This window comes from Amphiura filiformis, chromosome 5 (assembly GCF_039555335.1).
Source record: "Amphiura filiformis chromosome 5, Afil_fr2py, whole genome shotgun sequence".
NCBI classification, from domain to species: Eukaryota; Metazoa; Echinodermata; class Ophiuroidea; order Amphilepidida; family Amphiuridae; genus Amphiura; species Amphiura filiformis.
Genome location: NC_092632.1, coordinates 55,533,732 through 55,662,408, shown reverse-complemented (window position 1 = coordinate 55,662,408; position 128,677 = coordinate 55,533,732). Strand labels below are relative to the sequence as shown.

The window sequence follows — 128,677 nt, the reverse complement described above, 5'->3', positions numbered from 1 at the left end:
CTTCGCTTTATCGTGAAGATCTCGGGCATGTTCCTCTTGATGTTTCTTGCCATCTCGTATACTTCGCCAAATCCATTCTCTAGACCCGAGCTCCTGTTTAGCGATTCCCGTCACGATGGCTCTGGCTAGACACATGTTGTCGCTCCGGTTGGTGATGGGAATGATACAACGCCAATCTTTCTTCTTCTCCACCCACGTCTTGAGTACTCTTCGGTCCGATTTACCTCCGTCCGGCATCTGCATATGGACGACGTTAATGTCCATGTTACTATCCAGTTTGACGTCCTTTTTAGATTGGAGAACGTGCTCCACTCTAGTCATGAAACGGTCCATGGTAAGGTCGTCCTTCTTGATAAATGGTAGGTTGATGGGTTTGTCCAACCCCGGGGCTTGGAGGACAATCCTCATCATGTCCCTAGGACGAACACCATCGCCGAGTCGTCCCAGAACATCGTCGATGATGGCGGAGAGCGTGGGTAGCCCATCGATGGCGAACGTTTCGTTCACGTTTTTCACTCTTAAGCGATAATCCGTAGCCGTGGCTTTGAATTTCTTGACGTGCTTGCTGTTCATGGATTCAAACTCGTAATACCGAGAAATGTCAGTCGAGGTAGAAGCTTCGTCCGGAACCTGACGTCGATCTTCCTCGTTCTCTCTTTCTTCGTCCACGGCGTCGGCTCTCAATTCATCCACGGATTCGTCGGCCGGTCGTTTTCTTTCTCCAACATAGTTCGTTGCATCTACCGTGACCTATTTACCGATAACAAAATTAAAAAAAATATCGGTTAAGATTTTACGTACGTTCGTGTTTAACAAAATTAAACGTTTTTTAGAAATAGAAATTATCGTTGAAAATAAAGCTTTTACTCACGTTTTCACCCGTCGTGACCGGATTTTCCCCTCCCGTCATGTTGTCGTTGTCGATCGTCTCCATTAAGTCGTCTAACCATGTCCTCCAATCGGTATCCTCCTCGACGGATGCGTTCGAAGTCGGGGTAATCCTCAACAAAGCGTCGAAATCTATATCACCCCCGAGTTCTAAAATTCGTTGAAAAGCTAATCCCGAAATATCGGTCCGCCAGTCATCTTCTTCGATCATCCCGTTTAATCTATCGAGGTCGTCCGTAGTGCTGATTTCGGCGGCGACACTCCAGTTAATCGATGATACGGTGGGGGTTCCTGTATTCGGGGCGGCAACGGTAGACGAGGGGGCGAGTTGATCTTCGTAGATCAGAGTCGGGTCAGTTTCTCCTCTTTATTAGGCACCACCGTCACTTGATGTTCCGCTCTGTAGCGAGTTGAATTATACGTCGCGAAAGCCATGGTCGTGATCTCGGTCCGCCCATTATCTTCATCCATTATCCGTCGCAACTCCTCGAAATCGTCAGAGGTCGTGATTTTTTCAACGAAATTCGGTCTGCTGGAAGACTGAATATAGGGGTCTTTTATCAATTCGAACATCCTGAGCACCGCGAGTTGATATAATTGTCGCCTAAACCTCTTCCTATGAGGGTCTCGAGTTTCTCCAAAGAGCGGCACTCACTAATAAAAACATCCATGTTGCGAGAGTTATCGGAACTTCGTGCATCGATGTAGTCGAATGAGTGTGTTATCTGCACACCTCCGGTTTTATAGTATATGAACTGCGTGACGTCATCCGGAAAATAAAGTTAATAGTTCACCGCTGAACGTTACGGCGAGAATCTACGCTCTCACGTGTTGTGTACACGAGAGCGGTTCAATAATTGCCGCCTTTATCGACCGAGCCAATCAAAAGCGTAGCTTTAGAAATGTTTGACGTCATCGCCGATAATCATAGAAGCGAGTCACGTGGTATGTACACGTGAAGAGGTTTAACTCGTTGTTCTATATCATCCCTCGAAGCGTTTGACGTCATCACTCGACCGTAAGATTTTGAAGAGATAACATCGTTATACCATGTAGTGCTGAATTATTATACTCGATCATATCTTCGTGAATTTTATTACGCGTTCTGTTTTTAACCTAACTTTGGACAATATCGGAAATATATTGATGGAATAATGGACGAAAAGATTATACAACGATTTCGGGATTTTATTGGGCGTTCTATTTTCACCAAACCTACAACGATCTTGGAATTATATTAATGGAATACTGCAGGAATATACCGTTGTTGGATTTATTCTATACTTTATAGGATTTATGATTATATCGTTTAGTCCTCCTTGGTTAGATAAATAAATGTTACAACGAATTTTTGCGGGTAGAGTTGGTACGTGTCGGCAAGTTAATAACTTGAATTAATATTAAATTAATAAAACTATCTTAGCAGCCTAACTCTACGCTGTATTACGAATTTATTTGTGATTTATTTCGGTGATGTATGTACGTCGCTATCTATCGTAGGTGAGACTAAGTGAGACTTCTTTCAAAACGTTTCAGTCTTCTAGACTATCGACGATTGAAACGAGAAGTGCGTTAATACTATTAAACGATCGGCGATTGTTGGTTAAACACAATAAATGGGTGTATTGCATACTAGTACTCTCGATTTGTTGATTGTTTCTTGATTCGTCAAATTAGCCACCGAGTTAGTCTCGATTTGTTCGTTGTTTCCTGACTCACCAAATTATCCGTAAATATCTGTTGAACTTGTTGGTTGTTTATTGACTCGCCAAATTATCCACCGATTAACGATACGTGTTTTTTTAACGCCGTGTTCCTTGACTCCACTGATTAACGATACTTGTTTTTAAAAGGCTTTAAAACCGATGTTAAAAATGTTTAGCGTACTATTCCGAGAGAATCGCCTAAACAACGAGTTCCGATTGATTCGTGCGATGTACGAATAAAACCACGGTGCAGCGCGTTGTCAACGGTTGTAAATATTAGCGTACATTTTAGCGTAATAGTTGTAAATATTAGCGACCACCAGCCGTGGTTACATGACACATCGAATCAACCGCCGATCGCGTTTTTAACGGCCAAAAGCACGGCAAATTTTAGCGGCGTTAAATTGGAGCGAGACTTCGTTGTTAATTTGTTGACTGTTTCTTGACACGCCAAACCAACCACCAATAGTGTTTGTAACGAGCGAAATCACGTTGCAAAGCCTCGTCACACATATTATTGGCGTTGAATTGGAGCGAGACTCGTTTAATTGATACGCCGAATCATCGTGTTTTTAACGCCTAGTTGTTAATTTAATGACTGTTTCTTGACACGTCAAATTTTTTTCACGGTCGTAATGCGCGTTGTTTCTCGAAATCGCCAAATCACCCACCGATGAACGGTTTGCGTTTTTAAATACATTAAAACCGGCTAGTCTCAATTTGTTAGTTGTTTCTTGAGTCGCCAAATTATCCACCGGCTAGCGATACGTGTTTTTAATGGGTTTTTTCTTGACACGCCAAATTATCCATCGATTAACGTTTCGCGTTTTTCAAAGACGTTAAAACAGGTTAGTCTCGATTTGTTGGTTGTTTCCTGATTCGCCAAATTATCCGTAAATATCTATTGAACTTGTTGGTTGTTTCTCTTGTCGCCAAATTATGAAACTGGTGTTTGAAAACATATTTATACACGGCCAATTTGAGCGTCGTTACGATACTATATTAGTTGATTATTTCTTTACTTGCCAAATTAACCACCGATCGTGTTTTTTAACGAGCAAAATCACGGTGCAACGCCTCGTCAACGGTTGTAAATAGTAGCGGCGTTAAATTGGAGCGATACTAGTTGATAATTTGACACGCCAAACCAACCACCGATCGTGTTTTTAACGATCGAAATCACGTTACAACGCCTAGTCACAAATATTAGTGGCGTTAAATTGGAGCGAGACGCGTTATTGAAAAAACATTGTCCACCGATCGTGTTTTGTAACAACGCCACGTCCGCAAATGTTTGTAACGACCGTAATGTGTTGAACATCTCGATTTGTTGGTTGTTTCTTGACTCGCCACAAATTATCCAACGATTAACGAGTCGTGTTTTTTAACGGTTAGTCCCGATTTGTTGGTTGTTTCTTGACTCGTTAAATTATCCACCGCGTGACGTTACAATCGGCGCTTCTTAACGTGTTTTTAACGGCGACACGGCCACAAATCTTTGTTGAATACTCTCGCTTTGTTGGATATTTTTTCTCCGATGAATGAGTCGTATTTTTGAACGACGTTGAAACCGGTGCTTAAAATCGCTTCAACAACAAATTGTCAAGCCTCGTAAACTGTTGCAATATAAACGCCGGTAAATTGGAGCGCGACATCGTTTATTCTTGAGCCGTCAAACGAGCGAAGTTACAACGTTAATTTGGAGCGAGACTTGTTGTACATTTGCTGACTGTTTCTTGACACGCCAAATCAACCACCGATTAACGATACCTGTTTTTAACGGCGTCGGAACATTGGGTTTACCGTACCGCCCTGAGTGACATTGTTTCTATATACTAGTTTTGATTGTTTTGCGCGATGTACGAGAATAATAAACAAGCGAGACTCGTTGTTACAATTCAGTCGTGAGAGTAAACCGTTGCTCCTCTTCCGTTGTCGTATTAACGTTTCCTTATGTCGACATCACCATCGATATAGTCTATTGAAGTGCCTTAACATAACTTGCTCGTATTCGCAACATTTCTCTTTTCTTTACAAACGTTCAAAGTTTATTGACAGTCTCGTGGCGTCATCGTAATCTGAAGTTTTGGGTGCTCGATGAACGTTACAGATCCTTGAATTTTTTCTCTGACGTCGTCTTGATACTGTTTGATTTTACGCTCGATGAGCGTTCCAGATCGATAGACACTATCAGTGTGATCGTGTCGTATTCGTACGTAGCGTCTATAATTATCGAACGTTTACGTGTATTTAAGGAAAACCCGTCATTACTGCGCCGTCATTATTTCTTCCAGTACCCAAATGAAAGTCCGTGACTTTTCGCGATGGCTGCAGAAAACGTCCAACCCCATCATCGAGAACCCTATGAAATTATTTCTATAGACGCGCATCAACTAGCAACGTGGGACATCGAGGGGAATTTTACGATCCTACCAAACCATTATATATACAGATTTTTACTTGCGAAGTTTGCGACGTTGTTCTGCCATACCCTAAAGCGGAACACGATTGCCTCGAAGAAACGGAAACCGATGAAGGTTTCGAAGAGAATGGGGATTATATGGACGAATTTGACGCGTGTGTAGATTTTATGATGGATGATCCGCGTTACATTTTCGTGACACCGTGTTATTGTGGAGATCTACACCTTATGGACGAGAGAAATTGTAACCATAATGAAATTCAAATTATACGCGTGAACCAACAGGAATGAGGATATACGTTATCAATCGATTTTACGGAGGGTACGACGGTATCCGTGGCAAAATGGAAAGATAAAGGGTATCGGAACGGAAGAGACGGGCTTTTACAAATGATGATGTTTCGAAATATCGCTTATTGCTCGGTATCAGATGGGTTCATCTACACGAAAGCGGAGCTGGTCAGTCGGACTTGGGCGAGTGTAGCTGGTCAACAGAGCTAAGGACAACCAGGAAGGTTTGGAGCGAGACGAGCAACCTTTTACGTGTAAAACGATGTACAATGTAACTTTGCGTTTATAGTGTAAAGCGAACGTCCTAGAATCTGAACGACCCGACTATTAATTTCGATAGCATAACGTCCCAAAAAATTACAGTCGGTCGATTCTAGTGAACGATTTTGGAGCTGAACGTATCTAGCGTTTTCAAGCTCTCTTTATTCTTCATCGATACGGTAATGTTCCTCGAAATATGTAATTAATAGTATTATATCTTGATGTTGCTAATAAAGTAAAGGTGAAAGATTACAAAATTATTGTCTCTCTCGTTTGTTTTGCATCGTTTGTGTAACGTCGTTAACAATTCGACTTCTCGATTGAGAATGGCGTTATTTTGATCACGTTTATTCCTTCATTTTCATGAATAATAGTGATAAACCCCGCCCATTCGTGAATATTCAGATACACTAATTAGCCCCGCCTACCTAATTAATATTAATGAGTTCATGAATATTCATAAACGTCCCTACAGACGCGTATACTACTGTCAAAATTTTCAAATAATGGACTGCTTTTCCTCCCAAAGTTCTACATATCGTTAGATTTTTAAAGTTTACAAAATATAAAGAAATATCAATTTTAATAATTTGCCATAAAATTCGTATTTTCAATAAATCAAAATTATTTGATATCCTCCTATGCAGAATGCAATATTGTGTGCCTGTCTGATTTGCTCTCAGATCCCACAGAAAAATATTCGCGAATGTTGCTATCCGATCCCTTAAGTAGAGAAAGTACCGTACATTTTCATGAAAAAATTCCTATTTTGTCTTTAATACACGGTTTTTCGGTTTGTTCGTCTTATTTCTACAGTTGTTATAGGCCCTAATTCCTTGTCAAATAATGTCAACATTTTACTTTTGAGACTGCTACTCACCCCTAGCAAACAATTACATTGCTCTAACCTGTGATTGATGTATTATGCGCATTGTTTCACCTCAAGTAAAAACATTCAAGCCCTGTAGTATTTTATCAATGTGATATTAAATCAGCCTACATGCTATATACATCGCATGGTAATTATAGGCCTAGGCCTACATTGAGATCCTGGGCACATTTTGACCAGGGCCACGGGGCAATCCCCTTTAATAAAATTTCCCCCTTTTTGAACTTTTTGAACACCTTTCACCAAGAAGTGGACCTTTTCATCGAGTCATATTGGAAAATATAGCAAAACGTGGACTGGATTAGGGGAGTGTTCATAAATACTTTGGTGGGGGTAAAAAACTTGAGGGTAAAAGTCATGTGTACGACAAGGCGTGCACATTCCAAATTGTTTTAAGTATTCAGTTGTGTACCTAAATCTTCAAATCAACACAGTATTAGGGGGGATCAACCAAATTAAAGGATATTTTAGACATTATAAACAATGACTAGATAGGCCTACCTGTCATCATGAATACTTTGGAATAAAAGTTCATTTAAATTAGATTTATTTTATAGCGTTTGTTATTTTGTAGATATGGGGGGGGTCAAAAACATTGAAGGGGGAATCAACAAATTTTTAGACCCTGAAAATGGGGAATCAAGAATGTTTTTGTGTCCAAGGCGCCAACTTTTCCAACCCACTCCACCGAGTATTTATGAACATTCCCGTGGGGACGGCTGACGCACTGGCCGGGTGCACTGGCCGTTAATAGACCCCGGACCGGGTCCGTTACGGGTCTAAAGTTGAGAAGTTAGACCTGGTCTAAGGAGTGGTGCAATAATTATGTGTACCCCAGGGTGGTGAATTCTCAAAATGGTCTGCCAAAATCACTTGCCCCCCCTTTGGCGTGCCAAAAAATCTTTGCCCTCCCACCTTACACATGCAAGATTTTGGGGAACCCGAATTTAAAACCTTTAATTGTCTTACCATATAATGTGAGCACAGCGAGCAGAAAATTTTGCATATTTGAACATGTTCCTAACGTTTTCCTACCCCTTTTTAGGGCATAGGCTAGAAACGGTGCCCAAAATATCCTGTGCCAAAAATTGCTTGCCCCTCCCTTTCGACCTGCCAAAAATCGCTTGACTCCCCTTTTGACCTGCCGAAAAATGCTTGCCCCCCCTTTGGCCTGCCAAAAATCTTTGCTCCCCTCCTATAATTCACCACCCCGGGGTACACATAATTATTGCGCCACCCCTTCACTGTTTTGTGCAATAGGGTTTAGCGCCACCTATAACAAAGACAATTAGCTGATGCGCCCAAATTATGAGCATTGCCATTTGGCAACACCCAAACTGGCCCAGTTCCGGCCGCCGTTGACTTTGATGAATGAATGAACTTCAACTGAACTGTTTAATCCCCAGTGAACACTGATTGCCATTTAATCGTTTGACCCCTAAAAATGTCAGAGATATGATATTTTTCTGAGACTCAGCGTGTGAAATAAAATATTCATCCAAAATGAGTTTTTTGGCTAGTAAAAATGAAAAAATTTGCCCTCTTTGGACTCGTAATTTGCCAAAAATTTGAAAAGGTACCGTAAACAAGTTGTTCAGTTTCATAAAACTACCCTTAGTATTCTTGAAAATCAGTGCTTTTTAGACCCTATGCGTCACTCGCGTAGTCTTCTCCGCAGCCAGTTTGGTTACGCTCCCTCTGGCTGTGGAGGAGACTAGCCTGACCCACCAAGAAAATAGTAAGTATGCCTCCGATAGGGCCTTTGTTTATGGGGGCCTACACCTATCTTCTTGTTTACTAGCTAGCAGGGGGGGTAGAATGACCCCCAAACAATGAAAGACAAAATAAGGCAAAGGAAAATAAACGGGGCCAGTGGTGTAGCGACAGGGGGGCAGGTGGTGGCACGTGCCCTGGGCGCCACACTTAGGGGTGCCAAATTGACCAATTTAGCATCGATTCTGCACCCCTCCAAGCGATGAAAGTAAAAATTTGTGTGTGCTTCAGGCGCGTTTCAGCACAGTATCATTTTAAAGATCAATCTAAGACAAATTCATTATAATCAATATGTTGACGGCTGTATGTGGGTTTCTGACCAAATTAACCTTATATCTGGCCACGGTCCCAAAAGAGCTCAAAAGTGCAAATGCTGTGCGCTTCACGCGAATTTATTCCACTTTTGCACATATTTCAACAGTGTAGCTTCAAAATGGCAGTTATAAACTTATTCTGTTGCCAAAAAGTGCTGGAGTCATTATACTTCAAGAAAGTTTCCCAACCCACCCCCAATAAAGAAATCTATGCCACTAACCAAAATTCACCCTGATCATGGGCCGACATAGCCTAAAATACCGAATTTTTGCATTCTCACAATAAAGCCCCCCCCCCAGGGGGAGCACTCCCAATTTGGAGGTGACCTGTATGTAGGGCTGTTTTAATTTGACCGTTTTCAGCGTCGCTGTCACCCAAAAACCCTTTACAAACACATGCCCTGTCACCCCAGGGAGTGCCCCCTGACAAAAAATGAAAGAAAAAAGTGCCCCTTTGACAAAAAATGAAAGAGAAAATCAGGAGGGCAAAGAAAAAGAAAAAGGGCAAGGAGCCCCTTTTGTAGCAAAATTCAGGGCCAAAATAGTGTAAAATACAAAATTTTTCAGGGCTACGCACGCACATTATAACAATATAGCCCTTTTCAGCCGGATAATGGGAAAGAATGTAAAATACCTCCCCCCCCGACCAAGAAAGCTGGCTACACCCCTGCTGGCTACGCTCATCTGTAGGCCTATATGTTATGTAGGCATCTAGCCTATTACTCCGAAACATTATGCCTAAAAAGACCTATCCAGTAATCACAGTGGCGTAGATTTCTTTTTGACATTGGGGTGGGGGGGGGGGGGGGGTTGGAAAAAAACTTCTTATAGGCCTAGTGAATCCAGCACCTTTTGGCGACCAAATATGTTTATGGTACAAATGCGCTCAAGCACGTGAAATTAAAATGATGAAATATGGTGCAAAAGTGGAATATATTCACGCAAAGCGCGAACAAATTGGCACTAAAATGGCCAAGATGGTTGTATGGACCATCCTCCACTGGCAAAATATTGGGGGGATTTACCCCCACCCCGGCTCTACGGCTATGAGTAGGCCTAATCATCTAAAGCCAGGATCATCCGCACTAAACTGAGTCCATCACCGAGTCGCAATTTGACTCTATGCCCGTGTCTGTTAAAACATGGAAATAGGCCTAGTAGATAGTTATCTACTATTTCCAGGCCTGATTTCCATTTCCATGAACAGCGCCCCTTTATACTGAGGCGCCTCTTCGGCGCATTGGGTTGGTTTTCTGGCAACCATCGTCTTGAAATCCACACGAAGTGGAAGTGTCATGAAGTTGAATGTGTTCTTTACTAATGTACCTAAATTATTGTTACTTGTTTAAATTAATTATAGCATGATAATCACTTCAAACTACCTAAATATATTTATTACATCAAAAACTATAATGGAATGCATTTTTGGGGACTAATTTGCTTCAAACAAAGTGTTTAAAAAGTTTGTTTATATTTTAGGGATATTCTAAATTGACCTTCTGACAGTATCTAGAAACTCTTGTCAATTGGATTAGTCAACATCAACAACGAAGGGGAATATTCACATGGAGTCTCTGGAATTTTGCGTGGTTTTCTTCTTCCAACGACCGAATTTTTCAGTGATACCTTCCGATGGGATGTAAAAGGAATATCTCAAGATGCAGGCGAGGAAAAGATACACGCTAGTACTTCTTAGTGGTATTTTACTACTACTATTTTACTATGGAGGCCTTCATATGCTATACAACGAAGACCGTGGGAACATAGGGCACACGTTAGCTAAACTACTACGCCCGTACATAGATACTGTAGATGATTTTGACATACATCATGTATCGTCTCGAACTCGAAGAGAAGATAAAACTAAATTATATAAAGGTCGCAAGTGCCGTATGGAAACATGTTTTGATTTATCTAGATGTAGAACAGGTTTTAAAGTGTATGTTTATCCTGATGAAAGTAATTTAATAAGTCAGGCTTATAAAAAAGTTTTAGGTGCTCTGAGGGACTCGAGATACTTTACAGAGGATCCCAATGAAGCTTGTTTATTTGTACCCTCGATTGACATGCTGGATAGGGATAAACTCAGCTCTGATATGGTGCATGATGCACAAACTAGAATTGAAAATCTACCATACTGGAACAGCGGAAGAAACCATCTAGTGTTCAATTTGTATTCTGGGACTTGGCCAGATTATGCCGAAGATCTTGGATTTGATTTAGGCCAAGCAATTATAGCCAAAGCAAGTTTTACAAAACAGTACTTCAGGCCTGGATTTGATATATCATGGCCATTATTCCCCAAAACCCACGCACAAAGGGGCGGAACAAGAGGGGAATTACAAACGAATAATTTTCCAATTCAACGAAAGTATTTGCTAGTGTTTAAAGGAAAGCGATATTTGTTTGGAATAGGATCTGATACAAGGAACGCTTTATATCATTTACACAATGGTCAGGATATTATTCTGTTGACTACCTGTAAGCATGGGAAGGATTGGCAGAATCACAAAGATGCTAGATGTGACCATGATAATGCAGAATATGACAAGTAAGCTTAAACTTTCTCACTTGTTCCACGCTCATTTTATTACAGGTTTTACAATGAGCGAATGAAAGTTGATGTTATTTAGTTTCCTGTCACCTGCCCACCTGCATTACCATTTTACAGAAATCGTTATTTTGCCAAAATGCCAAATTGTTTTATTGAAAACTTGAAAAGCATATTTCAGTCTTTGATGCATATTCAGCCAATCGGATTAATATATGATTGCGAGATGATTGAATAAGCCAATTAGACTGCTAATTTGCTCTCAAAACGTAAACAAGTGCCATTCTTCTTTGCCAGCATCAGCATTTATACCTCCTGCATAGAGGTCAATTTGGCTAATGTATTATGTAATACATGTACTAATAGTTATCAGTATTACTTTTAAGAAAGTAAGTCGTAGAAATAGTAAATTGACAGGTATTTTCTTGCCTTGATGTTTGCTGGTTTACCATTAGAAAGCCTGATCAATGTGTTAAATTATGAATGTGCAATGAATAATGAAAGAGTACTGGTAGAGAACTTTGCATCATCACTCTGCATCTTTATATAATGTGACAGCAAACCCAAACCCAACTTTCATTCCCCTCATTACAGACTACAGCCAGCTAGTGATGGGGTGGCACTGTCAGTTCTCGATTCACTTCATACATGTACCTGTTGCCATTATTTCAAAGGCTAAAATCAAATTTGCAAATTAAAACGCACTGTTGCCCTTGGCCCAGCAAGCCAAGGATGCCAAAATGAGCAATATTACGTCCTTTCGCTAACCCAAGAAATGCGATATGATGAAGCCAAATTGATTGAAATTAAGACTTGGACAATCCTATCTCATCTGTATTTTTATAGTATGCTGTGCTCATTGTAACTTTATAAACATCCGAGGTTTTCACTGAACAGTTTCATCTGTAGGATTGGTTTGGTTATCAAAGTAAATTTAGGTAGACAAATCCAGTAAAACTACTCACGTCTTTAGCTTTCGCCATCTCGGATGATGGCTTTCTCAAAAGTGACTTGGTGACTTTCTGCGGGAGAAGCAGTGAACCAAGTCACTTTTGAGAAAGCCGTCATCCGAGATGGCGAAAGCTAAAGACGTGAGTAGTTTTACTGGATTTGTCTACCTAAATTTACTTTTGATATCCAAGGTTTTGTTACATATCCCTAACACTCACTGACAAAATGGTGCAGTGTTTACTCTCTCTGGAATTTGAGTGCGCCAAATGAAGCATTTCTCCCCAAAATTTACTCAATTTTGTCTCAGTAATTCCTTAAGGGCGTACTACACCCATATATTGGTTTGATTGGTCTAAAAAAATATTTTTTCATATATAGCTAGGCGATATATGCACGAATCATGTGAAATAAAAAATATGAAAAAACATCGTGAAAGAGTGTCCTTTTTCACCCATTTGTCTTAAAGTTGGCTGGTTGGTAAGGACGCTTATACGATCCACGTAGTCTTCTTCACAACCGGGTTCTGCCGTTTCTAACATTCATCGATATTTACATACAGTACGTATTAGACTCGCTACCGTCCAAAATACGACCTGCCTACTAGGGCTGACACGTCAATTTGTATTACCAATAGGAAATACACAGGTCAGACATTTGAGAATAATTCTTTAAGATTTGGTAAAAAGTTGGTAGCCGCCTCATTATGCTACCTAATCAAAAATTTTGTTGAAATAAAATTAAGGATCGAATGCGCTTTTAGTGTCAAAAAGGCAAAATTACCACAAACTTTAGCGAATTCTGCACCCTTGCGAAGCCCTCGGTGGTGCACATAAATCGGGAATAAAAATATCCGACCTTTGCGATCGAAAACAACAAATTACAACATTGGACCATGTTTGGACATACTGTAGGAAAAAAAACACTATTGCCAAATAATATAGAATAGAACATTTGACATCAACTTGACAAACTAATGAAGAAAATGTGCTCCATAAACATTAAGTAAATGCGCAAAACAATTCCTATTCAAATGCGTGTATAAAACTGAACAGGGCCGGACGGCTACAAGACTACCGCAGAAGTTCAAAGTTCTCGTGTTGCCAGATTCAAACATGAGCATGTATGCCTAGCACCTTCTCTTGGTAAAATCCCTGATCAAATCAAGAAATGTATGTTGTGCCTCTTCCCCCCGTGAAGTGGCGTCATGGGGGGGTCATGGGCGTAGCTAGGAATTTGTAAGGGGGGGGCAAAGGAGTGAAAGGGGAAACCCTCATTCAAGGGGGAATTTGTGACGAAACAAAATAGGCTCAAAAGTACAAAAAGACCCTAATAAAATTCTTCAGGGCGACCGCATCCAAGGGGGGGGGGGCGGACTTCCCACAGGGGGTGGGGGTAGCTTCCCCCCATTGCCCCCTTATGTATGGGCCTACGGCACTGGACGTATGAGAAATTTGCTCAATTCAGCAATTTAAGACATTTTAACAATTCCATAATTTTAGACATTTTAAATGGTAGGCCCTAATAAAGTAAGTAGAGAACGTGAACATATTAAATAATAGTAGACCTATTATACCCGGGTATATTAATACTTGGCTTTTGCAATAATATACTAGCCACGTGCCAAAACTTGCGGCTTGCCCTTCTCGCCTGCTGCCTAAAACTGAATACCGGCTGCCATGTAGGCCTAGGTGTAGGGGGATAATGTTTTGGTATGTCGATAGAGGGGTTGGCATGTCAAAGTGGGGAGGGCAAAGATTTGTTGGCATGGGGAAAGCAATTCACCGCCCCAGATGGCGAGTTGCGATACTAAACTGAATCATCGGTGTAAAGCACGAGTATAGGCCCCGGTATAGGCCTACAATTCCGCAATTTAATAATTAGGCGTACATAACACGGAAAAATAAAAGTTAGCCCGGGGTCATAACACTACTAAAATATTCAATAAGCATGATAAGGGGCTCACTGGGGGATTTCCAAATGGTGTAGGCCTACCAACTGAAATTTCTTACCTCTTGCATTCCCCTTCCCTTCCCCGGCCATAATCGCCTTTGTTGTCCCTGTTTGTTGTTATAGTAGGCCTATTAGTGGTTTATTAGCCAAACACCGAGTACTAAAGACAAAATCTCATCCCGAGAAAAAAAAATCATCAGACATTTTACACGAATCTGATTACTAGCTAAGCCTATGATAGGCCACCTACATCAATTGGCCTACTGCTGATAGGATCCTATGTGCCAAATATTACATTTCAAAATACCAAATGACAATTTAAATGACTTACCGGGGTATCCTTCACTTTTAGACATTATAATTAATTTTAATTTTTCACACTTTGCTGGGATTACTGGATAGGCCTTTAAAATTGTATAGATGGGAATGTCTAAATGCGAAAGCGTAGGGCCTACGAAGGCGTGCGGATAACATGCAGGAAATTTTTCATGATTTTAACTGCGTAATACTGGCATAGGCCTACCCGTGACGTGACTTCCAAAAGTGCGTGTTATTCAAAAATCAGTCGTGTCCCATTTAATGTGCACCAAATATCGCTTTCCCCCTCGATCTGCCCAATTTTCCCAAATTCCTTTCCCCGGCCCGTCAATTTTTTTTTTTTTCATACTCCATGGCTCCGTATTTGGGATTGCCCCATACGCCAGAATAGCTTAAAAATACCTAAATACATACATGCATAAAACACGGCAACTGGTTATAACCAGCCCGGAGACAGCTCGTTATATATAAAAAGTAATTATAACGCATACGGGTGATGTGAAAATTAAGCGTGTCAAAATTCGGATACCGTGGCGGTGCAGAATTCTATGGAATATTTTTGCTTTTTTTTTGCCTTGGATAGCGACAATGATAGGTAAGACACACAAAATCTGAATCCACTTAAAATATTATATCACTGTATCAATTTTGGAGTTCCTAGTTGAAATGGATTAGAAAATAACGACAAAATAGTTACCAAAATTAGCAAATCTAAGCTTACGAGTCTTATTGAATATGGTGGGTATAGGTGACGAGAAATGCAATTTTTTCAACATTGCTGTAGTATGGTTGTGGTAACCTGTTACCTATGGCTTAAGTAAGTTTCAGTGAAATAATGTCGCTAGTTACAAATACAAAATATAGCTCAACATTGAAAATAGAAGCATTTTAACCAGTTCGTTTTTGATAGATGTGGAGCTCTGAAAATCACCAAGTTCATGAAGCCATCAGGAACCACTTATTCCCATTTTACATATCAACATTATTTCTCTAATGCGTTGGCAACACGTATCCAAAATTTTAACGAAAATCCGTTGATAGCAAGCTTTCCAAAATGAAGTGAATTTAAAGCATGAGTGATGTACCTCCTTTTGGCTTCTATCTTCAAAAGCATGTAAGCTACATTCATACCGATGCCACCAATATAACGAGAAGATTTGCCCCTTCATTTTGCATACCACTTTGTCCATTTTTTTTTTCTCATTTCTTCACAAAATGCAAAAAACCGCAAAAAAAATGCAATGGGTGTAGTACCCCCTTAAATTGACTAATTGTAATACAGCATTGCAAATTGTTGTGGGCCAAATATAATTTCCACTGGGCCAAATTTGAGACATACAGCCTCTGAGTAAACACTGGTCATAACTCAGGATGGTCTAATAAAGTTGCTACTGGGAACATTTTTTTGTTTTGAGAAATTTACGCAAGAGTGGATTAAAAGATTTGAATCATATATACTTTATATTGTATTCTGCTATTTCTCGCAGGCTACATACAGTCTCTGAGATAAAGGATTATTAATGTATCAGACTTCTAACTTATGACATGGAAAAGTATGTCATATACAGATCAGATGTACACCTCGTCAGTCCGAAACACCGTCAATCAGAACCCCCGTCAGTCCAAAAATCTAATTGAAAAAGACATCAAACCTAACCCTAACCCTAGCTTCAATTAGATTTTCGGACTGACGGTGGTTCGGATTGACTGTATTTCAGACTGATGGGGAGACCCCTCATGTTCTGATCAAGTACATCCTATCACTGGCTGTACAGAAAAGTCTGTTACAACTTACATTACAATGTATGTATAATGTTATAAAGTTAAATATTATTGTTGATTTTGATATTAAGTTGCTTGTGTTTACATAAATGTATTCACCATCGTAGTGAACATGTCATGCCTTGGTTGTAACATCGGCTCACTCTAGCACACCTACATGAGCAAGTTCAAGTGACTCCCGGTGACTCCTGACCTTACACATTGGATAGCTGGTCGATGGATGTACACATGTTGTAAAATCATTGAAACCAGCTCGCAAGTACATGTAGCTACTGCACTTGTGAATGTGAATGCATCTGTTTATTTATACCTTTGAATGTAGTAATCTCAACAGGATCTCAACTTTACTTGCAAATTTTGTCTGAACAAGCCTACATACATCATGTACCGTAATTTATTAAATACCAGGAAGCTGCAACGCTGGAAATTTATGCATTATATTCAGTGCACCAAAGCATATCATACAAAGTCATACTGATAACACAGTGCATATGAATTTTTGTTCTTTGATTATTTTAACACACAGTATATGCATGTGAATACATCTGTGTGGCTTTGAAGGAATCAATTGGATTTCATACTTTACATGATATACTATCAGGGACCATGTTGTATACAGAGACTGGAAGCGGGCTCTACATGTGCCCCATGTGCAGATGTGATTGACTTAAGATATTCTTGGGGTAGACCACGGTTGACGACAACTCCAGCAACTTTTTGGGGCGTAATTTTTATATGTTTTATTATTATAATGAGCTAATTTCTTCAGTTTGCACTGGTCAGAAATGCGGCGCGAATCCATTCTCGCAAAGATTCTCATCAACCAAATTGCAAGAATCTAATTGTTGGATTCTCGTAAATATTTCAATTTATCATACAAAGTTATATGGCGAGAATCCATGGATTCTTGCAAAATTCCACTGGGAGAATCTAAAAGGATTCTCGCACTTGGTTGCGAATTTCTGACCCTGTTGCATATTTTATTTCAAATTTTTTATTAAAAAATAAAAATTTCAATTTCAATGTTTTTGGTCCAGCATCCCGATTCCCGAAACAACACTGTGTTCCATATTCCCGTTCCCATGCTTGACAAGATCATGCATTCATGCTTTTTGTTTATTTCGCCCTTACAAATATGTATGTATTTCTTTATTTTTGTTTTAAGTGTATATCAATACAGCGCCCTCTATATTTTGATATTCTGTGCGGGTGAATTGGTATTGGGGTGATATGTTTAGAATTCATCCCGATTTCATTACTTGGCTACCCACAATTCTCGGGCGAGACTGGCGTGTGAAATTTTGCTAAAATTGGTAACCACAAATCGACATTTTTTTTCTCAATTTCTTTGGAAATTGGAAACATGGACTTGGAGCGTCAAATTTCAGACTGGTAATTTTAGAAGAATGTGATCTATTATAATATGATACCAAAAACACATCAACAATGAGAAAAGTCGGGGTGGATGAGGCTGTCAATTGAGTTTGACTTTTAATGCGAATGTTTTACATACAACAATGCACGTATACATTATGTACCAATGTTGGGTAATTTTCTGAAAAGGCATCTAGGCCCATGTAGGAAAAAGAAATATATTCAAGCATGAAGACTCACACAGGCATCACTTGCAAAATCATCAAATTTTCATGAACACAAAAAGTCACAAACATTGCATGCTTTGCAGTAGTGTAGGTTTTAAGGGGTGCATCATAAGTTCACAGACTTGGCAAATCCTAAATGATCCCCAAATCATCAGAATTTTCAATTGCTGAAATGAAGCCCAATTGCCAGTTTTCTAAGAACTAGAATTTAAGTAGCCCAGTCCACCAGTAACTACTATATACCAGTATTACAAATTACTAAGGGACGCACCATTAGACTTCAAAGGGGGTAGGAAGTTGGGGTCGGGCATTTTTTTTTCACTGCCTAAAGGCGGCAAGTTTAAAAAAAAAATTTCATGCATTTATATACACTGTGAGTTAGGTGGGGAAAGTTGTTTTTTTTAGTGTTGCCAGTGGGGAAAGTTTTTTTTTGCTCATATAGTGGGTGAAGTTTTTTCTTCCTACCCCCACCCTTGAAGTTTAATGATGGGTCCCTAAAGACTTCAGAAGACAAGTGATTAACCCTGGATTATTAATCTTGTTTGCTAGTATGCATGTTGTGATATATTATTATGATTGCTTTCATGACTCAGTCACTGAAACCTACAGGCCAAATAAAGGATTAGGACACCAACGCGTCGCCTGATGCCACAACCACCCCATCGTCACCTCACCTCACCTCACCTAGGCTGTTTCATCCTCTGTAGTATGAAGCCCTCTTCAAGAATCTTCCATTTCTGTCTGTCTTGCGCATCCCTTACCCATGTGGTGCCTCTATATGCTGTTAAGTCGTCTCGCCATCTTCGTCTTTGCCTTCCTCCTCTACGCTTTCCTGTTCTTGGTTGCCACTCAGTGACTCTTTTTGTCCATCTGTTGTCGTTTTTTCCTGCCACATGTCCTGCCCATCTCCATTTTGCTTCACCGATCCTTTCCATGATGTCTTTGACTCCAGTTTTATTTCTTATGTCACTGTTTCTGATTTTGTCGCAGATAGTTATGTTCAGCATACGTCTTTCCATGGCTCGTTGTGTCGTGGTGAGTTTATGTTCCAGATCTTTAGTTGTCGACCAGGTTTCAGCGCCGTGAGGTCATGGTGGGTAACACACATTGATCGTATGCGCCTCCTCAATGTCATTGGTAGCTTTTTATCACAAAGGATGTCTTTGTACCTGCCAAAACAACACCAGCCAGCCTTGATTCTCAGTAAGACTTCCTCTCCTGTGCTGTCCTCCATTTTGCCTGCCTTGCCCCCATACTTGTAACTATCTACTTTCTCAATCGGTTCATTGTCAATTTCAATGGACTCTGTAGTGTCAAAGTTGGTCATGTATTTCGCTTTCCTTTGTGTATTTTTAATCCAATTTTCCTGCTCTCAGTGTTCAAACTATTTAGCTGTACTTCCAAGTCTTTTACTGATGGTGATGTAAGGGCTACATCATCTGCAAACCTCAGGTCAGTTAACCATTCTCCATCGATGTTGATACCTCTTTCGTCTAAATCTAGTTGTTTGAAAATTTGTTCCATGGCAGCTGTGAATATTTTTGGAGAGATTGTGTCCCCTTGCCGTACTCCCCTCTTTATGTGGATAGGCTTGGAGACATCCTTATCTATGTGGATTGTAGCTGTGGCGTTTGTGTAAATGTCCTCCAGAATCTTAACATACCCTTCGTTGACTCCAATCCTTCGTAAGGCTGCAAATAAGTCACTGTGTTCCACCGAATCAAAAGCTTTCTCGTAATCTATATAGCCAATACAAAGCTTCAGCTGATACTCATTTGCTTTCTCAATCAGTTGGTTCAAAGCATGTAGATGATCAGTTGTTGAAAAGCCCTCTCTGAAGCCTGCCTGCTCTCTAGGTTGATTTTCATCCAAGATTCTCTTGATTCTATTCTGAATGATTCTTGTGAAAATTTTATATGCATGTGATAGCAGACTAATTGGTCGGTAGTTTTTCACAGATGCATCCAAATATTAATTTGATTGTGTATTTGGCTGTTGGCTGTTATTTTCTTGTGCCCAACGTCTTATTATGGTTTGAGGTTGTGAAATTTTGATCAACTAGATAGTAGTGAAGATAAACCACGTAGTATCATGAGTTAAATTGTTTCACCTCAGACTAAGTTCCTAATTAGCAGCCTGTAGGTCAAATTTGACCCTATGACCATGCTATGACCAAGAGTCTTGACTGGGGGTCTTTCAGTAGTCTTGGACCACAGATCCTGGAAAAAATCTGTGGTTGGACTGAGGACTGATTGCGAGCAAGTGCAGTTGGGTCATAAAACAAAAAATTGTGATTTCTAGTTCCAAAACTGAGTCAAAGATTATTGAAGAGTCCAACTTTGTGAATTTTAATCAATTTTTGTCATCATTTTTATTTTACAACATGTAGTTGGATACCGGTAATCGGCAGTATATGGACATATGTTTTTATTTGCCTGATTGCCTCAATAGGAAGTTGCATAACTTGTGCTCTTTCTTGTTGTCAGACATAGTTGTCATGAAAGTTCATGGTACACACGTGTACGTGTATAACCATGTATGTGTATGTACAAGTACCGTACTCATTTATTGCTTATCCTTTAAAATACTTGTTTATATCTCCACTGCAAGGCATACTGTTTTTGCAATATCCGTGTCGAGACTCGAGACTGGATAGGCTGATTGACTTCAAATTTTCATGATAGGTGGATAGGCCATGGTCAGAAACTCTTCTTCTTTTGAACTTCATTCATGTTTTAAAACAGTTTAGAAGTGCAAAGAAAATGTTTAAATATCTTTACCGGATGGCAAAATTTCTGGGAAAAAAACAACAACAAAAAGTTTTCTTTAATTTCCAAAATAAGGGTTGGTATTCTTTTGTACAGTGAAAAACTAAATTCCAGATTTTCAAATTGAGGACAACCAAACAACATTTTTTTAGTGTGCTCGTACACATAGATGTTAGTACAATGTAAGGCTTTTTGTTGTTGGGGAGGCTTATGTTGTGTGTGTGTGGGGGGGGGGCTTTTTTGTTGTGGGGTGCATTCTGTGGATTACGATCTGTGATTGGGGATTTCAAAGGTATGTAACAATGTTTCATTTTGTGAGTTGTCTAATGAGTGCCTTGTACATATCCCTGGATTATATTTGCAGACCTACATTACAGCCAAGTGCTTTAAAAAAGTCATTATTAAAAAAAAAAAAGTTGGAGAAAGTATTGTGAGTAATAAATGTACATGTGTACAGTAAAGTATAAAGCAGATGACCATTGTGACATAATGATGTAACAGGTGCAATGCAACTAATCATGCAAACTTCATGAATATTTATTTATGTGGAGAGCTCTCAAGTACATACATTGTAGGGATGAGTAAAATAAAACAATATGTATAGTGATCAAGCCAGACTTGCAGCTGATTTCAGAAGAATAGGCTACTAGCTAGACATGACATTTTCAGACTTGGTGTCAAGTTGTGCTTTTTCAGCCATCGCTGTTGTCAAGTAGACAAGGATACATTTAAATTCTACATAGCTCTTGTTTAGAGTGACATTAAATAATTAGGAATTGTATAAAACAAAAGTTATTGACAATTTGAGCAATTATTATCATGGATTCAAGATTTCATGTTAGATTTTAAAATTTGTTACACTTTGATGTACCAGGGAAGTGGGACTAGGTCCCACTTCCCTGGTTGTATCATGTAGCCTAGAGTTTTGCTGCCATGTACAATGTAAGCTCCTAAACATGTTTTAAAGATGTGCATCTACTTGTGTTATTGCATCAAACAGTATATGGAAAAACTGACTTTGACTCTGTTAAACAATATTGTTAAACAATATTGTTAAACACTACGCTGAATGAAGACGCCGTGATGGTGTCGCAAGCTACGTCGCTGCTAACCAAGACTCTGAAAAAGGTAACTTTTTAAGCAAATGTCAAGAATGACAGAGTCCAATATCAGTATCCATGCTGCTAATATTGTTTGAAATACACATAGGCCTTTGTATTATACATGTAGGCCTACAATGTACAATGTAGATGAGATGATTAGTTCTAGGGTTGTGTAACCCCCCATGCCCCATACATGTGAAACAAAAACTAGATCTTACAAATTGTGTTAATTGCAAAGGGGGATAAATGTGTCATGTACCTTGCAATTATACATTTAGGCCAAATTTATAAATCATGAAAAAAATGTGGGTCTGTGGGACTACAGGTCTGAATACCCTTGCATGCTTAGAGCATTTTCAAAGGGATATTAACAAAGGGATGGATTTAAGATACGGTATATCTGTTCCTATTAAATTGGACCAGAATACTTTGATTGGACCACCTAGAACAAAAATTCCATTAAGTTAGGATTTCTTTGGGATTTGAGTAAGCTTACCTGTTGAATGCGCTTGGTATTAGGTTTAAACTGTGAGGTCATCCATCCACTGACTACTTTTACTTATCCGATTTTGTTTTGTCGTTCTACTTTCATAGAATATCGTTCTGCCCTCCCAAAAAATATGTGGGTAGTGAACTGCTTGACGATGAGGATTAAAAATGTGAGGAAATAAAAGTGAGGTGCTCAGTATAAATATGTTTTGTAAGTCAATAACACTAGCATTTTGTATTCAAATATTAAAGCAATGGGCTGTAGATAGAAAGAAGAACATACATTAATACCAGTCACAAGGCTACCTTGTAACAAGAAAGAAAGGGGTATAATCAAGCAGCAAGTACACCATAAAATACTTGTATTATCGGGTTTTTTTTTCTATTAAAAAAACTAATTTGTAAAATTTGTGCTGATAGACATAAATGGGTCATTCTGGCAAGAATGACAGCAACATGGTGAAACAAGAGTGATTGGTGAAAGCATGATCTACTACTTCCACAGGAGAGTTTGCTACACCCCCAGATGTAGGTCTACATGTTGTATCAATTCCTGTAGGATTACAACTGTCAAGAAAAGTGATCTGCATGAGGAGAAAAAGCTAAGTTCCTCCATGGCTCTAGGGTCCATGGTTCCTCCAACAATTATTTAACAAATAACCTACATTTTGTATTGTTTGCTTTGAAGATTGTTGCTGATTGCAATTATCAAACATTTTAAAGGTACAATACATACAACAAGGCTTGGATCAAATTAATATTGGTCAACAACTGCATCTTTTATATACGTTTAATGGTACCCCAGGGTGGTAATATTAATAGGCTTCTACATATTACTGATTCTAGAATAAAGCAGGCCCATAGACATGTATTTAAAAAATATTAAATCTTGGAATTAATAAAACAGGATACTTTTTTCCTTATTCCCATAAAATAATTTTGTGTACTGTGTTTTTCTGGAATCTAGAGTGTATGTAGTTATGTGGGGTGTTGGGGGGGGGGAGACTTTGGTTTTTAAAGCATTTCAATGTTTGATCTGCTCATTGTGTTCATTCAGCATGTTGACATTCTTTCAATACAGTATTTCATTGCATCGCTATATACTGTGAGCTCGTTTCTGCATGTTTTAACATTTTAATGTATTGCTACACTGTCAGCTCTTTATTACACGCAGGGGGCCTTATAATCAAAACAAGGACTGTGAGGAGACGTCCTTAAGTTAAACTCAAGCAGGTTACCTTAAAGTACCTTAGAAGCAATAATCAGTTATGTACACTTCCATGATATTTATATGTATGAGTACAAGCAGAGGGTCTGTGGTACAAGGAACTTCCTTAGCTTGAAGCAGTAGAAGATTGCATTCTCCTTAGAAAACCTGTGATTACATTGACCTCATTTACCAAGGGCATAGTGTGAACTCAACTCAAGTCAATGAGTTCAGTCAGGTCATGCAGATTGATTTCACCCAAGTGCAAACAGAAAGCTAAGATGGCAGAAAATCCTTCTGCTTCCATGAAAGTTCTCAATACCACCATCTTGAATTTGCTTATTTGCTATTTTTAAAGCTCATTTTTTAACATTCCAATAATGGAATTAAGTTTCATTTGGGACTTTGGTGTGAACTGGATTGATATTTTGGAACCACTGTGTTTTGGAATAGCTCAGATTCTGAGCCTTGGTTATGACAGGTCCTCAATAAAGTTGTCATGTTAAAAAAAATGTAACAACCATGACCTGCCTTCTCTGAGCTGTTCTAGATGTCGCAGTCTATGGGCCTCACAGACTTAGCGAGCGCGAGGAACCGAGCGCGGCGTTCAATCGAGCGTGTCTCATCATGAGGGCTACAGTTCGAGGCTCATTGTCGCCGATAACGCAACCTCTCTGGATAGTATACTATTTAGTAACAGAGCCCGAAAGTAGTGCTAGATGTGCCTGTGAACCTTGGCTCAGGCAGCGGTCACTAAATATTTTGTGATCGTAGGGAAGGGGCATGCAGTCACAGAATCTGTGGTGATCAGAGATTTTGTGCATGGTGGGTAAATCACTAATTAGGCCTTTTGGAACTGAGAATTTTAAATTGTCAAGTACAATTGGATTCATTCGCAATGTTTATTGCTACTGCAGACTGACCAGTGACCACACTGGTCAACCAGTTTATGCAGAACTAAAATGCACTATCTTGCATTGGGCTTTAGCCTGTCAGACGAAAATTTGATGTTTCTTATTCTATGCAAAATTTCTTGAAAGATTGCTAGTAGGCTACATTCAGTTGTTTTTCTTGTTGATTTTAGTGGCCAAATAACTTGTTAACATGCAAAAATAGAATTCCCCATGGTATGAATAATAATAATTAGGTACCTGTTAATAAGCTGTCAGTATGTACCTCAAGCACTTCTTTTATATTTTGAAAGGTACAAATTTTTCAATTTTGTCATGCTTGGTCAAATTTGCGAGGCAACCAGAGGTCACATGACATACTAAGAATACAGGCTTACAATTGTTAATGATGTGTGTAACAACAGAACAGCTTAACATGCCTTTAGTCTCTTTAGTTTTTGTTACAAAAAAAGTGGTTAGGTAATTCATTGAAGTAGTATTAATTCAAGGAGGATTATTTTGGGGTGAAATGGGACTTGTACAAATCCTATGAGAGAATTCACCATCAAGCTATCAAATATGCCTGTTCCACCATTTTGAATTAAATATTAGGTTGTTCATGCATGCATTTAAAGATGCTAACTACTGAATTTGAGTGTTATGCTCTCAAGTACAGTACTTGTCAGATTCTGTCAGCTGCAGGATTTTGTTTTAACAGCCACGTGTTGCCACATGTTCAATTACAATTATTGTATGTCGATTATCTCATTAATACAATATGTCATGAAAATGCAATGTTTAGCATTAATTTTTGTTTTTGTTCAGTAATGAGTGAGTAAGTCAGTTAGAACAGAGAAGATGAATCTTCTCTGGTTTATAGAAATAATTATGTTTCATTGGCCCACAGAATACAGTTTGCTGTTCACTAATGGGCCTACAATGTACATGTAGTGTTCATTATTAATTCCAGGATCTGTGATTACACCAAGGACAAAGATGCTTACAAGTGTGTTGTTTCAATTTCCTGATCCCTAGATTTTGTAAAATACTCAAATGTGCATTGCATAATCCTCAATGAAGTGCAGCAAAGCAAATTTTGAACTGACGGTAGTATGTATCAAATCTGATTTTTAAAATTAAAAGAATGGAAATGTGTTTTTAACTCTTAATGGTTTCTGCCATTATGTTCCATATTCAGGAAATTCAAATCCATGTTTGTGCAACGGCAGTGTCATAGTGGCAGCAATGTTGGAGCAATATCTTTTTGTTTGAAGCAAAAGCAAATGTTGTGTTTATGCTATGTCTGTGAGGAAATTATATCGCTTGTTGAAGAACATTGTTCAAATATGTCCAGGCTTGTCTTCTTTTAAACATTACTTTGATAGTTGTAAATATTTGTGTTGATATTCAATGTTAGTTGTCTGAATGATAGGGATTTTAGATAGGCCTATGATGTTTAAGTCAACAGGAAATGGCTATGGCAAATTTGTTCAATAATGGCTGATTTGGCCTATTTGTATGATGTAGTCTTTATACAGTGGACCCTGGTAGGCCCGATAAAGTAAGGGATGATGATGTAGGAAAGTGTTCTTATTACCAGTTGATTGAAACTAAATCTCCAACTAAATATTATACTCAATTTATGAAATTATGGCTATCTTTTGGAATGCCCTACCATTTTTTATATTCACAATGTTTGTGTGTGTGTCGTTCATAAAAGACACCGTTGAAAATCTGCAGTGGTAGGGTGTTCCAAAGGAAATCCGAAATTATTGCTATTTTTGAAATAAAGATAGATTTGCATTGCAATAGTTTTAAACTGTAATGATTTTGATAAAAATTTTCAAAACTGCGCTTTCATCCTCCCTAAAATTCTTTGAACTTTCACAAACAAGAAATTCTTACCAGTTTAATATAGTTGGCTTTATCAGCATGACAGAAAGAGCTTTTTGAAACATCTGCTAATTTTCATATTATCCTCTTAATATTATTAATATTTTTTCACTAACAGAATGCATTTGATTTTGAGGTACACTATGCATGGGTTGATAAGGTGATTTCATTCAAATCATGATAAATTGTATGGTTTCTTTTCAATATTTGGAAATGTGAAATGAAATGAATCGTAAGCTTTATGAATTGGAATGAGTCACACTGAATACCTGGAGGTAAGGAATTCTATTACATGGCACTCGACAAAATATTATATGAAACTTCAAATACTAGAATCATTCAGAAGGTGTCAAAATGACATGCAAGTAATAAAAAATATGACATTTTTTTTCATTATTTCATATCAGTTCTTGAGCTCAAAAAACTATTCCAATTGTTGAAGATTTGCTTTTAACACAAAATGACTGAGTGATGGGTAGCTATATTGATATTGCTCTGATCAAATCTTGGAGCTACTGCAACTCCTTGGTCAAACATTACAATTTATTACTTGCATTTAGTAATAGATTGTTATTGATAAAACATGTCATATGGTTCTTGTGAAGAGTGCATAATGGATTGTTTTACCACAGATGCTCAATGGCACCATGTAAGTGTGTGTTTTTCAAGAAATAACCAGCTTGAAAAGGCTTAATGTATATCTTGTGGGGTAGATGTTCCATTAAGTATGTAGGAAGCAAAGTGAAATACATAAGCCCTGAGTAGCCCATATAAATCATAGTCTATGTTAAAACTGAAATAATATAAATTGTCATGTCACCATGGTCATAGACCTCTGTCTGCAGCCAAGACTTCTTAGTTGTAGCTTGCTAGATACACACCCCCACCCGACACCCCACACCATCACCATTAAACAAGGACATCAAATTTGAACCTACATGTACAGCGTAGTATGCGCACACACTCCTGAAGACAATCGCCATACCAATGACATGTATTTAATACACAAATGATCATGAAATATATATCCTACCATAAACCAAGGTGTCAAAACCCTGCAAGGAGGTCAGCTCTATTGTATGTGGCATTTTACACTATTTGCAACCTCTTGCACATGGACGTCCTCGGTTCTATGCATGTCCAAAGATTATCTATAAATATTTGGTAATGCACCCCACACCTACACACACTCACTACATTGTACTTGTATTGACAGGAACAAGGACTCTGGGAACTTTCCTCTGAGGACTTGTAACTTGAACATACATATATACTGAGTGGGGGAAAGGAACTGATGATGTCCACGGTCTACTGTTAATGTTATGTGAAGTTTATTTTGGTCAATGGCTTCAGTTGCCAGGGGCGGATTTAGAGGGGGGCGCACCCGGCGCACGCCCCTCTATTTTTTGCAGATCGGCGCCTGACTCTGTGTATTTTTGCAGAGCGGCGCCTGACTTTTTGTGGGCGCCCCCTCTATTGAAAATTCCTGGATCCGCCCCTGGTTGCTGTCATTTACCATGGAAGTACAACACATGCACCCCCCACACACACACACGCAGGTCTGATATTTTGTGTTGTTCCCGGGTGTTGTTCCTACTTTCCATTGACCTTTCAATACAAAATACACCTGAGTGGTGTTTTGCAGCCAAGCCTAAACAAGATGCATTAGCTTGAGGCACATTATCCACTTCTATCTCTAGTACTTATTTTGTAGTTCATCATAGGAGACTAAATGACCTGTGCCAAAATAGATTTTCCCCTCAAATTCAGTTCAATCATATTTCATGAATATGGGACAGAATCATCTTGAGATTTTATCCTTAGCACCTCAAAGCTTTAACTTCCCCATGGGCCTAATATTATTATTAACCATTTTTTCCCTTCTAAAACTAGGGCCATTATCTAATTGGTAAGAGATGAAGTATGGTACATGTATATTTAACTTTTAATCTTGATGAAATGCAAGTCTAGAAAAAACAGTTAACTCAAACTATTCAAACTAGTGAAATTTTTTAGGACATCTAATTCAGTGGCGTAGCGTCATATGGGCATGGGGGCATGTGCCCTCCAATCAATCTGAAATTTTTAAAAATCGTATAGGAAAATTGCCGAAAAAAGGTGTGTGCTCCCCCAATCACATCCAGTGCCCTCCCAATCATGGTCGGTGCCCCCAATGTGATGACCCACACACGCTACACCACTAACACTACTGTTTGTTTTTCATTATCTTGTAATTTCCTGATAATGTCACAATTTTAATAAATGAACTATATATTATATGAGATCGTTCACACAGTCAGCATATTGTCATCATGTTGTAATCATGTCAATTACGAAGACGTTTGAAGTTCATCAAGTAAACTTGATTCTATGTATACGACAAAATGTGTACACACAGGAAATTTTATTTGGAAATTATGACACGGTCATGCTACAAATTGGCCCAATGATGGAAATTTTCATCATTCGCGATTTATGACACGAATGTAGTGTGCTGACGACAATCACGACATTGAGCGGACACACATTACTGATTTCATAATGCGATTGTAACACGATTGTAATTGATGGGAAAACAGGGTCTTATACTGTCGCTACTGAATTTAATATGAAATCTTGATGCCATATCATACAATGTATGCTACACGTATTAAATTGACATGTAAACCAAAATTGTATGCTATCCTCATATCTGTATTTGACTTGAAATGGAGGAATCCAATTTTCCTCCATTTTAATAATCATCTTCATCTGTTTTAGTCATGCTTAATTAATCAAAACAAATTAAGGATCAGACCAGATTCAATGATTATGTTATATTGCCATACAGGTGAATTTATCATGGGGCCTGTTACACTGTAGTTGAAAAATATAGCCATTAATTTCAAAAATTTATTCACCTTAAAAACTTTGGCACAGTTTTCAATGTCTTTTTAAAATGTTAAATTTTGTTGTTGCTGACCTTTTCACCAGCACAACATTTCTTTATCCAATCAAATTTATTTGTGCAGTTTCAATAATTACAAATTGAATGGGTCATCTAGTTGGGCTACCCTGTAATATTATTAGTTACCATTCTAGAGATGAATTTTAAGAATAAATGAATAATATCTAAAATGTTATGAATTTTAAAGCCAATTTCACAGAAGGTTGTTGTTTTATAAATCGAAAGTCTGCCGCAGCATGAAATTGTGTAATTAGCAGGAGTTCTTATTATAGCTAAGTAAACTTGATCATGCAGGCGTGAACAGTGAAGAAGTTCTACCTGATAAATAGTATCCATGATCCAGCTAATAAAAACATTATGAGACGGTGTGTTTATTAACTTCATTAATTATTAATAAAGGGTGCAGTATGACATTTGAATTGTTGTCATTATTTTCATCTCTTCAGAAGTTTGAAAAAGACTCCTCAAGCGTTTCTTATTTTTCAAGTCAAATTACAAATTGCAGAAGTGTCCAGAGAATAAAGACAGTTCATTCCGTAATTCCTTTTGGAAATTGATCCAGTAAATTGATGTTTCATTTGTTCTGTGTCTGAGAATATCAGAAGCATATTTTTATGTTACAAGTTGTAGAAATGTGTTGTTTGCAGCAGACCAGAAGAGGCATTTGGTGACCAGAAATGACCACTTATAAATGACCTTTGACCTCAAATTTGTGAACACCCCATAGACAATGGATAATTGGGAATGGGAATTGCTAACAGGTAGAGGCAAATTTTACCTGTGGTTATATTATTTGATTGACCTCTTTTAAATTAACCAATTTAAGTGGAAGTCTACCAAATAGGCTGCAAGGAAAGGTGAATCAGTATGATGATTGAGGTCCTGTTAATAATCAGTCAATATTTTTGACATTTTGCATTCGGTGACTGATTTTGGCGGAATAATAATTTCCAGTAAAATTACTTGCAATTACCAGGTCATTTTCATATTAAATCATGATAATAGGCCAGGGCTGAAATTGTCAGCCTTTTTGTGCGAGATGAAATACTATCTGCAATTTGGGATACTAAACTATACTTTGTAGGCAAATATCATACAACTTCAAAATATTGATGTGGAAGCATTTTCGGTAAAAGACACAATGCAGATAACATTTTTGCCTTACATGTAGCCCTAGCTGTTTCAAGGGGTCAGCTGGACTTTTCCAAATTGCCATCTTATTCTACACAATACAATAAAGAACAACTGGGTGTTGTAATTTCTTTGTCTTGTAAATTTATTAACACCTCATAAGTTATGCTAAATGCTTCACTAATCATGCAAGCTCTTTGTGTGTATTTGTAATTAGGGTTAGATTTGGAACTGGGTTTGGACTATTGTTTGAAAGCACAATAGATTATCAGTCAAGCATGCAGTACTATTGTGGACTGTATAGCCTGAATAAATAAATACAACAAGTTATATTTGGGCCTACTGTTGCTTTTTTGGATGGGGGAGAAAAAAAACTGCCTTGCCAGAGACATTGATATTGGACAATATTAAACATGTATGTAGTCTTTCTGAAGTTTGGAATTTACCAAGGTTGTGCTCAGAAGTCTGTAAAATTGTACAACAAAACAAATTCTTGTACAAATTCTGAACCTACATTCCACTCATTCTATTTGTATTGAATGTGTACAGAAATATACCGTTGATCAGATACCCTTATATTTCAATAACTGGATTAAAAACTCTTGATAACAATCTCGTTAATACGGTAACTGTGATCCAACCGACATAAAATAATGTGACATTTCCAACTACAAATCATGCTGCTGAAAGCAAATCAGTTGCATGAATGTCTTCAATGCTTAAATAAAATAGAGCTTATAATATTTAATACTCCTTTCACATTTCAAAAGTTATTAGATGTCTGGCCCGGGGTATACGTCAGCTGTTGTGGTTTTGAATGTTTCCTATATAGCATGTTAACATCTAACATAATACGATGTGAGCTGACAAAAATGATGACCACGCGTGCTGTAGTAACGGAAATACACCTGGTGTGAGTCTAATAATGCATGTTGTGTATGGTGCAACTTTTAACATGTTCTTACAAAGTGAACATACTGCTATAGATGGGATATCAATTATGAGTAAAACATGTGCAAATAAATAGGGCCTTTATTGAAGTTTTAAATTCATTTTTCTTTACCAAGAAATGTTGTTTTATGAATGATATTACTTTAGTAGTAATTCAGCTCTGCATGCTGTTTTCTTAGACAAAAAAGTTTGTCTCATTGTGTCTGAAGACTGCACTGTGCAGCAGCACATACACAACAAGATTTCTATTGCGGCCGTCTGCACAGGTACACCATCGCCAAGGTACTAGTGCGCACAAAGTACCTACATATATAGTACCAATGCTGCTAAGTATTGCACTGTCTGTACAGGACTCACCAGTACTAGTGGTACTGCACTGGTACTACACTGGTACTACACAGTACCAGCCATGTACCTGTGCAGATGGCCAATAGGAATCGTCTAGTGTAACTTTAGCCTTTAACATTGGTCTTAATACATCTGTTTTCATGCACAGAATTCACAACTCTAGCTATATCATGTCTATAAAGTATAAATTCCTTCATAAAAAAAGTAGTTAGAACTGATCCAGTTCCCCCCCCCCCCCAGCTAGACATGTAAATTGTGTGTAAAAAAGTCACAGTACTATTTTCCTTCCCTTATTATGTCCGATGAAATCAGCATGTAGTTGGTGAACGGTGAAGCTGTTGGCTCGGGACCATTTTAGACATTTTTTTTCTTCAAAATTCTTATAATTTGGTTATCTCTACTACGTGTGATGTAGGTACAGCCTTTTGACCGTGGCAGTCCGTAAAAGTGCTATAACCAGAGAACCACTAAAACCCAATGACCACTCCCTCAAGCGGGTAGAGTGGTAAATATAATACTGGGTTAAATTCGGTTAGCAATTACTTTGATCTATGCGTAGATAACAAAAAAAATTAGCTGAAAGTGGGATTTTCAAAGATTTAGAGAGAAGTGCATTAAGCCATTAAATGCAATGGGCCTTAGTGCAATTGTATCAGTTCTTTGATCATGAATTGGGATTTAAGTATTTGTCTGTCTGTCATGATCAAGGTGGCTGCCCATGGTAAGAATGCCAAGTTTGCTCTGTTGACAGCACTGGGTGTCAGGAGCCTCTCAGGAATCTGCTAAAATGCTATGGGGTGTACCACCTCAATTAGCTATAGGGTGTGGATACTTGTTTGTAGTGGTGATGAAGGCTGATATCTAGACAAGATTTGAAAGATTGGATTCTCAATTACTTGGAAGGGGAGAGTTTTTTAGGTGGTGATGTACATTGGGTTGTTTTAAATTGATGGATGTCATCATGGTCATGAGCCAAAATTGTCACTGTGTTTCACTTCCATAGTAGATTGAGTTCAATTTAGACCAGTTTTTGTACTTCAGCGAATTCAATGACCATTGAATAAGTGCACATAAATGAGTGGGGTGTAAGAGAACCTTGCTCTGATAGATTGGCATGATATTTGTGAATATATTTCCTCATTTCAAAGAAATGTGGGAGGGATTGCCACCAATGTGATCATTTCCTGTCTGCCTCAGCAGGTTTTCCGTCCATTCAACATGATGCTCATACATGTAGAAAACATATTTTACATGTATTTTTGGTACAATTACGGAATAGGGTGCAACTTGCTAGACTTGTGTCCAGTCCTCATTTACGGAGTTTAAGGTTAGGGTTTAGGGTTAGGGTAGGGCAGTCTTGTTATAAGACTAGTAGAGTTGTACCTATTCGGCAATCACTCCATATTTTTATTTTTCCTTGGATTTGTAGAAGTTAGACCTTAGGCCCTTCACAATTGTATTTACTGTTGGAGATTGTAAAAAAAGAATGAGGTAACTTTTTAATTATTAATAAATATTATTATTTTTTATTTTGAAATGAGTAGATACAGTTACAGTCCAATATCAACAGTATATTTTGGTATTGCAGATTTAATTATTATTACAATTATGGCTGATTTTGTACATTGATGCAGGGGTGTTCTTTTTGTTTGTTCAGCATCAAGATGATCAAAGTAAGAAAGTAGGAAATTAATGTAATTTAGCAATTCTCAATTTTCATTGACACTGTGACGTTACATGTACTAGTTATCAATGTTAGCGTAAGTTTACGCTGGGATGCCGGGTGTATATAAACACAACTTATTTACTGTTTGCCGTATATGTATATTGCACATTATCCAACACATTAGTAATGTATGTACTGATGTACATGTGTATAACTGGCTGTAATTGTTGAGGTCACTATTTCTAAATATGAAGGGGAAATATTGAAAAAATATTAGGGAAAATACAAGTCGGATAACAAAGGTGATGAAAGTGAACTTGTCAAATACGATACAGATTTTTATCAGGAAACACTTTGGTCAACTACTTCCCATCAGGAAGCAATAGAAATCAAATTTAAGGGTGTTATATATAGACACTCCTTTGTGTTAATATGTATTGTGACCAGTATAGCCTTGTAGTTATAAATGTACTTCCTACCATAGCTTGATTTTATGGGGGGAGGGGGTATAGTTCCCTTGTGTTTGACTCTAGGGAAGAGGCTGTTGTCTAGTCTTAAGGGAAAGGGACACAGTCCAGGACCATGTACAGTAAGAAGTCAGGTGATGCAGTACTTACATCTTTGCTCCCTTTAACATGTTGCGTTTTAAATCAAGACCACATTCACAGACTTGAGTCATTCTTATCAAGCTGTGACTGATATTAAGAGTACTAATAAATGTGGGACATTCTCTCCCGCATACAAATTAGGGCCATCCCATGCACTAGTTTCACTATCGTACATGTAGATATCTATGTAAAAGGTAATAGTAGAAGTATCTGTAATAAATATTTAAGGTTATCATCATCATCAGATCCGATTTGGTTTGTTGTTTGAATCTAAACAGTTAATGTACATGTTATCAAAGCATTCCTGATAAAAGGAAGTGCATGTCAAATAGTACATATTGATGGTACCCATATGTACTGCTACTGGGAACTTGTATGTAAATAGTCCAAGTTTTTTCACTAGCCTGAATTTTTCACAGATTGATGAAAAAGTCTGTTTCAGGATACGACATATGAAATCAAATCAGTTTGTCCGTAGACCAAGCTTTGTCAGAATTGTAAAGTCAATGAAGCCTTTAATAATTTACAAGAAACTGACTGTGTAAAACAATTTTGAAAATGAATTGAATATTGTTCCATGGAGGAGTAGCAGCAACAGTTGTTGTTATGCACAGTCTGCAGCAGTTTTCTCTATAAATAGTGCTTGCCATTTTAGATGCTCCACATGTGGAGACAATATTCGTACATGTACATGTAAATCAAACTCAAGATAACAATTGCATAATTTCCATAAAGATTTCTTTAAATGTACAAAAGAGACTAAAATACAGCTAGGGCAAAAGTTCATTGGGTTATAAGACGTATTAAACAGTAAAGATAATGAGTGAAGAGCTTACAACTTCAAGATAATACGATAATAGCATTATGACATCTTCACATTCCAAAGATAAGGAGGTTATACTTAGTATAGATGAATGTTTAATTAGAGTGTGGGATCTCATTGATAATGTGGACAAACTGCTTCCACTTGAGTGTACTGCAGCAAATTTATTATTCAGTCAAAGTAAAGAGTGTTTAATTTAATTTAACAAGAACTGTCTTAAAAAAAAGACATCCATAAACTGGCTGGAAATAATTCTTTCTAAAGTAGGCTTTAGACGTATACGTAGGCTTAACCCTAACGCTCAACAGGGGTGTAGCAAGTGGGTGGACAGGTGGACGAAGTCCAGGGGCCCCGAGCAAAAGTGAAAATGAAATCACTCTCACTCATGCACCCACCCACCCTGTTTAAATGTAGGGGCCCAATGTAACCACAGATTTAGGATCTGTGATATATGACAAATGTTTTAAACACCCTGAATCTATAGCAGCTTTGTGTGTTGGAATATTTGGGATGAATTATCTTTGAAATTGTAATATTTTTTATTCAGTAGCTCTATTAAAATGAATCAAATGATTGTCGCCAAATTTCTTTGCAAGAAACAAATGCTTACTGACACACAAACATTTTCTGAAGGCATGTTCTTCGAAGCTGTTATTATTTACATATTGCATTTAGGTCCATGTCAATCACTAGTCCATATGGTTATATCATCAACTTGTATAATACTACCATTTCACCTGGCAGATGTTGCCTAGCTCATCCTCTTGTCCTGATTTAAGGTCATACCTTGTAATGTGAGTCCACACCTCAAGTCATGTGAAGGTATCAATGTATCCAGCTAGGGAGACTCTGACTAACCCTTGTACATGTATGATCAATATAAACTGGATAGGCCTAATAATAGATAGCTGATACAGCTAGTGAAAGTAGATAAATTTGGTCTATGGGTGAGATGTAGGCCTATGCATAGTTTAGTATGTAGGCCTATACTGTGTGTGAAGGGGGAAATTTGGGAAGTGTGAAACACAAAAACACATAATAAGATATCAAAGAATAAGATACTGAATGCAAGAGGTTTTGGGTGCGGGGATGTGTGTGTGCATGTGACTTGGGGTGCATACGCACTGCATGACTGTGTATACATGTAGGTAGATGTAGGCTTCTATCCAAGTTCAAGTGCCATAGTCTAAAGTTTACATGATGCTGATGACTTGTTTTCCCATCAGAACAGAATGATTCTCCAAGGGCAATGAACACTAAGAAGTGGTCCCTCAAGAAGGCCTCTTGATATTCGAGGGGAAATGTGTGTATATCCCTGGCTGGCCCATTGCAGGTTTATATTATGAGTGTCTGGGAGTATCAGTGTCAGTCAAGGTGCTTTGTAAGCACTTCCACATTCTATTGTTTAGGTCTAGGGTGGTTAGGGTAAAATCTGAACTGGATACATATGTTAAAGTGATTAATCTTGACTCCTCCTTGATAGAAGTCGTGTTCACATTGTCAGTAAGTACGCCCGGCGGAACTTGATCGGCGTATTAAGTTGCTAGGAGTAGCGGTAGGCGCTGCCAGGAGTAGGTGCAGTGTGAACGATGGTCAACGTAAGTTCCGCCAGGTGTACATCCGACGATTTACTCCTGACAAAAGTCAAGAGTAGCGAGCTGGGTGTAACCTCCGCCAGGCGTAAGTTTAATGTGAACGCTGCTACTCCTGGCACCCGGTGTAAGTATGACCTTTTGTTAGTCGGAACTAAGAAATTACATATCGCGCGGTTGATAAAGGTCCTTTTTAAGCGTAAACACTCGCGTATATGCCGCCTATGCGCTCGATGTCAAGCGTGTGCATAGGGCCTTGTGCAAAATAATATGCACTGGTCAGCATGGTCAGTTAGCAGTAGGCTTGATTTGTAAAAGAAAATTGGCAAAACAATATACATGTAGGCCAATGTGCATGTACATGTAGTTAGCCGAATTCTGATGTACAGAGTCCAGCCCTGCAGCTGGAGCGAGTGTGTGGTGTTGTATTCATGAGCATTTTCTACCAATTTTAGATTGAAATTTGAACTTAAATTATGACAATGGTACATTATGAATACTTCCAACAAAAGTTCAAATGTATGTTTCCTACTTGTAGGCCTGTCTTATAAATCTTTAAAAAAAAGGCTAAATAGGCATTGTCCAAACAAGAAAATGACTGTCAAGAAAATGCCTTTGGGCCTATAAATTGCCTAAATTCTTAGCTTGTGTATACATTGTATATACTAGTAATGCTGATCAGTACCCGGGATCAGTTTTTAAAATACAGTACATTTGTGTTCAGGACTCAGGAAACATTGAATTGGGAAAGTTTGTTGGCCCTATGCCTTTGTTTATTATGTGTCACCCTGTAGAGTGCATTTGAAGGGTAGACAAGAATTCCCCAGTCAGACATGATGCCATGATCAATGTCAGTGATTCTGTGCCAACTTAACTATATGAGGTCAAACTCAGGACGTGCGAGGTCAAGATGTAGGGCTGGTGGTGCTAGTTCAGGCTACCTAGTGGCTGGCATCACCTTTTCTACATGTAGGGTCTGTGCTGATCATTGATCATCTGATGTTGATCCAACTTTTTAAATCAATAAAACATTGTTTGAGAATAAATCTTTTTGGACAAATTGCCAGGGCACCCAGATTACGAATTTTGGTCATTACATTGGCCCTAATTGTTTGTTAGCAATCAGGGTAGTCAGGAAAAATATTAAAAAAAAAAACATTTAACAATATTTATAAATAACATATATTGGGTTCTTTGTTTTTTCTTTATCTCAGTCTGGGGATAATTGTGGAGCATCATCAATTAACATATTTTCAACAGGATTGTCAATATGGGACTGACGATGCCCCCTCCCCCAGAAACAGGGGAATTATTGAGTTATCCAATTACCATGATTACTGGGCTGTATTACTACATATTAAGGGCTGGGGTATGAACGTTTGGACAGTATTTATTGTGGACATTAGAGCACATCAGACATATCGAATTGCATTCTGAATACGAAGAATGTCATTCTGATATCAAATAATTTTGATTTTTGAAATTCGCAATTTAATACACATTTTATGGCAAATCATTAAAATTGATATTTTGATATTTAACAGTACTTGAAGTAAACTTTATAAATCTGATGATATATACTTAAAGTGTATGTAGGTGGGATGAAAAGCCGACGATCAATTGAAAATTTTGACCTTTTCGTATTGAAGATATGGATTTTTTTCCCAAAACACCAAAAAAAATTAGGTCTTTTTGGGAAAAAATTCCATATCTTCAATATGAAAGGTCAAAATTTTCAATTGACCGTCGGCTTTTCCTCCCTGCTACATACACTTTAAGAATATGCCATTAGATTTATATAATTTACTTCGAGGACTGTTATATATCAAAATTTGAAAAATATCAAATTTTTATAATTTGTCATAAAATTTGTATTATATTGTGATTTTCAAAAATGAAAATTATTTGATATCAGAAAGACATGCTTCAGATTCAGAATGCAATCGACAGGTCTGAGGTGCTCTCATGTCCCACAAAAAAATAGTGTCAAAACACAATAAACGCTCATTTTAGATCCCTTAACATGTAGTGTACTTTTACAAATCTATGAAAATCCATGTGAAAATTAGTTTCAGAGAAACTGAGAACATGTAAAATAACATCTCCTGTCATGAGACACAACATCAAATCAGATCAAAGGTCAAAATAGGGGTAAAGTCAATCCCAATGCCAAGTACCTGGATTATCCTCTACTACCCCCACAAAGTTGAGACTGCATTTATATTCAAAGCTATCTAAATAGCGTTTTGACACTTTGCCCCTCTCTTGGGAGGGGCAGAGTGTTGACTTCACACACTCCTGAGTATTCAACAGTAATATACATAATAGGCTAGCCATGTTGACATTTGAAAGGGATGGAAAGAACTTGCCAGCACACCAGGATTAGCATATTTAGTTGTCTCAAATAGCATTTTTCAACCAAGGTCTTTATTAGCTTTATAGACTTGCGTAGATTCTGCTTTATAAATATGTGTAGGCCTGCCTTGCATAAGTTCGGCTGGTCCGATTTCCCAAAAATTAAATTCGTAGAACTTGTACTAAAAGGAAACCTGTTACAATTGCCACCAGGTGGACTCGAACCCACAATCTCCTAGTTGATTTAATATGGTCTGTCAGACCCGTTTCTGGAATGTATCAGACTTTTGTGGTTTGGATTACAAACAGGAAAAGTTAATTTTATACCGAAATATGGAAATCTAAAAACAAAACAAAACCAAAAATGTATGACACTATATTAAAATTTGCCAATTTTTTTGGTTGGTTGGAAAAGGACTTAACTTTTTGTTTGCCTTACACTTGTACCTGAATTGTAGAATTAGTATTTCAGCCTCAGGTCTATATTATTATTATTATTTTATATTATTTCTTTTGGTCATTGTAAGGAAAATTTGTTATTCAATATTGTTTTCTACTTCATTTACCTGTCAATTGTCATATATCAGTTCGGGGGCACTCGTAATAACCGGACGTCTATGATTTCAAAGACGGGTCAGTGATTTCACATACGGGGGTCTGTGATATCACATACGTCGAGCTTTGTTGACAGCTGGGCACTCGATGCAGCACATCAGAACGAAGCTGAGTGTATTAGAATAAGCTTTCCTATGTTTAGCAAATATCTACCAGATTCTACCTGTGCAAAAATTATATCTATCTGTGCAAATTCTGACAAATTGTCCCAGAACACACTTAGATTGCAATGGCCAAAATCAAATGTTTTGAAGTAAAAAAAAAATCCCAATTTTACTATCCAATTCATGAATTGGATAGTAAAATTAGCAGGCACTCAACATGCTCAACTTGGGCTAGCTACAACCCTGATAAGGCCTATACACAAAAGTATTCCCACTGCGCTGGCACGTTCATCAAAATTACTTATATCGTTTGCGACTGGGTTTTGAAACTAGGGAGTATGTGATTTATGAGACGTCTCTGAAATATGATACTGTTATGTGACATGACGCTTCAAGAGTATTTGATATCAGAGACGTCTTTGAATTAGCAGTGCCCCCGAACTGATATACTTGGCCAATTACAAGGGTCACAGGCTCAATGAGGACTGCTTCTACAAATCCTAATTTGAAAGTCAAAAACCAAGAGTCTCTATTGATACTAGTTGCTGTCATTATTTTGATTATTCTCTTTACAATAATAGAAATGAAATGAACCATTGGATTTCAAGTAACGGGTGAATAAATCACAATGAATAGAGAAAAATCTAAACAAAGAAAGAGTGATCTTAGTTCTCTTTTTTTAAAGTTTCAATTTTGCAATCCAGTCAGTTCTATTGTCAGTTGCTATAAAGTAGATCAAGTGTGGACAGTCAGTGCATATAAATGGAATTTATAAGCCAAGTACAGATACATGTACAATTTATGTAATTTAGATTAATTAAAAGAAATTAAGGTTGCAAAATGCAAATAATGCCAAATACTAAAATGAAAATGATTTTGTGGTTGCAAAATAAAAGGACTCTGAGTGACTGCTAGCATTAATACTTTCTTCATACTGTAACTGACATTTATGATTTGCAAAAGTGCAGCAGTTTGCGTAAAATCAATTAAGAAAATGTCATACCCACAACTTCAAGAAAACAGGAAAAATGCCCATTAAAAAAGCTTTTAAATGGCAGGTGATATCCATTTATATTTGATGAACTTGGTACTCTATGGGAGAGAGGTATGTGAGCATTCTGGGGGTGTATAAATGTTTTGTAAATTGAGCTTTGGTTGTGTATGAAAGTAAAGATCGTATTCCAAATCACCTACACATAAAAACAGTGTGAGATTGATATCTGATCACGACATATATAAACATGTTTTTAGATGAAAATTAAAAAATTATAGCTGGATTTGTCATGAATATTGGAAAAATGCACTTAAAATTTGTTGTTGCAGCCATTTCGCTGTTTCTTTTTTACACAATTTTTGCTTTACATGTACGTGTACGGACTGCACAACTATGGTATGTTTTATTAAAAACTGTACTAGTAATAAATACTTGAAGGAAAAAGACCTTTGCGATTCAAACATGGGACCTTCGGTTTAACCAGGGATGCTCTAGTTTTGAAATAATGGGGAATAGCAGAAATATCTTATTGATTGACATCATATTGGAATATTAAGGGGACTCGATCTTTTGTGCGTAATTATAGAGGGCCAGGGGATTCACTCTATCATTTAAAAAATTATTTGAAGAAGTTAAAGAGCCCTAAGAATAAAAAAACTGTAGTGTAATTCACGCCAGACACAATTTCTTTATATGACAAAAATTAATTTTTGTAATCGATCAAAAAACAAACGTTTTATATCAATTTTAAATTTAGCCTGAATCGGTAAATATGGTACCTCTCGCCCTTTTTTAGGTCAAGGCTGTTTTTACCATTATGCAGCGAACCATTGTTGAAGCTATTTCACATACATGTACAAAACATTCTAGAGAAAGAATGAGGCCATATACTTTTTAAATATCTTTTGTTGATTTCGAATGATAATGTCATGAAGTCGTAAATTTTAAGGTCACATTCCTAAAACCAAAACAAAACATTGCGACGCAGATATTTCCCGACTTAACGCAATTTCATCATCACATCAGTGTCTTTATTATTTGTTTGAAACCTTTCCCAAACGTTTGTGCTCTTTATGCATAAAAGCGGCTAATCTATCTTTACAAAACGCGTCTTTTTTAGTAAACAAAAGGCTAAAGATGGCATTATGAGATTTATCATTTATCATTACACTCCTCCACTCAACTGCCACTGTGGACGAAGCGGTAAAAGCGCTAGACGCGTAATCAAAGGAAGTTCGAATCGCTGGTTCGAATCCCAACGAAGCCTGTGGAAACTTTTTTTTTCTTCAAAATTCATGATCGCATTCCGAAATGAGTCACTTGTCGGTAAATCATGTATCGTATCCTTCAGTGTTGTAGTCCTCGAGTACTGTCCTCGGCCTCGAGGACTCCTCGAGGACAGGTTTTGAAGTCCTTGGTCCTCGGACATGTAGTCCTTGGCCTCGGACGTGTAGTCCTTGGCCTTGGCCTTGGCCTCGGACCTCAAAGTCCTTGGTCCTCGACAACAAGGACCGGACAAGGACAGGCAAAAACATCAAAAATGCAGGCAAATGTTTAAAGAGTTGAGTACAATCTCATGATCTGCTGTTTAGTTATAAATTAAAACTATTTAGAGAAACATGACAAGGATAGCTTTTTATTGTACCTGATCGAAATACAAAACAGTTTGCCAATATTTTGGTGCACTCTTAAGGAAGGGGTATGAGCGTTTGGACAGTATTTATTTTGGGACATTAGAGCACATCAGACATATCGAATTGCATTCTGAATCTGAAGAATGTCCTTCTGATATCAAATAATTTTGATTTTTGAAATTACTTAATTTAATACACATTTTATGGCAAATCATTAAAAATTGATATTTTTGATATTTAACAGTACTCAAAGTAAACTTTATAAATCTGATGATTTATACTTAAAGTGTATGTAGGTGGGATGAAAAGCCGACGATCAATTGAAAATTTTGACCTTTCAGTATTGAATATATGGATTTTTTTTTCCAAACACACCAAAAAAAATTATGGCATTTTGGGAAAAAATCCATATCTTCAATATGAAAGGTCAACATTTTCAATTGACCGTCGGCTTTTCCTCCCAGCTACATACACTTTAAGAATATATCATTAGATTTATATAATTTACTTCGAGGACTGTTATATATTAAAATTTGAAAAATATCAAATTTTTATAATTTGTCATAAAATTTGTATTATATAGTGATTTTCAAAAAATGAAAATTATTTGATATCAGAAAGACATGCTTCGTATTCAGAATGCAATTCGATAGGTCTGAGGTGCTCTCATGTCCCACAAAAAATACTGTCGAAACGCAATAAACGCTCATTCTAGATCCCTTAACTATCATCTTTGCTCTTTGCAAAACATGCACATGGAGGCCAAATATGTGGTTTTATATAAAAATTCCACTCAGCTAATATGATTCCTAAAATAGGAATATCGAATAGACACAAGAGGTTCTTTAGATATTTTAAGAAACTCATTGGACGCTACTGTAGGGCATGTTTCGATTACCGGGTAGGCCTAACTGTGATCAAATGAATGTCATCTATTTTGGGTTAATCTCATCAGCTCACAGAATTAAATGCGGATCAAACACATACCGTAAGTGTGTTATATTTTAATCTTCAATACTTGTCTAGATAAGGAACAACCCAAAAGTCCTATTAACGATAGTCATTCCGTTAGGGAGGGGGGTTCGAAAAGTCAGATTACGTTTGTATAAAAAGTCGTTAAAACATCGGTCAAAGTTGATCTTTAAGGATTTAATATAAAATTTCAATATTTTCTGAAGTAGGCCTACAATATTTAAATTTTACAGTGGTTGCTTCAAAATGATTTAAAATCAATATAGTGTAGAGTACTCGCAACCTGCAATTTGTAAGTTAATTTTGTCATTGTTTGTAAGCAGCGGATTCTTTTTTATTTGAAAATCAAGCAAGTCCTAATTCATTATTTTTTTCGTGTCAAAAAGGTACGAAGAAAATATCCTAGCATTGTCGCACCCCCATCCACCATAGCGATGGCACGTATCCTATGCATACAGGTTGAGTTTTTGATAATTGACACTTGCGTTAGAGGGGAGGGTGGAGGGGGTTAGCGTTCTAGCCAAAGGACTTCCGTTTATAGGACTTCATCAAACTTTTGGGTTGTTCTCTAAGACTAAGAAACAAATCGATATAATGAACAAGTTGGGTTTTGTTGGTTGCAACTAGGATAAAGAGTCCATTTTAGGCATGTTTATTTTATAATGTTCTATAGATAGGCTTACTGTGCAGCGTTATTTAAAGTGCATATAAAATTGCCTTGTGTTGACGACAATATGACCCCCCCCCCCCCATTGGGCATGGTTTAGTATGGTTCATTATTATGAAAGTCCTTGGTCCTTGGCCTTGGCCTCGGAGACAAAAGTCCTTGGCCTCGGAGGGTTGTCCTTGGCCTCGGACACCATGTCCTTGGCCTTGGCCTTGGCCTCGGACACCAAGTCCTTGGCCTTGGCCTTGGCCTCGGACATGAAGTCCTCGACTACAACACTGGTATCCTTAATCAAAAGCCTCCCTAGACCACAGTCAATATTTATCACATGGACAGGTACTACTATGAATAGAACACCATGCACAGTGTAATAAACCACAGTGTAATTCAATTAATGATGGGTTTAATCCGTTTCGCGGTGATTGGGATTCTAAAAAGCTAAATTAATTTGAGTTGGAAGTGTGATAACGGGTCGAGCCATCGCATCTGTGATGCCATCATGAAAATTTAGTCTCTTGGTGAGTAAAAATTGTTTTTAATTTTTCGGAAAAATTAATTTGTGCCCATGTTACAACTCATTGAGGTGGATCATGCCATATCAAAGCATACGATGTTCGCCGTGGAAACAAGCAGGGAAATAATTTTCTGGGTACCGGAATTATGTAAATGTGGAATAGCAAAAAAACGCATATATTTAATCATTTTCGCCCGATAACGCTGGCATGCCTGTATGTTTGCTTGTTGCTGCATCTGACCAATTTCATAGTTTGTTTCCTTTGAAAATTTGCAACTTGAAGGAAGACCATCAAAAATGCAGTAAGATTTTATTTTGTCGATCACTTCATGCAACTCGCTTTGTTCACCTGCTCACAGTGCTTTACTTTCACAGGAATTGCTTTCGGACTTTCGGTTTTGGATATAAAGCTATGCATTTTAGAATTCACAACATTTTTTGGTGGAAACATGCTGGGTAATGGTTTTCAGCATTTTCGTACCCAAAAAATAATGGATAAAAAAAGCATGCAAATGGCGTGTCGTCTGTGGAAACACGCTGATTGTTGTAACATTAAGTGATGTTCACCAACTCACAAAAGAAATAAGGGGACACTCAATAAACAAAGAGTCAAGGGATTACTTTTCTTACATGAAACAAATCCAGGATTAATGCATGCAAATTCCCCACATATTCACCCAATTTATTTGGTAATTACCGTATTCGTCCGAGTATAGTCCCACGCTCGAGTATAATCCCACCCCCCATTTTCCGAAAAATTTCAGAAATTGTAAAAAAAAAAAAAAAAATGTTTTTTTTTTTAAGGTTTTTTTTTCGGTTTTGGAGTGTCCCTGGACCTAGACCTAGATGCTAGGATCATTCATGGTTGACCTAAAAAAAAAAAAAAAAAAAAAATTTCAAGATATTTTGTATTTTTAATATGAAAATTGATAATTTGTATTCATGTCATACTCTATTAATGATTTCAAAATGCATTGAATTTGAATTTGAATTTTTTTTTTTAGGTCAACCATGAATGATCCTAGCATCTAGGTCTAGGTCCAGAGACACTCAAAAAACAAAAAAAATAAAATAAAAAAAAAAAAATAAAAAAAATATAATCCCACCCCCCAATTGTGAAAAATTTTCACATAAAAAACGGTGGGACTATACTCGGACCAATACGGTAATTATCTTGTCCTTTTTCCCAGAAACATATTGCACGTGCAGTAATAATGCATCGATAAACACAGGACAGTGAACTTTTGGCAGGAAACGAGAATGCCAAAATTAAGCATGTACGCATGATGACTAGGATATTATAGCCCACAGCCTCTTATATTAATCCCGATTATCTTAACTGATCAGAAATCACCTAATATTACTCAGCGGACAGTGCATCGGAATTTCAAATAATAAACCTCTCTCTGTCGTCTTTCGGCTCAGCTTTGGTAATAAGGTTTGGCCCGCTAATCAAATGGTAGAAAGCCAACCTGTGAATATAGGTTATTTATTCATCATATATTGATTGGGCGTTGATTGAATTGCTAAATTAGCTCTGTAAAGTAATCAACTCATATGGGACACAAATCTGACAGTTTTTACTTGTTGTTAATTAGACAAAAATTGTCATCATAATGAGATCGACGACAGGGATTGTACGCAGCCATTATGGAAATGAGGGAACGGGGCAATGAAAAGGCGGAAATTTGTGTCTCATGTGTTAACCTATAAACTTACTCCAGGCTTTTTGGCAATGGAGAAAGGAAGGAAGGATGTAAGAAGATGAGAAAAGTATCTTGTTTTATTTGTTTTTTTCAAAGGGGACTCTCGCAAGTTTTGTAGTTCAGATGACAAGAAATCACCGAACTTGCCATGTCAAATCAGATACATCTAAAGGCCTTAAGGGTAGACGAGGTATTGTTGGTCAAAGCAACCTAAAAATCGACTTTCATTATCTAGATCAATATATTATTGAAAAATAACACCTTGATGTTTTGCAAAAGTTCATTCTACAAATCGTATACTTTGCAAACTTGCTTAATTTATTATTGTTAATGAGTTATGTACGTTTTACAAAAGTGTTGTTGTTTCAGCCCTCTTTACAACGTAACTCAAGAACCGCAGCACCTATAAAAGTATATCTGTCATATTTTAATTCTTCTACACACTCGCTTTGAATTCAGCAATGCAGTTTTTGCCAAAGCTCACTACAATTCGAAAGATGCTGTGAACTACCAAATCACAACAGTTTAAAATAATTAATAACCTTAAAGTTTTCCATTTAATTATAGAACGGTAAACTTAGATATTTTCGAGACAAGAAAGGGAAATTGCAGACAGTGTTAAGTAAAAAATACATATAGAATGTTTATTTATGCATAGGTTATGACAGCTTCAGCATCGTTGTTCAGTGTTGGTGCAGTCCTTGTAGAATTGGACTAAACTTGAAGAAAGAAATGAAATTCAGTTTTGTTTGAATGAGCAAAATACAGAAGAGGATACATCCATTAGGTTAAGAGTTGCATCCTCGACATGTCTGCAAACTCTCGAGGAATAGTGAATTTTGAGTAGGAATAAAGTTTCTAATGAATGGCTTATGTTTCACTACTCCTGTAGGGGAATAGAAATCAGTCCAACCAAAGATGGTTTCCGCTTGTTGAGTGTTGCAAGCTTGAAAATGTATCTATGCAGCTCTAGATGTTTGCTACTGACTTGTTTGGTGTTGGTTTATGGGCTGCATCCTAGATGCCAAATTTGATATGGAAAATGCAGTCTGTGTTTCTTTCTAAAATTCATGAATGCTGGTTGAAGCGTTGTCATCTTGGTTACATTTGGTGTTGTATTTTGAGGTGGAAAGACCCTGTCTTCAAAATGTTGTCATGACTCGTTTCATAAATAGGACCTGCATATCGGTGTCTGTTTCACATAACGGCGTATCTCACAAAATATACTTCGAGAAAATTCCATTTTTAAATTTGCAGAAATCTATTGTTTCTGTACTCTTAAATGTACTATCAACTATAGCTTGAAAGAACATCATTCTATTATCATATAAAGAAGATATTCATAAAATTTTATAATGAAATTTAGTCAAAAACTCTTCACTTAATTTATTCAAGTATTTAGTAAAGAATCTTATATTTTGTTATGTGAAATGGCAATAATTGCATACAACGTAAAGAACACCTTTGTATCTCAATGCGAGAAGATAGGTCGATATGGGGAGCGGTGATTTTTACAATTGCCAAGATACTTCACTATGAAAAATGTGTAAATGAATTGCGTTTAGCACATATGCCATTTTGTGAAACAGACAATTCGAAATAAAACACATACAACCATATTAATTAATTAATTATCTCACTAATTAAGCAACATCCGAAGCTAGGGTTTGGTCATTTTGAAGAGTTGCCTACCTACTTTCTCTGCCAAAATTCACAAAAATGTCAACCTTATCACATACATCGGTAATCGGTATGTGAAGTGAACAACAACATAAAGGTGTTAGCAACCAGGATTGTGAATATGGATGACAGCTTATATAACTCTGTGAAATAATCAATAAGGTTGTATAATAATGTTAACAAAACAATAAATGCCTATACTATAATGAATGATGAATCACTTCATTCAGCATAGGTTGTTGGTAAATTGGCTTTGCTAATTGGAAACCAGCTAATTAATCAATCAGCTATGGATACGCTTAGTGTCCTGTACTCCTGTATGCATATACATGTAGGTATACTGCAAAACTTGTCAATGCCCATTAAATGAAAAATGAATTGTTGTTTTCCATGTTGATTAGAAATTATTGATTGTACTTGTGACATTTTTCATCAAATTAGGTTATACTCTGTATTGTTCAATTTCTGTTGACTTTTAAATTTTTCATATATTATATTAGTGTTTATAAATGATTGATTTTAAATAGAAATTGCATATTTGGGTCACCAACTGCTTTTCATTCACAATGTATGGTTCGATATTACGTGATCCAGGTTGGTGCATAGTAATTTTGCCCAAATCTTGCAGCACAAATGGAGTGTTTGAACAGTGTCAGGTCTCCAGCCAGAAAGGGAAAGAATACCTTCTTGTATTGAAATATGATGATGTGTGGATGAAATAGGATGACTATGGAGAATCAGGAAGGATTCCCCTAGGATGGCTTATAGATGCATATAAATGTGGTTTACTGGTTAGGTCATCAATATGTAGATTCTACGGCATTCATTACATCAGACAGGTATAGGAATATATGGTTTGTCCTGAAAATGAGAGAAAAAATCAAAACATTTTATTATTTTTCCTGTGTACAGTAATGCAATTAAGCAAAGTGAGATGTAGCTGAAATCAAGCTTGAGTCATGACCATATCATAACATATCATAGCGGTATCATAAACCTGCTACAGTTAATGACTGGGCCCTACAGATTAACAAATTTTAATATTTGTTTATTTTTTATTTTTTATAGTATGTGCATATATAGGCCTGTTAGGAGCTGTACTTTTTGCACAGATTCAGGTTCTTTTAAAGCATGAAGAGCACTTACCATCTTCAACCTATTGCCACCCCTACCCCTACCCTAATTAGCATGTGAACATAATATTAAGGGGTTCCTTTCAGTGTATTTCCATAGTATGCTTTGCCAGGGTAAAGTTAAAGATAGCTAGTCAATCAGGGTAAAGATAGCTAGTCAATCAGGGTAAAGATAGCTAGTCAATCAGGGTAAAGATAGCTAGTCAATCACGGTAAAGATAGGTTCTCAATCAGGGTAAAGATTGCAAGTCAATCAGGTAAAGATTGCTGATTGCTAGTCAATCAGGGTAAAGATTGCTAGTCAATCATGGTAAAGATTGTTAGTCAATCACAGCAAACATTTGGGCAGGGCTTTGTTCTTTGTGTACTATTCTTAGTTTCCTGATTTACATCATTTTTTGCTTGAAACATGTGTAGTTTTAGCTTTCAAAATATGTTAAGTTGAAGAAGCACCCTATTAAAATGACTTATACATTTAACTTTGTTGAATATGGTGCATGAAAGCTTGTGTAATTTAGACATGAGTGCACTTTTTTACAGCACTTCGGATCAGTGATCCGTGTGACAAAATTTTAATCAATTCTGACATTTTCAGGGGTATCATGTGTAACAAGAAATTTTAAAAACTTTGTTCTTTTAGGTGGCATATTGGATGTGGATTTGTGGGTATCAAATTACGATGTGTTTTTTTCTGAATAATTATTTGACAGCTTTTGATACCAATAAATTTGATGTTACAGTATATTGATACATTTTCTGTTTTCAAATACCATACTTTGAAATAGGACAAGGACTATATAAAGCAAGGAGTCAGGAGTGTGTGGGATATAATGGACTGTTGGCAATTGAATTCATGAAAACTTGTCTGATATACATGTATGTGGGCTGAGCAAAATTGGGTCAATTGTCTGTTTAACTCTTTGGCCTCTTTTATGATCAAACATGAATGTACATGTATTTATTTTTATTTATTTTATTTATAACATTCGGCTGAAGCCATGCTAAGTCCAATAGTGCTCAGAGGCTACTAAATTCAAGGGATGCCATGACATTTGAAAACAGAAAATGTATTAATTTATATCATCAATATCTCTAGACTATTACAGCATAGTTTTCTTCCTGAAGTGGCATGCATGGTGTGTGATCTGTGATATGATTGGGAAATTAAAATGATATAGATGTTGAGAAATGTCAAGGAATGACCAAAGCAATTACATATGAGTATGTTCTTTTGTTTTCTATTTAATACCATTTTATCACAGATATTCGAACACAAACATTCAGATGACTGAAAGAAATGCAGCAAATACTTGTAGAATGAAGAACAATTTAATTAAATATCGTAGAAAACCCATTATATATGTGATAATGATTGACATCTTGACTCATTTTTTAGTTCATAGGAGCATATATGTATTTGAACCCTACAACCAACTTCCAAGGACTCTAACACTTACAATTCACCCTCAGCTACAAATGTAAAAGAAATGTTTCTGAAAAGTGCTAAAACAGCCTAAAAGCACACTTGTAGATTTGATGATTGGTATTCATGTTATTGAAGCAAAAACTAAGGTCCTTGCAAAAATCATGGTCAGTGTACAAGGTAGCTTGGCTGCAATTGCCTTGCTAAAGGCAGAAATAATTTGAAAACTTGACCTCATGTTAGGTGAGCAATTTTTCATTTCTTTCAAAATTAGTCCATTTGTTATGAAAATGTTTTTTGTTAGATGATTGGATGGAGGAAATCGGTTTTCAGTGCAAGCATAATATTATAGATATTTTGTAACACCTGAGCATATTATTTTGTAACACAACTATTCATTCATTCTTCAGACATCATAGTTGGAATCTTTGATTCTCACTGTTTCCTGTAACTGAAATCTCACATACATGGCATGAGGTATGGAATAAGCACTGGAGGAAATTGCGATAGTGGTATTTGTGGCTGCAATTGCATTTACTTTGACCTTTTTCCTGTCTGGGCAAAGTTCCTATTATACGAAATTTGTTGCATTTTTGTGAAAAATTGAGGTGCAAATTTTGGCTTCCAAAATCGTGTTTTCCTCTGGTGCTTAGAATAGAGCAAGCTCTATGTACTCTCCTGTTGCTTGATCTTGGATTCCTTTTTATGAAGCAGCACTCAATAAAATCACTACTGCCAGATTGGCATTAAGTGTATTATTATTTTAAAAACAGCCAATCAGAAGCAAACAGCTTTGACATCATAGCCAATTGGAACCAATAACCAGAATTTCAGGAGGCAATGAGATTTTTCATCATGGAAGCACAGTGATGGAAGTTGCACAAATCTGGTTCACATTCACTTCAAGCAGAAGCAATGTGTTCTGACACTGTGCATATTAAAAGTCTACATCAGATTATTAAATTCCAATTGTCTGGTATTATTACTTTTGGTATATCGTTTTTTGATCATTGAATGTATTTGACTGGCTTCTGTTTTGAATTCATACATACTGTGTTTTTCTTTGTCAAATACCAGGGTGTCACTATATAGTTCATATCCACCCACATCACACGTTACCAATTGTGAGTTCAGCGGCATACAACAGAAAATATTCAATATTCCACCATTGTAGTTTTTTGGCTGTGAAATTGGGTGAAGCGTTATATAGCAAATGTTGCAGTTGGTAGAACTTAACAACATCTCTGGCTTTCTTATTGGTAATTAAAACGTGTATGTTAGCTTTGTATTATTACAATTCTACTGTTAGCAACACCTGAAACAATTAACATGACCATGGAATTGTAACCATAGACTATAGAAGAGGGTCTATGTTGTAACAAAGACTCCTTTCTCATGGCAGGCCATGTTCAGAAGCAGCTGTCCTTGCTTTGCCTTGGTTCATGGGCTGTCATGTTGCATGAAGAATGTTACTTTGTTGCTAAAGGGCATCTTGTATTATAGCAGGTTAATGTTATTTTCAAGTACTTTATTACTTTATCATCAGTTGTTGTTATTTTATCTTATTATAGCCATAGGTTGTTAGATTTTGTTTCCACTGTCATTTCCTTAGATCTAGTATTATGAAAAGGTGCTAAGTGTTATGCTTTTTCTACAGTCTATGGTTATTGGTTAGATCCCGGGTTAGATCACAGATCCTGGAAAGAAAGATCTGTGGATGAGAAAACAATTCACTTCAGTTCCATCACAATGTCCTGAATATGTACCAAAGTTTGAGGAAAGCTTCCAAGAGGCAAAGGCTGTTATCTCAGTACAAGTTCATCAATTTGTAAGATATCTGATGACAGGGATATTCTGATGACAGGGATCAACATTTATAATAACAAGATTAGGCCCTTCGCACCTGATTATTAGTTTCCTGTTTACCGCCCGCGTCCAAAATTGAAAATCTCAAAATAATTAATTATTTTATTTACATTTCTAATTTTCTCCTTTAAAATAACTTTCAACTACTTCTACTTGCCATTTTCTGACTTTAATAATATCAACAATAATGATGAATGAACAAAGAGTACAATTCCACCTTCACTTATTTATAAAATCAAATATTGTTGTGAAATAATTAAATGCCTGCTCTAGTAAAAACGAGTCAATAGTAGGAAACTAATGATTAAGTGCGAAGGGCCTTATGAAAAGAAGTGGATAGAAATAAACAAAATGGAGGAAAGAGTAATTTGTCAAAAACCCAACTGATTTTCCCATCAAGGTATTCACCTTTGAATGTAATACTGCTTGTTGAAGTGAAACTGATAGCACCAGTGTAGGCAAAATACATAGAATTGTTGTATTCAAATACCCATGAAACATGAAATCCAGATCTTGTGTGTTTTGCTCCATTTATCAAAAAACTGCATAACTTTTTGCTCATGTTACTCCTAAGAGTCATGACCCTTCACTGGAGACACCAAATGTGATTTTCAACATACTGGTCCCATTGCTGAATAACATAACATAATATAATGTGCAAATCACATTCTTAAGTGTGGTGGCACATGTGCAATTTCATTTTAAGCTTTTATATCAATAGCCTAAAAATCCCTTGTGCTGTGATGAGATGAATAAAAGATCACATTCTTTTAAAGCTTATTATAGGCAGTGGCGGCACCAGGAATTTTGTTCGGGTCGGCATTGAGGGGGCAAAGTGAATTTTAGGGGGAGGGGAGCAAAATCACCACATTTTGCACAAAATTGCAGCAAAAAGTAGAAATTTTCGTAATTTTGGGTTTTTACTGGAGGGGGCAACCACTCCTGAGTGGCAAGATTTCTGACTGGGGGGGGGGGGCATTTGCCCCTCATGCCCCCCTGTGGCGCCACCACTGCTTGTGTTGATAAACCCAAAATCAAGTTGCTCGTAACTTGCTTTTAAAAAACCATATCATATCTGACAAAGAAAGGCTCCTGTTCAACATTCTCAAATTTGAATTTATAGGCGTACAGTTTTCAAGAAATTAGTGTTCCAATGTTTCTTTGTATTTCATCGCTTAGATCAATCAATGAAAAAATTGTGAAAAATGCTTGTTAATTTCCCCCAAAACATCACCAATGTTATGATTAAACCTGCATCGTAATTGGTAATGTTAGTGAATGATGATTATGATATATGCTGACGACATTGAGCAGACGAACAACAGGGCCGTAGCAAGCAGGGCGGCCGGGGATGCCATGGCCGCCCCACTTTTTGAGAAATTTGTTATGTTTTTCTTTATATCTTTATTTCAATATGGGCATATATTTGTAATTTGGCCGCCACACATTGGTGATGGCCGCCCCACATTTTTCAACCTTGCTACGGCCCTGACGAACAACACTAATTTCATAATACGATTAAGACACGATCGTAATCGACAGGAAAAAACATACTTGTGTGGACCAGGTCTTGTATTCATGAGCCATTTTACTTTGTTCATTGGTATTCATTCAAAGGTGATGTAACCTGTAGATGAGGCCCACAATCCTATTTTGTTTCAGTAGACAACTCATGTCTGTTTTATCCTCTGTAATATTCATCGGAGGCATTATTGAAAAACAGTCTCTCAGAACCGTTCTTCCCAGATTCAATGAAATTCAATATACAAGGCGCTTAATTCAATCATGCATCGTAGCGACATTGAAGAGAAAAAAGATGGGAGAAGTGGTAACTTATTACCACACCTGTATTGCATTCTATTAGCACTATATTTTAACACTTTCCTTGTGTTGAACCAATTTTAGCCAACTCAATATGGAGGCAAATGTAAATGGTGTCAAACTTTCACTATGTGTTTTGTTGTTGTATTCGGCGACGGGTCAACTCTCGTTCTCCCCACTATCGTAATCATAACCTGAAGGAAAGACTCGCTGGCAGTTGTACACTGACATTCACTATCCCCTGTAATACCTAACCACTAGCACACCCGACTACCTGTGACCTCACGCTTACATAAACACTCACTTAAAAGAGATTGTTGAGCAAGGGGTGTTGTAGTCGAGGAACCCCTTTAAGTCACAACTCAAAAGGGAATTGAAAAAGAATGATTGCACCTCTTGACCTCAGGAGTGTGTGCAGCTTTCTTAGATTTGGTAGAAGGATAACAACTAGTGAGAACAAGAAAGTAAACTATCCCTCAAGGAATGAGTCTAATCCGGAGCATTGAACCTGGTGTTTGAAAACACAAGCAAAGATTTTACCAAATTTAGGCTTACAGTACTTACCAAATGCGTGCTAATTTGATTAGTTTTTAATAGCAGCGATTCCTTATTTGATTATCATAAGTGCTTCTTAAGTTTTAGAAGCAAAATTAAAATAATAATGGTTTGCAAACCGGTAGTGTTGCCAAAAGAGGTGTTTTAATTCTAGAATGACTGGGTAACTAAAGGCTTTTATGAAGTATGGATAGGCTAGGGGTACACAAAAAAACAGGAACAAGCCATGTTATTGGTCAAATAGTTACTATGTTAGCAAATAGAGGCGCTTTACTGAAATAGGAAACAAGCTTTGTACATGTGCTCACCTTTTTATGGGAAGTTTGCTCATACGTGGAGGGGGAAAAGATTGTATAGTACTCTAGATCAATGTTTTGAAGCTTGATTCACATAAAGTGCCTTAGGTTTATAATTTGATAAAAATGAACCAAGTAAAACTTGTGCATAGAGGATTGATATCGTGCATCGATTCATTGGAAATTAAAAACTTTTTCATAGTAAGTATCACTTAAGTTTGGGCAGTTAATGTTCTATATGCTGTAAATAAAGTACCTCTTGGTTATTTTATGCTTATTGTCTGCAGTCTGGACCACTTTTTTGTTTCAATAAAAAAAAAGGTAGTTACAAACACGAGACATTTAAACGGCAGTTTTCCATGACCTGGCCTGAAGCGTAATGGAGCTTGTTCAGAGAGAGAGAGACTTAATCGGCTTTCATTGCCTTGTACATGTATTATATTTGCATACTACGGCTAGTTTGCCACATTCTCAAAAGAAAATTCCTTCAAAAATAGGATAGCAAAGGAACTCTTTAGAGTTATGGTGCTTAACCATCAGGGCCTGGGGGCTACAACTAAGCCGACTGAATAACGACAGATTTCTAAAAACCGGGACACAGACATACACGCAGGAAGGGTCAGCGACCTGAAGTGCTTGAGGCATTATGGGATTGAATATGACAGAGCTTTGATTTGGTTTATATGAACACTAAGCAAGATCTTGGAACATAAGTTATATTTAAAGGCAAAGTGAAGGAATGTAACATTGAGGCCTACATGATTTTATCTCAGGAAAGTAGTGTAGTATGGTGTGACAATTTAAATTCAGTAAAAGTGCCTTTGAATAAATAAGAAAAAGAAAAAATGGTAATTGTTTCCTTAATTATGCAACAGGCAACTAAATTAACATGATAAGGCAACTAAATTAACATGATAAGTCCAAGATGAAATGGTTGACAAAAGATGATTGTGTTGCTATATTTGGTTTTCTTTGTACTTTTTTAAAATTCCTAGATTCAAATAAAATTTTGTCATTAATCGTGAGCATAAGACCCTATGTAAAGAATAGGGTCTATGTTATGAGCATACCAGATATTATGCATTCAAGATAGAAATACTGGATTAGAAGATTTCTCAGAACTTATTTCTTCAGATTTTAAAAACAGTTTTAAATCGCAAAATCAGGCACATAATATGAAAAATCTGTGAACATTATGACTTATTTTGTGCTATCAAAATTTAGTGATCTCTTTCAAGGATAACAAGCAATAAAACTAACAAATTTGACATTTTATTACTAAAGCAATATTTGAGGGTAAAGTGCAATCTTTTCTTTTTAACGCATTAATTGTGTAACAATCTTCAATAAAGGAAGTCTAGTCTTCTTGTATCTGACCTGGACCTTTTCGTGAATGGCTTCAGGCTATGTAGATATACAATGTCTACACCCATAAAACATATTCTTTGTCTACCAGTATTGTTCACCAATTCTAAAGCTACCCGGTTTCAAGAAATGTCAGAACAATTCTACTGTTTCCCTACTATAGGTTGCAGGAGTTACACACACTGTCATTTGAGAATTAAAACTTTGGGAAACTTTGTCAGAGGGCTATCTATACCCGCATTATATTTTATTTTGGTCATATTTTAAGAAAAAGTTCTTTTAATAGGTATCCGAGCCCCGGATTCGAGCATGAGTGAAGAAACTCGCAACATGAAAGCATACTTAGTACTAGCTACCTAAAATATGAGCCGGACTTAAAGTACATGCATTTAATACATGGTATGAAATCACACAAATAGCTAAGTGGGCAGAATTTTGTCCTTGCAAGAATTCAGTGATCCATAATGTTAAATTGTGCAATGAAATGCAGTGGGAGTGGGTATGATTAAAATCAATTAGCAGTAGAGTGCTACTTATTGAATACTAAAGACTTGTTGATTAGTGTTTACTTATTTGTTTGTTAGTTACTGAACGTGTTGGTATTTTAATAATAAGATATTTGGGTTTGCAATTAGGGTTAAGCGGAGTTCAAGGATATTCGTATTTATTTGCACTCTTGTATGTGACATTTCAAACATTTAGTAATGTAGTTTGAACAATTGGTATACATAACAATGATTGCATTTAAAATGTTCAGTACATACAGTATGTATAAACATAGAATGCAGATCTGTGATATACCTTGCAAGTAATGAAAGTGTACAATTATTGTTGACTAGTAAACCATGCCAGCCTCAGCTAAAGTTTGTTTTGTTTATAAAAAAAAAGGCGGAAAATATAAGACTCATAACACTGTGTATTGATATAGAATGGCATGCACACAGCTGGGCGTAATGCTTACGCTAGTTGTGCGTTGCATAATGCGTGACTGGCGCACGCTTATATGAATTTACGCGAGCGTGAGTTGGGACTTGATTGACCCGCGCAGTAATAAAAGCCGAATAATTTCCGTCATATATAAGCCAAACAAACTTTACATGTATACCAATACCTCAATACCACAATTTGGTCATCTCCTACATGTTAGTTAACAAGAGTGAAACATTATGGCAAGACCGTAGCCATAGCACTAAGTATTGCCCCCAAGGCATACTTGATAGATATTGAATGTCTGATATGACTGGTATATTGTAATTGATGAGATTTATTTCTGCTGTCTTCCGAAGATAACAGTGATTTCCAATTGTATAATGATCTGTGTGTGTCGGCACACAATCGAGGCCTAATCATATTTGGTATTGTGTGATAATTGATGGGATTTGGTTGTCGCTATCTTCAGAAGATAGCATTGATAACCAATTGCCAGACTTTTGCTTGCTGATGCACTAACCATCTAGAGTGGTATGCAGTATTACAGTCTGCCATAGTTTCTGTACAGTCCATCCTCACTTATCCTCACTTACCACTTCAATACAGATTTTTCTGTTAACCCAAATGTGCAATGCTTTGACACCTTATTTCATACTGACATTGAAATAACATATGGCCCCCTTATTATATAATACTTGTTGTATCCCCAAATATAGCCCTAATGTGGACATTCAATACAGAAAATGCACACAATTCGCTTATTCGGCCAATACTTGGTCCCATCATGGCTTGATGAAAGAGGTGGATATGTAACTATATTTTGATATTTTCAGTTGTTTTTATCATCTCACTAAGAAAATAAATGAAAAACATCAAAACAGATGTAAAAATTTGAAAGAAGCAATGAATATGAATTGTCATCAGTGGGTAAGATTGTTCAACGTGATCCAGAAACTGGACTACGCTTGTGATTGGTTGATCAGATTTTGCGATATGGTTTTAATCTTTGCCATTTGGACGAACTACAGCGTACACAACTATCTGTGGAATCTGTGGCACTTTATGTTGGCGCGAAAGTTAAACTCTACATTTTAATATTCCCAGTCAAAGTTCCGGGGCAAAGTGCTGCTTCAAATCAAAAGTACATTTTCAATTTTTTGCTTTGAGTTTTGTAGTCAATAAACCGGTAGCTCCCAAAATCAGAATTGTTCAATAAGTGAACCCTCATTACAAAAAATGCCAAGATATGTTGCATTCAATAACATAAGTTTACTTTTATTGTGACTAATTATATTAATTATATTGAATACATGATCAATGTACTTTACTTGTGACAAACATCTGTATAATTGCGAGTTCCACTGAATGTGTTCACCATAATTTTATTTATCAAAATTCGAACAAGTTATGGGTGAAAAAAAGAATGGAAAACAACAAAAATCAATCCAAACTAGGCATCAGAAAGTGAGCAAACAAGCAAGCAGGCAAGTGATTTGCTCCAAGCACACTATGGGGTAGGTAGGCCTATATATTTACGGCAGATTACACACAGCCAGATAACCAATTCTAACGTGATCTATTATTTAATTCTCAGCGCCACATAGCAGCCTTCTATAACATCCACATCTGACCAGAAATCGACCCACGCTGTAATGACTTCAGGCAGGCAATTCCAAGCAGTGCCAGTGACGGCCATCATTCGTCATAGGTCTCTTCCTCTTTTTGTTTCACTATTATTTATATATCATTCATAAGCATTGTGCGAACTAGGTGTTCACTTCTTGCGTTTATGCCTTCCAGGATGACTTATGCCCTCCAGGATGACATATTATTGAATTTTATTTGGCGATCAAGACTTGCTTGGTGTTGAACATGTTGAATGTAGGAGTGATTGGGACCCATAGTTCTTTTTTGATGTGTGATTCAGATTTGTTTGCTCTGATTTATGTGTTTTTTGATCATACAAATTTGCTCTTGTTTAAATTATAACATATTGTGATCATACAAATTTGCTCTTGTTGATGTTTAAATTATAACATATTGTACAATAGGGTGGGCCGAAAAACACCTTTTTTCTCGGATCGACTTGGAACTCTCAGAGAATTTTACTAGGGTACATACTACTATTGTGCTAAAATATCAGTAAGATCGGAGCATGTTTCGCACAGGCAGTAGATTTTCACAAAATCCCTACTTATTCACCATTTCTTACTGTATAACTCTATATAGAGAAATCAGTAGAAACAACCTGGGAAAAATAGGCATTGAGATGACATCATAGCCAATATTAAACAATTTTGGTAGTTTGTTTAGACCCGCCAGAGCATCACCAAATAGCAAGCAGTCTCCAATTGGTTACCATTATTTTTTGCTAGAGACCTGTATTTAGTTAAATATTGATGATATTTGAGTTGCTAAATTAAGGGTAGGGGTAGCATTATGGAGCATTTCCCTAGTTCTACTGAGTCAAATTTCACAATCTTGGTCTTGTTGGGTAGATATGAACTGCAAAAGTACAAACAATACATGAGAGATGAATTTAGAGCAGATCTGACATGACCAGGGGTTAAAGGGTCATGTGACGCCTAATTTGTAGTAATTTTCAAGGCTGTGTGACCTTTTGACCTCTGGTCAAAACATGGATAACTGAAAATCATATAGCATTTATTTTTGGCAATGCTGCAGTTCATATCTGTGCAACAATACCGCATTCGGGAAATTTGACTGAGTAGAACTGGGGAAATTCTCCATAATGCTACCCCTACCCCTTAAAATAGCAACTCAAATATCATTAATATTTGACTTACATGCGTGTCTTTAGCAAAAATAATGGTAACCAATTGGAGACGGCTTGCTATTTGGTGATGTTCTAGAGGGTCCAAACAAACTACCCAAAGTGTTTAATATTGGTTAGGATGGCATCTGAATGCCTACTTTTCCCAGATTGTTTCTACTGATTTCTCTTTATAGAGTTATACAGTAAGAAATAGCAAAAAAGTAGGGATTTTGTGAAAATCTACTGCCTGGGCTTAAACATGTCTGATATTACTGATATTTCAGCACAATACTAGTATGTACCCCAGTAAAATTCTCCGAGAGTTCCAAGTCGATCCGAGAAAAAAAGTGTTTTTTGGCCCACCCTATTGTACAATTATCATCTAGTTCATATAACTTTGACATTCACATCCATTAAACATTGCTGAAATGATCAAACTTGATTTGGTAAGTGTATGATTAGTGCAGGAATAATTAACATGTTCAGTTATTCTTAAAAGGTTGCCAGTAGCAAAATGTGTCGCAAACGTGTTACAAAAAGATACCAGAAATTACTGAACCAATTGCGCCATGATTTCAATAGCGAGTAGTCATTAGTAGGGTAGTAGTTTGAATTAATCAATGTCAGATGTAATTTCTCTTTGATTTTAAACTGCCATCAGCTTCCTTAGCAGGTGAGCGCAATTACAGTGAGATGCTTTTAAAAATAACATGCCAAAGTATTGCACAAAAACTAAGGCACCTCAATTTGCCTTCAATTTAAGACTCAAAATGTCCTGACAACATACTAGTACAATTTGTTATCAAATTTGTTAGCGCAATGTTTTACGAGCTGGCATTAATGGTGGCTCGCTTCTCCAAAAGGCGAGAACGGAGTGAAACTTGAGGCTGCAGCTCGGCGGGAGCACTGTTTGAAAACGGTTGACGCCCCATGAGGACCACTGGTGTGCGTCGAGATATATAAACTTTAGAAAAACTGAGGTAATGAGAAGGTCAGATCTATCCACGTTGTTATTATCAGGTTGAAGTTCCAAAATCAATGTCAAGTATTTGGTGTTTCCGGAGACAAAGTTCAGTCTGGCTAACTCGCAGTAATTTTCCATATTCCAAGCAAGTTATACACATACCTTTGACTTCTTTCATGAAATATTTTGACATCTCGAAATGAAACATTAAACCAAGTTATGAGATTGTGGGAGAGCAATGATTAATTTTAATTTGACTAAATGAACCCATAATTATTAAGTCATCATTATGTTGATAATTTTGATGGGATTATTAGCTATAAATAAAAGTTCACTTTCAGCTTCAAACCTAAACTGTAATGTTTAATATTAAGTTATGCAACTACGATATAGATCTATTTGAAACTTGTATGTGAAGTCAAAAACAGCTGATTGTAAAACTGATGCGTAGATCAACAACAAAATCTGTAGACAATTCAAAGTTTAATTAATTAGTGACTAGAGCAATTGATCTGTGTTCAGCATCTTTATAAAGGATATAAGCAACATGAAAATGATCTCAGGTTTTGAAGGCACAGACCACCAATTTATCCTCAAATAGCATATATTTCAACAGGATATTGTCAATCATTTGAAAGTTTAATGATGTAATGATATGAATATCATGGTATCAGTGATGATGACCGTATAGACATGTGGATTAAAGGCAATATCGGACTTAAATTGCATGTCAACCTATGATATTATACCTGCTTGTAGAATACGAAGAGGTTATCTAAACATAACTCAAATATGATATTGCTATCATTATCTTATCATGGACATACACTTCGCATCTGGCAAATATATTAACCGTTTTTACAGTTATGCCGCTTCTGCTGCATGGAGAACAGGGCTTAGCTATTTGCAGCAGCCAATTTGTATTCCTGTGCCAGGTATCAATGGCCGACCCACAGACCAACAGTATCATAGCAAACATAATTCAAAGCCTGGACACGGCGACAGACCGAAGGAAACACGAGATAGTCGCATCTATTTCCAAGCTATTTCTGGCTTTATAGGTTATTTTGTTGGTTAGTATTTTAAAACGGGGGAATTTTATTGGATATTTTTCACCTGAAATTGAAGATAATTAATGAGATAGTTGATATGGTTCATCTTATTCTTAGGTTGTTTGAAAGGAGAGAAAGAAAGGTTATGGATCGTAAATATTATTTGAAGCACTGATGATGCATTACTTGTATGCAAGTTCTGAGATATAAGTATTCAAGAGGGTTATTGGGAATGCTGATTTAGTTACTGTGAGGTTGAAATGATAAAATTTGCATTGGCTTTTCTAGTTCAATATTTGTTGTAGTCTCTTGTAGGGCCTATACATATATTCTTTTACAAGGGTCCTTTTTAAGCGTTAACTGTGTGCACAGGACCTTGTGCAAAATAATACGCTCTGGTATGCTTTTTTGTAAAAGGAAATCTGCAAAACGCAGTAGTTTTATACCTTTTGAGTTTGCTGAACTTGCTGACAACTTGCTGAACAGTGAAGCATTTTAATATTATTATAACATTGCCTATTACCGTATATTACAAGTGGTTCAAGAAAATCATTTTCAAGCTAATGTACATGTAAGTTCAACAACCTGATATAACTCATGTCCATTTTCATAATACGTTTCATTTTGTGATGATCATCAGAAGATAACTAATTGAATCCACTATCATTAATGTCATAGTTGTTACATTGTACCAATAAGCCATTACATCAGCTACATGTAGTTGTTTCATACATTTATCTGCATCCCAGATGATGTTACCAAGGCTCCAGTAATCTTAAGCTTTGATCCACAATTTCTCTACTGTTCTGCAGTATAGGGGTTTTCACTTTTATCTGATCAATTTTTATGAATCCCATGCAGAATCTGTGGTGAATCTGAGAAGTAATTTGGGTGTTAGATGACAAAGCTAAGAGGTTAGAATGTCTCCAAAATGGCTGCCAGCTTGTCTCATTGTATTTCTGTACAAGAAAAGTTAAAATGCGAATATTAGTGAAGATCGAAGGGTGCTTATTAACATCCAACATTGGATGAAGAAACTTTTGATTAGTGCCAATTCCTTATCTTCTGTCAACGTACATACTTTTAAACAAATACCTGTGCGTATTCATAATTTTAATCTTTCAATCTTTGTCAAAAGAAGAAAATTCCATAATGTGTACAGGGTCAGGGTCTATATTTGATAATGCAGTTACTTTCATTACAAATGCCATTGTTTAGCATCAGGAAGCTTAACACTAATCAAAAAATGTGGTTGCAGTATAAAATCAAGAAATTTCTCCATGAAGATGTGACATGTAAGTGAAATGTTATCTCCTACTGCTCAATAGTGCTTCATACAAGGGATTCAAACCACCATGAGAGATAATATAACCACAATTTGCATTCTGCGAGGTACTGCATGTTTGGTTGTTATTTTGCTCTGCTCTCACCTCCCATAATAATAGTGACATTTGCTGTTGCTGCTGATGATGATGATGATGCAGATAGTATCATGGCAACAATCATGCCAATAAGTCAATGCACACTACACGTTGTCCTTAATAATTTGCAAAGAAAAAAGTATGGGAAAAAGAAAAAAAACAGAGTTGTCTTGTACTACATGTATAATCAGAACATACGCCTGCCAGTGGTGTAGCATGAGCCATGGGGGGGGGTGGCACCGACCATGATTGGGGGAGGGGGCACAAGCCATTTTCTGGCAATTTTCCTATGGGCTTTTCTAAATGTTCAAATCAATGCCCAATTGCCCACCATCCCCCGTCCCAACGCCCTATGGTGCTACGCCCCTGACGCCTGCTTAAAATGTGAAACATGCTGTAGGATCACATGAATGTCATCTTGGTAACAAAGTTTAGCTGTTTGGAAACTTTTTGCTACAATTTAGAAGTTGAAATTGATGTAAAATATTTCTGTGCACATTGTGAACCAAGAGTCCACCTGATTACCCTAAATATCATGAATATGGGGATTGTGTGGTATCCTGGCCAGTTCATTGAAAGTTAATTACCTAGCTGGGGGGTTTTCAACCCCCCGAGCTAGGTACTGTTTTGCTATCCGATTCTTCTTTCTTTCTTCTTCTTCTTCTTCTTCTTCTGGCAACAAACTTCAAAATGAGGCTCCTCCTACATGTTGCACCCTACAATTACGTAATTTGCACATATGTATCGGCTATATCCAGTGCACATAGGGTGCAAACAGAATTGGGATCAAAGATCATTAAAGGGGCATTTTCGGTATATAACCAAATATCTTCAAAATGCTTCTTCTGCCACATATTACATAGCACAATGACGTCACTTACACATTTGCATCGGCTTTACCCAGTGCCCATACCTTGCACACAGAATTGGGGTCAAAGGTCATTAAGGGGTAATATCTTACAATTATATTTATAGCTGGACATCTGTAAGGGGTATGGGGCTCAAACTCAGTGACAACAAATATCATGACCAGGGGAACATTTTGCAGGGGTCAGGTCAAAGGTCATGCAGAGGTCAAAATTTTAGAAATGCATTTTCTGGACATCTGTAAGGGGTACGGGGTTCAAACTCGCTGATAACAAACTTAATGACCAGGGGAACATTTTGCAGGGGTCAGGTCAAAGGTTATCTGGGGTCAAATCTTATAATTTCATTTTTGGACATCTGTAAGAGGTATGGGGCTCAAACTCAGTGACAACAAATCTCATGCCCAGGGGAACATTTTTCAGGGGTCAGGTCATAGGTCATGCAGAGGCAAATTTTAGAAATGCATTTTATGAACATCTGTAAGGGGTACGGGGCTTAATGCCAAGGGGAACATTTTGGAATACTTTGCAGGGGTCAGGTCAAAGGTCATCTGGGACCAAATCTTAGAATTTCATTATCTGGACATCTGTAAAGCTGAATTTATACTCGATCGCTTTTGCAGAAAAGCGATTTTCACGCATGCTCAATGTTTACCTACATTTCCATAGCGTCAAGCCGATCAATCGATTCAAATCGCGGAGGCAAAAACGACGTCGCTTTTGCAAGTTGAAGAAATCTCAACTTCCCTGCGATATCGCTTGACACGTGAATCGTCAACCAATCATATACAACCATCTGGATCTATTATTTTGCTAATTAATTTAACTTTCTCGATTATTAATTTTTGGTGATGAATTAATTCAAAGCAATAATTATTGACAGCAACTGATGTTTTAAAAATGTATTTTGTGGCATTTAGAATATTTTAATTGTCGTCTGCAATCGCTATCGCCGTGATAAGTATAAATGTAAAGCGACGGGGCGATGCATCGCAAAAATTGGCGATTGCAAATCGCTTTTTCAAAAGCGATTAATCGCATCGCTCGGGCGATCGAGTATAAATTCAGCTTAAGAGGTACGGGGCTCAAACTCACTGGCAACAAACCTCATGACCTGGGGAACGTGATGGAACATCATAGAGGGGTCAGGTCAAAGGTCATCTGGGGTCAAATCTTAGAATGACATTTTCTGGACATCTGTAAGGAGTACGCGACTCAAACTCGGTGACAACGAACCTCATAACCAGGGGAACATTTTTGGAACATCCTGCAGGGGTCAGATACCTCCACAATACCAACACGCCCAGCTAGGTTTGTGGTCTATGACCACCATTTGCCACTAGTATTAATATTGTGAAGTTAATATTATTGGGATTTGTGACTTTGTTTGTAGTTACTATGGTAACTAATCTTACAGACCATTTGAATCAAACAGGCCATTTTAAAGTGTTGTCAGAAATGGGTTAACAGTTGGTGCCATTTACATACAATTTTACATTTTAAAATAGTCCAAAGGCACTTGTTATAGCCTTGACTTTTTCCCTTTCTTCCATATTTGTTAGTGTTGAATATAAACTTGCATTCACTTTAAAAAGTAATAATGAAAAACAGCCGGATTTGAAAAAGTGACGGAAGCAAATAAGAACTTTCATTCCCATCAAATATGGTTTTGCTTTACACTTGAGTTAGCAATTAGTTTTGTCTTCTCATATTGGTTGAGTTCTATGGCAGTGCTTAAATGCTTAAAGACCCAGCCAGTTGACCAGGCAAACTTACAAGGGCAACCCGATTATTAGGCTTAAAATATAATCAAGTCAATGTTCACCTCTATACCATCCAAACCTTCCACAGCTCCCAACTTAATTTGTTTTCCAGATATTTTGAGCGGCCTTTAAGAATTTGCCCCATCAGGTGGCTGATCCTTGGACATCGGATCAGGATCAGGATATAGCAACTGCCCTGTCTTCACATTAAAGCCGGGCATTAAAGTAACAACATAAATGAATAAATCCCAGCTTAAAGTAATCTGTCTGTCCTTGCAACACATTGTAGGCATTGTAAGGTAGATTTGTTCTGTAGACAGATATGCATTTATTTATTTATATTTTAAAGCAAGAGATTTTACTATTTTAAAGGTCTATTCAGTGATTTGCTCATCCAGAAGATTGTACAAATGATCAAAATTCAGATTTTGGCAGCTTTGTTAATGTCATAGATGTGTTTTAACATACGGTACCCTGTTAGTGGTTAAGCCGAAAGCCAGCCTTATTAAAGACAAAATAAGACATTTTTACGATCTTTGCAATGCAAAATCATTTCACATGACAAAGTCGCTCGAATTGGATTTTGCTCAACTCAAGCAAAAATTTGTGTCATAAATGCTTCTGATTGGCTGCTTCACAGGAATGGCCAAAGAAACCTTTTCAGGAATGCTATATAGGCCTACACAATATATTGTTCTGTATACTGCTTTTAAGGGCCCATACAGTTTATTCTTATTTTGATATTCTTTCATTGCCCACCTTTGCAACACTTGGCAGCACTTTTGAAAGCAGTACAGAAATCTCCCAAAATGCAACTATAAGAGGCATACTTGAAAGTCACTGAAGTCATCATTGCTTTATTCTGAGAAGGATATGGATTATTTTGTATTGCTCAACAAGACCTTGAAGATTACCTCGCAGCAAAAAATTTGCATCCATGAATCTGATTCCCAGTATGAATCAGGCTTTAGCCTATGCTATGTGATCATGATTGAATCAGATTCCCAGTATGCAGCCACAACTATAACTTCTTTCTTAGGCTGTAGCCTATGCTATGTGATTATGATTGAATCAGATTCCCAGTATGCAGCCACAACTATAACTTCTTTCTTAGGCTGTAGCCTATGCTATGTGATTATGATTGAATCAGATTCCCAGTATGCAGCCACAAGTAACTTCTTTCACAGGCTTTAGCCTATGCTATGTGATTATGATTGAATCGGATTCCCAGTATGCAGCCACAGGTAACTTCTTTTTCATAGGCTTTAGCCTATGCTATGTGATCATGATTGAATCTGATTCCCAGTATGAATCAGGCTTTAGCCTATGCTATGTGATTATGATTGAATCCATTCCCAGTATGCAGCCACAACTATAACTTCTTTCTTAGGCTGTAGCCTATGCTATGTGATTATGATTGAATCAGATTCCCAGTATGCAGCCACAAGTAACTTCTTTCACAGGCTTTAGCCTATGCCATGTGATTATGATTGAATCGGATTCCCAGTATGCAGCCACAGGTAACTTCTTTTTCATAGGCTTTAGCCTATGCTATGTGATCATGATTTAATCTGATTCCCAGTATGAATCAGGCTTTAGCCTATGCTATGTGATTATGATTGAATCCATTCCCAGTATGCAGCCACAACTATAACTTCTTTCTTAGGCTGTAGCCTATGCTATGTGATTATGATTGAATCAGATTCCCAGTATGCAGCCACAAGTAACTTCTTTCACAGGCTTTAGCCTATGCTATGTGATTATGATTGAATCGGATTCCCAGTATGCAGCCACAGGTAACTTCTTTTTCATAGGCTTTAGCCTATGCTATGTGATCATGATTGAATCTGATTCCCAGTATGAATCAGGCTTTAGCCTATGCTATGTGATTATGATTGAATCCATTCCCAGTATGCAGCCACAACTATAACTTCTTTCTTAGGCTGTAGCCTATGCTATGTGATTATGATTGAATCAGATTCCCAGTATGCAGCCACAAGTAACTTCTTTCACAGGCTTTAGCCTATGCTATGTGATTATGATTGAATCGGATTCCCAATATGCAGCCACAGGTAACTTCTTTTTCATAGGCTTTAGCCTATGCTATGTGATCATGATTGAATCTGATTCCCAGTATGAATCAGGCTTTAGCCTATGCTATGTGATTATGATTGAATCTGATTCCCAGTATCATGCAGCCACAACTAACTTCTTTCAAAGGCTTTAGCCTATGCTATGTATGAATCCATTCCCAGTATGAATCAGGCTTTAGCATATGCTATGTGATTATGATTGAATCTGATTCCCAGTATGAATAGGGCTTTAGCCTATGCTATGTGATCATGATTGAATCTAATTCCCAGTATGAATCAGGCTTTAGCCTATGCTATGTGATCATGAATGAAAGGTTCAATGAACTGAATGAATTATGATTTTATATTTCATTATGATATCTGTCTGGGTGAATGTTCTTTTTTAAAAATATAAGAGCATATTAGCGCTGTTGTGATTTTTGGTGGGGAATTATTTTTCCGGTTATTTTTATCCTCTCATAAATTAAAGCGATACATTTTAGAACTGTCTATTGAAAGAAATAATCATTTGAAAGCTTTTATCAATTCATTGAAAATTGAATAAAAAGAGCATGAACAAGACAATCATCTTCATGGAAGATACTCGTCTTGTCTTGTCTTGTTTTCCTGCAGTAATATTTGCAGCATGTAACATGTCTGTCCTTGAGTAGTGACATATCAATTATTAGGGGATTGGCAAGTCGTGCTCCTCTCCTAGGCACATCACGCATACGCAACAACATCGTCCAGTATTTGCCATTTCTGTGATAGCATAGCTGCAATTGATTTTCATGTTTCTCAATCAGTTCACTAGCTATCAATATAGTGTTAAATGCTAGCCAATTACAGACTCAACATACCAGCTATCATGGGTATGTATGTGCCCTAACAACACTTAACCTCTGAAATGCTTTAGATTTGAATATAAAAACATAAATCAACAGATAGACTCAATGTATTGTTTGGAAATAGTGCTGAATTTGTTAGAAGAAAGTATTTTGCATTAATCTTTTCTTTTAGATGGTGGTTCAAAATTTCTTTGCATAATTTTGAAGGCGGAATGATTAATGCATTATTGCTTTGGTTATCACCGTTTGAATTAAGCAGCCAAGGGTAGCCTCCCAGTAGCCTGCACGCAGTGCGTAATAACCGCAGGGCACAGATATAGCTCTATCATTTGGAGAGACAGGGCGGCGGGATAGATAACATCAATATGCACCAAGTGATGTAGGATTCGGCTAAAATTTCACATTTTTTACGCAAGCAATTTGTTACACCGCCAGCCAGCACTGTGTTGACATAGGTTGATTATTTTGATGATGCTTGCAGCACTCACTATGGACCGCAATGGCCTCATCTCAGTGGTATAGTTCAATAACCTCAATTAAACAATCATAGTGCAAAATTTGACCTAAAGTAGAAGAGTATGAGTTTTTGTACTCAAATTTTCAAAGGTCATTCAATGAATGTGCAAATGTATTGGGGTTAAAGAACTGTGCCTCGATAGATGAGCATGTTGTGGATCCTAGCGACTAGGCTTAGGTGACATCTGTGCGTACTCTAGGACAGTGAGTATCACCTGATCAAACCCCCGGATCACACCCATAATATTTTGAATAATTTCATCAAGATAATAAGGTATTGCTAATGCTATAGGCTATATCCTTTCTAGTTTTGATGTTAAGATTTGATCTGAGGAATCAGAAAATGGATTATGGTACTAAAATGATGATTGAGATGAGAAAGAAGTTGATGGTTTTCCTGGGAACATTAAAAATAACATTTAAAAATGTTTTAGTGTATGCCGGAAGTGTGAATATGATGTTGGTACAGTATGATAAGTCTGAATCTGAATCAAATGATCAAATAGTTAAAGAAATTGGCACCTGCACAAATATTATTGTTGAAAATAAATAATACCCAAAAGTCAGCGGCAATAAATTATGCTGATTTCAACATTATATTATCAATTTGGGACACACAAAAATATTATTTTTGAAATTAAATATACCCAAAAGTCAGGAGCAATAAACTGATGCTGATTTCTTTGTCATCATAAAAAGTGGAAAACATGCCTACTGAGGCCACTGTCATATCACTCATATGTGTACATTTTGTGAAAAATCAATAGGTTGTGTCCTACATATGAGCATACATGTATTTACAGGCAACTTTTAAAAGACATAATTCAATTTAAATTGCATTTGGGAATGTGCTAAGGAATTCCAGACACTTCCCCACACGCATTATGAATGTATTTGGCCTATGGCCCATCCAGCAAACAGAGACATGCAAAATTACAGTCCAACACGTTTTTTGCTTTCAGAAATATGATACGATTTTTCACCAAACACCCAAATGTTATAAAATTACTCGTCAAAACTATTCTAATAAGATATTTGCCCAATTGGCTAAGGCATAGGATTACAGAGATGTTAGGGGGAAAATACTGATCAAATGAAGGAACGAACTCCCCAAAATTTTGTGAATTGTTTTCCACTTGGCCGGCTGCATATTTTGAGATGGGTGAGTATGCTTTGAGGCACAGATGTTGGGTTTTATTTACGCTTCATGTGCATTACATACAGATTGATTTTTTTTACATTATTGTACCGTAGGTACCTGTAGGCCCAAGAACTTTTTCATGTTTTTCCCTCTTAGTATGTCAGGGGTTTTCAACAATATTTGCTTGCGGGCCATGGAGGGCCAAAATCATTTCAAAGTTTTGTGTTTGAGGACCAAATACACATTGATTTGCTATGTTTATGTACAGAGCTGTTCAAGGGCCAGGCAGGTCAGATCAAGCAGGCCGAATCTGGCCTGCAGTCTGCCAGTTAAGAGACAGGAGTACACCCTACTCTTTTTGAAAATTACTGCAACTTTCTTGTATATGGCTCTCAGTACATGAGACAGATGGCTGATATCTCCTATAGATGAACAGAGCAGGTGCATGCTTCATTTAGAGAATTTGTAATGATGGGAAGGATGAAAGTCTGAATTTTTAATTGATAAGATGTTACTAATTAAATTCAGACTTTTCCCCAGTTGATACCAGAGCAAATGGCTCAACCGAGGAATCAAACCAAGTTCTCTATTCTCTAATCAATGTGCAATGGTCGCTCTCCTTCAAAATTGTGCTTTGAACAGTTTTGTTATTTTGTTGTTGAAAGTATATAAGACCTGCACAGGTCTTGCACGGTATCATTTATCTGACTGTTTGCAGTTCAGAAATTGATTTTCTTTGATTAGGAGATCATTAGCAAAACTTAACATTATAGCTCGTCCATCCATATGTCATGTGGATTTTACTTGGATTTGAACTGCCTTAATTAGTATTGTGTGGTTAATGCATGTTATGGCGACATCATCTATATCCCCTCACACGCAGCTGTGTGATGTGATACACTTAAATCAGTAAGTGTTTTACTCATAATATGATAAACAGACGTTGATAAAACCTGACCAAGCGTAACAGAACTTTGCATAAAATAATGGTTGTTAACAACAACGATACATTTCATTATTACAAATGATATCAGAATATGGTTCTTTGTGCAAGTGTACAACTGAGAAGAAAGGTCATGTTTATTAGACTTGCCTATTTATAATGTGTTTTCTCAGATAAACATCATTTGCTGCTATTCAGAATAAATGCTTATTCCTAGGATTAATACAATTACAGGCTCCAGAAACTTAATTCAATGTATTGAATGAAAGCAGACCTGGATTGCCAGCCTGGCGGAAACATTTTGCTGCAAAAATTCAATTGTAAGGAAGTGGTGCAATACAGACTGCGCCATTGATAGCGCTGTTATGGCAAAAAAAGTTCTTTTGATAAAGCCTCAGAGTTAATATTTCTCTGATTTAATCTGGTGATCAAGCTGTTGCCTTTCAAGTTTAAAGCCACAAACATACTTGGTGCATGGAGGGTTTTGTATCAACGGTATTACTCTATATATGCATATTTATCCCTCAAGAAACTGACATCATGCTGACTCCATTTTATGGGTGCTGATTTTGAAAAAGTGGACCTTTTTCCAAGGAGGGGGGGCGATTGTTTGAAAAGTGGACTTCCCAAAATTTGAACCTTTTTTTGACCAAAAAAGCATAAAACCCCTGAGTGTTTTTGCTCCTTACGCTCGCAAATTGTGCTATTTTGGGACTTTTTAAAATACTTTTACAAATGGGGGGGGGGGGGGTATATGTAGGCCTGGCTCTGCAACAGATTTGACTGGTGTCCAAGCAGGGTGCATAATAAAGACAACCCCCTTTTTTAGTGCCAACAATCATTCCCTAGACCCCCAGAATTCATAGATAGCTACTCTCTGATTTTGAGACCACACTGTTGGGAATAAAATTAGACTAAAATCTTAAAAAATGTACCTCAAATATGTGCACTTCCTTGATCTGCCCATTAATAGTGAATTTAAGGTGATCTACCAGTCTAGTGGAAAGACTGTGGAATTCTGCATACTTCATCCCATTCATCACATAATCACATAAACATTTATAAATGTAAATATTATTCTTTACGGCAATTTTGAGATGGAAAAAAAAGATGGGTTTGTTTTATGTAGTGCTGCTGCTATATTTGATTTGATTTGATTTGATTTGATTTGATTTATTGATATAAATCCAGGCAAACATACATACAAAAGCAGAAAGAAGCGTTCTTATGTGCTGAGATATTCATAGTAAAAATAGCCATACATTTTTGGATTAAAATGGTTTTCCTGATATACCGGGTACCTTAATTTGATGCACAATTTTTGACAAGAATCAAAACCGATTCCTTCAAAATTCTGACAAAAATACAAAGAAATTGAACCCTGGATGAAACCACCATTTCTGGCAGCTGATCACTGAGTTCCCAAGGCCCCCCCCCCCTTTTTTTGGCCGGCCAATTAGTTCCCAAGACCCCCCTTTTAGTTCCCAAGACCCCCTTTTTGTCCAGCCAATCAGTTACCAAGACACCAAGTTTGGAACTGGTGGTGGCACAGGCACACCCCTACCAAAAACAGAAGTGAGTTTCCCCTAATTACTCTAATATACATGTAAGATGTTAGGATATTGTTTTAAGAATAAGGAATGAAGCTGCTAGTAGTACCAGTAGAAGAAGCGGTTAGTATTACCACACAGTCCCTGGTATTTGCCTGTCTACTCCGATATTGAATTTTCTTGTATAGCTTTATTGACAGTATATGGATTTATTTGTCATGTTATAGATTAGTTGTGCACATGGTCATTGACATCATTAGAGTTGTAATATTATAATACGTACAAATCCTCACACAGCACTGTGGTGGCGTATTGTATGATTGTACAGTCATCGGGTATTCTTGTTAAACATATTTACATGGAAGTGGTTAAATGTTTACAAGGAAGTAGGTGTAGTAATTAAAAGGATTACCAAGAAATTATCTTGTAATTGATTATTTATAGGAATAGACTTAATTGGGAATATATGGATGCCAATTATGATATTCATTTATTATAATTATTCACAAGCCAAGTTTCACAACATACAAGAGAATGTTGTTTTATTTTAGTGCAGAGTTACAGACAGACACACCCCCACCCACACACCCCTATTTGCCTTAGTAATATTTTCAGAAATTACTAAATTTTTACAAGATCAAATGTCCTCAGTGTGTTGTCATATCAAGTCCTCATCAAATTGGTAAAACCGAACAAGTGTCAAACCGGTTAACGCTGTGCCGGGACGCTGTGAGGACGTAAGCTACAGAGGGGGTTAAGTAGGGTACAAGACCTCACTTTTCGATGGTTAATTAGATTTTCGTAGCGAGGATGCATATTTTTATAGTCCTTATTAAGCACAAAGTCCTCAGTGTTTTTTTTGTTGGAGTCCTCGGAAGTAATGCGAGGCAAACACACCCTGACAGACAGAAACATAAACTGTAAACATATACACTGGAAACACATGGACCCAAATATTGAGTACAAATATTTAAAAAAATATATTCTTTTTAAGACCACCAGAGTTGCAATTACTTGAGAAATATTTTGTTCTTTTTCCAATTTTCTTTGTCGTTCTTTGTCTCCATCTTGTCTGAGGATTACAGTTAATTCTATGGTGGAGATACAGTGACTGATCTGCATTGCAATGTTGGAGGAATGCAAACACCCCTACTATTATACAAGTATTTTATGTTTGATTACTGATTATTGCTTTATATTTATTATAGACCCAAAGTGTTTATTCAATGGAAGACAGCTGGGCTTCTGAGCTGTAAATGAAATTTAAATGATACCCATATGATCACATTCGAAATCAAGCTAAATAGATATTTTACATTTATATTACATCTTAAACATGCAGCTCTTATTCAAGGAATTAAATGAATATATGGAGGGCAGTCGGGCACCACTTTCAAATCTTGTATGAAATTTGCAGATTTTACTGTATGAAAGTCATTTTCTTTGGAAAGTTGTTCGAGTTGCTTTAAAAAAAAAAATGTAATTCTATGGCATTGACACATGCACAAGTAAAAGATGGAGCAGAAGGTATTTTCAATTTTAGAACGTAAATCCGATATTAGCCATGGATATTAGACATGTATTCTGGTGAATTCTTGCAGAGAACTTTAAATAAGACAGTCAAATTAGTATTTAACTGTGCATCTTATTCACTGTTGTTAGGTTTCTGTGTGAACCGGCATGGGTGAAAGAGAACTCTTGACACATCCGGATTGTAATGAGTTTGCCACCTAACTATTGCAAGGAATGATTATTCTATCATATCATCTTACTCCAAACTGTCATTGCTACACATGTTCATCGTACACCAAGTGCTGGATTAGTTTTCAAGTCGGAAGTGATGACCTATATTTATGCAGTATTAATTGTATGGGCGGAGCCATAGGCGGAGAGCCATACTTTAATTTTGTTTTGCAATATTTGTTCGCACGTTTAAGGGGTTATCTAGCCACTGTATAGATTGAAAGTTGCAGGGTATATAGTATGTAATCGAATGAAGAAGTAGATAGATTTTCTATACTAATATGTGTTCAGGAGAGGAGATATTTAACAAAAACAAAAACACCCAAGTCCGTCAAATGCACGAATAAGAATACGTGTATAGTATAGGCCTATCCACCATTGGGGAATTGCCGCAGCTGATTAGAGTCGTTCATTTAAATGCGGTACATGATTAGAGTCGTTCATTTAAATGCGGTAAATAGCGGGCAATGGGTGTATTTTTGTTTGCTTTTGTGTTGCTTTTTGGAAACACTCGCGCCCGCTATAAAGTCGTTAATTTGTTTGAACAGACCTAGTCTCCTACACAGCCAATTTGTGTCGGGCGATCCGAACAAACATCGTGATAGCCACATACAGTCTGGCCCGAGGCACAGACTATCAAGTGTTTATTACCAGTGACCTTCAATAAAATCGATACTGTAGTACAATTTACAAACATGCTATATACAGGGTGTCCCTGAAAGAACTGTTTAAATCAGAAACTTAATTGTTTAGGTATTTTAACGCATACAACTAAACAAAACTAAATACTTTTTGAATTTTGACAAAAGACGAAATATTAAGATTAGAAATTTAATAACGTGACATAATAACTGCGCATCATAATTTTTTACTTCATTTACTGTATAAAACACATCTTTTGACTCATTATGACCCCAGATTTTTTTTTTTCTTTTTGAGAAACAAAATCCTTCCAAACTTTACATAGAGCCAAAAATTTACAAGATTAAATTTTTTATTTTGGCATAACAATTTAGAGAATTTTGTTTTTGTTTGTTAACGTTTGTTATAAAACGAAATCACTCGAGCACACCCTTTCCAACGAAAAATGAAAACTTTAATCTCAACATTTAATTTTGAGCATGGAGAAAGGAAATCATAATTTCCCTCCGTTTCTCCCCATTTCCCCTTCTGTTTTTCTTCTCTTTTTTTTTTCATTTTGCTTTTCACCTTTCCAAATTTTTTCTTCTCAGACAACCCTTGTTTACCAAAAGTAATACATTTTATTTAATTTATGACGACACAGCATTCTGTCATCCCTGTCTAGCCCCGCTCCAAAGGTCTGACCTGGTTGTTAAACCGCCAAGAGGCCAGATGTCAGAACTGCAAATCAAATGCAGCAAGGTAGAGGTTGTAATATCGTGCACATAGCTACCTATACCTTGCTGTGTATAGTGAACAGAGCACGTGTATTTTGCTCACTGGCAATTGATACAAACAGAAGGTATCAATAAATGGGACAGTATGAATGGATCGTTTTCGAAGTTTATGTTGTGATGAAGTTTGGCAGTCAACATGTGCGATGATGCCGAGTATTTAGGTCTACAGGGGTTTTAACAACATGGTGTATCGCCTAAACTTGGTCAGTTGTATTTGTAGAGCTGAATAGATTTCGGGGTCATCCAAGGTCACCCAGGGTTCATCTGAGGTCAAATGACTAAAAAACTGTCATAATGGCACGAAACTTGGTGGGTATAGTCAACACTTAGAGGAAAATTTTTGGAAGGTCATTTCGGGGTCATCCGAGGTCACCCAGGGGCATTTGAGGTCAAATTACTAAAAACTGTTATATGGGCTCGAAACTTGGTGGGTATAGTCAACATTTAGATTCAAGTTTTGGAAGGTCATTTCGGTGTCATCCGAGGTCACCCAGGGGTCATCTGATGTCAAATTACTAAAAACTGACATAACAGCATGAAATTTGGTGAGTACAGTCAACATTAAGAGTCAAATGTTTGGAAGGTCATTTTGGGGGTAATCCAAGGTCACTTAGGGGTCATCTGAGGTCAAATGACTAACATCTGTCGTATGGGCATGAAACTTGGTGGGTACAGTCAATATTGCTAGGAAACTGTCTATACATACAAACTGAACTTCCACCACTGGCACGGCTCGGGTTGTTTTGGTAAAGCAATACCAACACATGTTGTGAACTCGACACCACGAGGGGATATCCCATATCCCAACCCGTGCTCTGGGCATCTTGTAAAACATAAACATTACACAGCCGTGCGGCCTATTACATTTCCATATTATTACCTTCTTTAATCACCCACACTCCCCATCCACCACCCAGGCTTCGCCCCATACAGGGTTCTGAAAAGAAACTCACATCTAAACACAACCACTACCATACCATCACCCAACAACCTTACACACCAACCGCGTATGACGAAAACCGCGCAACCCGAGAACCGCTCTAGTTTGAATTATTTCTAGGTCGGATCTTTAGATAACTTGTTAATCAGTATGAAATAGAGGAAAAGGCGCAGCAGTTTTAGTATAAGATTTGACGATAGTATCATTGACTGACAAAAATACTATTTTCAAATCTGTAAGGACCATTGCTGTTTTTGTTTGATGAAGTGAAATTACCCTGGGAAGCTGCTTGAGTAGAGCCAACATCATTCTCAACTTCCTGCCATTGTGCTTATAAATCTAGAAATGAAGATGTGACGTATTTTTGGAACATGACTTGAAATGTATCTGCTGGGACATTCTAAATATGTGGCATTTGTTTCAAATGTACCCTTTTCCTTCCCTTTGCTGTTGATATTAACAAAGAGTCCATGTATGGGATGTGACATACTGTCAGATGTGATCACTAAAACATAGTGTACTAATATCAAACAAACCTCTGATTTTGTGTTTTGCCACGTACTAATACTGAATGAGTCTTGTTACTATAGTAATAGAGAATGTTTCCTGGCGACTATATAAAAATAGTCTTGAAATACGGTGCCCGGCCGGCAAATAGCGATGCCGATGAAAGTAGGTATTTGTATTTTACCGTAAGTGTACTCTGCACTCCATTAAAGATGACTGCTTATTTTTCAACATCCCCTATTAGTTTTATCCCACATGGGTATGTTTCTTTCTTTGTTTGCATTCCCTGGGAGGTGAAGGTACCTGTGCACTGCATTTGAATGAATGTTTTTTTCATCGCCAGATGACTGAGGCGATTTGAAAGGGATGCCCAGTGCGTAAATAACACTCACTGTTGACCGTCATGTTCATATAGTAGTGATGTTTCAACATCTGTTATAGAGTCTGGTCTTTGTCTCATGCCTAGAAACCGTGATTCAGATTAGCAATGATTTGTGGTGTGTGACAGTGCAATGACAGTGTGCTTAGACTTACGTTGAGGCTGATAACAAGGCTCGACGTTCAATGCCAAGCAGTAACTATCGATGACTGCGATTGGTCGATTTGTCATGAGTTAATGAAATTATTTCTTCTTGAAACATATATTTGCCATTAAAAGTTAAAAGTTATAAGTTATTATGAATGTTGAATTACTATGCATAGTTGTCAGTTAATAGTTGTCTGTTAATATGTCGAATTAAATGTATTTTCATGTTCGCATGGCCGGATTTTTTAATGGATGGTCAGAGGTCGGCAATATAACTTACCCGGATGTGAACTATTTTTTAGTAATTTGCTTGAACAAGTTTGTAAGTTGAAATATTATGTTCTGAAATTTGTTATAAACAAGGACATTATCATTGAGTGCTAAAAACGTAAATATTTGTTCATGTTTTGTATTATTTTACATATTCAAAACTTGTGTGATTAATTTCCTTTAGGCGTAGTAACATGTTGTTAATTTAAGTAAGTACTTTGCCGCATCTTTTACGTGTAGCGCATTAAATAGAAACTATGTGAACAGGCAATTAGCGTGGGCTCGCTTTCATCCCTTTGTTCTTTCTTTTACGTGACGGCTTCGGCATCAGCAGTTGGGATTTCGATCAGCTCTCAATCATTGTAAGAAAATCAACATTTCATTTATATATAAGCTAGTAATTAATAAGCTTACTATCGTAGAAGCAATATCATGATTTCGGCATAGGCCTAGTAATCCATGGACCTGTATAAACAGTGCGTATTTTTAGCGAGAAAGTGTATTTGAAAATCACTCTTGACTTTGCACGGTGCAGATCGCTTTCCTACTCATGTAGGCCTACTGATTTTTATAGTGAAGAATTTCGTTCATGCGTTTTATTGTGGATTTTATTAAACGCGTTGCCGCGGTGCGTGTTTTTAGCGACAATATCAGATGATTCAATGTGTATTTGAAATTCACTCTTGACTTCCAATTTATGTTATCCGAGCAAATCGTGATCTGATGATTTTGGTTTGTTTCAACTTGTGCACTATGAATGATATTCGACGATATTTGTTAGTTTCAAGTCGTGCACTACATTAATTTCTACTATCGACTTGTGCACTTGGACTGTGAATTTACGATATTTTTTTGTTTGTTTTTGTTTGCTGAAATCATAATATTACTTCTACGATGGTATTAGCTTATTAATTACTAGCTAAATGAAATGTTGATTTTCTTACCATGATTGAGAGCTGATCGAAATCTTATGCTGAAACTTATGCTGAAGCCGTCAAGAAAGAACAAAGGAATTAAAAGAGAAGCCACGCAAACTGCCTGTTCACATAGTTTATATTAATGTGCTACACGTAAAAGATGCCGTCAACAAAACCAATATATATAAAATAAAAAGTACCCGGGGCCACTCACATAAATGGTCTGTATGCGCATGCGTGACAAAAAAAAAACAAGGGAGAAGGGTGTTTTTTTAACAACATGTTACAAATATGTAAAATAATACAAAACATAAACATCTATTTACGTTGTTAGCACTCAATGATAATATCCTTGTTTATAACAAATTTTACAACACAATATTCAAACTTGTTACACCCATTAGAAAATGTGGTCGTGCGAACATGAAAAATACATATTAACAGACAACTGTGCATTTAAATAACATTCTAATTTAGCCCAAAGGTGATTTTACTGAAACCATCCCTTTTAATTCCAACATCCTTTCTTGTATAAACCTATGTGACCTCCTACTCCACTTCACATTACAACTGCCTCAGCGATGTTTGTCTTTTTTTAAAGACTATTCTTGTTTAAATATTTGGCGGAAACTCATATAAAATTTAATTACTCATTTCTTTTTTTTTTCTTTTTTCATCTACAGATATGATTACCAGGTGCTTTTACACAACTCCACATTCTGTATGACCCCACGAGGGCGCCGCTTAGGTTCGTTTCGATTTTTAGAAGCGCTCCAAGCGGGCTGTATACCTGTAGTGCTTAGTAATGGATGGGAGCTACCATTTTCAGAAGTCATAGACTGGAACAGTGCCTCCATTCAAGGGATGAACGCCTTCTACTTCAGGTGAGCAGCAAAGAACTTCATCTGATCAAGCTTTGTACTAGCGAAGAAGTAAAAAGCATTGTGCAGAAATTAAACAACCAAGACACAAATGTATGGTTTGTGAAATGTGTGCCATTGCTTAAAATGGCAGTGTGCTTCTGAGTTTGTAAAATAAGCATAGCCAAATGTCCATTACGTTTCTGAACAAAAGAAGCATATAAAATAACTGCACATGTTTTTTTTTACAATGCAGTGCAAATTTGCAACAAAATACATTGTTTACCATTTCCCAGTTTATCAAAAGCCACAAAATGGAGAAAAATAATATTGTCCAATGGGAGAGTCTGTAATGCATTGTTTTTATTTTAGATTTGATCACAGATAATGACCAGTGTAGCCTACATCCCGGTTTGAGCTAAGCGTGGCCGGCCATAAACCGGACCCATAAGCTAATGATGGATAACCAATTCTTTTGTCTATATTCAAACAGCTGGGTGATACATTTGGTAATCCAAATGGTACTGAATTGTAAGAACAAATATTCATTGGAGCATCACCAAGTTGAACCATTTAGCCTAATGACCAGAACCACCCTACCATGACTTCATTCAGTGATGGTAAAAATAAGAAAACCCACAGGCTATTTGGTTAAAATTCACAGAAATGGAGATTGGGGACTTGTTTAATAACAGCAGTATTGTTGCCATGAATGACCACTAGGACTAAATATTGCCTGAAGTATTGTTTGTATTAAAGTGTGAGCATGATTGCAAAATCTGAAATAAAATTATATGATATTTTGTTAATTAAATTGGAATATATGACTCATTTTGCGTAAAATTTAACAAAAAAGATCAAGTTAAAATGTCCTTGAAAAGTTGCAATAAAAGGATGCATCCATTTGTCCTGTTGTGAATGTTTTCATTGCCTCTGCGCGTAAACTAGATTCTGATATCATGACCTGAATCACGGACATGATCAAAATCAAGCCCATACATGTAGCATATCACATCCTGCACCAAAGTCAGTAGCATACTACATCGACAAATGATGTGACCATAAAAGCCTTTTATTGTCGGACTGATCAAAAATTTAATACTCCTTGGCGAGTCTGTGCCACATTTAAGTTAGGCATCCACACATGTAAAAGAGCAAACCATATATAGTGGATATAATGCCAAGCCCTGCAGCAGTGTCTTGTCAATCAAATACTCAACTATCATCTCACCTGCTCTGATACACAGCAATAATAACATCTTTATTTATTTATGGATATTTTTTCCCCATTCATTGCTTAATTTCAGGCCCACATAGCAAACAGTATAAGTAAGATATGTAAATTCTTAGTCATGTAACCATCGCCTTTAATATTGCTATCTAAATGTCATACCATCTCAACTTTTACTAGTTGAGGCAATTAATTTTAATGCACACAAATCACAGTGTGATTTGTTATGACACAGCTTTCACTATTAATTGTAGAAATGATCTTTCCTAATAATTAGTATGTACCGTACACATTTTATGTCAGTACATTATGTAGCGGAACTCTATCCAAGCCTAATCCCAGTTACAGATCGGACTACACACAGGGCAAACAATATTGGGAGTACAGCACACTACAAATATTACTGTATCCAAATGCTTGTTGAATTACCCGCGCATGCTCCAGCCGCTGGACCAATCACAATAGACTCAGCGAGATCCTGCCGATGTTTGCCGAATGACCAGCCCAACTTTTCATCTTCGTGTGTTCGGCACGGGGGTTTTAGAAAGGTCTTTGCGGGTTGAATGATGCTTTGAATCCGACAACTTTCTACTCGCATTTATACAAAATGACAATCTACACAAAGGTTTTTTTTAAACCTTGAAAATCGGTGAAGAAATAAGGAAAATAATGACATTTTCAGCGCACATCTTTTTGATCATCGGAATTTTCAGGCAAGTTGACAATTCTAGAACATTTTGGGGTATAAATTTCATTGCAAAATTCACAATTTCGTGGATTTTTCCATGAATACTTTGATTTTTCTCATCATCCGAAAACTACACAGTATAACACTGTGCAAATTTTAACGTGTTACATTTTCGATTTTTGTGTTACATTTAAGCTAAAGTTGGACCAAATTTTAGTAATATTTCGGATTTTCCCGTTTCTGCTTGCACGGAAGATCGTAAGGCCGAATGAAAATAAAACATGTTTCTCATGTCCTCCCGCCTCCTTTTTTAAGGCCGCTTCAAATTTATTCTTATTTTTTAAATTCAGTCAAAACTTTTGAAGAAAGATGTCTTGGAAGTTGAGATGCTTTCTATATCCTAGCTAATATGCAAGAAACACGTCTGGATGGTTCTGTGATCACTAGAGAGGCGTACCTACCAGAACAATAAAATAAAAGGACCTCACGCCCCTCTTCCTCCTTTTTTAAAAACCCGGACGAGTAACATGTTTTTATTTTTACTCGGCCTAAGTTGCACTGCACTGCCTGTCGTGAATCAAATCATCCTCCAGACACGCTCCAGAAGACATATGCAAATGCAAGGAGTACAATACCAATCACCTGTTTAACTGGTATTGATCAAAGTAATTCTTTGTACTCCATGCATTAGCATATCTTATGGAGCGTGTCCGAGGATGATTTGAATCACGGCGGCAGTGCAGTGCAACGTGAATAAACACGGGTCACTGAATTAGCATAAAGGTCACACAAAACAGCTTCAGCGCAAGCGTGGTAACCTCACAGTGAAAAGTTTGACCTTACAAAGCTGTCGAGTATTTAGATACAGTGGTATAGTGTGTAAGTTCGTAGTGCAGCAGGGATCAGAAGTTGGCCCACCTAGACTATTTTATTGATATTTAACAAAGTAATGTGATTGAACTGTTTTAAAGTTTTGATTTTTAAAGCTTGATTGGGGGACCTTTATATTGGGTTGTGTTTGTGTAAATATGATAGGTACGCTGGTAGATATTAATGACTGCACTAATTGATTGGAAAATTGACATTTGTGGGATTTTGTAACGAAAGATATTATTTATGGTGCAATACTCTCTTTGTTATTTGTTTGATCTTTTGCGAGATCGGTACAATATACTGAAGGGATTAACTACCCTGGTTCAAGAAAGAATAAAGAAAAACACCTGTGGAAATAGTAGTAAATGAATGTCAAAGATCAGTACACTTCATGGATCACTTGCACATACTACATGATGTAAACCAAAGACTAAAATCCAACAATCAATGGTGTTCTTGAACTCACTATAGTATCATGTCTTATCCAAATATTATTTTCCGCTATAATCACATTAAATGATGATTGATATGTGTAGTGTAAGGGAAAACTAATATATTCCATTATTGCTTGCAGACAGTGCCACATGACTGTGTAATCAGATTCTGATTTGTTTTGTAGTATTAAAGGTACTATTTTCATTGCAACTTAAATTTGCGGAAACAAAATTGAGGGAAAAAATCATTCACTGCCTAGTTTTCCGTTAAACTCTGTTGTAAATTAAAGCGCAGATAATTTCACAACCTAAAATCTGACCAAATTTATGAACATTAAACAAATTGTGTATTGGTTGAATGCCAAATTCTTTCAAATATTTGCCAATTGTGAAACATTTTCTGTGCTGCCTACAGAAATTTCCACCTCATCAAACACAAATAAAAATAATTCTGACAAAAGTTTTTTGCCCTTTTGTCACTCACAAAATAGCATTAAAATGTGAACTTTGCAAATATGGAAGTATAAACATTATCAGAGTAGACCAAAATAATGAAAGAAATATATTTAATATGAAAGCTGGGAGCTATTGAGATATCTGTGTTTATTGCCTTCTGGCACAATGCATGGTCAAAAAGCAGTGTTATGATACCATTGAAGGTTTAGATAGCTTTTGGTGATAAGTTCGTGGGATTCATACTATTCATATTACACATTATTATATAGAGATAAAGATTTAATATCTTGGGTATTGTGTTTATTTTTAGTAACTGAAGAAAAAATAGGTGTGTACGTGTTTTCCATTAGTCACGGATGTTCATATGAAAACCAACCTCCAAATGCGGATCCACTCGGAACCGTTGATGGTCCTTGGTTCCATACTTATTCAATAGACTTGAAACACTTAAACTTGCATTTGACAATAATTCCCACTTGGCTAGTATAATATTAGGTGTGTCCATGGTTGCCTTAAATACTATTGCATTAATTTACACGGTAGAAATGAAGCATAGAAAATGGCAGAAAATGTTCTTGTTTGATGGCAAACATGGTTGTAATGGGGGTGGGGGGGGGGGGAGATGTGCATTTTTTTTCACTGACAAACATAGACCCACCTATGACATTTCACTCATAAAGTGCAGACCCACAGCAACCATGGACATCCATGGTTGTAAGAGAGAGGCAGAGGGCGCTAGGCGCTGTTATAATGAATAACGCACATGGGGTACTACTATTAGGTCTCCCATCATATGTGTAATACCAGGTTTGCGGTTCATATCTTACCACAAAAGTCCACGCTTCCAATAGTGAATGTCAGCGCATAGAGATCCACGATTATTAATTGTCTTACGGGAGTAAGATTATAAAATGAGCTTTGTTTGTCCATCCGTCCTTCAGTCCTTCCGTGTGAAATATATTCTCAATCTGTGTTTGTAGTCGCTATTAAACGGAAATAAATGTAAATGTAATAAAGTTGGTATCATTGTGTGACGTTTTTGTTCAGGTCTGTTCAACATAAAAATCGGATTGTGTTTTATTTGAAACATTGTACTTTGCTTCTATTGCAGATTCCCTCCATAGTGCGTTCCATAACAGACGAGCAGATCCTCAGACTAAGACAGCAGACACAAATTGTGTGGGATGCTTATTTTTCATCTGTAGATAAAATTGTAGATACAACTTTAGAAGTAAGTATATTTTCCAAGAAAATTGCAGAACTTGTTTTTAAAAAAAATACCATTTCTATTTAGATGAACAAATTTGATGTGTTGCTTTATCAATCAATCCTTTTTTGGGGTGTAGTGAAACAACAAATTGGGAATCATGACCAGTTTTGAAATTTACTAGGGCCAAAATGAGTCATTTTACAAGTTTCTACAACATGTACAGACCCACAAATAACGAGGACTTTGTTCAATGTGTTGAATGTGTCATACGAAATATTCCAATCTGTTTTGGCATTGAAACTAAAGTCTGCACAAAAAGTAACTCAGCTGTTATAAATACGCCTATAGATTCAGAACTAATAATTGTTTTCACAATATTTCAACATAGAGAGAAGGATGATTTATTTACGCATTTTGATACCCCATTCGTCAAATGTCGTTCAATATTAACAACACAGTAGCGCTTTTACAGAAAAATACCTGAATTTAAAAGTTGCAATGGTTATAATGCCAGCACTGTAAACATGTAAACCCCGCCATTATCTTTGAGCTTACTTCAAATCAATACAAATAAATGCAACTTTTAAATTGGGGTATTTTTCTTTCAAAACACTGCTGTATTGTCAATATTGAACAAAATTGGACAAATTGGGTATCAAAATGCACGTAAATAAATCATCCTTCTTTTTATGTTGAAATATTGTGAAAACAATTAGTTCTGAATCTATAGGCGTATTTATAACAGCTGAGTTACTTTTTGTGCAGACTTTAGTTTCTTGTACAGTCTGCACATGTAAACTTGTGTTTACTGAAAATGATAAAGCAGAAAACACTTCTTTTTTATTATTAATTAACAATTAACAATGTCATTATTATTAATTAACAATTAACAATGTCATATTCACATTATCTCAATTTTAACAGAGCATTAGTTGTAATTGCATCTGAACATAATTTAGTTGTGCGATTGTGTGGAATCGGGAAGTAGTTGCAAAGTATTAACTCGGCAAACTCACAAATCTTTTAAAATACCCTATAATTTCCTGTGTAAAAGGAAATATGTAATCTAATGCTTGTTGAATGTTGTTCAGCTTTAATATTATGTTGGTGGATCTTGTTTTTGGCTCAGACTGTTCATCCCTAGGGGTGTCTATGCATCATATTGCTTTCTATTATGATAGGTAGTTAACCTTGTAGCATACAGATGAGCATGGCAAGAAATAAGGTGCAAAACTTGCACTAACAGGTTCAACGATAATGGGGTGTACCTCAGGGAAGTATCATGGGGCCCACTGTGTATGGGTGCCATCTTTTAAGTTTTATTAGAAATATTAAAAAAATAATGTAAAACAAGAATAATAAACAATAAGATGACAACAATCTTTCTGAGCACATTACTATCAATTGAGTTGTAGGTGTTACTTAAATTGTGGTACCTACGAATTGATTACAGTAATTAACGTTGTCATCATATGACTTACATGTAATCAAAACAACCATAAAAACAAAATAAAACAAACCACCATCTCAACCATCACTAATAACCCGAATTCTGCAGGTCCCTGACCCTAAATACTGTCAATTTGATGAAGAGAGGATTGTGAATTATTTTTAATTTTGAAGTAAAGTAGAAAACATATGCCATGATTATATCTCCTTAAATTACTCAATGATGTCATTATGGAGAGGTTAACGTTAACGATTGATTAACTTTTCAATTACAGATTATTCGTGCCAGAATAGAAAAACAATTAGCTAGAGAGAGTTATGTGTGGAACAGTGCGCCTGGCGCATTGGTGCGTGCTTCCCGGTTATGCCGATCACCTCGCTGCCTTCCCGTTTTTCACGCTGAGTACGGGCACCCAGCCTTCTGCCAAATTTACAGCAATCATCCTTGCTAAATCACCAATTGTGTCACAGTCGTCGCCCATTATGAAGCTGATTAAGAATGTGGCGCATTCTGCTTTTGTTGCACAGGTAAGATATAACGTATCTAAAATCCCGGCTACAAACTTTGTGCACTTGCCAATGAATGCATTCACTAGGATTATAACATGAAGGGGAAATTGGCCAAATGCAGGTCTGTTATTGCATGAAGGGGTTCAATAATCAGCTGATGAGATGCAGTAATAACATGATTCAAGCAGAACCTCACTTCTGTGAATACACCACATACATAGCAAGAATTGTGGCGGTGATTGAAGATTTATCTAAAGTCAATTTCACAAAAGAGATTTACCATTGATATTGAGCATTTATTAATTAGTAATTGGTTATCAATGAAAGGAACTTTTTGTTAAGTCGGTGAAGTAAGGTGAAGGACTTAAAGTAAGAAATGCTCATTGTTTTACTGCAAACAAAATTTGTCGTCTTACAATAGGTCAAAATTAGCTTGGTAAATTTGCCCCCTGTTTCACCCAAATCTCTGCAAAATGACATCACATTTCAATTGAATGCACTAACATTGTATTCAGGAATGGATGCAAGTTTTAAACCATAAATGATGTATGATTTCAGTATGATAAATGAAGAAGGGGAAGTATATCTTAAAAGATGTTGTTCTTTCATCATAAGAATGATGTAGCACACAGGAATTCCTTGAAGAAGCAGCACAGGTGAATTGTCATCCTGTGTTTCTGTCATGCTGACAAAGTGTACCTGTACAGGTACCATACAGGTCAGTATGAAAGGAATCAATGCTTCCTCTCCACACATCTAGTAACCTGTGTTTGCTTAGTAGTTGAGGGTCCAAGACTGCCGCGGAAGTAAGCGGATGTCCATGATTGATTCGTAGCTGGCAGAGATGAATGTTGCATCTGATGTCATCTTTTAGGGGTGTGGCAAGTTTCTGCACTCAAAGGATGCTGCGTGTATGGTGCCCCAGACCCCATAATGTATTAGGTCAAACCCTGAGACAGCCAATGAGAGCATGTTTTTTACTTTTGAATGGCAGGTGAAGTAAGACACAATATTACAAGTTTAGCTCTGCCGGCAACTATAGTTACCATTTTAGCCTTACATTACACTATCAATATTTTGATGGGAATTTGAATTTTTGATGAGATGTTAACATACAGTATTATGAGGGTTCAAGTGAGACTTGAATATGATCTTGATTGTTGTATAATTAATGCACCAAGTCCTGAAAGTAATATGTCCCACTGTAAATAGCCTTTAAAGGCATAAGAATTTTCAGACTTTTGCCTAAATTCAGGCTATTTTCCTGGTGCTATTTTGTTGTCCAAATTTACGCATTTTTATTTTTTTCAACCTGTTTTGTGCCTTTTAAGGCCAAATTCACACACTTTTTCAAGCAGTTTAAAAAAAAGCAATTCTTGTGTCTGTTTCTTACAACAAATCAGGCATATTTACCTTCTATTATATTCTAGTATTAGCTGATATTGTCTGGTGTGAAATGGTTATGCAGTCTTCTGGTATAAAAGCATTGTAATATAACACATGTAAAATCAGCTGAGGTAGAAAACATGAATTTTTGATTCATTTTGTCAATTAGAAAACAAGTGCCTGAAGATTGGATTTCAGGATTTTGTTAAGACTAGCAATACAGTAGTACGATACATGAAATTCAAAACTCAGAACCATTGTGTGTTGTTAATATAGTACCATTTACCGCCAGTGTTAGGTGATGCTTAGCTATTTAGCTTTTAGAAAAAAATGTTGTTTTCATTCACTCCCAGAGCCTTGCTTCATTACACTGGGTTTTTTTAGGTGTGTTCAGACGGTCAAAGAATTCTTGAGAATAGATGTACTTGAGAATTGTTATTTCTAAGTCATCCTCGACTGTGTGTCCACACGACTCCATTGAAGACTGGAATCCTTGAGTTTCTTGATGCTTGATGACGTTATCTTTGGAATTACAACCAGAAACATTTAGTTACATGCTGAATTAAACCATCTTAATGAAGCTCCGCACTCAAGATTTGTGAAACTTAGAGGTACTACACCCTGGCCAATTTGTGCCTATTTTTTATTTTTCTCAAAATTATAGCGCATTGGTGACAAGTAAGATATGTATATTATAGGGGCAAGGACTACAACTACTGCACTGAAAATTCAGCAACTCAAGGCAAGTAGTTATTGATTTATTGATCAAATATTGGTTTTCCTCATTTTTGACCGTAACTCCACAACTGTTGTCTGTGCTGAAATAAAAATTTCCAGTGCAGTAGTTGTAGTCCTTGCCCTATAATATACATATCTTACTTGTCACCAATGTGCTATAATTTTGAGAAAATGCAAAAAATAGGCACAAAATTGAGCAGGGGTGTAAAACTTTCTAAGATTGAATCCTCAAGGCAATTCACATGATAGATTTTTTTTTGCTCGAGAACCCTGTTGCTTAAACATAAAGCCCTCTGTGTGAACGTGCCTTTGTCTCACAAAAGTAATTCTTTTAAAATGGGCTGTGCAAATAATATCAAATGAATTTAGGTTTGTTTGGGGGGATAAAAGAGACAATAATGACCACTTTGCAGTTAGTATATCAACTTTCAGGTTGGACAAACAAAGTAATGTACCTTGTGGGCCCCCGGGCTTGTCGGTCATTACCAGCGTTCGAAATTTTGGTTGTCCATTCGCCCGGGACAGCTAAAAAAGTCGCCGGACGACCAAAAATACTGATTAGGTTGTCCACCGGACAACCATAAATCTATAGCCAAAAGTCACCTTTGTAGGCCTACGGACAACCAAAACCTTAGACGGACAACCAGAAATTGTAATCTGGTTGTCCGTGGAACAACCATTTATTTTTCCTTAATTCGAACACTGGTCATTACCATTGTACATACTTTCAAGTAGTCCAGATTTAAATGAAGCAGGGAAATAGACTATTTTATTGAAGTCTACAGGACTTTTACCCCATGAGAACTACCTGCCGATTGGCCAAAAAGAAGTTTTCATTATCAATTGGCCCACTCAGCAACATTAATATTAGAATAATTTCACCACGCAAAAATATTGGGGTGAATCATTTGCAAAGCTCCATTCTGATTGGTGATTAAAGTGAAGATATCATGTAATTGATCAATCAGAGGCAATGTTAGATCGGCAGGTAGTGCTCAGGGGGTTAAATGTATGTATTCAGGAACCTGTTTTATAAAAATATAAAAAAATCATTGTTACCAGTTATCACAATAGATACTCGTAAGGTTGGACTATTATGTAGTTTTAATATATTTTCAGCTTTAATAGCGGGTAACTCAGTCTCCTTTTTGGCCCTTGAGTGCAGGCGGTCCTTACTGAATCAACTAACAAGACCTGGTTTTACCACTCACCTATTGTCCCCAACTTGGGTTGAGTTACTACAAAACAGACATATCACTAACTCGTCTTGTTTACTCTTAATTATTCAGGAATTTTAGCTTCCGATTTATGTTCCATCTAGAGAACAGGTTTCCCAGTTCTATAAGTAAGCTACCCTAGCTTTGTTGCCTTTAGGAGAAGTTTCGCTTTCTACATCTGAGGCAGGCGGAGAAGAAGCATTGTTTTTATAGTCTGGGTGGATGTAATGATGTTTGACTTTGGATTGGTATGAGTTGTCCGTTTTCAGTTAAACCATTTATATAGAATCAGACAGGGACTCGTCAAGTCTGAGATAATTAAATCAGGCTGGAATACAAGGAAGATGCGTGTTGCACATCAAACCTGATAGAATAATTTGTTCTTGGACATGTATCCAGGCCACCGTAGAATGAATTAGTGCTAGGTGGACAGATGATTTTATAGCGGTGATCAATTTGTATCCCTTGTTGCCATGGTATTTCAAAATTGCTCTAAATAATGTTTACCATTTTCTATGCAAATGAAAAAGAAATTATAGGCTACATTTTAAATATTGTTTAAGAACTTCAATATAGCATGATGAATAGAACATTATTTCAGATTAAGATTCAGCTTTCCAGGTACAAAAAGTACCACTTCAGGTTTCGCCACAACCTCAAAATATTGCTTTAGTAATTTCCAATCGAAAGATTACTTTCCAGGATCTGCCGTGTCTTGTATTGAGAATTTATCAAATGTAATATATCTTTTCCAAATAGGTTTCAGACAGAATCATTGATTTACTTGTAAATCTGTGTTTAGTATTTTTCCTGAGTGTTTGAGCCACTAATAATGTAGTTACAAAGCTAGCATATACACAATTTGGATTGAATTCGCTAAGGCCTTAAAAAAATTGTTTGATTGGCGTAACATGAAAAAAAAATTAGGGTAGGTCGGTCGCTAATTTTTAATTTAAAAAAAAAATTTTAACACACATTTTAAGCTGAAAATCGTGAGTTTTTCTTTTTTTTCTTAAAATTTTTATCTTTTTTGATTTTTTAATTCATTTTTGCAAAAAATAAGAAAAAAAAAGTCTAGGGTCGGGCCTATTTTTAGGGTCGGTCAGGTTATGCCAATCAAACAATTTGTTTTAGGCCTAATAGTGCTGGCTTCACCTTCCAGATTCTGTTGGTCAAATCTTCTGCTACAATGAATCATTAAAATAGTTGCATGTACGGCACAAATAGACATGTACTGTTGCAACGATCTATTTACACCCAAGGTGTATTAGACTGGGAGCCCAGACCATTTATTCAGCTGAGAAGAGACAAAAGGTTTGATGGCCTGGTTATGTTAGAATAGGCCCAAGATTCAATATTCCATATTGCTGCCGGGTCACAGCCTGTACGTTCAGCCTGGGGGTCACAAAACAGGGGGCTAAAAAATGCATTTATTCAGCTCAAGAGAGACATGGACAAAACTTGTTGGATATCACTCCCAGGAGGATACTTTTCATGCCTATAGCAATGACAGCAATGTTGGCCTGTACGGGGGCCCAGACAGTAGCCCCAAAGGGGCCCGCCCATATGGCGTTATTCAGCTGAAGAGAGACAAGGATGAATCTTTTTGCATTGGAACTATTACACATTGTGGTGCACAAAAATACCAATGACAGCAACTTTTTCCTGTACGGGGGCCCAGACAGTAGCCTCAAAGGGCCCAATGTCCCATAACTGATTTATTCAGCTGAAGAGAGACATGGATGAATCTTTTTGCATTGGAACTATTACCCATTGGGGTTTACAAAAATACCAATGACAGCAACTTTTTCCTGTACAGGGGCCCAGACAGTAGTCTCAAAGGGCCCGATGCCCCATAACAGGTTATTCAGCTGAAGGAAGACATGCATAAATATTTTTGCATTGGAACTATTACACATTGGGGTGCACAAAAATACCAATGACAGCATTTTTTCCTGTACATGGGCCCAGACAGTAGCCTCAAAGACCCCGATGCCCCATAACAGGTTATTCAGCTGAAGGAAGACATGCATAAATATTTTTGCATTGGAAGTATTACACATTCGGGTGCACAGAACTACCAATGACAGCAATTCTTTCCTGTATATGGGCCCAGAAAGTAGCCTCAAAGACCCCGATGCCCCATAACAGGTTATTCAGCTGAAGGAAGACATGCATAAATATTTTTGCATTGGAACTATAACACATTGGGGTGCACAAAAATACCAATGACAGCAACTTTTTTCTGTACAGAGGCCAAGACAGTAGCCTCAAATGGCCCAATGTCCCATAACCGATTTTCCAAATTTCCAAAGGGCCTAATGTCCCTTAACTGATTATCCAATTTTGTCATCTTCCAAGAGAGAACTACACCAGGAGTGCTCATCTTAAGAAGGGTGAAATTAGACTCCGAAGATTACCGCGCTGCTGATCTACCAATGAACTACCCATTCAGCTGCAGAGACACATGGATGAATCTTTTTGAATTGGAACTATTACCCATTGTGTATACAAAAATACCAATGACACCAACTTTTTCCTGTACGGGCCCAGACAGTAGCCTCAATGGGCCAGATATCCATAACTGGTTATTCAGCTGAAGAGACATATGGATGGATCTTGTTGAATTGGAACTATTGCACATTGGGGTCTACAAAAATACTAAGGATAGCCTTTTCTTGTATGGGGGCCCAGACAGTAGCCTCAATGGGCCAGATATCCCATAACTGGTTATTCAGCCAAATAAACACATGGATGGATCTCTTTGAATTGGAACTATTGAATATTGGGGTCTACAAAATAATACTAATGGCAACAACTTTTTCCTGTATAGGGGGCCACGACAGTAGCCTCAAAAGGCCCGATGTCCCATAACTGGTTATTCAGCTAGCATCAGATAGTATCACCAGTATCAACAATAGATAACTACTTCATCAATACCAATGTCAGCAGTAGACAGCTATACTTCATTAATACCAATATCAACAGTAGATATAGCTACTTCATCAAAACCAATATCAGAAGTAGGTAATTACTTCATCAATACTGATATCCCCAGTAGTAAAGATAGCTACTTCATCAATACCAATATCAGCAGGAGATAGGTACTTCATCGATATCAATATCAGCAGTAGATAGCTTCTTCGTAGGAAATTTCAAAGCCTCATTCGGCACAATGCGACTTTATTCCCTCATGTTAAACCAATTTTGATTGGAAAAAGAGAGCATTTAAAAATTAACACTTTCTTCCTTTATGGCGTCCCCACCATGCCCACTGCATTTTAACATGCTCATTACATTTGGCTGATTGACCAGTTATGGGACATCGGGCCCTTTGAGCTACTGTCCGGGCCCTCGTATAGGAAAAAGTTGCTGTCATTAGTATTTTGTAAACCCCAATATGCAAACGTTCCAATTCAAAAAGAGCTGTGTATCTTTTTGGCTGAAAAACTTTTTACTGGTTTTTAAATACTAAAGTGAACAATAGCCCATGAGGAGTGACACATTTCAAGAACTATAGGCACTCGATTATATAGGCACTATATAAAAGAAAACCACATGTGCCAATCAGTGGTTCACAGCAGCTTAGGAACAACAAGAGTGAATGGTAAAGCATCAGACATGTGAAATAAGATGCTTATGCACGCTGCTCTCAGGATGTTGCTCCGTTGTCAGATATGTCTCCGACTACCCCATCTGGTAGGCTATTCCAAACGTGAACTGAAGTGAGGGTGAAGGTCCTGCCAGTAGGTATGGTTCCAGAAACTGGTATTGTGAGAGCATGACAAGGTATGGACAGGCTTGAGCGGGTAACCCTTCTGACTACAAATGACTTTGGTGGCTGTGCCAGATCTGGTGGGAACAAGCTGGTGTGCATTTTATAGAGGACTGTTGTTGCAGCCACTTGACGTTTTTGATGGAGAGATGTGATGTTCAGCTCTGTACTTGCTTCTTCTTCGAAAGTCCTTCCTCTGAATATAGTCTAGTAATCCTAGAGCATGTAGAGTGGGGGTGCTGGCACTCATCTTAGACAGTGAGGCGTATTCTATCACACTGCAAATTTTAGCCTTGTAAACAGTTGCTCTGCCTCTGACATCAAGTTTATTTGCAACTCTCCTCAGAGCGCCCAACTTCTGTCCTGCTCTGTATGAGACGTTAGAAATGTGCTTTGTCCAGGTCAGCTTGCTGTCGACTGTGAGTCCCGGGATCTCCAGCTTCTCCTTCTCAGCCAGTGTGTTGGTACCAAACAGAATATAAATCTTGATTGGATTCCTCTTTCTTGATATTGCCATTGTTTTGATGTCTCGAAGGTAACCATCCGTCTGTCATGCTTATCTGCCCAGATCCTCATTTTCTCCAGGTCTGTGTTCAGGCTAGCAGGGTTGTCTCTAGATGTAATCTCACAAACAAGGTGGAATCATCTGCGTAGAGGTAGAATTGGGTTTCACACTCATCACCCAGGTCATCAATGAAGACAGAGAACAATGGCGGGTTCCATATTGACCCCTAATGGAGGATGGCCAGATACAGACAACTTTGATGGAATGATTTGTCAAGTAGCTACTAATCCTGATGAGCAGCTTGCCGGATACTCCTTTTGCCAGGAGTTTCGATCAAAGTCCATTATGACAGACATTATCGAATGCTCCTTTGATATCCAGGGCAGTCAGACGCAGGTTGTTGCCTCTGTCCAGGGAGTTGGACCACTCTTGGGTCAGAATGGTAAAGATATCAGTTATACTGTGGTATGGCCTAAATCCAAACTGTCTATCTGATATCAGTTGGTTTCCAAGGAGGTACTTCTGAAGTTCTGTACAACAGCCTCCATGATCTTGCTGATGGTGCAGAGCAGAGAGATGGGGCAGTACATAGATGAATTAGACTTTGCATCTCTTGTAAATAGGGATGAAAAATGCAGTCTTCCATTGGCTGGAAAAACTTCCTTGGAGAAGCAAAGCTCAAACAGCAGACTGAGTGGTCTTGCCAGTTCTGCGCTGTATTCCTTCAGGACGCTTGCAATAATTTCATCAGGACCAGTAGCTTTATCTGGTTGTAGATTCCTAAGAAGCTTCCAAAAATCTTTGACCTTGAAGGCTATATTTTCCTTTGAGCATGTTGCTGAATGCTGAACTTCAGGAGCAGATTTTTCTGTGCGGGGAAGCTAACATTTAGCGGCAAAGGTCTGGCAAAATGTTTCAGCTTTTGATGTAGTGTTGACTTGACGCCCATTCTGCAGCACTGGTATACAAACTCTGATGGATTTACCAGACAGGGTGCTAAAATTTATGGGATATCGGGCCATTTGAGGCTTCTGTCTGGGCTCCCGTACAGGAAAAAGTTGCTGGCATTGGTATTTTTGCAAACCTCAATGGGTAATAGTTCCAATTCAAAAAGATCCACCCACGTGTTTCTTCAGCTGAATAACAAGTTATGGGATATCGGGCCCATTGATGCTACTGCCTGGGCCCCCGTACAGGAATAAGTTGCAGTCCTTGTATTTTTGTAATCCACAATGGGTAATAGTTCCAATTCAAAAAGATTCACCCATGTGTCTCTTCAGCTGAATAACCAGTTATGGGGCATCGGTCCCTTTGAAGCTACTATCTGGGCCCCCGTGCAGGAAAAAACTTTGCTGTCATGTAGTGTATTTTTGTAAACCCCAATGGGTAATAGTTGCAATGCAAAAGGATTTGTCCATTTCTTCCTTCAGCTGAATAACCTGTTATGGGGCATCGGGCCCTTTGAGGCTACTGTCTGGGCCCCCGTACAGGAACAAGTTGCTGTCATTGGTATTTTTGTAAACCCCAATGTGTAATAGTTCCTATGCAAAAGATTTACGCATGTCTTCCTTCAGTTGAGTAACCTGTTATGGAGCATCGGGCCCTTTGAGGCTACTGTCTGGGCCCCCTCATTGCAGGAACAAGTTGCTGTCATTGGTATTTTTGTAAACCCCAATGGGTAATAGTTCCAATGCAAAAAGATTCATCCATGTCTCTCTTCAGCTGAATAAATCAGTTATGGGACATTGGGCCCTTTGAGGCTACTGTCTGGGCCCCCGTACAGGAAAAAGTTGCTGTCATTGGTACTTTTGTGCACCCCAATGTGTAATAGTTCCAATGCAAAAAGATTCATCCTTGTCTCTCTTCAGCTGAATAACACCATATGGGCGGGCCCCTTTGGGGCTACTGTCTGGGACCCCGTACAGGCCAAAATTGCTGTCATTGCTATAGGCATGAAAAGTATCCTCCTGGGAGTGATATCCAACAAGTTTTGTCCATGTCTCTCTTGAGCTGAATAAATGCATTTTTAGCCCCTGTTTTGTGACCCCAGGCTGAACGTACAGGCTGTGACCCGGCAGCAATGTGGAATATTGAATCTTGGGCCTATACTAACATAACCAGGCCATCAAACCTTTTGTCTCTTCTCAGCTGAATAAATGGTCTGGGCTCTCAGTCTATATCTTTAAATAGACTGTCAACAAGATGTTTAAAGTGCCTCACTGAAAATTACTCAAATTGATCTAAGTAAACTGCACTATGTTGTGTTTATTTTGGGATGCAGGACACTGCTTATTACAATATGCTTGCATCAGGGCCAGCTTGGCACTTATTTTTGTAATATTATAAGCCAGTTTATTTTTAACAAAAACAGGGCAGAAAAGAAAATAATAAAATCAACAACAACATTAACATTTTAAGGGCTCATATATATTGAAATTCCCTTACACAGGAAGGTGTGCGCCATCCTGCAGCTTTCCTGTGCTAGCCTTCTTTGTTAAAATCCTGGGCAGGGTGTATCACTGATGCATATAATCCATCCGTTTTATGACCGAGCTTTCCTGAGGCGCATGCTTAGCGAGGGGAATCCTGCCTTCTTTCTGTGTGAAAACGTGGTAGGGTATTTCAATATGAGCCCTAAATAGGGTGGTTTTATTTATGACAAAATCTGTGAGAAAAGGGAAATTGTGACACAATTTGGTCCGGGGGGGCAAAGGAGGCATTTTGAAAATTGAGTTACTTAATAACTATTACCTACTGAAAACACTTAAGGTCTAGCATACTTGGTTCTAAAGTTATGTATTTTATTGTTTTTTACTCCATATTTTTGACTTTATCTCAATTTCAAATTTGCCGCCTTTGCCCCCATGGACCAGATCGTGTCACAACTTTGTTTTACTCATATATATATTTCAGGTATATTTTATTAAATGTCATAGCAGTATTAAAACACTGAATTGCGACACAATTTACAATTTATAAACATCAAAATTTACACATTAATTAATACAACATAAAAATATATATCTATGTACAATTTCAAAGTAATATATTACTACATCAAAAAAACATATTTAAAAGAAAAAGGAATTATAAAAACACAATTTAAATCAAATTCATAAAAAGTCAAAGAGGTAAGAGTAGTGCACTGGTAGGGAGCTCAATTATTGCACACAAAAAACTTTCATATTGATTGAATTTTATAATGATACATGAATATTGCACACTGTTTTGGTGAAATGTTTTCACTGAGAATATACAAGCTATTAAACTGCACTTTAATAAAAGTTAAAGGACACAGATGAAAATAATGCAAATAGCTAGCACAACAAAAATAAGTAATTTAGGAAGTATAGGAGGGTAGTTCATTTAAAAGACTGGTAAGATAGGGCAGTGGGCTGTTCTTGAATCGGTCAGTTTTGAATCGGTATGGTTTGAATTTTGCTTGTTTCGGAGTTGCATACTTGATCTGAACTTAGAGCAGGGGAACCACCTTGAGAATCTTTCAGAGCTGCTAGCTTTGATAGCAAATTCCTTGCAGATATGAATTCTGCGGTCCACAAGAGATTGAAGGTTGAGGACTTCCAATGCATCAGAGTAGGTTGTATAATCTGATGAAAGGATGCAACGGCATACACGCTTCTGAATCTTCTCAAGGTGGTTCACCTGCTGCTGAGTGAGGCCAGCATTGCAACACATTCGTGCAAAAGGTGCACAACTGCACATGGTAGGATTTTTTTAGAAACACACTTTGAGGCTTCAGAGGTAATCAAACATTCCTTATTTTATTAATTTGCCAATTTGAAGCAGCGTAAATTATTCAAGCCTCTAGTCAGTTTTGGTAAGACTGTTTTGTTCTCAGACTCTACCCGACCCATTTCTGTAAAATGTGCACATGGGGGAGAAGAGGCAAAGAAATGGAGTCAATGAAATAGAAGATGTCATGTTACATACCTAACGACAGAAATACATTATCTTGATTATGCTGTACAAAACTGAAGATATCAGGTGATCTAAAATAATAATAAGAAGATGGAGATTAAGTTGTCTCCGATATCACTTTGAGAATGCAGGCAGACAACGACCCGAATCAGGTTAAATTATGAAATTTGGCATGTTTAGGGTTTAGTACGGAAATGTTCCCTTTGGGTTTCAAAAAATATTTTGTTTATTGCAGGTATGTTTATATTGAAAATAATTGGATAAATTGGAACATTTAATCTTTGTCAGCCTTGTTGGTGTTGTTATATTAATATTGTTGGTTTGTTTGTTTCCTCATACAGAACATCTTATTCAGATGTTTGTGGCATGTATCAGTCGTAAACAAGCACTTGATTAAATGTACGCAGCGATTTCATTCATTCTTGTTGATTTACATGAGAAACTAGTTCACATTGACTCTACTGACTACATTTGTAGGTTTACTGGATTACGGGATGGACTAAATCAGATTTTCTACCGCCCAGGTCTGCCCATTAGAAATGAATGGGTTTTTTTTATGCTGGAGCATACTTGCAAAAAGTAGAGTGTTTTTATGCATTACATGGCAATTCTAAAAACTATAAGATAGATTTGTTTGCTCTGGTTGAGACAGGAGACTTAAGGATGTTTGGCAATTCCCATCAACCGTTGCAAATTGCTCTTTGAATGATTACAGACTAGACATGTGTAACATTTAGCTTCTGGTATTTATTTAGTTTCTACTTGTTTATGTGACTATTCCCCCGAACAGAATATATCTTGCGTTTGGTCAAACAACAAGTCATCCTGTCTGTATATGGTGGTCATTCAATGAGTGATGACATTAAATCTAAGAAAAACTGTCCGTGATTCAAATGCCTACAAATAGAGGTTGCTTAATGCGCTGCGTCTGGCCATAGCCTTCTACATAAAAAGCAGCAAGTTTTAGAGATATTCTCTCAAAATATCAAGCGCTATCTCAAAAGCCTCTGAACCAATACTAGGCTTGTTTGTACTCATGGTAATGCATTTTTCATACTACGGGTAATTTCAAATATGGTCATGAAGAAGTACAATTCTGAAATGTTTGAATTAAAAAAAAATTGAAACTTGTCGTCTGCAGTCGACACCCATGTGGAGAGAGTTAAAATAATGCAGTGCTTTTTCTTCAATGACTGTCACTTCAGTCTGAGCACTTCAGACTCAAAATAAATACCAAGAAGGAAAAAGTGAGTTTTCCCACAAGTAAGGTGGAGTAGATTGAAATCACACCTTTTGATAGCAAAAATTTCCATATTTATTTGCTAATATTTTTCAACATAGACAACAACAACATTGAGGTAAATTGTGGCGTGCCCTGGATGTCTTTCACGATGTGTGATAAATGTGTCAGTTCTATACCATCAGGGATATCAATCTAATAGGGAAGTCATTCTACATGTTCTATAGGGGAATAGCAAACTTGGCAACATGTTGCATGTTTGCATATGATCAGGTGGAATTGCTATTCTGTGGATGAGTGACATTTTCACATGAACTTGGTCTTAACTTTATGCCAATTCAAATAACCTTACTTAAGCCTAATTTACATGGGGACTTTACCCTTGCCTACATAATAACCATAAATTTTATTTTGATGGATTACTTGCCCTGGCGATGCAATTTACATGGGGACATAGAGTCCAGCAATTATGACCTCAATCAACTATATCTGGGGCCCCCTATGTGACCTATAAAACTATAACCAGGTAAATACATAACAAAAGTGTGCAAAAGCCATCAACATACCAGAGAAAACTCTCTGGAGAGTGTATACTGTCCTGAAAAAATAGCCCCGGTTCTATTTTGAGGAAACTATGAAAGGTCAGAGGTCCAGGAGCATTGCCTGGCAAAATTACCAATATACACGGGGACTCTCCCTTGCTGGAACTAAATTTCAAGCAATAGAGTCTCCATGTAAATTAGGCTTTAGTCAAAATGATTTAAAAAAGAAACCGGAACATGCAAGTATGTATCTTGAGTATCAATGAAAGCAGTGTTCATGTATGAAGTCACAGAAAGAAGGGACATGCCAAACGAGGCAAACCTTATCCAGACAGCTTTGGTAGTTTCCCAGCTAGTCTCTGCTCTTCACTGGATCATTGTCACCAGATCCTTGTACTGGAAAAAGGACCCTGGGCCTGGACTTGTCTAGGCCTATCTGATTAACCCCAGTGACTATCACGTAGATACCATAACCTGTATGAGAAATTACATAAAAAGAGACAAATTGTACATCACTGCATGCAAACTGTTGTTCTTTAAGTAGAAAGGTTTAACAGAAAAGAAAATGAGCAAGGTACACCAACTTGATGTGGGGAAACAAGTAAAATACAGACTAGACAATATGCAGGGGGGGCAAAACCAGCAAATGTAGGCATAGGAAGTAGGCAAAGTTCGATAGCCAAAAATTACCAGTTTCAAGGCTCACAAAAGAAAGGTTTAGTTCTGTGCAGATTACCTGGCTTGTTAGGGTTGATTAGTAGAATTACTCTGTTATTCCTAGTTTTGACAGCAACAGAAAGCCACTAATTCATTAGTCTTTGTCAAAGACTACTCACAATTTAGAGAGACACAAGTCGCGAGTCAAACCACGATGCCCCACGAATAGCGAGCGATCTATGGGGACACAAGTCACGAGTCACAAACTGTGATGCCCCACGAATAGGAAGCGGAACCCGCTATGGTTTCCAAGAGTGTGTCGTTCCCAGTAGTTTATCTCCCTATGGGTAATTTAGGTACACAGTCTGTAGCAGAGACTACTAATTCATGAATGTACTTTCCCAAGTATTCATGTTAGTCTGCTTGAGGCACCATTATATAATCATGTTATTTCCTCTCAAATTATATCATATTTATAAATAAATCAATCAAATTATTCAATCTTATGTAATAAATGTTGTACTGTTCCATTTCATTTCAGATTGTGGTGCTTTGGAATGTGGAGCGGCCTCTTCCGCCAAAGAGTAAATGGCCATCTATCAATGTTCCATTGACAGTTGTAGAAGGTGATTCTAAGGTGAGTAAGAACAGGTGTGCATGGCAGGTGAACATGTCTCATCATATATGTTGCTAGCTGTGTACAGCTTAATTAACACATAGCATGTCACACCTCAAACGAGCTGGCACACTAAAAGAAATACAGTATTTGGATAAGATGCTCTCTTTAACATTATTTGTCTGAGATAAAGAATACAAGCGTTAAGTTTGATTTGGACTCCACATCGTGCTGCGATTGCTGCGAAGATTTTGAAACATTGCAGCATCGCGCAATGAAATTAAAATGTATATTTTCATTGTGCGATGCTGCGATGTTTTAAAAGCATGTGGGGTCTGCATCTCCTTCAAATGTTGATATTATCACTAGGATCCACAACATGCTCATCTATTAGGGAACAGTTCTTAAACCCCAATACATTTGTACATTCATTGAATGACCTTTGAAGATTTGGGTACAAAAACTAATACGCTGCAACTTGAGGTCAAATTTTGCACTATGATTATGTAATTGAGGTTATTGGACTATGACATTGGGATGAGGCTCTTGTGGTCCATAGTGTATGCCAGTTTATGGTCAAATGTTGTGTAACATACCTGATGAGTAGTACTGCTAGTTGGAAATGGAGATGACATCAACAAAAGTGCATATTTGTAGTCGGTAAGTCTGCACAAAAATCCTACTTCCTTGGAGCATTTCCCAACAGAAGATCAACAACATGCTTTCAAGAATTGTGTCATAGTTAGGACAAATGGAGCAAAAATGGCGATGGAATACATACAAAATGCTACAGGACATAGGGGGTAAAAAGCACTACATAGCTCAGCAGACATCTACCTCATAGTAAGAGCCAAGTATGGTGGAATTCTTTTGACAGTCGGCACAATGTTGCATGAGCCTCTAGGTTACACTCAATATAATGTGCTACTGAATCTTCAGGGGATGTAATCATGTGAGATGTGCGTATATAAATTTATATTTCAAAGTTGTACCACTAGTGAAAATTACGACGGCATTTTGCAATATTTTCATAATGAAGACAACCAAAACAAAGACAATTAAAAAATGACAATATGGTATGAGTGATTGGAAGTCAATTATGCTAATGAGATTCAGATATTGAATAGGTCATGGGTGGCTTTTATGGCACTTCCTATTGTTGTACACATTAAAAGTGGTTGCAATTCTATCGGTTTATTATATGCTCTTAATTTTGACCAAAAAAGATGATTAAGATGTCGCCAGTCAACAAACTCATCCATGTACTTTAATTAAATGAGTCAGAGCTTGGAGTTGCGAAGAGCAATTTGCACGCTTCGTAAAATTTTAGTAAAATTTTTATTATTGTATGCATATATGGAATGGATTTCACACAAGTTGAAGTTATCAATTGATGAATTTGAGCAGTGGGGGAAGGAAGAAGAGGACAGTGACTCTAATCTTGTGAAATATGGTAAAATGGGATTTAGGAATTAAAGTAAGTCTTGTTGTTTTCAAAATATGACCAAAACTAGTTGCATTTGCTTTTATTTTTCTACAGCTTAGCTTGGCTTTGTGCTTTCAGAAATGTGCTGTATCTTCTGAACTATTTGCGCAAAATGTATAAAAGTATCATTTTATCAGGTTCGGTTTGTTTGATTGCATAATATGATTAATATTAAAGCCTGATATTGAAATCTATTCCCATCACAATTTTGGTTATACCCCAAAAAACAGAAGAATATATAATAATGAAGGAAAACACCTGAGGCATGGCCAGATGTAAATAGCCAGGGGAAAACAAGCTTCATTTATTTTTGATTCCAAAAAAACTAAGTTGTTAAAATAATTGGGTCCGTATTGCCATGTGGTTCACAAAAACAAGCGGATAAAAAGAAGCTACCTTTAGGCATAGCCCAAGGAAAAACAAATTTTTTATTTTGTTACTGGGCACAATGCAGAACATGATAAGTAAAAATGAAATAAAGAGCCACTTACCAAGTTCTTACATTCTGCCAACAGTTTGTAGCTTATTATTTCCAACTGGGAAATGTTTAATGTATTTACATAAAAAAATCACAAGATGGATTCAAAACAAAAGCTAGAAAGTAAACTTAAATTGAGGTTGATAAATAGTGGGGGTGTATTTTCTTGCTTCAAGACTCTGTTTACACAGACATCCTGTGACTCTTCCTAAATGGCACTAACGTAGCAAAGCCTGTTTGTAGAATAATCCCGGGGAAAAAAACCTCGAGTGATATTGAACTTTATTCCCATTGGTTTATTTTGTTCGACTTGACCGAATACATTGCCTGGTAATCACTGAAGAGATGAGAAAATGTATCCAGTTTCTAGTATTGATGAGTGGTTGGATTGGCGCCTTGTGAATATTTAATTCACTATTATGTTGTAGTTTAATGGAGAAAGGTAGATGTATGAGAGAAAGAAAAATTAGGAAATAATTTATTTAGCATTGTCGAAACATAAAGGCCTTGAACATTTGCAGATTAATGGTGGCTATACTATAGTCACATCACAAGATAGCAATTTCAATATTGCATGAAATCTGTGCTTGGAATGAGTAGAAGCCATTGACAAATCAATCCTAGTTAAATTTTAATTGTAACCATTAATGCAAATACATTTATATTCAATCAAAAGATGAAATGAATTGAATTAAATATTATTATGGAATTAAGACTTTGTGTTGTGCAATACAATGCTATGCTGGAGAGAGAAACTTTATGATTTAGTTCAATTCATTATTAGTTTTCACGTTGCAATAAGATGCGCTACATTGGATCAATCCATAACGAGTAATAATTGAACAATGCCTCATTTGCTGTAGAAACTCATTCCCGGTAATGCTCTTGTCTTTGCAGTTTGTTAAGAATTTGTATAATAACAGCCGTTAGCAATGGTAATAAAAGAGACATTTAATGGATAGGTTATTTCATCTTGCTTACCAATAGCCCCACAAGGCTATACAGAGTAAACCGGAATGGCGCAAACTTATTAGGTGTAACGACTTAAGCAATCAGTGATCACTCATTCATTAAGTATTTGATGACATTTATGAGGATAGTAGTTCTCTCTGCAAGACTGAACTTTGGAACTGTCTACTGAAGATGTAAGTTGTGTATCAGAAACTAACCTGACAGTAGCTGCAAGTACATTCTTTCCTGTCTATGGTTTCAAAGGTTTAAATGCAAAGTTACTTGAATTCACTTGTTGCACAGATTTATCATAGAATCATCCTGAGATAAATATTACTCATAATTTCAGTGACTTAAAGGGCCATTTCCTCATCCCCACACTTTCTCAAAAGTTGAGATTTTTATACCACTGGAAACCTCTAGTTTCATAATGTTTTATGTACAAAAAATTCTTGCAGATTAATTTGTTTAGCAAAAATATCACCAATTTAAATTACGTTCTGGTATACCAAAGCGAAATTACAACACAGTGGCCTATATGGAGCAGTGTAATACACATAATCATGCTTAAACTCACAAATATGCAAAATCTGAATCAACTGAAATTTTTAGAATAAGAAAATTTCATAAAAAGTGGATGCCAGGATCACAAAATACAAAGGTGGGGTAAAACACTAGAGGACCTTAATATGGAAAGCTTGCAGTTATTGGTGTTTACCGTTGTCTGCTGGAATGATATCATTAGACAAAAAAAAAATAGAAATCTTAATACTAAAATATTCAGTACTCTAGCTTTGAAAGCAAATCAATTAATGCTTAGGGAAAATAAAATTTGTGCCTGCATTTGTAGGATTTTAGGTATAAGTTTGCATTACAGTGTAATTCTGGTAAAAAGGTGATTTTATATAAGTTTAAAAAAGGCTGCTATGTCACCATGTATTGTATATGGCAGCAAATTTCTTTAATAGTATTAAATTTGATAGGCCCAAACTAGGATTGGTGTCATTTGTTATTAGCCCATTGTTTAATTCTGTGATGTAACAAGCTTGTGGCTCATGAAGGATACACTGACATATTGGCATACAAGACTGTCATCAAAAATCACAATATCCAGCTATGATTGATGATGATAAGATCATATATGTATTATATATATACTCATCACGTATAATATTCTTTTCTATGCTTATTTTCTACGCAGTAATTCACGGTTCATAGCCTAATTGGAGATAGAATCCACAGAGATTATTTGTAGTTAACATGTATCCCATGAGATTTGTGGATTTTGATTAGCTCTAGATGGAGTTGAAATAAACTAGTGTGTGCCAAATTCATAAAAAAGTGATCAAAAGATAAATTAAATGTTATCTTGATTTCACGATGGTGTAGTTTGTTTAAGAAAAAGTGCAACTAGCAAAGGTGTGAATATATGGATATACAATGATAAAATCTTATAAATGTTTTATACAAAATGACATTTCCAACATTTTTATGGAGAAGTTTTAGTTGTAGTCGAGAAACAACAAAGTTGCATTATGATTTTATCAGAAAATATTACCTCAAAATGAAATAGCAAACCGTATGAAAAAATGATATAGCAATGTCATCCATAATGTTCTTTTTACGTTGGAAGTACAAGACATACGCTGTGGTGACATTTTCTCCCAAGCGATTTTTTTCTTGCATATCAATGACATAAGAAAGAGGTGTCAACTCAACACTATCCCATTTCTAGAGGGTGCATGGTAAAAATACAAAGTTATTCAAGGTACATTAACCTTATTGTCCGTGAATTTGAGGAGAAGTAATTCTGTTGTTGAATACCATGGGCAAATTGAGTATATCTATTTTATGTCTTCCTCTTTTTTGGCACTCCAGTAAATTGTTATGACAAACCAGACTAATATCAACATTGTTGCTAGGTTAATGTTCATGAGTTGAGTTTAAATCATGGTAATCGGGCTGGAACTTAATCATGGATGCATTATCAGTCTAGTATGGCTCCACATGGAGTTAAAACTTATTCATTTATTCCAGAAGCATACAATGTGTCGATTTTGTAGACTGGGTTGTTTACAAATTGTGTGAGTTGCACAAATTGGCAAGCAAAGGGGTAACAATGATTACTAAAAATGCACAACACCATGTTATTAACTTGTAATATGGAAGTGGTCCCAGAAGAGACCCTTGAGGGATCCCGCACATATCTAATGCATGTCTTGATGTTCTCATTTTACAGAGTGCTGGGAGTAGATTTATGCCATTATCTGTCGTAGAAACTGATGCCATATTGAGCCTTGATGATGATACTATCATAACAACAGAGGAGGTAAGTTGTCATTAGCCTCAAGGTGGCAAATATGCAGGCTATACGCCACATTTGGAAGTCTGAATCAGATCATTTCGCAGCATTTTTTTGAATCACACAACATTATTTTTTAATCCTGCTTAGAGAAACAAGATGCTTGGTCTGGTTCATGCAAAGTGTGCCCTCAGCCTGGAGATCTTTTCTGGTATGGATCTGCTTATTTCAAGGCCAGATCAGACTTTTTCCAGGTGAAGTCAGTGATATCATTGCAAATTTCATTGGTCATATCTCACTTATGTATGGTGGAAATGAAGCCTCATACATGTATATGCACCTGCAAAACAGCTGTCAATGCATTGATGTCACTGACTGCAGGGCTGTAGCAAGCGGTGCAGCCAGGGAGGTCATGGCCGCCCCACTTTTTGAGAAATTTGTTATGTTTTTATTAATATTCTTTATTCATTTTGGCCACCCCACATTTGTGATGGCCATCCCAACCTTTTTTAACCTTGCTATGGCCCTGCCCTGACTGACTCACTAGACCAGAAATACTATACTGACTAATGAACAGACTTGAAAACAAAGCCTAGGTAAGTACCTTCCACCTGTGTCTGAGTTCATTATGGGAGGATATTAGCTGGTTTCCAAGTTCCTGCAGCCTGCGAGTAGCAAGACCTTCTCACACAAAATATTGACTACATTGTCTACATCCTGGAACTTGGATCTGGATCAGCTGAGTTAACTAATGATATAAAATTGGATCAATTGAGCCCATATTTATTGGTTGAGCTATGAGTTTTAAATTATTCAATGAGACATAGTCAAGTCCAATATTTTAACTTATAGCGAGACCAATTAATATTGGACGTAAAGCATCCAACTTTATTATTATTATGTGTTGGATCCAATATTTTCACACACTTGGATTCATCAAAACATAATAATGTAAAACATTGGATTATATAATCTTGATTTGGATTGAAGATCATTTTGTCCATTTCCCACAATGAATACCACCATGATTTTAGAGATGCTGTTGTTGTTTGCTGTCCTGTATGTTACAATACAAGGTAATATGGGTTCATAGCCCTTTAGTAAAGTTATTATGTTTTGATGAATCCAAGTGTGTAAAAATATTGGATCCAACACATAATAATGATAAAATGGGATGCTTTATGACAAATAAATATGGGCTCAATCGATCCAATTTTATATCGGAAGTGTTTGTAACTTAACGCCACTGGACATGTATGATGATTATGACATAACTTTTATCTTAGTGCTATGAACTATGGGATATGGGGTGTCTATAGGAACACCCCACACTTGGAACTAAGATTTGTGTTTTCTAATCTGTGTATTTATTTCTGTAGTTCATGAACTTCATGTTATCATAAGCATTGTACAGAATTCATAACCTATGAATATAAGCGATGTGTTTAGTCCAATTTCCTATAACTTTTAAATATGCAAATGCAGGTTATTGAAAAGTATAATGATCATGTCTCATGACGTACTATGCATAAGTACACTTTACAATGACTGTGTTGTGTAATGTGTTATACATGTATGTATTTTCAAACAATTACGTCAGTGGGTGCTGGCCGTTGTATTTGGACATCGCTTGATTGTGTGCTAGTTTGATTGGTCGCTTGCAGTATTTCCTTAATCAGCTATTTTATTTTTTACAGGGAAAATGAAAGATAAAGTTAAAATTGTATTTTGTCTTCAAAGTTAAAAGAAGAAAACCATGAAATATTATTTCTCAGTCACAAAATGTTTAGATATTTCACAATACCCTCAAAACAACTGATGCACAGTAATTAACCTCTAATTAGTTCCTACATTCTTACGTTTCTACTGTCAATTCATATTTATTCTTTCAGTTTTTTGTTTTATATGTGTCTATGTTCATTAAGTATTCGTGGATAGCTAGATAGGAAATGTGTAATTCAGTCAATGCTTCTTACAAGAATTCATTAAACTACTTGTTGTGATAGCATTAATAAGAAACTGTATGATGCTGCTCTTTGAGGTTCACACTTGAAATGTAATAGTACACTGGAATAAATTTAATAGAAACTATGAAAATAACCTGCAACAGTTCCACTCTACACAGGCCTGTACGCAGGGGGGGGGGGTGCCGGGGGGTGCGGCCGTCCCCTCCCCCCAAATTCACAATAGTTTACAAAAAGTCACAAATATTACAATTTGGTTTACAGGTTTTAACGCTTTTTTTGGTCAAAAAAGTCCAAATTTTGGGAATTTTTTCCACTTTTCACAAAATCATCCCCCCTTGAAAAAAGTCCACTTTTTGAAAATCAGCACCCCAATAAAAAAATCCTGTGTATGGGCCTGACTCTACATTATTCTTGTATAAGAAATATAAGAGATGACATATTGATAACCTGCAGAAAATTTGAAAACATAAATTTTTTTAAATGCATCTAATGATTAACCTGCTTTTAACCTTCCATTTCTATAATGTGATAAAAGCAACCTGTTTACTAGGCTGACATTCTTTTGTCTCGTGGGCAGCGTCTCATTGTCACCCTCGAAGATTCCATCACTTATCTAATAAGTATGCTCTGACGTCGCGGTAATTGCTAAACTGCCCTTCTGCATCTTACACAGCTTGTGGATGCGCACAATTAGCTATGTACTGGTATAATGGCCAGGTGTAAACCAGATCAATGAGTGGTCTTGCTTGCATCCAGTGCAAATATCTTACATTTCCTCATTTCCTTTTGCAGTGCAGTAAAAGCAAAAAGCATAGGAAGCGGGGCCAAATAGTACCACACGTAATCAATAATCATAGATCGGTGTGGCCTATTTTCAGCTGCTTTATGATGGCATAAATGGTTTACTTTGCATAAAGGCTGGTTCTATTGGCAGTCCGGTTGGCCGCCTGGCAGTACTCTTGTGTATTTTGGATGCTATGTGGTGGTGTGTCGGAATGCTATCTCAAATAGCATCCCAAGTACTGCAGACGATTTGTTTATTTTCTGAGAAGATGAAATTTCATACATTTTGCAAATGAAAGCAGAATCACTAGTGGTGTCATTATTTCTTTTCAAGTAAAGGATTCAAGTCTCACAGGTTTAACAAAATCATCTTAAAAACTACTTTTAGCCAGGATATAAAAACATTTAGCTGTGTAATGCATAGTGGTGGTGATTGACTATGTTTCCAATTTCATGGCAGCAACTACAGCAAGGGTTGCTCAGTTCAAAAGAATAGAGGACATCGGGGTTAAAACAATTGTTGTAAACTTACAATGATGATGTTCTTATACAACTGCAATACAGACCGCAAAAGAATTAAAACACCAGTTATTTTCACCCCTGTATATCCTAAACAAAGACAGATACATGTATGTCATAATTTTTAGCTCGGACTTAAGACCTCATTCGTTTAAATCGGTCAAGAAATAACGACACAATGATCTAAAATCCTAAGGAAGATGCAAATTCAGAAGTTGTAGAATGCTACATTGGATGCTCTATTGATGTGTACATGAAGTGTTCTTGAACAAGAGAATTAGTGCTGTGCTTTCCATTGATTAGAACATTCAAATGCAACTTTTAATTTTGTTCCTTTCTTTGGTTTTAGATCACTGTTTCAATTGTCAACTGATTTCAACAATTGAGGTCTTTAATCAGAGCTATTACAGGTATTGGCTGCTGGTTTTTATTTTGGACATATTTGTCTTTGTTTAGGATATATAAGGGTAAACATAACTGGTACTTTAATTCTTTTGATGCCTGCATTTTGTAATACCATATCATTGCATCAATACAAATTTCTTCATGGCTTTTATCTGTATGTTTAAAATATAAATGTTGTATTCAGTTAGGAGTAGCGGTGTTTTAGTGATATATATTTTGAAAAGATTTTGCAGCTGACAGCAGCATTTTTGATGGTTTGCTATTGATTATGTGATGATATTTCTCCCATAAAAACCTGACCCTCAAGTAACAAACTCCTTACAAATGAGTACAGCACAGAGATAAATGCAGAAATAGGAGGATATATAAATTCACCAACCATCCAATTCTGTTTTCTCCCTCACATGTATTGCATTACAAGGCAGGCAGAATTTAGCAGTTAGGCACATCTCCTTGGGCCTCACAAATTAAATCGTACACAAGGATGGCTGGAGAATTTTACGGGGGAAACGGACAACAGTGTGGTTTTCTCACGCAGTGGACAGGTTTGCGCATATTATAGCACTGAAAGTGTGGTCATTTGGTAGGGGTTAGGAGGGGGAAACACAAGAAAATCATGTCTTTGTATAAGTACTCAGCTTATCAGCTGCATCATGTGACTATTGATTGCTGCAATATCTAGAGGGATAACATTTCTCTACTCAATGAGGAATTGTGCTCACTGTAAGAGCGAGAAAATTTACCTTTAGAACATCTTTAATGATATAAGGGAGTATCTTGCGGCATGTTGTAGTAGTGAGTATGTGGTTATGACTGGGCTGACTCGTAAAAGTAAGCAGGAAACATGCTGGATATGGGGTTATTTTCAAGGTGGGGTAATTTTACTAACTTTCTTGACTAGTGATGGAATTCAAAAAGTAGCTTCAGGCCAGATATGTTTTAATTGAATTTTGCATCACGCTCTCTTCTGTGTGCACGGGTTGTGCAGAGAAGGGCTTAAGAGACGCTGATGTGAAGTTGAAAAACTATATGAACGATACGGGCATTGTATGCTGTTTGGTATTCAATGCTATGCATTTAGATAAGACATTAAGTTAATAATTCTAGACAAAACATCTCCAGCCAGACATAGACAGACATATGACAATTGTAATACATATATAGCTCTTGGGAAGGTAAAATAACCATGACCTCTAAACATGCTCTTGGTATCATCAGTAGTTTTGACAAGCTAAATTGGAAGTTTCGCTTTCAATATAAGTAGAATTGAAATGTAATAGAAACTATGAGTTTTCATATATGACCTTGTCATACAGATATACATCTTCTTTAATACAAGTCATCTCAAGTATATATCACTGTCTCCATCTGTTTTTCTCTAAACAAGTTAAGGAAATCACATTAGTTGCGAGTTAATAGCGATAAACCGAAGCTAATCCAAGCTGCATCACCCAAGACGAGAGCTAGTTAATGTAGGCAAACTTCTCAGCATGTAACTTGTCAATTGGTAAATTGAGGCTGTTTGGATCAGTTTTCTATTTGTGTAAGCTTAAATTTTGTAGGAGCAATTCAATAGACAATCCATCCAAGTAGGACGGCTATGGATATGCCCTTCCCATGTCGTGAGGTATGAAAATGGCATAGTAAGACTACTACCTAAGTGTAAATTGACAGTCTTAATGTGATTAGCAATTTTAAAGAAACAAAGAAGAAACCCTTTATTAAGGTTATTATAGGACATTTATATGTGGCACCTCAAACACCGCCTGGAATATATTGTCACAGCATCACGCTTGTATGCAAATCTAAGATGTTATCGCCTCTGAAATTAGCCGTTGGATGCGATAGCGATATCAAAATTACCTTTATGCCAATGCTGAGCATAGTAATGTAACTTGTACACTCAACTGCATATGTTGGGCAAATAGATAATTTAGTATACAATTTACGAAACAGGTCAAGTGTTACGGAGTGTGAAATTGGTTTGAACATGTGATATTTCAGCACAGCAAAGTAATAAAAGTAATATATGCTTGTATAAATCTTTGTGCCTAGACTTGCATCTAAGCAGCATCAGTTATAGTACATAAAGCACCCACCCACATACATACATAAATGTTTCCATTATTTCATGTTTTCAAACAAATTCTGAGGATATGGTTTGTGATGTTAGAAAATATACATAAAATGCAAGCTTGAATTGGTGATAACAAAATTATAAAAATGTTAATTAATAGTCGGAAGTAGAAAAACAGGTTAAATTGGTCAAGTAGCCAGTTAACACTGTCATAGGTCAGTGGCCTTAGGGCCATGCTGTAATGACAGAAACGTGATTTAGACAGATTTGAGAGGATGCGCGGTCAATTAAGAGATAATTGATAAGTGGTCAATAAAATATCTTCCTCCTCTAAGAGACAAGTGCTTGAGATTGACTAACAGACAACAGCTCAGCAAGTGTCCATAGTATCGCAAGTCATGCAGTTGGCTAGGCTATGTAGGTGAGATTCATATACTCAGGGATATGATATACTGTACATCAATTGGGAAATTAAGTTTCTTATGGATTAGCAGGAAAAAATGGCATTTAGTTATATTGATTTGATAAATGAATCTGGATACTTAGATATTCCAGTGAGGGGGTAAAGTAGGGATGCGATACACGCCTGTATGATAAAGAAGTGATCGACAAGGAAAAGGACAAGTCATAATGAATCAAAGTCAAGCTACACCCTTGTACACACCCTCCCCACACACACACACCCCTGCTAACACTGACAGTCTAATATCGTGTCTGTGCACACTTGCACATTCACTCCTCTGTTTCAGTGCCTCTTGATTTCATCTTTCCTATACCTCTAGCACAATATAGTATGAGTTAAGACACATCACCAGGTGTGCATGCATCCTAACTTAATTCCTGAAACGTGTGATACAAATGTGCAACATTAATTTACCACAATATAGTCACAGCAAATCATGTTCAGCATTAATATAAGCTTTGGACTAAATGTAGCGGATATTGTCAAGATTAATAAGCAATATGTTTAATTTGTATGTCTAAATTAGAAATGTTACTAGAGGATGCAGTGCAGTAAACAATATAAAGACACTTGTATGTCAATATTATATGACGAGTCAATGATAAGACCTGTATGGATGCTTTGAAGCGCCACTAGGGTCTGTCATGATACAGTTCCTTAACCCTAACATGTCCCATGCTTTTTTGCTATCAGACAAAATGACATGCACAAGATCATCAACCGGTGGCCACACAGGAGTTTCACTGGCCCGGCCAGTGATTCCTTGTGTATATATGACTATATATACGCACTGGTTTTGGTAAATATAAAATTTGACAGTGATGTTGGGACGCATAGTAAACACACACATATATAATGTCATTCATGGTAACCAGGGTTTTAATTTACACAACCTGTTTGTATCAGTTACAATATACTGCTCCCGGAATTCATTAACTATTTTAATCAGGTTGGTCTCTGTAGATTAACCAGTTTAAACCATGTGACAGTTTGGAGAGGCAATGAGTCATGCCCACTTGCTCAGTAGTAAAACATGGCCCAACCAACCCAGGAACAGGCCCCGGAACAGGCTAAGGCGCCGTAAACATGCTTGCCTGGCTGGCTAAATATTCCCAATATTGCCCATATAAATGTGTTTATACATATGGATTAATAACCCCTAGCTAGTATTTATACCCGGAGTCCTAGATTATTCCGTCTCTTGTAGATTATTCCGTGTAAGTAATTAGTCGCCGCCGAGCTGCATTAACAGATTTAAGTGGTCAAGGAGGACATATGCTGATGTTAGGTTAATGCTGGTTTGGACCAGTCGTTGCGCTAAGGTGTATGCAATGCAATGTCAATAATAGAGATGTGAAAGTGCATCACACTCAGTTCAACCTATGATTATTCAGGAGCCTCTTTCTTTTTATAAATGTTCATAGGGAATTCAAAGGATATCTGTTATCTGAAATATTGAACCACGAACACAGTATCTCATCATTTGGGAGACATAGAAACCCCATCCCCACAGCCACCACAGGAAAGCATTGCCTCTTGAGGCATTTCCCTATGAATATTATTAACAATCTTGATCTAGATAGCTGCTGTGACAAACGATTGCTTCATCTAATTCTTCAAAATGGTTAAAAGCATAGAAATATGTTATAAAAGGCAATATCAATTAAGTATGGAGAGTGATGAGGGCATTTCATGATTATTAAACTCAAATAATGCATAAATGCTTTCACACTAAAATGGTGCATTGAGAATTTGAGAGCCTCATGAGGCAATGTCTTCATATGGATTGTTGAAAGCATGGCAATTGAACTTAGAGTGCGTATAAAATGTACGAGTGCATTCCACTGTAAAATGGGAGTAGTTTATGCACTAAGCAGTAAGTAAGTATTACTCAACAATTAGAGCAGCATATCATCATACTTCATCAGTTTCTTAAATGTATGTTCATAGTAAAGTAATATACTTGTCTGCTTCTTCAGAAGTGGGAAATGCAGAATCGAAAGTAAGGCTTTTTTAATATTGACAGACATTCATGTGGAAGTCAAGTCATAATATTGAACCCAAATAGGAAGTGGACTTTTTATATTTCAATACATTTCCTGTATTTCTATAATGAGGTTTGACAAGCCGGTGTAGTATTCATCAAGACCATATTGGATTGTGGTTGTGATAATGGGGATGGATTCCAGTCTGGGGGTGTGGACACACTGTGAAATTCATGATCAGTGTTAACCAGATGGAAGGGCAGGTATGTTAAGACAAATTGACTAGAGAAGGTGGCCATTCCGACCCGGCATTCCGGTACCTTCTAAGAAAATGAATCAGACTATCAGTACCATAACCATGGGCAAGTGAGTTTGTCTTCAATATATAACCATCTCTTCCAACTTTTCAAAACAGCAAAATCTTCAAATCAGGCCATTTTGGGGTATTTTGGGTGATAAGAAGCCCTCAGCGCATAGGTAGTGTATCATCCTGTGTATTCATCTCACTTAAAATTGGTTGGGGCTCTTTCTTTGCTTTGAATATGAGCATTTTGTTAGTAGATTTCCCTGAAACCAACAGATGCGGATCTTATGTCTTAGTGATGTATAGCACAAGGATTGTACTGTGTGTCATATGACATTCAGCATTTATGAATGTGCTGTGTGTCATATGATGTGTAGCATGCGGATTGTGATGTGTGTCATTGTTTTATTTTAGGGAAGGGAGAGCTCATGCGGGATTAATATGTAAGTTCTTTTGATGAATTAGATTCCTGCTAGTCTTAAAATCCATGCTCTACACCAAAATTGAGGCACATCAGAAATTCTATGTATTATAAAGGAGACCTGTCTACCATGGCTAAAGGGTACATGTAGCATTATAGAGTTAACCAAGATTCTGTTAACGAATTGGGGCTCTGCAAGCAAAGTAATGTTCTTTTATGATGTAATGGGTAATGAGGCAATAACGCTTCACACGGAAGGGTGAATAACCAAGCTTGAATATGGTAAGCACAACAGATACACGGCAGGTGCAGTGGGCATACCTTTACTAAGGTAGTATAGAGCATCCAAAGCATAAGATTTTGAACATCCACATACATAGTTCTGAACACCTAAGATGCAATTTCAAGTTGTCATTTTGATCTTTAAAGCATCAGATGATTTGATTTAATAAAGAAATGTTGTTTTTCCGATTTCCCCCTGGCTTTAACATAAAATTGGGACAGTGTGGACTGTTTGTGGTGTGTGTGCATTTATAAAACGTGTAGAATGGGGATCTTTCGTAACATACTTGTATACAAAATGCATAGTCACATACTGCTTCTTTCTATTACATTAAATACAAATGCATTTTTTTTCTAAATTTCAGTTTACACAGTTCTTTCATATAAAATTTTTGATTACTACAAATACTAGTATACATGCAATTTAAATAATAGATATGTGATCAATCTCATCAAGATTTGGTTGGAACAATTAAAAGTAATCGATCTCAATCCCAAAGAATTTTGAACAAATTGTTCAAGAAACTTTTGCACATGAAGGTTACAAATATTGCAGACAAATGTAATAACCGGGTCCCGGGACCCGGGTAATAATGTAAGCAGACTTGAAAGAAACTCCTTGTATTAGAATTGGTACAAATTGAGAAATGCAACTAGGTGAAGGATATGGAATATTATGTGTGCACACAAAACATGATGTGTACCAAATTATTTATACCATGTGTGTTATGATGATGACTTTATAATGCAGGGCCGTAGCAAGGTTGCAAAATGTGGGGCGGCCATCATAAATGTGGGGCGGCCAAAATACAAATATATGCCCAAATTGAAATAAAGAAAAACATAACAAATTTCTCAAAAAGTGGGGCGGCCATGGCATGCCCGGCCGCCCCGCTTGCTACGGCCCTGTTATAATGTGAATAATTGATGAGGTTTTAATGTCATGAATGAATACTGTAGGCTCTCTCTTGGAAACGGGGCTGTTCTTGTGGTTCAGTGTAGATCTAAATGAACTGGAATAGTGCACATTTAGGCATAGACCAATCCTACATGTAGGCTACATTGTACAATATATAATGCAGTAAATACAAAATATTAAATTTGATAGTCGTTTTAAAAAAGGTACAAAACAATTAAATGATACATGTATAGAAACAAGTGAATTATGGATTGAAAGGATAAACAATCTGAAAAAATGGTCTTTGTGCAAAATTGTTAACATTGTGGTCTTTTGGTATATTAATTAAGCGAAAAAAGAAGAATAATGTGGCACATTTACAAACATGTAGGCCTATATATATGTGTACCCCAAGATGTGGTAGTAGTACCCCATACCCCACCCAAGGGAAAATGTAAACTGAACATGAACCAATACTTGCATCCAAACTGTGTTTCTTTGCAAGCTTAAAACCCAAGTGAGTTAAACACCCTTTCTTTGTGTAGCCCCTTCTCGCCCTCTCTCTTGTGAATCCATACATCATGTGTGCAATAGCCGCCATGCCCCGCTTGGGGAACATGAATGCTCTATCATACTTTACTGGCACAATTAAATAACAGTTCTTTTTTCAATATCATCCATCAATTACACAAACATCTGTCAAGATAGCAGGATGGGACAAAAATCTATATCAAATTTTATGGAAAGTTTGGCAGATGACTTAATACTTTTCATATGGTTACATGAATGGTTTTTAATAAGCTTCAGACATACTAGAGACTCTTCAACTTGGTTGAATCAAAATCCATGGTAATAGATTACAGTCATAGATCGACATATTGTGCTTCAAACTTTACACATAACAAAAAATACCAACTTAGCCATTTATTTATTCTTTCTTTATCCAGGGTAACCTCTTCAGTATCTTGTACTGATCTCCAAGAAGGCCCTGCACTTAATTACAAAATATACAATACTTAATAAATAACATATCAAAACAAAGCTTATACTTTCTAATACAGAAATAATGCAAACAAGGAAAACATTTTAAGAAGACATGTTTAAATAGAACATTGAGCAAATACATTTTTAAACATATGAAGGTTCATTGACTCGTAATTACTTCGTACATCAGATGCAAGTGTGTTCCATGCCTTGGCACCTCTATAATGAAAAGTATGCTTACCCTGATTATTGCTCCAAAGTGGAACAATAAGGGTTTTAGAACTTTGACTTCGTGTACATTTACCATGCATAGACTCTGTAAAAGAAAATTGGGAACTCAGATAATTTGGAGCAAGACCTTTCAGATATTTAAAAACTACAATGAGGAGATGGTTTTCCCATCTTTTATCAAGTTTTAACCAATTCAGAGAATACATTAAATCAACTATAGGAGTTCTAATGTCGGCATTGAGCAGAATTCTAGCAAGTCTATTGTGAAGTATCTGGAGAGAGTTGGATAAATCAGCATTACAGTTTGACCATACAGTACTACAATAGTCAAAATGGGGCATTACAAGTGCATTGGCAAGCATATTTAAAGTTTTAGGAGGAAGATAATATTTTACTCTACTAATAATACCAATACGCTTGGAGATATTATTTGATACAAAGGTTACATGATCATTCCAACTTAATTTTGGGTCAAGTACAACACCCAAATACTTAAATGTTTCAACCTTTTCAATAACATTATTTGCATAACATTATTTACATCGCCATGTTTGCGTGCTGCTCAGTGCTCATAGAGGGCAAATAGTGTAGGCCTACCTCCAGATAAATTTGCTATGGTTGTTTGCGTTCTGCGTGTAATGTGTTGCTCCAAAAGCTCACGCTAAGTGCTAAGTGCACACAAAAGCAAATTGCACATTATCATTTGATTTCAGTCTTTTGCCGAAAAATACTGTAGGTACACTATTTGGCCTCGATGAACGACAAACCATAATGGCGGATTTACCATGAAATTACAGATGGTACAAATGTGAATCGGTACTCTTTGGTCATGATCTTTTTGGTAAAAATAGAGCATTTCACTTATGGTTATGCATGGAGGTTTCTCTAGTACTACCTCCATACTCTATACAGATGGTTAGATATGCTTTACAACTATCAGGCTGGGGCTGTTATCGGCCAATCTAAGTTGAGATATTATTAGTAAATATGCGTAGCCATAATTGGATGAAGTGTTAAATCCAGATGACTGATCAGAATATGATCAAGATTAGAGATGATTATTTATCATCTGGATGTAGATAGAATTTCCAGGTGTTTACTTGGACATGATGGCTGGCGTGTAATTTTTGATCTCAAATTTTGATCCCTTGTGTGAGATACTGTAAAAGTATAATTTGTAGAATATTTATTTTCATGTTTTTCGCACTCAACACATCTACTATGTGAATATGTTTTGTGGCTGTGCATGCGAATCCCCTCTCCAGGAAGTTAAATTAATGATCTATTTCATTGGCCTTATTAATGAAAGATCACATGTCATGTGATGAAATAAAAATATCAAGCTGTCATGTTTTGAACCTACAACACAATGACATTTCCTACTGAATATGTTTGTTGTTGTGTTTGTTTGTTTGTTTGTTTGTTTGTGATTACCAAGTGCTGTAAAAAGTGCAATAGCCCATAGTTCAATATGTTTTCCAAGAAACTGTTTGGTTTGCAGTTTGCTGAAGTTTTAAATAACACTGGGCCATCTGGAAGTGTGCACAGCAGTACACACAAAATGCAAACTCAAAAATATGTAACACCATATGCTTGCAACTTTGCAAGAGGACAAATCGTAGTTCAGTCACTGACAGTTAGACAGACAAGCCGTTCCAGCTCTTGTGACATCGCTGTTTCCACCATCTTCTCAGCTAATTTGCTGAGGATTTGGAGGCTATTCCTGTAGAATTATTATGGAACCTGTGCTCCCATAGCATTTGTAATATTGAGGGATCAAGAAGCTTAGGCTTGTAGCTAGATTGCCATAAATTGTGTCAAACCTGGCCTATGGGTGACTGGAAGTCAGCCAGTCAAGCCTTACCCATCCCTACCCCTCTGGCATAACATTTTATATGCTGGACATATCAGGGATGATGATTGTGAAGCAATTTATTTCAAAACAAGTGGAAAAACAAAAATAAATAGATGAAATTGAAATGATTTTAACATCGGCTGACATCCTTGTTTGAGCGGCAAGGCCACTTGTGTTTAAGGTCTGGACAGACAAGATGGAAAATGTTCGGTGTACGTCATTTCGTTGTTTTTCTTGACGTTCTGTTCATTTTTATTAGAATTCTTCTGTGGTTTATAAGACAGCTGATAGTAATATGACTTGACAAATACAACATAAAACATTAAATCCAAATGCATTCATACCTTTCCCACCTTGTTATTGTCACACAATCGTCTCACATATAATTGGACGTGCCAAGGATGCTTTCCGGGGATGCTTTAGGATAGGGTCGTGGCCATAGCTCTTACTAGCGCTATATGGACAATGTTGAGATGTTTATTTTGAAGGGTACTTTTGTCTTTGTAAACACTAGCAAATGAGAACACACACAAGAAATCACTGTACAACGGTGGGTGAATAGGAACCATGAACGTCCACAGTTTCTAGATGGTGTTTCTAAATGCAAAGCACAATAAGAAAGCATATTAGCTATTTATAAATAATCGCAGTTGCTGGGTAGAGGGAATCTGCACTTGGATTGTAAAAACTTATCCACATCCACGGTAAGGTCAAAAATCTGAATGTCAATGGTTGGCTGTAAAAACATTTATTGTGTGTGTCGGGTCGTCGTTTGCCAGTGCTTACATGTAGGGTGTGTCTTGGGGTGTGTGTGTGTGGGGGGAGGGGAGGATTTGGCATGAGTCACATTTAGAATTGGACTTTAATCCCCACCACACCCCAAAATGGACTTTTAAGATGCTTTTGAACATTTCACTTTGGAGAGTGGACTTTATGCCATGTGAATTCTTTTGCTAAATTGTGTCAGACCTTTGGGAGGTTTGTCTACATTTTATGCATTCATAACATAGGTTCCACACTTATAAAAGTCCTTATTTTACTTCAACAACATGAAGATATCATATTTACTTGAAATTTTAATTGAAGTGGTAGCACTGCACTTGTAAGGCATGTTGAAACCATTGCAAATTTGAACATGAAAATAGGTCAGCCATGAGCCAGTCATGTTTACTTCATGTCTCATCCAATTACACCAGACCAGCGCTGCAAATATTTCTTTGATTTCAATTGTCATGTCCATTCTGCTCCAACGTTATTGTGTGTGAATGTGCTGTTACCAAGATGCAAATAATAAAGAGGAGATGAAAAGTGGCATATAGGGCTGCGGACACATTGGCAATTCATGAAGATACAATAGCAATTTGACTGAGATGTATCATTTTACCAAAGTATAGGTCAAATATGAATTACATTGTATCTAGGTGTAGATTATATCGTGTATTACATGTGATATAAGTAATGCTGTGACTAGCAACACAGTCTTAGATCCGTATGCACAAAACAAGTTGGACCAGGTCTAACTTAATAAGGACCTAGTCTAACTATGGATGTTAGACTTAAGGAAGAATCCCTTCAATCTTTTCTTTTCATCTTTTACTCCTAGCAAAGTCCAAAAATTAATCTGCACCCATCTGATATTAAGCTACATGTATTTGCCCTTAACAGGATTTACAACAATATATAGAGTAAGGTATGAAAATACCAAAAAGGTTCCTTCTCTGTATATAAGGCTAATCTCTATAGTTAGACCAGGTCTAAAGTAAGACCAGGTCTTAAGTTAGACCTGGTCTAACCTGTTTTGTGCATATATATGAACCTTATTGGTTTAATACTGACAGAGAAATGGTGATCAATTGTAAGCAATACAAGTCCATAGTAAACTGTCAAGCAAAATCAATTTTTTACTCTGTTTTGTTAACATTAGGCATGTTCAAACGGTCATAGTATTCTTCAAGATTGGTGTACTCGAGAATTTACCCAAGTCAAACCCTGACTGTGTATCTACCCGATTCCGTTGAATATTGGAATTCTTGAGTTTTTCAAAACCTGATGACATCAGCTTTGGAATTACAACCGAAAGCTTACTGTGACCTACGTAGTGGCACGCCAAATTGAATCATTTTTAGATAAATGGAAATAATGCCATAATACAGCGCAAGTTTTCCATAGGTGTGCCAATAACTTTTGATGAGCATTGTAGTACTAGTTACACTGCGTAGTGCTGCATAAATGTTAGAACATTTCAGACATTGCCCCTTTAATGCAAATCGGATTATAGAAAGGCACCGTAATATCATCAGTATACTACAGCATACATGTAGTTGTATAGTGCATAGCAAGCAGCATTGTAACAAACTACTAGTACTATATAATGTATTATAGTTGGAAAATTTTCGAGAGAAATGACATTCACTTTGTATTTTGCGGTTGTGTGTGTTGTATCAATATTCACATTAAACATTTATGATATGATGTATATTGTGCAAGATTATTTATGATTATATTGTGAGTTTCACCACACATATATTAACCGGCTTTCTTCATCTTCCATATCTCACCCACCATCTTATCATCTCATCATTGCAATATAAGCAGTCCTGTTTGGATCTGCCAAAGGTTTGCAATTTATTGTCTCATCTCTAGCGAATTGCAGCATATTGGAACTCTGCTTATCTACATATGTTTCTCAGTGTGCTTGCTCCGTTTAAATATAAATAGTTGAGATAATTTGAAAATTAGAAGCTTGGAATTCAAGACAGATATTCAGGGAGAGAGAAAAAGGGTGTGCGGTTTACACATCTGCAACTCAAAATGCACTTAGTCCTACAGTTTGGACTCTGTTTCCAGTGTGGTTAATGTACTTTCCATTTCAGGGCAGACATATTTGGAGTAATGCATCTTCATCAATTCACAACTTTAGAAATTAATCAAATGTACGGTAATTGGGCCCATTTAAACCTTAGAAAGTCATGATTTCCCCTAATTAAGCATCAAGAAATTGTAATAGTACATTTGCTGTAATTATTGCTATCAAATATGAAATCATTTGTTTCAGTGAATGTTTTCAGTGTTGAATGATAGAAACATATTTGACTTGTTTGGGTAGCTATACCTCCAAATTATTTTCCCTAACAACTGACTCATTTCGCTGCATCGTATCAGAATAAAATTCTTTAAAAAACAAAAGGTTTGATATAATCATGGTATAGGACTAGTGCAGTGTTTAGATGCAGCAGTCTCATTGTCTAATTGGGTTATATGGGTGTGACTGATTTTGTTAAGCACTCAGGAGAGTTGAAAAGAACACCTGATAGCTAGCGTTATTGTTTTGAGAAAATACAAGTGTTTTTCAAAGCTTTTTAATAATCCCAAAGTACTAGAGTAGGTTTGCATTTCAGAGCATTTATACAGGAGCATTGAGTTTTGTAGATCTTAGGAAATTCACATGAATCAATTATTAATACAAAATTAAATATTTATGAACAGAAACCGAATACTTGCCTAATATTTAACTTAAAAATGATGTATTTTCTAGCAAAGTTAGTCTTACTACAAGACTTTAGTGCACCTCGCATTACCGCACTTTCACATTCACCCGTATTTTAATCCCGTCACCTTCATCGGGTCGTTTCTACTGCGCTGTAAATGCAGAGTAACAATTCACTACCCACATATTTTAGTGGGAAAGCCGGAAGTCCAGCAAATAGTTTTCGTGACCTTTCAAGGTCAGATTTTGAATGCTCACACAGTATTATAATAGGCTAACTTCCGGTATCACCCGCAAAATCGTCACCCGAACTTTTTCTACTGCGAACGTTACCGCGTATTCACCACTATTAACCAACTCAATAGGTGGTTGACGGATTCACTCGCATTACGGCGCATTCACCTTCACCCGATCTGTTTCTGCTGGGGCCGTTACCGCGTATTCCTTGCATCACCCCAAATTCACTCGAATTCACCCGCAACCGTTTGCTCAGTAGAAACACGCTATTAGAAATATTATTTGCAATTGCATTGCGCTATTCCAGTTGAAATCCATACACCCCTGTCTGGAAGACATGACCTTAATCTCCCACATGGGGGGGGTAGTTTTGGAATGGAGTCACTCATTCAGGTGAACCCCATTTGAAATTCACACTCCCTGTCTGGAAGATTCAAGTCATGTCTTCCATAGGGGGTGTGTGGATTTCAACTGGTATTGTTTTTTTACTCTCCTTATAATCAGCAGGTGTCTACTGACTTCCAGGTGAAAATCAGTATTATTTTGTATTATTACATTGAAATATATCGCTTAAGTTTATCAGTGATCTCTTTTGAAATATATGCAGTTCACATTCAAAGTTGTGCAAGGGGTAAATATATCCCCTTTTCAGGCATCTGATTTCTGATCCCGATGTATAGTATATCAAAAACCTACCTGCACCTTGAGTCTATCATAGATATGAACACTGGATAGTACAATCAACACCTATCCATATTCACTGTTGATATCTGTCTTACTGACATATGAAATATTAATACACTACACACTATACTACACACCAGACATGCTGCCTATTAAAGATTCAAGGCATTATTTTGTATTCATGGAACATGGGGGAAGAGTAGATCTCTGTTTGTGAAGGTACATATGTACCTGCTAACTTGAACCTTCTATCAACAGTATGCTACAATAATATTTCTGAGAAGGGTAAAAAAAACCCTGTTCTTCAGCCCTGGGTCTTAGGCCTGACCAACCCAGATTTTCGTGTTGGGATTTTATTTTTTTTAAATAATTTGCTATTAAATGTGAAATCAGCCAGTTTTGGCTAAAAGTAGATTTAGTTTGATTGAAAAGGCTGGAAAATCGGCTGTTTTGGGCATATTTTTTTTGGACTGAAAACAATGTGAGGGAAAAATTGGTACACCTGGGATTTGACTCCTCTAACACCTTGCATGCCAAGCAGAAGATCACTGACCAACCGGTAGCAACAGGGATTTCGCTGGCCTGGCCAGCAATTTCGTTATAATATTAATATATTATGTGCTTTTTTCTTGTAATCTATAATAATTAGAGTGTGGGTGTTGTTTGGTGACAGGTCTTAAAATGAAAATTTCACACTGAATCCATTACCTTTTTATGCTAAGCCTCTTTTTTAATTAAGCCATTTCTATTCATATGGCAAACACCAGCAGAAATCCAGACCATTTTTTGTGGTATGCATCACAAATTCAAAAATATGTTAATGAACCCACAAACGAGTTGTACTTTTCACGTGTTCACAAGAGTGTCGCAGCTAATCAGTCGAGCATGGTTTATAGGATGATCATAAGCAAAATTTCACACATTTGCGCTTCATTGATCAGTGTGTCGGCCCCAACTAGACGACAGGGACGAAAGGTGTCTCTTATTGAATTACATGACTTGGCTAGATCTACTGACCTAAATCCACAGCAAACAGTCTGGCTGAGTGAGAGAAAAAGAGAGAGTGAGAGAGATATAGAGAGAAAGACCTTATTGCTTTCTGTCTCTTTGCTATTCTGAGTACTATGGGGAACAAATGTCAAGGGATGACAAGACTTGTGTTCAATAAGCTACAAGTTCAGACTGTTTATGAAATAGTAGTGAAAATAGATGTGATTCAAGTTAATTACTTTAAAACTATAAACAAGTCAAAATTAAGGTAGACTTGATGAACTTTTAAGTGCACTTTTGAGCTCCGGGAGCTATATTGCATAACAGTTCATAAAAGAAAAGACTTCATTTTTTTTTGTAATTTGTTGTTTGTATTGTTCTAATGATGTAAAATGTTAGTAAAACAATGTTGGAAATTGACTCAGATTATTGGCGCTCTGTGTATTATTAAAAATGCTTATTTCAGGATTCTGCGAAGTTGAACTTGAAAACTTGCAATGTAAACCTTTCCATGCTCCTTTAAAAAGAGACCCAGCTGTAAGAATAACAATATATTATTGATCGAGGACAACCACTGGCCATAGCACAGGTTATTGGCCATGCATTCCTATCTTGACTTTTTTCCACTTGGTCACATCACACCACACTGGCATTGAAGCAGTCATAGACGTGCTGTCGTCTTTATCCCACGGCACGCACCTAGCCATCTTGAACTAAATACCAATGATATCAAAATTGACAAGTGCAGAACGAAAACAAGTAAAAATCAATTAGTTACAAATGATTGATTAACCGATAACATTGGTCGTCTTTATTGTTAGGAGACTTAAATGTTTTTTGGCCTCTATTGTGTCACCCACTCTCATTAATATACTTGAGATAGGTATTTTGATATAATTATTTTTTGTGTGAATCAATGACTTTGGTTTTGACACCTTTTGTAATGATAGACAGGAACATACCATTGTCATTGTTACAAGCCACATAATAAAAGAAATTCTGTTCCACTACATGGATTATGTGTAATGCAAAATTGATTGAACTTTAAACATACCAGTGCATTGAGTGGAAGGTTGATGTACCTGTCCATCTAGGTGCTTGGGCTGTTTTTACAGTCATGCTTTGGCAATAACCTCCATCCCGACCTAGTCAGGCCCCTACATATTTGCGATTTGTTCTGTATTCATTATGTGATAAAGATTTAGGGGAGTAGGTCGAGATTCCTGCCATACTTTCTACCCGGATTTCTACCAGTTTTTCATGTTTATGTTCAAGGAAGCAAGCTTGTTTTACAACATGTTTCCTTTGGTTCTGTATTAATAATTAACTTGACCTCATATCTTCTTACATCTTGTATGGTGTACCTACAAAGAGAAAAAGAATGTGTTATATTGGTTGATGTTATTCTATGTGCATTTTTGTCTTAACAAATATTTAAAAAAAAGAATAAACGCATTGTTTTACGAACTCATTGTTTTTAGAATAATGCCTGGTTCATTAACAAAACTTACAAGTTGTTATTTAATATACTCATTTTCTTCTTCTTTTTTCTTTTCATTTCTTTGACAGGTTGAGTTTGCCTTCCATGTGTGGCAGTCTTACCCAGACCGTATAGTAGGCTACCCAGCTAGAACACACTACTGGGATGAAAGTAAATCAACATGGGGTTACTCCTCCAAATGGACCAATGAGTATTCAATTGTGCTCACAGGTGCTGCCTTCTATCACAGGTAATTGTCCACAGTCTTGATTAGGGGGGGAAATGGTCAATTAATGATACCCAGAATTAATTACAGTCATGTTTGCAATTCATCGGCTTCATTCCATTGTGACGTAACATGATTTAATTGCCACAAAATGAATTTGTGTTGGGGACACCACTCATGATACGAGGGGCGGTCAATTAGTTTGAAGAACAAGGTAGTTTACTTTGACGCAGGATAATGAATTTGGCCTCATTTGAAAGGTTGTTTCTTCACAACATTAATGTAACTATAGTGGATTTTTGCAATTACTCTATATGGACAGGACACGCTGCAGAGAGTAAGCCTACTCCTTAAATTCAAAGGTAGTACCAAAAGTGAACACAGGGTCATCATGTTTTTTTGTTCTGAAAGACTGTGAGGAGAACTCAAATGAAATTGATCAATATACAGTTGAAGTCAACTGCAGCAAAATGGTCCTTCGATTTTAAGGATGGAATAAGCATCCTTGAAAATCATCCAAGGTCCAAAAGACCTGCTGACCTCACCACTAATGACATGCATGCTGGTACAAAGGCATTGATAGTGAATAAAAATCAGAAAAGAAAGGTGAGATAGCCACAATATATGATATCTCTGATGAAAGTGTTTTCAACATGAATCAATAAACATTAGGGTATTCCAGATTCTTGTAGATTGGGATATTATAATCTTCATGTACACAATTTATACTATTTGGCAGAATCAGATCCACATCTGCTATATACTTCCATTCAGTGGAAGCACCTGGATCTCCCTTAAGAAGATCATCACTTAGTCACTATTATGCAAGGTCTTCATCAATGATATTTGAGAGTCAAAGAGAGTCATTATGGCTGATCATTTGCCAAATTAAAGTACAACAATTTTGATGGCAAAATTGAGCACGCCATCAAGTCAGGAAGGTTAGTACCAGGCAGGAATGGGACTGTATAAGCTTTAAATATTATAGAAGTAACTCAACCATTAACAATTTTCTCGCTATTTTTCTGCTGTTTATTTCAGATACTACCACCATTTGTACAGTAATTATGTACCCTTGTCTGCCCGTGAGTATGTGGACGATGTCAACAATTGTGAAGATATTCTATTTAACTTTGTAGTCGCTCACATAACCCACCTACCGCCAATAAAAGTCACCCAAAAGAAACAGTACAAAGATGTTGCACTTGGACTGGCTAGTGTGAACACCCCTGCTGGACAGTGGACTAGTCCTTCGGATTTCAACAGTCGGCAACTATGCATGAACATCTTCGTCAACGCATTTGGGTACATGCCTCTGGTGCGTTCACAGATGCGATTAGACCCTATGCTATACACAGATCCTGTGTCGATTCTAAGAAAACGTTATCCAAAAATGGAGCAGTTTGTAGCTGATATCAAGCCAAAGACATGACGAACAATTTCCTTTTAGGTATATTTTGTAGAAATCATGATAGCATATTTAGTTATTTTTTTAAATTATCAAGGTGTGTTTGTGGTCCATTTGTTGCATTATGTTTACTGGCAAAAGTTTGAGATTTGCCCTATTAAATGTAAGTTATCAAAGAAAAATAATATTTTACATTTTTGTCACAGTTCACCTGAATAAAAATATGATTGTACAATACAATGTGGAAAAAATACTAAAAAAATAATCAAATGATAAAAAATTAATAAGATCTATTCTTACTACAATATTATGTAACACTATTCTGTGATGAATATGTACAGGGTGTTTCTGAAAGATTGGTACCAGAACTATACTAGAAATTTCAATTGAATGAACACAGCCTGACATAGCGAGATGTTTTTTCGCATACACTGCGCAAATTATGTACGCTGGCATGTGCGAATGCGTCTGT

At 36.9% G+C, this 128,677-nt stretch overlaps 1 protein-coding gene across 1 annotated transcript; it reads left to right on the top strand.

Annotated features, from left to right (window-relative positions):
• Window positions 1-10,061: 10,061 nt before the first annotated feature.
• On the top strand, window positions 10,062-128,406 carry LOC140153402 (exostosin-1-like). Its single transcript, XM_072176151.1, is given in 10 exon segments — window positions 10,062-11,095; window positions 79,660-79,832; window positions 79,835-79,860; window positions 84,630-84,749; window positions 86,453-86,527; window positions 86,529-86,705; window positions 101,228-101,323; window positions 106,457-106,546; window positions 126,661-126,821; window positions 127,839-128,406. Coding segments are annotated over 10 exon segments (2,202 nt in total). The 5' UTR covers window positions 10,062-10,202; the 3' UTR covers window positions 128,230-128,406.
• Window positions 128,407-128,677: the final 271 nt, after the last annotated feature.